This window comes from Camelus dromedarius, chromosome 20 (genome assembly GCF_036321535.1).
Source record: "Camelus dromedarius isolate mCamDro1 chromosome 20, mCamDro1.pat, whole genome shotgun sequence".
In the NCBI taxonomy this organism is placed as follows: domain Eukaryota; kingdom Metazoa; phylum Chordata; class Mammalia; order Artiodactyla; family Camelidae; genus Camelus; species Camelus dromedarius.
In genome coordinates, this window is record NC_087455.1 from 34,359,831 (window position 1) to 34,504,009 (window position 144,179).

Consider the following 144,179-nt stretch of genomic DNA (forward strand, 5'->3'; position numbering starts at 1 on the left):
CTTCTTCTCTACTTGGACCAGCCCTCAATACACGTTTAAGGGTCCAGACTTCCAGATTTTTGAGTTCAGCAGCTACACCTTGGGTACCCTTGTCAGAGGCAATGCCAGGTTCCGGAGGCCGGGGGAGCCCGTCTCACCCTGCACCTCAGCACTTTTCAGCAGCCCGCTGTCACCCCAGCCCTATGCTCCCGGTCTGTCCACACCCTCGTTTCCACCCACCAGCTCTGCTGAGCCCGTGTTTCCTGTGCCTTTTCTGGCCTGCATCTTTTCTTGCTTTTTCACTGGCTAGGTGCCTAATTCTGCCTCCAGCCTCCCCATTTCTGGAAACATTCCACCGTTACTGCTGCTGCAATTCTGCCCCCTAGTAGCTGATACTGAAAACACACATCTCTGGTGGCACTGCCTTTTTCTAAAGCTCCCCCCATCATGGGCGTCCGTTCCCAGAAGGACCCAAGTGGTGGAGAGCCTCTCAACTCAAGGGGGTCCTGGGGGACTGGCTCTATCTGCTGCGTGGTGAAGGCCAAGGTATTTCTGTATGTAAGTTACACTCTCCGCCTCACTGCTTCTATGATATGTTTCCTTTTTTCTCCACATCCCTTATTCACGATAGGGATGGCAATTACTTCCAGGGCTGGATTGAGAATTTGGTACCTCTTCAAATTACAGATATCTTGTCAATGCTCAACATTCATTTAGTGAGGGGGGAGAGAAACTAGTTTTCTATTAATAAAAATTACTCAACCTAAAGGATTTATAACATATAATTATCTAAACCAAAAGACTTCCTGGGAAGAATAATTTTTCGCCCTCCTGAGATAGTGACCATTCTGACTCCCATTACCACAGATTAGATTTGCCTGTTATTGAACTTCATATAAATGGACTCAAGAAAATATGTGGCGGTTATTTATTTATTTTTTTTGGTCTGACTTCTTTCACTCAGCATGTTTTTGAGATTTACCCATGTTCTTTTGATTACTGAATGGTATCCCATTGTATGGATATATCACATTTGTTAATCCATCCTGCTATTGATGGACATTTAGACGGTTTCCAGATCCAGATTACGAATAAAGCTACTCTAAACATTTGTGTACAACTCTTTCCATGGACATATGTTTCTCTTGGGAAGTTACACAGAAGCAGAATTGCTGGGCCATAGGGCATCAATTTAAATTTATCAGGAACTACCAGTTTTCCAAAGTGGTTGCTTCATGTTACATCTGGGGAGATATATAAAACCATTTAAAATTTAGATAATAAAATAACTTGTTTTCAGTGCCCAGCCCTAGACTATGCTTTATTCAGTGTAAGAATTTCATCAATTGTGGCCACCAGACTTTAGGAAACTGTAAGCTGGAAAGCCTTGGAGCTGGAGTTTTTTCAGTTTTATCATACAAATTATACATTCAGGTCACACAAATGAATCACGCAAAATCAGTCAAGTATACTTCTGTAATAATAAAAAAATAGATTGGTCAATTTTGGCAAGGCATGGGTTTTGGTTTCTCTAAAAAATGGTATTTTTTAAAAATTTTTATTTATTTTTTGTTTTGTTTTTGTTTTGTGGGGAGGTAATTAGGTTTATTTATTTACTTATTTATTTTGATGGAGGCACTGGGGATTGAACCCAGGACCACATGCATGCTAAGCATGTGCTCTACCACTGAGCTATACCCACCCACCCCCATATAACCTAATGTTCTATATTACATCTGTGCCTTAATTTCTCCTCACCAGAAATCCTGGTTCTCAAGGACACTTGAGATAATAGAACCAGGTAATAATTTCTCATTTGCTTTATTCCTCGTCTTAATTTAAAAAAATATTGACGTATAATTGATAATATACTAAAATTCACCCATTTTAGGTGTACAATTTGATGTATTTTGACAGATGTATGTAGCTATGTAGCCATGATGACGATCAAGATATGGAACTTTGCCAGCGCAGACTAGATGTGAGTGGGGACCATACAAGGTCATGGATAATGGGAGGTGTGGCTCACTGGGGCCATCTTTGGAGACTTGCTACATATCACGCTTCCATGTGGGGCCCTCTTCATCCCTTCTCATTCCACATACTTTCCCAGGCAATTTCATCTACTTCCATGTCTTTAATTACTGGTTCATGATGACTGCCACATCCATATCTCCCCAGCTCTAGACCTGACACGCAGACATAGCCTCCTGAAGGTGCCAGAGCCTCTCTTCCCAAACCTGCTCCTCCCCTGTGTGCCTCATCTTAGTTGTTACCAGTTACCCTGCGGCTTGTCCTTTCTCTTGGGCCACATTACCTCTCCCTCAATTCCCACAGCCAGTAGCTTTCAGGTCTACCAATTACCTTCTGAAATATCTCTAGACTCAGTTCTTCCCACTGTAGGTTTCAGAGCTGAGCCCTTGCCATCTCTCATCGAAATAACCTTTTTGTTTCTATAGAGTCTTTCCTCTTCCAGGCTAATGCTTCCCTCCTCTCCATCCCTCCCCTTTGCTCACACCTCACACTTCTTCCCATCTCTTGCCTTCTTTTAGTTTATTCTCAACGGTCTGCAGAGCTAAATTTCTAAATATAAGACAGGTCATATTATTCTACTGCCTAAAATTTCTTCAATGACTTGTCACTACCTATATGATAAAATTCAAATATATTTACATCCTCTATAAGGTCGTTTTCACATTCTAAAATATACTTGTAGTTCCCCCAGATAAGCCATGATTTTTCCTTCCTGCGTAAGTTTCTCTTTTCTTGGCATGTCCTTCTACACTTCTCTATCCACAAACTCCTTTCTCTCCTTCAGGATACAGAGCAAGAGCTTTCTTTTCTGTGAAGTCTGCCTTGATTTTCCCAGGCACACGTAGGGTTGCTCTCCTTACATTCTCATTATGTATATATTTTTGAAGTATAGTCAGTTTACAATGTTGTGTTAATTTCTGGTGTACAGCATAATGTTTCAGTCATACATATACATATATATATTACTTTTCATATTCTTTTTCATTATAGGTTACTACAAGATGTTGACTTATAGTGGCTTGTGTTATACAGTATAAACTTGTATATTTTTTACATAACTCAATTATGTTTGTTTATCTAATCCTCACTACCACCCAGCCCCATTCTGGAAAATATGCTTTTTCAGAATAAGAACCGTCACTTCTTTAGTTGCATTTTTAAATTGTTGACATAGAGACTGGCTGTATCAGTTAAGAGTATTTTGCTGTTAACAATGGAAGCCTAACTCTAATTAACCTAAACCAAAAGTAATTCACAGGGGAGATATCGGCTCACAGAATCAATGGGAAGGATGGAGGGCTGGATTTGGAAGGAGGGAGGGTCCAGGGCTGTTCCTGAGAGATAGGAAACAGAAGTAGGCAGAATAGTCTTGTACCTGGAGCAAACTGGATGAACCTGTCATTTTCTGCCTCTGGCTGGGCAAAGTTCAAGAAAGGAATATCCAGCTGTCCCAGCTGTGCCCATCCGTAGCCACAAGAGCAGGACCCCTGATGAAGCACCATACAGCTGGTGAACGGGAATGAGTGATTTTTTGAAAGGAAATAAGATGATGTTGGGAAGAGAAAATGGATAACTGGTAGCTGGAAGGACAACCGTTCATTATGCTAGCACACAGTAAGCACTCAATCAATATTTTTAATGTGAATCAATGAATGACTACTTGACATTTTTATTTCCTGACATACTAAACTGCAACCATTCCCTGGGTGCCTCAAATAACCTCTCACTTCCCCACCTTTGCAGGGACTACCACCTCCATTCGGATGAGACTTTCTCCTCTGTCTCCCTGGAAATATGTCTGCTCTCCAAGATTCACCTTGAATGAAACAACCCCCTGGAAACTTTCCACGTCCTTCCTCTGCCTTGTGATCTTACAGTACACACTGTGTTCCTCTGTCGTGCCACTTCATTGATTATACGATTCTTTACACATCAGCCTCCCCCAAAGTTGATTCATGTTGCTTTGGAGCAAAAGTATCCATGCTGACACACAAAGATAGATATGTTTCCTGCTCTCCTACGCCTTATATTCTAGAAAGGAGACATATATGGTATTAAAATTCAACTTGTAGTGCTGTGGATTTGGCCACTAAACTCCCATTTTACCAGTTTGGCCACTGATACACCAATTTGAAAACTTTCCATTGGAAATCTTGTGCTGAGTTCCTACAACTAACTAACAAACTACAAAACACAGGATGTTGTAAATTGTGGCCCATATGTTTATATATTACAACAAATATTTATTGCACTAGCATGGATCCATGGAATAATAAAGCCTGGTTCCTGCACAGTTTTTATACCAATCCTCAGGAATTTACATGTAGAGTCTATTGGGAGAGACGGGTATTTAAATAACTAATTATATCAGAAGGCAAGACATACACAGGTCATACAGCTCTTGTGAAATCTTGAGAAAATAAAAAAGCTACTTTTTTAATGGCCAAGAACTCTGCTTTACCTCATTTCTGACTCATGATACCTGCCAGAGTGGTGTTCACAAAAGAGACTCGATAAACAGTGTTTGGATAGAGAAATTGGATGATTGTATGAAAAAGGAACCTCAGCAGAGATTAAGACAAAGAAGGTAAGTTGTAAGTAAATATATTCTTGAAAGGACATAGTAATAGATGAAATAACATCTACTTGGCATCTTGAAATTGCAGCTTGAGATTCCTGCTGATTCCATTATGTGTCATTTTAAGTCAATATTGTCCCAGTGTTGACTTAGGAGGAAATTTTGTCTCACTCACCTATATTATGTCTCTGAGCACATTAGGTTTTGCCTGAAGGTCTCCAAATATGTCCAGTTAGCCATGCCTAGAAATGAAATTAGTTTGGGAAACTAGCATAGCAGGTAAGATTCCATTTAGAATTTTTCTTTTTTTTATGTAGTTTTTTTTTCTATGAGAAGCATTTCAAGAGAATTTTTTTTCTAAATAAGCATTTCAAAAGAATTTGAAATATTTTGCAGGAAGAATTTTTTCATAAGTGTTGTTTTTAATTTTAAGATATATAAAAAAAGTCTCTTCAGACTAAGCTCAGATGTGAAATGGAAGAAACGAGTCCTTAGGAATAGGAGTCAATTTTTGCAACAAAAATATTACATATACCTTAAAATGCTTTATTTGAGGCTTAGAAGCTAATTCTTGACAGTTAAAATAGAAGGCTTCTATCATTAAAAAGTATACAAACAACAAATGCTGGAGAGGGTGTGGATAAAAGGGAACCCTCCTACACTGTTGGTGGGAATGTAGTTTGGTGCAGCCATTATGGAAAACAATACTGAGATTCCTTAAAAAACTAAAAATAGACTTACCATGTGATCCAGCAATCCCACTCTTGGGCATATATCTGGAGTAAACTCTTAATTTGAAAAGATAGATGTACTCCAATGTTCATAGCAGCACTGTTTACAATAGCCAAGAAATGGAAACAACCTAAATGTCCATTGAAAGATGACTGGATAAAGAGGTTGTGGTATATAGATACAATGGAATACTACTCAGCCATAAAAGGATAACATAATGCCATCTGCATTAACATGGATGAACCTGAGACAGTCATACTAAGTGAAGTCAGACAGGAAAAGAAAGTCAAAAAGAAAAATACCATATGGTATCACTTATACATGGAATCTAAAAAAATGACACAAATGAACTTATTTACAAAATAGACAGACTCACAGACACAGAGAACATAGAAAATAAACTTCTGGTTACCAGAGGGGAAAGGAGGGGATGGAGGGATAAACTGGGAGTTTGGGATTACAGATACTAACTACTAGCTATCAAATAGATAAACAGCAAAGTCCAACTGAATAGCACAGGGAATGTTATAGGCTATTACAGAAATATCCAATGTCTTGTAATAACCTATAATGAAAAAGAATATGAAAAGGAATATATATGTGTGTAACTGAAACATTATGCTGTTCACCAGAATTTAACACAACATTGTAAACTGACTATACTTGAATAAAAAAAGGCTTCTATTAAAATCTAACAATTCTGGCAGAAAATAGGGAACTTAAATTTTTTTTTAATCTTTTCAAATATAAAGTATGTTGTTGATCCTCAGAATGCTTTTGTGGGATAGAATGGTGTACAAGACATGCAAGTTTGGTAATTACCTGACTGCACACACCCAGACATCTATTTTCGAAAACTGGGGAAAGGAGTTTCACTGCAGATGCCTGAATAATTTTGTGATTATGTAATGCCTGGGTTCATTTCAGAAATCACTTAAAGCAGGGTGGGGATTAACAAAGTAACCAAAAAAGATCAAAACATAAAAGGGTCATGTCCAGATATGTTTTTTAATGCTCAAATCAGAAGCTTTGACTTTTACCCTCTCCTCTTTCCAAGCTGCCAAACTGGCTTTTCTGGAGGCAGACTTGATCTGGATGAGTGTCAGCTGGTGATATTTCTGTTCAGGTAAAAATCTCCTTTGAATTTTTGGTCTCTTGCTCCCTCCCCTTAACTCTTTAATCTTTCTCCTTTTTTTCTTCTTTTATCTATTTATCATGTGCTTTTGGCTTTGCGTGGTTTCCTCTGGGCTCTGCTCACCTCTGTAGCATTTCCCTTGGAACTCCTCCTGCCCTCTCTAACCCTGCTTTCCCCTGGCCTTCTGGTGCCTTCCCTGTTTTCCTACACAAAGTACCTATGCGGTGTCTGGGGGATGGGACAGTAAACAGCAAGCTTTGCTTTTCAACTGCCCTGGGTCAACTACTAATTAGTGTGACAAATCTTAACAAACCAATATGATTGTTTGTTGGTAGTGTGCTTGCTAAGAACACACACGACATCTAAAATGTGGGTAGCTCTCACACTCAGTAGGATGACTATTATTATAAAAAAAAAAAATTGGGGGGGGAATAACCAGTGTCAGTAAAGATATGGAGAAATTGGAACCCTTCCTTGTGTCCTGCTGGTGGGAATGTGAAATGGTGCAGCTGCTGTGGGAAATAGTGTGAAGATTCCTCAGAAAGTTAAACAGAGAATTATCCTGTGACCCAGTAATTCCACTCCTAGCATTATTATTGCCATATACCCTAAAGAGTTAAAAACGGGGGCTTGAAGAGGAGCGTACAGCTCAAGTGGTAGAGTGCGTGCTTAGCAGGCACAAGGTCCTGGGTCCAATCTCCAGTACTTCCATTAAAAAAATATATGCGACTAATAAATACATAAATAGACCTAATGACCTACCCCACCCCCACCAAAACAAAAAGAAAAAAGCAGCGACTTGAACAAATATTTGTTGCCAGTGTTCATGTAGCATTATTAACAATGGCCAAAAGGTGGAAACAACCCAAAAGTCCATCAACTGAGGAATGGATAAACGCACTGTGGTACATCTATACAATGAAATATTACTCAGCCATAAAAAGGAGTTAAATCCTGACACATGCTACAACATGGATAAACCTAGAAACCATTTGCTAAGTGAAATAAGCCTGATACAAAAGGACAAATACTGTAGCATTCCACTTACATGAGGCAACTAAAGTAGTTAAATTCATGGAGACAGAAAGTAAAAACGGGGTTGCCAGGGGCTAGGGGTGAGGAGACATGAAGAGTTAGTGTTTAATAGAATAGAGTTTCTGTCTGGGATGATGAAAACGTCCCAGAGATGGACAGTGGTGCTGATTACACAGCATTGCTAATGTGCTTGATGCCACCGAATTGTGTACTTAGAAATGGTAACATTGGTAAATTTTATGTTATGTATATTTTACCACATGCAAAAAAAAAAAAAAATGTAGGTGGTTTGTGGCCAGCCCAGGCTAGGTTCTACTAAAGTTCTTTTTCCCAAAGAGAGTCATCTTCAGGCTTTCCAGCCCAGCTCTGTCTGCTCCGACCAGAAGGACCTAGAGATTAAACCCGACTTCCCTAACCTCTGCCTGGAGTGAAAGTACCGTCATCCAGTGGACACTTCCTGGAAAGCACTGCTTAATAAGAATCAGAACTTGAGAAAAAACCCAGAGCTGGTACTGATATGGGACTTCTCCAGAGTTACTACATTGGAGAACATTAAATTTAAGAAAAAATCCTCTTTCACTACCAAAATAATACAAACTTATTATAAAAAATGTGGAAAATAAAGATAACCAGGAAATAAAAATTACCTATAATCCCATCATCTGAAGAAAGAACTGTAACATTTCATATGTATTTCTTTCCAACGACTTGTATTTCATTTATATTATATATATAAAACTGTTTTATAATCTCCTTTTTTTAACTTAAAAAATTTTTAAATATCTTTTGATGGGAAACATTTAGATAAAGTGTCTAATGGTTATTTAATTAAATTTGTTTCATCAAATTTATAAAAAATTTTTAAAAAGTTTATACTCTAAAAAGTCTTTTTAAATAAACTTTTATTTTGGAAAAATTTTATATTTACAGAGAAGTTGCAAAGGGCAGAGAGTTCCTGTATACCCTTCACCCAGCACTTTTTTTTTTTTTTTTTTGCTGGTGGGGAGTAATTAGGTTTATTTATTTATCTTTTTGATGGAGATACTGGGGATTGAACCTAAGACCTCGTGCATGCTAGGCATGTGGTCTACCACTGAGCTACACACCCCTTCAACCCATCTTGCATCTTATTTAACCTTGATACATCTGTCAGAGATAGTGAATTCATGGGGGGGAGAGTGTAGCTTAAGTGCTAGAGCACATGCTTGGCATGCACAAGGTCCTGGGTTCAATTTCTAGTACCTCCTCTAAAGGTAAGTGAATAAATAAACCCAATCCCTCCTCCCCCCCAACAAAAAAAAACCAGTTGTGAATTCACATTGGTACATTACTAAATTACAGACTTAATTTGAACTTAACTAGCTTCTCAATTAATCCTTTTTCTGTACCAGAATCCAATCTGGGATACCATAGTGCATTTAGAGCAAGTGTTTTTTGCCCATCTATCACATTCAAGAGATTATAGAGGATGCAAGTAAGTTGAGGCTTGCCTCCAAAGAGTTCTTTGTCTACTAAGAAGGTAATCCAGGCACATAAACCCCCAACAGTTCAGGGCAGATTACAAGAACTATATAAGAGAATGACAAAGGGCTGTAGTGAGTCCATTTGGGAGGTCAGAAATGTTTAGTGAAAGAAGTGGGCTAGGCTTGGCCAAAGCCAAGGACGTGGGAAAGCCGGCAGTTTTTGAGATTGTAAATAGCAGGTTGGTGTGTCAGCTGTGCAGGCACGTCACCTGTTCTCAAGTCTGAGTATGAATCAAACTCATCTCTATGGCTTTTTAAAAATTCAGATACGCAAAAAACAAAAACAAAAAAAAAAAGGAAAAATTTCAGATATCTGAGCCCAATTCCACCATCTCTTCAATCTCAATTTAAGAAGGCAGCGCCAAATAGCTTTTTTATTTAAGAGTCCATGAGTACTTGGAGTGTTAGGAGAGAATCCAGAAGACACGGGTAAAATAAAAGCAGAGAAACACTAAATTGAACTGACTTTATTCGCTTTTGATAAATTTGAGCTCATTTCTTTTAATAAATTTATCAGTAGAGATATGAAATAGAGGCACTTTCCCGTGAAATTGATTAGATGATCATTACAAAACGTCTGCCCTGTCTGTCTGCCCTGCATCTCTGTTTCTACCTGCTGGGACAATTCCTCCTGCTATCAGTGACCTGCATTATTGGCTAGAACTCCCCATACAAGAGCTTATCCTCCCAACTCCTCATCTGTGAAGTGGTCGGGAGCACTCTGAATTCATTAGACTTGTCCTTTTATGGTTTAGCGTTGCTCTTAGCATGCCTGGGGCACTATTATCTTTTCAGTATCCAGGACCCCTAAATTCTTTCTTCAGACACTTTTGAGAGACCTACTTGAAGTGTAAAAGAAACACACATCTGTGTGAAAAGCTGAGTTCACTTTGGTTCTCTGCTACACGATCTACCAGGGCATGTCTGCGCATAGTAGTGGTTAGAATGTGGATCCATCCTCTGGACCTCAGTTTTGCTTAGAACTCACTTTGCCACATGGGTCCCTTAACTCCTTTAGTGGAGCAATAAATAAATAGAAGAGGCTTCTAGACATTATACTGTAGGAGGAAACAGGACTGGGCTTCCTTGTGCAATTTGGTCCCCTGATTTAGATATATGTTTTGGTTGGAACATGTCAAAGACAAAGATTACAGCTGAAGAAAAATACTGCAGAGGTGCTGGTGATAAATGGAGCGTCAATGGTTTTGGCTCCCTCTGGTGGCCACATGGAGCCAGTACAGTAATTTGCAGAATTAAAACTCTGCCTTCCGTCTTTGCCCTTGAAATAGACATCCCTATGGAGGAGATCTTCACGGCAAGAGACAACAGAGCTTCTTTAAGGTTTTTATTTTTTAAGTTCAAGAATTCTGTCCTAAAATTGGGAATAATGTAAGCTACAAGGATATATTGTACAACATAGGGAATATAAGCAATATTTTATAATAACTATAAATGGAGTATAACCTTTAAAAATTGTGAATCACTATACTGTACACCTGTACATCAACTATACTTCAATAAAAAAGAAAAAAAGTGGGCATAATGTCCACATCTTAATTTGAAAGCAGGACAATAACAAAAGACAAATTATCGGTTCCAGTGAATGAAGTGTAGTTAACAGTTGAGGAATTTAGGAACAGCAATATCAGTCAAATATGAAGTATAAACCCAAACAGAAACAGTAGTTCTGGAAGAAAAGAAAAGCTATGACAATGGTGTGTTCAAATACTCCACAGATAAGTAAGACTGTACCTTTTTAAATCAGTTACCGTGTATCTGTTTAACAATGTCAATACGTGTAACAGACTCTTGGGCAGACTACATACTAGTTGCTCCTTTAAAATAAAAGAAATACCTAGTGGTCTACAATGTCATATCCCTCTGAACTAACTTGAAAATCCAAATTTTCTCTCCTACTTAGAAAAACAGACTGTTGAAAGCTCTGACCAAACTCAACTGCCTTAGCGTGGCAGCCTGGATAGATGAAGAATGAGAGCAAAGGTTATTTTCTAACAGCTTTCTTTAATAAATGGATCGAAGCAGAGGGTGTGGCTTGGGCTGGGGCCAAGCTGGGACAGGCGCTGGCCATAGGTGAATGCAGTCTCACCATGGTAAGTCCTCTGTGGGGAAGTAAGTCAGCTTCATTCAGAGACTCCATGCCTCAAGGAAGCAATGTGGGGCTGCCATAGCATTCCCTCTCAGCACTGTCAGTGTTGGTCCCACACACAGTGCCCTCGCCGATAACAGCTTTCTCCACGCTTCACATCACTGGTTCCCAGTCCTTCAAGTCTCAACTTAATAGTTACCTTTTTACACATGGCCTCCCTGACCATCACACTTGTTTTTCTTTATCAGGACCCTGTTTGTTTCCTTCCTAGTACTCTTCTTACTTTTTTGGGGGGCAGGGGAGCTTATCTTCCCCACCTTTGGGTGGAAGGTAATTAGGTTTGTTTGTTTGTTTATTTATTTATTTATTTAATGGAGGTACTGGGGATTGAACCCAGGACCTCAGGCATGCTAAACACATGCTCTACCATTGAGCTACACCCTCTCCACCTCTTCTTACTTTTAAAATGTATTTATTGGTTTGCTTACCCAGATGTTGTCTCTCTTCCTCCATAAACTCTGAATTCCAGTAGGACAGGGTCTGTGTCCATTTCCAACAAGATTTGTCTAGCACAATAAATAGCTCATGGAAAAACTATAAATAAATGTTGAATGATTGGATACATTTAGCATTGATCAAAGATCAGAATATAGATTTTATCTCCTGTGCTGACTCAGACCTATTGCTGTGAAGTGCTCGTGTTAGGAATGATTCTGAGATGAAGTCTGCACTCAGTAAGAATTGAGAGATCAATTATTAATGGCAGCCTGAATAATGGCTTTTCAAAAATGTCCGCAAGTGAATCCCCAGAATCTGTGAATATGTTACCTGAAATGGCAGGATGGATTTCACAGATGTGGTTAAGGATTTAGAGATGGAAAGATTTTTCTGGATTGTCTAGGTGGGCCCAATGTGATCACAGGGGTCCTTATGAGAGGAGAAGGAGATATGGCGATAGAAGCAGAGGTCAGAAAGAGAGAGTAGAAGATGCTATGTGGCCAGCTCTGAAGACGGATAAAGGTAATTCCTTCAGGCAAGAAACGGAAAAGGCAATCAGATTTTCCCTTAGAGTTTCCAGAAGGAATGCAGCCCTGATGACTGATTTTAGACTTGTTACTTCTAGAGCTATAAGGTAATAAATTTGGGATGTTTTAAAGCACTGAATTTGTGGCAATTTGTTCAAGCAGATTCAGGAAATTAATACACTCAGCATTGTCACAAGTCTCAAAATATTCCTGAATAATTAACAACAAGCCTTCATCAGCAGGTACAAGCTGACTCCAATGTACCACTGCAACTAAGAATGGCCAGCAACTTAACTGAGGGGACAGTGCCCTGTTTTATGGTATTTATTTCCTACCCACTGGCATTCAAGTGTCTTTTAAATAGGCTATTATCATCTTAAGATACTTACTACTTCCTGACCTCCAAGATCTGGGACCATAAAGTCATCAGTGTTATGAACCAATGTGATATTTTGTAGCACGATAAGATGATCCAAGTTCCTAATGGTTAAATCATTGCCAGAAATGGAGAGTTAATTTAGCCCCAAGCCAAAGGTGTGAAGCTGTATTGCTACCTCCAACAGGTGAAAGCAAATTATTTCTGGCAGTTTTTGAATACTGGGATGCAGAAAAATAGCATTTTCCAGATCAGCAGATGTGTACCAGGTGGTGGGATCTGTACTGATTTGCTCCAGAAAGTATACCACATCTCAACTTCAGCTGTGGGTGGAGTCAAAACCTTATAGGCCTTAGGATAATTCATGGGGGTTCTTCAAAATCCACTCCTCTTCTGCACTTGCCACACTGAAGGTTTAGTGGAGATGTGCTAGGTATCCCCCACCTCCTATAAGTTATTGACAATGTCATTAATGTCATCGATCCTCTGGAGGAGGTGGGCTTTTTAAAATTTGGAAACATTTTAAAATAGATAACACACTCACATAAATACAAATATTTAAAAGGTACCAAAGGCAATACAGCAAACACCCTATCACATCTCTTCCCTAGTCACCCAGTGTCCCTCCTCAGAGGATAGCGATGCTTTTAATTTTGGGACATTTCCCCCAAGATGTCTCATGTTTAAACCTCTCTATATTCTTCTTTTTCAACATTTTAAAAGATCAGCTTTGTTGAGGCTACAATTTACACACAATATAATGCACCCAATTATAAGTGTTCGGTTTGATAGATTTTTGACACATGTAAACATTCAAATAAGCACCACCTCAATCAAGATGTAGAACATTTTCATTACCCCCTGAAGTTTTCTCATGTCTCTGTAGTCAGTCTCCCCCACCCCCATTTTCTGCCCAATTTTTGTCACTGTCGATGAGTTCTGCCCATACTTTGCATAAATGGAATAATACAAGATGTACCCTTTCGTTCTGGTTTTTTTCACCAAGCATTGGTTTTTGAGATTCATCTCTATGTATGTAAGAGTAGCTCATATCTTTTCATTATTAAGCAGTCATTCTAGTGAGGGGGCTCATGGAATACACAAGGATGCTACAGAGCCCAGCCGGGGCTGAGACTGAGGCAAAGGAGGCATCACTGAGTTCCTGTCATGGGAATGATCTTTTTGGGGTGCTACTGCTGACTGACAGCTGCAGGGCACTTGCAATCAGGCTGGTGGAGTCCACCACCTGTGCAAACTCCTCCCTGAGTCACTGGACTCTTGACTCCACTATTGTCACCTTGATTGAGTATCTCTACCTGATCCTGAGACTTTCGGTCATTTCCTCAAGAATGAGAGTCCCAGGCACTTAATCACATGCCCATGCTTTGGTTGCCAGGGGACAGTGGCAGGGGCCCCTTTAGGTTTCCATTATGGGCAGTGAAGCCTCCTTGCTTCTGGTTGGTCTTGAGATTGCTTCCAAATAGGAAGGGTATTTAGAAGCTGGACAACCAAAGTGAACAAATGTCCGCTACAGAATTTGTCCATCTCTCCTTTTGAATAGTGGTCATATTAGATTTTTGTATGTCTATTGCTCCAGCAAAACCATCAAATCCTTGTGGACAATGACATTGTCTTTTCAAATATTCATAGCACCTAGTATGTTGGTTGGCACAAGAGCTACATGATCTACATAAAAGAATATTTATTCAACAGATCAGTTAGTGGATATAAACTATACTCTTATCTGACATTACATTACCCGCTTAGTGGATTTTTCAATGAAACTTTTCTCCTAAGCTAAAACATATATTAAATTTTAAATATTATATATTTAAATATTAAATATTATAAATTCTATAACTATGATAGTTTTATAATTTTTAAAATGTTATAATTAAATTTAAAATATATCTAAAATATATGCATATACTTTAAATTTTTAAATAAATTGACTCACAAGAAGTTGCAAAAACAGTACTGAGAGTTCCTGTACTCCCAGGCCCCCAAAGTTCTTCCTCTGCTTGCCATGGACTGAATATCCTCCTTGATTTCAGCCACATCTTTATCAACTCCTGCTGGAGCAAAGGCAGCGCTCACTACAGGGACCAGTGTACTGATCTGCTTGGCTGTCGTAACAAAATACCATAGGCTGGTGTCTTAACAGAAACTTATTCCTCATAGAGAACTTAATCTTTTTTTTTAAACGCCTTTATTGTGGTATGATTCCTGTACAGTAAACAGAACTTACTCTTGAAATGAATGCATATAGTGGAGTCCATGCTTAGCTGGGAATTCTCCCAGTTCACTTCCGGCTGGGAAGCCCAAGATCAAGGTTCCTGCTAATTCCGTCTTGGTGAGACCTCGCTTCCCAGAGATGATCTAGGGAGATGGCAGTCTTGGTATGTCCTCGTGTGGTCCTTCCTTGGTTTGTAGGGAGGGAGACAGAGGTAGAGACAGAGATGTGTCTTCCTCTTCTTATAAGGATCCCCACCCTTATGACCTCATTTAACCTTAATTACCCCTTAAAAGCCCAGCTCCATATACAACTGCTTTGGGAGTTAGGGCTTCAACACATGCATTTTGTGGGGACATACAGTTCAGCCCGGAGCAGGCAGAGATGGGCTGGGTAGGTGGCGTTCTGTGCACTTGAGGTTTTCTAGGTCACATTCTCTAGCCCTACTTACTCTTTATATCCCAACTGTTGCTCTTAAATCTTTGGTAAACACTTGGAGTGAACAGCAAACTTAACAACAGAGCAAACAAGTTGAAACTATGTTATTAACATTTCTTTGCAGTAAGAGAGTGCACTGTCTGTATTTTTAAGACTGAAAATAAAATTTGGTTGGACTTTTGTTATCACTAAGTGTCAATAATTCTAAACAATATAGGCAATAACCTAGTTCTCTAAAAAACTTCTGTTGCTCTAAATTCTGTTACTGTTGAGTAAGCTTGAAATTGAAATATTTCTATTAGTTATCTTTTAATGAACACGGTATTCTACATGGAAGTGAATTGGGGGAACTTCCAGTTAAACAGTTGACTCCTGTCACACACAGACTGAGCTATGCAAATTCATTTCAAGGCCGAGCTCATGAAGCATCAGAATAATCTGAACTCATTCTGAGCTTAGTCTCCAACCCTTGTGCTATTACATATACCTGTGTTTAAACCATAGATTTGAAATAAATAATCACAGCACAGAAATCATATGGATGAAGAAACAAGAGTTTGAATTATTCCATTTCTGCATATCATGTGACCCTTTGAACTTTTTATTTGTGTTTAAAATTTAAAACAGTAAAATTGAGTGTAAACTGCAAGGTTAGATATTTTGGATTGGTAAAGGGTAAGTTTTAGTTTACCCATAAAATATTTTGCCAAATTTAAATAATATCTTTCTAATCAAAATGTAGTATTCTTTTAAAATCGTTGTTTGTTTTAAACCTAGAAAAAGAATCAAGGAACTAAAAGTTACATCAGTGGTACAATTTGGTAGTTGCCTAAATCATTCGTTTTGCAGGTGGTTTTATTTTATTAAAATGTACTTATTAGTGACTAAACAATTATTTACAAAAATATTATTGTATTAAGATGTAACCAAAGGATCAAAATTCAAACTGGTAGGTAGATACAAATCTTCTGAATAAACAGTTGTGCTTTTTCTCTTTTGTACTATGATTTTTATTTTATTATTTAATTAACTCCCCCTTTTTTTTAATGGACACACAAACACATATATAAAGTTCATTAGATGAAAATTTTCATTTTCCCTATTTCTCTTCTGGTCCTTATTGTCATTCATTTAATTTTTTTCACTTTTTTTACTTACAGTACATACAGCAATAAATAAAAAACAGTTGCATTCTGTTACCACAATTGTAATGCTGGGAGAGGAAGAAAGGGGAGAAAAGGCAAATGCTTTCTTAGAAGAACCTTCCCACCCCACAAAAAACAAAACAAAAAAAACATTAAAAAAAACTGATCAGAAGAAAAAAATGAAGAACTGGGAAATAAAAACTAAGATTCCCCAAACTCAACAGAGCTCAGAAGTGAAGGCCAATCCTGTTTCAAAGCAGGGTGGGGATACATGCACCCCAATGTTCACAGCAGCACTATTTACAATAGCCAAGAGATGGGAGTAACCTAAATGTCCATCAACAGATGACTGGATAAAGAAGCTGTGGTATATTTATACAATGGAATACTACCCAGCCATAAAAGAGAATAAAATAATGCCATTCGCAGCAACATGGATGGACCTGAAAATTGTCATTCTAAGTGAAGTAACTCAGAAAGAAAAATATCATATGATATTGCTTATATGTGGAATCTTTAAAAGAAAGGACACAAATGAACTTATCTACAAAACAGAAATAGACTCACATAGAAAACAAACTTATGGTTACCAGGGTGTAAAGGGGGTGGGAAGGGGTAAATTGGGAATTCAAAAATTGCACCTCTTGGTGAGTGATGGAAATGTTAGCTATCTTGATTGTGGTGGTGGTTTCATGGGTGTGTACACCTATCAAAATTCATCAAATTGTACATCGGAAATATGTGTAGTTTACTGTCCAGGAATCATACCACAATAAAGGTGTTAAGGAAAAAAAAAAAAGAAATAGGGCTGATGAGAAGTGGGGACACAGACTGTACAGTGGGACTGTGGATCATACCTATTTACAGGGAAGTAGATAAGGTCTGGTAAAGGGTGGAGCAAATCGAGTGTGAACCCTGGGCAAGGACAGAAAGCTCCGCCCTCTAGCCTGACTCCTTTTCTGTCCCCTCCCATGGCCTATGCTATCCTGAGACTGCTCTCCAGTTGCTCCGTTAATTCCCCAGGAAAGGCGAACCTCTACGCAAGAGCTAGGTTGGCAAGAATACAGGTGAAGTAGGAGTCAGAGTTGCAGGAAGCTCACAGTGGGACTGGGCTTGAGCAGCTGCCACTGGTACTGGTTTCCGAGTCCCTCCCCAAACCTCATACACATCTTGGATTCCGTTTAATTAAGAAGGTAAGAGGGCAGGTAAATCAATCAAACCCCCCATAAAACAATTATTACAACTGAACTACCATTAATTAAAGGGCAAAGTGCAGGAGGATATAGCAGCCGGGGCTGAGGCCAAGTGAAGGCCAGAGCGGGAAATACTTAATCAGAGGGTGGGTATCCGAAATGGGTCCCTCCTCCAGTTAGATCACAGCAGAGCTGAAGGTGCAGGCAGCCAGCGAAGATTCTCCGGAGGACTCTGGGGCCCAGAGCCTCCCCCCTTGTTGGGAAGAAGCCGCCTAAGAGGCTGGGTGAGCGGAAAGGAGTCTTGGGAGAGTTCCAGCGCCACAGATGACACTGCATCTCCACCTCCTCGGTCTCTGCCCTGTTAGCCAACCACTCGACTCCCACCAGCTGCCCGACAGCTTTTCTTCCCATTCTCACATCTCCTAGAAACACAAGGCCAGCACACGGACAGTGTTTTCAAATAGGAGAAACTCCAACCGAATAAAAACAAAAAAGGAAATGCTCCCTTACTCCCGCCTGCTCGGACTTTCTTTCCTCCAAGCCCTTAACGTGACTGAACTGGAAACCTTCTTCCTCTGTTCCTGGCTCACCGCCTTCTCCATCCTGGGGAGAGGCGGGAAAGGGGTTCAAGAACAGACTGACCAAAAGCAGAAGGGGAAGGAGTGGGAGACAAAAAAATGTTTTCTAAAAAAATGAGGAGGAGGAAGAGACAAGATAAGTAGGTCACTGTCCTTGTGTCTATAATGCAAAGTGAAGAAAGCTGGTTTTGGAAGGGAAGTTCTGGGAGATCTGGTGCCCAAGGCCCGGAGTAGGGGTAGGAGGCCAGTGGCAACAGCTGCCTGGTGTTGGCTGCCTTGCTGAAGCGGTAAAAAGTGCCACAGCGGAGCTGTGAGGAGGCAGCCCTTGGAGCCAGGGCTCTGTGTGCTGCTACCGTGTGCGGAGGGGTGGGGATGGAGGTGACGTCTCAGCTCTCAGGTTAGCTCTGTACTTGCTGGCTGCGAGCCACCCCCTCAGTTGCTACAACACTGGCTCTTACTCTGCTGGGACTGCTCATGGGGCTTCACGCCCTGGCTTCAGCCTCCTGCACCCCGCGGATTCTGGGATTCACTCTGGCAACTTCTTAGCTCTTGCCAGGAAGAGATCATTCCTGTTTGTAGCTGTCTTGGCTGAAGTCTCCATGAACAATAAGCTGCTGTCACCTGCATACACCTGGGCCTCTTCCTACCTGACCAGGCGCCTGCTGGCCAGGTCAGCTGTGGTCCCCACCAGGGCAGAGGTTGCCTGCATCCTTGGCTCTGCCATGATGCTGGGAATAGCCTGTCGCTGTATTTCCCTTATCCACAGTCTAGTGAAATAGAAAAGCAAATGTATAGAGTAGCACTCAATAATTCAGGGACAAATCTGTCATTTCTGGGTTTTATACACTGAAAAATTTCAGCCTTAATACCCTTCTCAATTTTAAGACCATTTGTATAGAGACCAAATATTCTGTGAACCTTTCTGGACCAAACAATAACCTGTTTATCCTAGTGAAGACACAGACATATCAGAAAAAAAAAATAAAGGTAATAATTTTAATTTAAAATGTCATGTTCTGGTTTTACTAGTAATTCAAAAGGAAAAAAGATTAGGACATATAATTAATGTATGTTCTGAAGATACAGTTACTTTCATCCACTTTTGTAGTTTGATCAGTCACTAGCAAATTGTTTAAAATTTGTAGTTTTAATCTTCAGATTTTCTGGATTTTTAAAAAACAAGTAGTGAGTTTTTAAAATCCCACAATTAATCATAGTTAATTAATTAATAAATAATGTAGAATTATAGTTCCTACATACACTTATGCTTATTATAAATGATAGTGATGAAGAAGTATGGTGAGAGATTTATGTGTGCCAAAAAACATTAAATGCATTAAATAATCAAAATTTTAGTATCTGAAACCGTTCACTAACTGACAAATAAGCCAGTATTTTTCAAGACTTTATATGTGTTCAAAATGTCAAATAGGTGGCAGGTCTTTCCAGTTTGCAGTTATAAATACTGTAAAAGTCGTTTTGTTTACAGTTATAAAATGTTTTAAAGTGTGTTATAGTTACGTGTAGAAGGTTGATCGTGTTTACAGTTATCAAATGCTGTAGAACGAGAGGAGGGAAATAGCTCAGTGTAGAGCGCATGCTTAGCATGCATGACGTCCTGGGTTCAATCCCCAGTACTTCCACTAACAAAAAACAGAAAGAAAGAAAAATACTCTTGGTTGTTGGATTAGGCAAAACTCTTTTGGTTGCAAGTGATAGTAACTCAATTTGATAGCTACTGACTACCTTGGTTTCAGGTGCTTCCTTCCAGCTTCTCTGCCTGATAGGGAAGATGTGGTAAACATGGGAGGGGCTGTGGCTCTCCCAGTTTGAGTTGCAGACTTAGTTCTGAAGCAGTCACTGTTGCCAGGTGGATAGGTTAATCCAAAGGTATATGAGACAGATAAACCACATCTGTCCACTAACGCTTCCTTTCAAAATGACTGTCATTTGTGAACAGCCCTGTAGGAGCTAAGATTGGGTTGTCTTCATTTGGAAAATGACAATACTGCTGGATTTAATTATTATTTCATAAAAAGGAATTGTAATTCATACCATTATGGATCTCAGGGTTTGTGCTGAAACTGAAGAGATTTTCTTACAGGATCACATTTATGTTTGGTAGGAAAGCTATCTCCAACATTAATTATGTTTGTCATCCTATTATTTAGAAATAGGATATTTGACTTTTTTTTAACACAAGAAGACCACTGTGAATATATATAATGCTCCATTTTAAAAATTCTTCCCTAGAGCTTGGTACATTGTGTTAATTACTATAAAAAGTTACTAGAAACATTTAATTTTATAAACATAAAATTTAAAGGAGTAATTGCTTTAAGATGATTAACTCAGTTCAAGTTTATTCAATAAACAATAGTTGAGATGAACTATAGGCTAGGACACTGGGGGAACAAAGATGAACAAGACACTATCTCTGCCAGAAGCCAATGGAGAGAGGGAAGACACACACATGTAATTTTAATATAATATGCTAGGTACAACGTTAGAAGAATGTGCAGACATAGGGGAGAATGCAGAGGACCAGCACACTCAGGAAAGGCTTTGTGGAGGAAGTGAGCTGAACCTTGAAGAAAGAACAAAACTGAGCTGGAAGAAGATGCTGAGAAAGGCAAGCCTGGCAGAAGTTCAAGCCAGAAGCAATGGCTCAGAGGTGTAAATCACTATGGCACATATGCAGAAAGCTCAAGGAGATGATGGAATCAGAGCACAAATGTCAAGGTGGAGAGTGACAGGAGACAGAGAGAGAGGGAGTGTCTTGACATTCAGGGCTATGATGCTAAAGAGTCTGGACTTTCTGCAGGTCAGATTTGTTTCAGGTGGGCCACATGCTGCAGTGTGGCTGATGGCTTAAAGCAGGGCAAGACTGGAGGGAGGGAGTCCAGTCAAAACACTGATACAACAGTCTGGTGAAAAGATGATGAGGGACTGAACTAGCTGAGACCAAAAAAGTCTGTCTTAATCATCATTTTTTCCTCTTCTTTTTTTTTCCTCCTTTCTTTTTCTCTGAGTCCCACTGAGTGACAGTTGCCACTGGCACAGTCCCAGGGCAAGGATGTAATTCAGGGTTTTCAATTTCAGCGCCAGCTACCAAATCCTGGCCCCACTGCCTGCGGGAGGACTTGTGAAAGTGCCAGTGTCTTCTTACTCACCTTTGAATCTCCAGTGCTTAGTGTATTTCCTGGTACATGGAATGTACTCAAATAATATTTACTAATTGACATAAATTTCTTTTTCGTCTTCTGCATTCCAATGAAATCTCCATCTTTGGGCTTTAGAATCACATTTCTAATAACTATCATAATACATACTAGAGTCCTAGAAAACAACTGCATAAATACATCATGCAGAATACAGCAGGAGTGTATATGCTGCTAAATAAAATAAACTGGAAAAATCTACTTAACGTGACCATAAATTCATTCCACAAACATCATACTTAGCTTTGCTTTTCCTGGACCACAGGGTTGTGGATAAGGATATAGATTTAAAAGGATTGTTTCAATTATCATTGCAATTAAAAAAAAAAAAACCTAACTAAAGCCAAATGGCCTAAACAACTAAGTAATGCTTTGTGCAGAAATAAGCAAATTTGCAGCTGTGTTGCCTACAGAAGGCCATATATCTTGCTGGGCACTTGTTGATTGACTTACTGTGATAAGTTCTGAAAAGTCTCTGAAACCAGAGTTTAATCTGAAATGGGGCATTTCATGTAAATATATTATGGAAGACTAAAGTATCAAGATGAGGAGACCCAGAGGAAGCTAGGAGGTGAAGGCAGCAGAGGAAGAGTCACATGAGGCCCCAAGCAGGGAGGACTATTAACCACTATCACACTGGGAATCTGACACCATTCAACCTATTCACTGGATACTCAAAGGGAATTTCAACCTTGCCCACATTTCTTCGCTTTCTGATAAAGAATCATGGTTTTCGCATTTCTTTTACATTACTCACTTTTGGACTTTTTTCTTCCAATGCCCCCTAAATTGGTGAGATGTTTTGGGAGGAAGATTATGAATAATAATGGCATCCTTAGTATCTGCTTTTTTTTTTCTTTTAAATAAAGGGGACATTCCCACAAGATGCTTTACCAATACATTAATGAGACATTTTCATTTTGTGAAATAGGGATGGGGGTGGAGCAAAGTCAGGTTTTAACAGGGAACATTTTCAGGGAATATCAGAAAGTCTGGAAGTCCTTTTCCTGTACAGCTCTTGTGATTTTAGAGTCTAAAATTTACCCTATGACAGTGCCCTTAACAGTTTGCCATTCCCAGAGATAACTATTTAATGTTGTTTCATTTCTTTCTAACCACAGTGTCATAAGTGAGATACAAAAAGATTAAGCATGGCAATTACTGGCAGACAAAAGGCTCATGAAATCATGACACGATAATTTCATATTGCTAAAAAAATTGTAAAACAGCATTAAATCCTACGGTTGCAAAATCACTCCTGGCTCCGTAATTGTTGACTTGGTGACTAAGAAACCAGCAGCAGCCACCAAAGACAGATCTGAGTCTGAAGACGTCAGACTTTTGCAATGACACAGTCTATTTCAAAATATGTTCCATTGTTCCATGGCTGTTAATAGGTGTTACTCAAAAAGAGGTTTCAGTCAAAGAAGCTTGTGAAACAGTTGACTAAACAAAGTTCATCGGCCTCTCTGCTGAAGCATTTCTTAAAGCCTTCACTACACTAGTGCACAAAGGGAACCTCTAGGTGGGGGTTACAATATACTCTACTTGCCAACTTTGTTTGATCACAGGACCTTTTCTTCGAGGAGCATCCCATAGGACTAATGTTGAGCATAACGGAGTTTGGGCTTTAGACCACAAAAGTGAGGTGGATTTTAAAATGTGACTTTGAGATAGTCTACATAGTGGACTTTTGTCAGTTGCCTTCCCAGCAACACTCTCCTCTTTCCCTTCCTCTAATCTCAGTTTCTGTTTTGGGATCCTGAGGATCTGGGGAGGCTGATTCCACCTTGAATCCAGGGATGAAACACATGACCTAGGCTCAGCCTGGGAACCATGATTGGTTCAGAGGTGGGAGGTATCAGAACTAGCCCAATCTGAATTTTTTCTAGAAGTGCTGATGGGAGAACTCTGTTGGCTTCTTCCCGCTGGATGTGAGAAAGCAAGCTATCCCAGGAAATTTAGGGTACCATCCTGGAAATGCAAGGAGAGCCAGCTTTACAAAGAAGGCAGAGCACAAACAGCAAGAAACTGGTCTTCAGGGTTTTGCTTGGAGTTAGCCCTACCTCTGGACGTTTTGTACACAGGAGCAATCCAATAAATCCCCTTTACTGTTAAGCCAGTTGAGTTTGGTTTCCTATTATTTGTGACAAAATTCCTACTTACTGATAGAGTTGCCTACCATGGCAAGACATATAAGGGGCTGCCGCCTCTTAAGAAAACAAATCTTTAACAGTAAAAAGACTGACTCCCTTTTCCCTCCAGGTGAGTTTCAGAGTCTCACTCTCCCTTGGGATCTGTGACTGCTCACTGCTGCCATGACACAGATGTTCCAAAAAGTCTGTTGTTCTCACTTTTGTGCTCCTATACAAGTGTAATCAAAACCTCCTGCTCCAGTTTCATCAAATCAGCATTTCTAGAACCCACTATGCATCAGGCAAAAAGGTCAAAGATAGGACAGTTCTTGACTCTCAAGAAACTCGCAGTCTAAGGCAGTTTTCAAGTTTTCCAAATAATTTTACTTGAAATTATGGGAAATAAACATAGAAGTTGGAAGAGTTATAAACAGTCTACTTAACAAACAAGTTGCCACATGTAGCACAGCTCATCTTTTCCCAACCTGCCTGCCATTTTGAGACATTTTCACTCTAGTTCCAAGGAGTTGGCCCAAAGTGGCCTGCCTGGGCCCTCACCTCCTGGCTGCTCCCTTTTCTCTCCAGGGAAGAAGCGTCTTCATTTAATACCCAGAAGGAGCTGCCTAGGCTTCTTGATTTTATTTACTTATTTTTTTTAGGTAAAATTAAAAAAAAAATCAATTATTTTAAAGTGAACAGTTCAGTGGCTTTTAGTACACATACCATGTTGTACAACCATAACGTGTTCATCACCCCAGAACATTTTCATCACCCCCTGCCTAGTTCCAAAACATCTTTATCACTCCTTAAAAAGCCCTATACCCATTAAGCAGCCATTCCCCTTCACCCCCTTCCCTCGGTCCTTGGCAACCTGCTTTCTAACTCTGTGGATTTACCCCCTCTGGATAGTTACCATAATGGAATCAGATGCTGTCTTTTGTGTAAGGCTTCTTTCACTTAATATAATGCATTCAAGGTTCATTCATGGCATGGCATACAGTAGTACTTCATTCCTCTCTATGGGTATGTAAATACCACGCTTGGCTCATCAGTACCCAACTGATGGACATTAGGATTGTTTCCACTTCTGAGCTATAGTAAATAGTGCTGCTATGATCAAGTGTTTGAGTCTCTGTTTTTCATTTCTTTGGATAAACAGCTAGGAGTGAAATTTCTGGGTCACATGGTAACTCAGTGACTTTTTGAGGAACCATCAAACTGTTTTCCACAGTAGATGCACCATTCTACATTCCTACCAACAACCTATAAAGGTTCTAATTACTCCACATCCTCACTGTATCTTACACTTTTTTTTTATTATAGCCGCATTACTGAGTGTGATGTGTTATTTCATTGTCTTTTTATTTCTATTTCCCTAAGAATCAGTGATGTTGAGTATTTTTTCATGTGCCTGTTGACCACTTACGTATCTTCAAAGAAATGTCTTCGAAGTCTTTCGCTCACATTTTAATTGAACTGTTTTTCTTTTTGTTGTTGACCTGTAAAAGTTCTTTATTTATTCTGGATAGTAGACCAATATCAGATACATGATTTACAAATTTCTCCCCCATTCTGTAGGTTGCCCTTTCACTTTCTTGATGATGTCCTTTGGTTCTTAGGCATTTGACCCTTTATTCAGCAAAGCAACCGTAACTATCTTGGACTGCCCTCTTTGTTTCAAGCTTCTGCCTGAAAAATAGACTTCTTCCCTCAGTATCTGACATCAGAAATGACATCCCCCTTCCTGGGAAACCTACAAGAATGTAGCTTCATCCCTATAGTGTAATGCTGTCTTAATATAAGAAAGCACAAAAGTCATAACATTCATAGAACAGGGAATTGCACACATTTGGTAACAGAGAGGTACTTTCCTTTCCTTACAAGATATCCTCAGGGAATAGCCCTGGGGGTTGCAGGAAACTATTGATCTGGAATCCTACCATCTTAAAGCTAGAAATCTTGAAAACTGTAATCAGTCATGAGGTGATACTGTGGTAATGTTTCTAGTACTTCGTGAAGGGTTTAGATAAGGAAAGTTAGAGAAAGTTGGTCATTGTGGCCCTAGCCCTGCCTGAGATATATGGTGTGCTAGCTAATGGACAATGCTATTATATCTGTTGAGATGTTTCAGTCGCAAATAACAGAAAAACCAACTCAGAAGGACTTACACAGAAAGGACAACGTACTGTCTTATATAACAAATCTGGAAGAATAGGAGTACCAACACTCATTAATTCAGGGACTTAACCATGTCACCAAGAGCCCAGTTTCTATTTTTTTGCTCTGCTCCCCTCAGAGTATTGCATGGTTGCAAGACGGTAACTGAAACTCCAGCAGCTCCAGGCGTAATTCCACATTAACAACTGGAGTTAGAAAAGGAATTCTTTCTATATATGTACGTATAACTGAATCACTCTGCCATACAAAAGAAAGTAATACAACATTGTAAATCAGCTATACTTCAATTTTTAAATATGTTTAAAAAAAAAAAGGAACTCTTTCATCCTTGGATCTTTTTCAAAATTGTGGCAAAATATACATAACATCAAGCTTACCATCTTGGCCATTTTTAAGTGTAAGTTCAGTTGTATTAAGTACACCTATATTTTGTGCAACCATCATAATTACCATTCATCTCCAGAAGCCTTTTCATCTTGCAAAACTGAAACTGTACCATTAAACAGTCACTCCTCTTTGCCCCTTGCCCCAGTCCCTGGCAACCACCATTCTACTTTCTGTCTCTGTGAATATGACTATTTTAGGTACCTCACGTAGGTAGAATCATACAATATTTGTCCTTTTGTGATGGGCTTATTTCACTTAGTATAATGTCCTCGAGATTCATCCATGTTGTCAGAATGTCCTTCCTTTTTAAGGCTGAATGATATTATTGTTTATCCAGTCATCTATTAATGGACATTTAGGTTGCTTCTGCCTTTTGGCTATTGTAAATAATGCTGCTGTGAATATGAGTGTACAAATATATATTCGAGTCCAGGTTTTAATCTTTTTGGAAATGGAATTGCTGGATCATACAGTAATTCTATATTTGATGTTTTGAGGAACCACTACAGTGTTTTCCACAGCACCTGCACCATTTTCATTCCCACCAACAGTGCACAATGTTCCAGTTTTCTACATCCTTACCAAGACTTTTTCTTTTCCTTCTTTTTACTAAATACCAGTCATCCTAATGGGTGTGAAGGGACATCTCATTGTGATTTCAGTGTGCATTTCCCTAATTATTAATGATGTTGAGCAACTTTTCATGCGCTTATTGGCTATATCTTTTTTGAAGAAATGTCTATTCAAGTCCTTTGCCCATTTTTTGGTTTTGTTTTTTTGTTTTGTCTTTTGTTGTTGTTTGTTTTACGTATTTTTTTAAATTGAGGTATAGTTGCTGTACAATATTATATAAGTTTCAGGTGTGCAACATAGTGATTTGCAGTTTTTACAGGTTATGCTTCATTCTTTCATAAGAAAGGTTATAAGTTAAATTACCATCCAAATCCTTGCCATTTAAACGACTGTAAAACATTAACCATGACTTAAGTTTGTAGGTTTAACAATTAAGAGCTTATAGTCACTCCCCTGCCAGCAGGTGGCAGTAGACAGTGTAACAGGGCCTTGGAGTCCAAAATGTCAAACTGAGATTTAAATTTTCAACATTTTTAAAATTTAAGTAATAACAATAATAAAATTTATCAGAGCAGCTGAATTTATTAACCCATCATTTTGTCCCCTTTTATTTCTGTCATTATTACTGACTAGAATTTTAAAGTCAAATAATCACTAAACATTGAGTTCCATGTACTTATTTTTAAATTTTTGTTTGTTTCGCTGGGGCGGGGGGAAACAATTAAATTTATTTATTTACTTATTTAAATGGAGGTATTGGGGATTGAACTCAGGACCCTGTGCATGCCAAGCATACACTCTACCCCTGAGCTCTGCCCGCCCCCAACTTCTATGCACTTATGCCTAGTCTCAGAGACTATTATTTTAACAAATTTCTATAACTTCTTTATTTTTAATGGCTCTCTTCATTCTTTCCCTTTCCATATTCACTGCCAACAATCCAAATCAGTCTTTTAACTCTTCACATGAATTATTTTAATAATTTTCTTAATGCTCTCTTTGCTTCTAGTCACCTTTTATTTCAATTAATTGTAAACATTGCACGAAGAGTAATCTTTCTGACATATCTTTTATATAATTTCATTCTCCTTTCAAAAAGCTCAATGCTCAACCTCAATTCCTCTGTTCACTCCCAGTTTACAAAACAAATTCCAATGTGCAATTCAAGGCAATCCTCCACTGGACCTCCACTGACCTCTTCCATCTTTAGCTCCTACATTCAGACTCACCTACTCACTGATCACACTGGTCTTTTCTACCTTGGCTTAAATTGTTACCAACCAGGAACTCTCTTTCTTCCTCTCTGGCCATCTCATTCTTATCTATTCTTCAGACACTACTTAGTTCAAATTCTATTTCTGTAAAGACGTAACTGACCATTCTCATTTATTCAACAAGTCATTCAACAAATACATAAAGAGTACTTACTGTGACCCTATACAATTAGGCAAGTAGTACCTTCCTTCCTTCCTTCAAGGGGCTTTGCAGTTTCTAAAAGGAAGTTACAATTACAATGCAGGAATAAGTGATATAATAAAATATAGAGCTAGAGCATGAAGGAGTCCCTTGCTGGTGTTGTGTGTGGTTGTCAGAGAAATTTTCCCAAGTTCTGAAAAATGAATAGAGGTAGCTGGCAAAGAAGGGACAAGCACATTTCAAACAGATAAAAAAAAGCATGATTTGAAACATGGATATACAAAAAAGCATTTATAATCGGAAGATCAAAATCAAAACACAAGAAAACACTCAAGCACTCTAAACACGTAAGCAGTTCTAAATGCTCACTCTCAAATTCTGTACTTAAGCTAGGAAACTGATTGGTCAGATCTGTTTTAAACGATCCCTCAGGCATAACTTATAACAGAAAAGAATCTGAAAAAGACTAGACATGTACGTATAACTGAATCATTTTGCTGTACACTTGAAACTAACGTAACATTGTAAATCAACTATATGTCAATTAAAAAAAAAGAATAATTTGAAGTGGATATCATTTCTAAAAAAGTCCCTCAGGCGTCATTCTGGAGGATGCATTGGAGTAGAGGGAGACCAGTCAGAAGGCTGTTGCAGTACAATGGACAATTTCTGTGGAAATCAGCTCATGGAGGACGGTAAGGATGGAGAAGAGGGGCCACGTGTGAATGTCTTTATGGAGGTGAGCTATCAGGACTGACTGGATGGGATGGGAATGACTGCAAAGTCTCTGGCTTAAGCAAATGAATGAAGAGTGGTGGGAGAAGTGGACAGCGGTCTAGGGATCCCCACTTTATGGGATGCGGGACCTGAAGATCACTGACACTGACTCTCCCAGGATCACACAGCTAATGAGTGTCATAGCCCAGACTACATGCGGCTTATTCTCTGTTTGCTTCTCCAGATCCATTTTCCACCCTTCTCTGCCCTGCCCCGTCACCTGGCTGGCAGTACACGGCGTCACCTGGACTTCTCTGCCCTCTGGCTTCTAACTGGGTTTGGCCCCAGGGAGACACAGAGAGATCACAGTGTGGGAGGAGAGAGGCTGAGGAATGCATTTCCCCTAGCTCTCTCCTGAAGCTAGGAAAAGCTGAAGTTTTATCAGAGGTTGAATTCCTCTGGACCAGTGTTTCTCAAACTATCAGTGGTGAATGATCTTTTTTTTAAATTAACATCCACAATTGGTCAACGACTTCAAAAAAAAAATAACAAAAATTAATTACTAGAAAAGTGAAATAAAACTCCCCCAAAGACATACAAAATATAACCCTCAGGTTTTATATTATTCTATTCGACAAATATAACTTAGTGTATTAAGTTGCTATAGAAGTCTCTAAGTGCTCACTGTCTATTTCTGTACTTCTCTGTTTGGATGGTAACAAGTAGTTTGTGGCCTGCCAGCCTCATGTTTACACCTGCAGCTCTGATTTTCTGAGACGTCTTCTTCGCTTGCTTCCTCAGCCCTGGGGGATTAATTGCTTCTCAAGACTGCTAGTCCATGTCTTTGATCCATTTTGAGTTGATTTTTGTGTATGGTGTAAGGGAGTGTCCTAGCTTCATTGTTTTACATGCTGCTGTCCAGTTTTCCCAACACCATTTGCTGAAGAGACTGTCTTTATTCCATTGTATATTCTTGCCTCCTTTGTCGAAGATGAGTTGACCAAAGTTTGTGGGTTCATTTCTGGGCTATCTATTCTGTTCCATTGGTCTATATGTCTGTTTTTTGTACCAGTACCATGCTGTCTTGATGACTGTAGCTCTATAGTATTGTCTGAAGTCTGGGAGAGTTATTCCTCCAGCCTCTTTCTTTCTCTTCAGTAATGCTTTGGCAATTCTAGGTCTTTGATGGTTCCATATAAATTTTATTATGATTTGTTCTAGTTCTGTGAAATATGTCCTGGGTAATTGGATAGGGATTGCATTAAATCTGTAGATTGCCTTGGGCAGTGTGACCATTTTAACAATATTGATTCTTCCACAAACAAACAAACAAAAACAAAGTGTAAATACAGGACAGAAATAGACTCATAGACAGAGAATACAGACTTGTGGTTGCCAGGGGGGCGGAGGGTGGGAAGGGATAGACTGGGATTTCAAAATTGTAGAATAGATAAACAAGATTATACTGTATAGCACAGGGAAATATACACAAAATGTTATGGTAGCTCACAGAGGAAAAAAATGTGACAATGAGTGTGTATATGACCATGTATGACTGAAAAATTGTGCTGAACACTGGAATTTGACACAACATTGTAAAATGATTATAAATCAATATAAAAAGTTAAAAAAAAAAAGACCGCTAGTCCATGAATGTGTTACCTTTGACTCTGCTCACACCTCTTAAACAGTTCCTTCATTAAACTCTTTTTTAGCTTTATTGAGGCATAACACATTCAATAATCTGCATATATTTAAAGTGCACAATTTGCTGATTTTGATAATATACACTGTCAAACTATCACCATAATTAATACAATGATCATATTCATTACCTCAAAAGTTTTCACTCAACATTCTTTGTTTATTTTTTTAATTTATTATTAAAGATCCTGGAATTAACCTTTTGAATATGCCATCTCTTTCCTGCCAAAACCCTCAGCCCCACATCTCAAAAATTCATGTAATCTCTTTATACTATACAGTTTTAAGAAGTCATCTTTCTAACATTTGTGTTTCATTTCTACAACTCTATTATTAATTTATTTAAAATCATGATCATATTTCACTTTGCTGCATTCATCTTGCTGAGCTCAGAAAATCACTTTTTAAGTAGTTATTCAAATTTAGAATTGTTTGATTGTAAGACATATAGACCCACTGAAGCTATTTAAATACAAAGGGATAACAGTAAGAAAAATTAACCTCAAACAAGAGCAGTGACATGGCCGGCCCTCCCTCAGTGAACCTGCTGGACCCAAGGCAGCTGAAGGACTTCGGCCAAGCTAACCATCACACTCATTCTAGTCTAGACCTTTATCACTAAGTTGACTTGACTCCACTCCATGGATCTGCTTCCTTCTGTCCTGCTACCAGCTGGGAGTTTCACTTGAGTCTCTCATCATTTTGAATCAGGCCACATACATCAGAGGTTGCTGCCAACCGGTGACTCCCCACATCCCAGCTTGTGCCTGGGGCTTGTACTTGACCAAGTTAGCTGGAGCTGGGAGCCCACATTATAGTCACTGCACAATCTCAGAAGACTTAAGGGGGGAATTTCTGATGCGGGAACATAGGTGGACAGAGAGAGAGAGAGGGAGAGGAACCTAATTAACAGTTGCTCATCAGTTGACATGAAGTTCTTATATAAAAACAAATTTTAGCCAACTCAGTTCATTCTACCCGCCATCTCCAAATCCACCTAGCCTTTGTACTTACGTTTTCATAATCCATAAGGCTGGTGTCACTAGCCCTTAAAAAAAGTACAGAAATAGTTAAAGGTGCTAAGGTTCTGGTTCAAGACGACAACGTAGTAAGATCTTGAGCGCACATCCTCCCACAAACACACCAAATCTAAACCTACACATGGAACAAATTCCTCTGAAAAAAATGTAAAGTTGTTAAGAGCAAGTTTAGAGTAAGCTACCATTGCTAGTAATTAAGTTCTAAAAAAATTTAGAGACGTTTCTTTACTTTATACATCTCAGAGCCTGTAACACTCATGGTAAAGCTCTAAGAGGGAGCTGGGGTATACAGGGTTTCCCAAATTACTTTTTAAAATTTTTTGGGGGTGGAGTAGTAATTAGGTTTGTTTGTTTGTTTATTTTGGTGGAGGTACTGGGGATTGAACCCAGGACCCAGTGCATTCTAAGCATGCACTCTACCACTGAGCTATACCCTTCCCCCCAAATTATTTTGATCACAGAGACCTGCTCCATGGTGCTTCTGGAGGGAACATGCTTTGAGAGATTTTGGATCTGCTGAATACAGTAGAGCAATCACACAAAAAGGGAGAAAGTGTCACATGTAAGGTTTATGGTCTACATAGCAGAACAGAACCAGAGTTTTGGCTGTTCGCCAGTCTTTAAATTAGACAGGATCCCAGAGTGTGATGACTTTATGAGGCTGGAAGAAAGTTGGAAGATAGCTTTCTGAACTGGCACTATTGGGTGTGCTTAGTGAGAGGCAGTTTGTGTAGATAATGATCTACAATCCATGGATTTCTCAAATCTTTAGGTAATCTCCAGACCACAGTCTGAAGAATGATGTGTAAGTTTCACAGCAAGCCCTTGGCAGTAGGAAATTATCATAATAAAGTGTCACAAGAAAGGGCGGCAGCTGTTACTTTTAATCAGTGCGCTCAGGGAGGGAAGAAAATAAAGGCCCTTTGTGTTCCTGCTGGTGGATGGATGTCGTGCAGCTGGCAGTTTGCCAGACTCCCAAATCGGTCTTTCTTGATGTACTACACCATCTCTGGAGAGGCTGAAATGCTTGGCAGTTCATGCCGACCCTCTTCCTCCTCTGTGTACTGGTGTGCATGTCAGTCACCTTGGAAAAGAGCTCATCTGTTACCAGATAAATGCAACGTGGACTTAGGGCTGCTTAGCTCTCTCCCATCACCTCTGCATTTTTTGTCAAGTTGCCTGTGGCAAGCGTTCAGATTTGCATAAATTGCTTTTCACTATAGAGGCAATTCTTGTTTTTCTTCAAATGGCTCTTTTCACCGCAGGGTGGTGTAAATCAAAGAAGGAAAGACACTGTAGCTGGTAAAACAGCTATAGTTTACTACAGGCTGTTTACAGAGCCTTGTCCCAGGGGAGTTTATAAACTGACGAGCAAAACAGACAAAAATGAAAGGAAAAGAATAGTGCCATCCAAGCATCTGATACACAAAACATGCATAATATCTAGTTCTACATGTGATTTGAAATAGCTTAAAAAATCAATTTATTCAGCAAACATCTTTGACTGTTTAGTGTGCGCCAGCTACTGGGGACATATTAGTGAACAGGGTATAATCGCTATGCTGGCAGAAGCTCATAGACTAGAAGGGGATCCCTAACCTACAAATAAGGGCGAAAGCTGATTGGGTACTAGAGCTTAATGTGGTGTTGAATATACTCTGAAGTACAAATGAGAAAATATCAAATATGAGAAGCTGGGGAGCCGTGTAGTGCAGGAAGTATGTATGTACCACATTTTGTTTATCCATTCATTCAGTGATGGGTATTTGGGTTGTTTCCACCTTTTGCCCATTGTGAATAGCACTGCTATGAACATACATAGACAAGTATTTGAGTGCTCGTTTTCAATTCTTTTGGTATGTGCCTAGCAGTGGAATTGCTGAGTCATATGGTAATTCTATATTTAACTTTTTGAGGAATTGCCAAACTGCTTTCCACAGTGACTGCACCAGTTTACATTCCCAATGTACAAGGGTTCCAATTTCTCTACATTCTCACCAATTCTTATTTTTAGAAAACTCTAACCATCCTAATGGGAGTCAAGTGTCTCACTGTGGTTTTGAGCTGGCTTTCCCTGATGACTAAAGATGTTGAGAGTCTCTTCAAGTGTGTATTGACCATTTGAACTCCTTTGGAGAAATGTCTATTCAAATTCTCTGCCCATTTTTTAACTGAGTGGTTTGTCTTTTTGTTTTTGAGCTGTAAGAGTTCGTTATATATTCTGAAGAATAGACCTTTATTAAACATATAATTTGCAAATATTTTCTCACATTTTACAAATTGTCTTTTCACTCTCTTGATAGAGTCATTTCATGGACCAAAGTTTTTAATTTTGATTAAGTCCAATTTATTTTTTCTTTTGCTCGTGTTTTTGTGTCCTATCTAAAAATCCTTCGCCAAATTCCAGGTAACAGAGATTCACTGATATATTTCCTTCGAAGACTTTAATGGTTTTAACTCCATAATTATGTTTAGGTCCATGATTCATTTTGAGTTCATTTTTGTAAATGGTATGAGGTAAGGGCATAATTTCATTCTTTTGCATATAGACATCCAGTTATCCCAGCACCATTTATTGAAGAAATTATTCTTTCCCTATTGAAGGGCCTTGCCATCCTTGTTGAAAATCAATTCACTTTACATGTAAAGGTTTATTATTGACTCTTAATTCTGTTCTATTGGTCTATATGTTTATCCCTATGCCATTACCACACAGTTTTAATTACTGTAGTTTTGTAGTAAGTTTTGAAATTAGGAAATGTGTATCTTCCAAATTTGTTCTTTTTTTCAAGACTGTTTTTGCTATTTGGGGCCCCTTGCAATTCCATATGAATTTGAAGATCAGATTTTCATTTCTGGGGGAAAAAAAGGCTGTTATATACTTTTGATAGCGATTGCACTGAATTTGTAGACTGCTTTGGGTAATACTGTCATCTTAACAATATTAAGTCTTCCAATCCATGAATATGGAATATTTTTCCATTTGTTTAAGACTTCTTTAATTTTTTTCAGCAATATTTTGTAGTTTTCAGTGTGCAAGCTATTCACCTCATTGTTTAAATTCATTCCTTAGGTATTTCATTCTTTTCGGTGCTACTGTACCTGTATGTAGGTTTTTGAAAGCCATATCGAGGGTTCACATTCAAAACAGAAGAAAACATGTAAGCAAGGGCACAGAGATGCAAAATACCTCTGGATTAAGGGAGTCATATCTAGATGGGAATTGCTGAATCATCAAAGGGGGACAAGGTGAAAGAGTGAGCAAGGAGAAGTGAATGTGGGGCCTTATGTACTGTGAGGGGTGATGCATAGGCAATCAGGGATTCTGGGCTCTCCCAGAAGTCTGGTTAATACCTCTCTTTTCTTTGACCTCCTACATGTTTCTGCCCTCTCAGTCATAGCTGATGATTTCACTGAGACAACAGAAACCATCAAAATGGGAACTTCCTCATTTCCACATACTACCGTGCACCCATGGACTCCTTCTTGTCCCTGGTTACCAGCGAGCAGGTGTTCTTTCTAGCAAAGGTTACGTTCTACGTGGCTACCAGGTTCCACCCCTCCCACCTACTCAATACTTTTCTGCCTCAGATATCCCTTGTTTCTCTTCATCATCATTGTTTCTCTCTCCATTGCTTCATACCATCAATCTACATGCTCTGTTATTCTCCACCCTAAAAATACTCTTTCTTGACTCCATGTTCCCCTCCAACAACCACCTCATTTCTTTGTTTTATGCAACAAAAGTTCTTGAAAGAGTTGTTTATACAAGTCTTTTTTTTTCTCAACTCTTATTCATCTTTAAAAATTTTATTTTTTTTATTAGGTTATACATGTACATGGAAATAAATTCTATTTCTGTACCTTAGCCATCAAGTTGCCCTCCCTGGAGGCAACAACAATGATCAGTTTCTTGTATACTTATTTCAGAGATAGTCTATAAATTGAAATATATGTATGATATATATGTATAACACAAAGTGAAACCTAATGTAAGCTATGGACTTTAATTAATAATAAATCAATACCAGCTCATCAATTATAATAAATTTACCCTAATGCAAGATAATAATAATAGAGGAATCCTTGAGAGGAAAAAGGGAACTCTGTAACATTTATTCAATTTCCCCCAAAATTAAAATTGCTCTAAAAAGTAGCTTATTGTTACTTTTTTTAAAAAGCCACCTCACACTACTCTTTGGTCACAAAGAAAATCAAAGATAAGAAAATCAGACCAAAAAAAAAAAAAAAAAAAGAAAATCAGACCATATTAAAAAAATACTACTAATAAAAGCTCTATATGGTATATTAGTTACAGTTAAAGCAGAGCTTAAGGAAGAGTTGGTAGACATAAATATATATAGTAATAAATAAGAATATAAGTAACTTAAGCATCGCTAAAGAAATTAGAAAAAGAGCAGCATATAATCCTAGAGAGCAGAAAAAAGTAATTAGTAAATTCAAAAGCAGAAACTGAAGAATCAGAAAACAGAATGATAAAAGTAATAAATATGAATGTAAGAACTGGTTCCTTGATGAAAACAAATAGTAAAAGAGATAAACTGCTAGCTAATTGAGGAAACTGGATGACTAACGAAGTGGGTGGATGGGAGATTTAAATTAAAAATTGATTTATTACTAAATATTTCAGACATACCAAAAGGTACAAACAATAATGTAAGGCTCACCTGTGAAACGACTACCAACCTAAAAAGCAAAACATTATCAAAGCGTTTGAAGTCCATGGGCACTTTTCAATTACATCTCCCTCTGGTTCACCGCTGTCTTGAAATTTTAGTGTTTATCATTCCAATATTTTTCTCTTTAATTTTTGTAACATTCATGTGTTCCTAAAAATTAATGTTATATTCTATGTTTTGAACTACTTAAATGCTATTTCATAGCACATACACTTCAATATGTGAAGAACGTGTTTGCTTAACTGTTTTTTAGATTATCCGTTAGTAGACATAGCAACAGTTCTTTTCTACTTGCTTTATACTATTACATTTCATAAGTAGACCACAGTTTACTTATTACTTCTTATTAATGACAATTAAGTTTACAGATTATTTAAACTCTGAAGTGTTGCCATGGATATTCTTGTACCTGTCAGTATTTCTTTGGGTACATGTGCAAGAATTTTCCTAGAAGCAGGGTAGCACATGTAATTTTTACTAGATAATTTTTAAACGCTCTCCTAAGCTCTTGTGCCAATTTAGATTACTAGGTAGTTCCAACTGCTCCAATGTCCCTCAACGGGAGTCTTACCTCACTCTACATTTTAATTGTTCATGGCATTTCACATTAAAAATTTTTTGAATTTTATTTAAATAAGTCCTCACAATAAGCCTGTGGGTGAGGTATGTTTATGACTGATAATTCACATTTTGCAGATGAGAAAACAAAAAAACCTCTTCGTTTTGCAACAGTTTCGTTTCTTTTTTTTTTTTTTAACAAAAAAGTCTTACTTTTCAACCTCGCTGATTGCACCTTTTTCTCGACAACCCTGGAAAGGCTGCTTGTTGGAGGGTTCACTGGGCCGGACGTTCAGAGCTGGCAGCGCTCCCCACCCCTCCTCCGCCTCACCAAACCCTTCTGCGCGCTCCGTCACCCGGAGGCCGCCGTGGCGCTGGAACGAGGTAGAACGACGCGGTTTGGACCTCTGGAGATCCCGTAGTCCGCTCCTCTTCTCCCCCCGCCCCTCCCGGCGCTCAGAGGGCGCCCTCGGCCGCGCTGGAGAAGGCTGATCCGGCGACTTCCGGTAGCGCGACGCGTCGGGATAGGCCCAGATTTGCGGCGCCAGCGCTCTGGTCACAGGAAGTACCTCCAACTCTCCCTCTCTTGAGCCGCTGTCGCCGAGGTTGGAGGGCTGCCCCGGAAGTCCTCCCCCTTCCCCCTCCCGCGGCAAACATGGCGGTGGACTCGGCGATGGAGCTGCTATTTTTAGACACTTTTAAACACCCGAGCGCTGAGGTAAGACTTCGCGACGTGATTCCGACCCTGCTTGTCGACTTGGAGACCCTTACAAAAGGGCATTAGGTGTGGCTGGACTTTTTCTTCTGTCGATTGCCGCTGTGATTCCTCACACACACACCCCCTCCCCCAAGCTTGGGTGTGGGCGCCGCGTCTGAAGGAGGCCAGCGGTAGCCCCCCTCTTCCCTGCTTACCTCAGGCCTCTTTCCCTTCTTTGGTTGAGTCAGCTGCTCTACGTGCTTTGCTCCCCCCCACCCCAACCCTCCCCAGTCCGCTTTGGACCCTGAAACGGACCGTGGTTCTCAGGTTTACCGCGGGTGGTGTTTTGGAAAAGGTCTTGGATAGTTTGTGTTTGACAGTAGTGCTGGTGACTGAGCAGGTCACGCTGGTTTCGTGGTTCCTAAATCCCTTCTCCTAGGTCCCTTTTCTAACGGGAGTTATGCTTCCAGATGTGACCCTCATTCAGTTTAGGACTGCAGCATTCTCCAGTTTATCTCGAAACTTTAGTCTCTTGGAAAAATTTTATACTTTAGGACAAGAAATACACGGAACGTTTTGCGTGGAGAATACTTGTGAAGAGAATTGAGAGAATGGTAGTCAAACTGTAAAGCACAATTGTGTTGCGGTTTTGAAGGGCGAGAGTGGAGTGTGTACAGTAATCATTCTACATTAACTTGAGCACTCCGAATGTATGATTGGCTCTGGGATTTGTAAATTGAATAGCTGTTAGCGAAAGGTTCCCGAAAGCTAGCCAAAAACGAACCTTAATGGAGTCCATAAAGAAGTTTAAAGAAATCCCAGAGCTGTTTCTCTTTCAGTGTAAACTTAATCTAGAGAACTTTCCTTTTTTTTTTAGTTGAGGTATAGTCAGTTTACAACATTATATTAGTTTCAGGTGTACAATATAGGGATTCACAATTTTTATAGATTATACTCCACTGGAAGTTATTATAAAATATTGGCTATATTCCCCGTGCTGAACAGTATATCTCTGTAACTTATTTACTTTATACATACAGTAGTTTGTACCTCAAGAGAGAACTGTTTTTTCTTCAAGGATAGTGATGGTAGTGGGTAGCAGTTGTACTTTGGTACTTGGTAAAGTAAGAAGTTTGACAGCTTTGGTCTTCTAATGATTTTAACGAATGGTTTATAGGTCTATAAAAATCAAACGTTTGGAAGCTTTAGCATATCTTACTAATAGTGAATTAATTTGTGGTCTCTCATTTTGTGCGGGTCAATTAGCTCTGTTTGTTTAATGACCGTACTTCTCTGACTGTAATTTCAGCTAGACTTTGGAAAACTCACAATGGATACAGGAGTTGAGTAAGAACAAACCTGTCACGTGTACAGAAAGACAACAGTTGAAAAAAAAAGAAAAGCATATGATAAATTAGTTTAGTAGTATTCCAGTTTAGGAAAGTTAGCATTCATTTACTTACCATATACTTACTAGTATTTCTTAATTCATTCTTAAGCAGACATTAAGAATCAGTACTAACTACCTTTTTCTGGCAATGATTGGGGAAGGCTTAGTAGAGATCACATTTGAACTGGGTCTTGAAGGAGGAGTAGGGTTTTTCGGAGGATATGGAATGTTGAGATGTTTGTTCTCAAGGAGTTTATAACTAAGTATTAGAGATAATTTTTAAAAAGGCTGTATGATTTCAGAGGGGGGACAGATTACTTTTCATTTGGGAGTATCAGGGAAGACTTCATCAAAAGCAGTTGGTACATGAACTTGATCTTTGGTGGAAGAGGATATGTTCCACAATTATAGATAGTAAAGGAGGGCACTCTCCTGGAGTAGTCAGTCTGGAAGGGTATGCTGAATTAGTAGTGTGAAGTGGCACCTGATGGGCAGTTCCAAGCCTGATCACAGAGTTCCTTGAATGCTCAGTAAAGGAGCATGGGCTTTATTTTCTAAGAAATAAGTAGTTTTTGAGCAGGCAAATTATATGATTAGTAAAATACATTGGGTAGATTTGTACCTAATGTACTGATCAATGTATCAGTAATGCCTAAAATGGTTCAGAAAAATTAGAAGTGGAAAATTGAGAAGAAAAGGTGAGATATAATGAAAGCTTCAGTTAGCAGATGGGCACTAATTATTGTTAGCATTTATTGAATGCTTATTTTGTGCAAGACTCAGTACTTTGGTAATTTAAATACACTATCTCTAATCCTTCCATCAATTTTGAAAGATCATTATCCCCATTTGATAGAAGGAAACTGAGCATGAGAGGTTAGGTGATTTTCCTAAAGTGGCATAGCTGAATTAAGACATACAACACACATTTCCGGCTCTGAAGCTTTGCCATGCTGTGTCTCAGTGGGACTAAGGAGGAGGGAATAGGTATAAGATAGACACTGGTTATAGAATTGACAGGATGGCAACTGATTGTGTAAGAGTAGTTAAAAATGATAGAAGTCCACTTACAGAGACTAGAGAACTGGTGGGGCCATTATTAGTCATAAAGTCGAAGTGGGTTTGAAGTGAATTTGATGGAAACAAGATATTTTAGTTTTTGATTTGTTTAGTTGTACGCCAGATAGATTTGCACAATAGAAAGTTGTGAATCTATTTAACAATTATTTATGAAAAAAACTTTTGAAGATGAGGTATAGCTCTAGGAGGGGCAATGCAAGTAGCAAAACAAAAATCTAAAACTTACTGCCTATGCTCTCAAAGGAATTTGTAATCTGGCAGGGAAGACAGGCATTTATTATTCTTGTTTCACAAAGGAAATACGTAAAGGGGTTAAATATGTAAAGGGGTTTGGGTAGTGGTAAATGAATTACAAATTGTATTGTGGTTTGTATGCCACTTTTTTTGAGAATAAAAATGTTATTTTAGTAAATTTTGATTTCATTATAGAAAAATTAGAAGATACAGAAAAACATAGGCTTTCGTAGTTCCACCTTTCTTAGTCCCATCTGTCATTAACAACTTTCTTTAATTTTTCCCAAATCCTCTAGTAGATACATATATGCTTAAGTGTATACACCCATCACCATATTAAGGTACTGATAACTGTAATGTGGTTATGTAATGTGTTTTGTGGTTTCTTTTCTCACCTAACAATATGTTGTGCATCTTTATAAATGAAGAAATACGCCTACACAGCATTTTAAAAGTATACTTCAAGGGGGGAGGGTATAGCTTAAATGGTAGAGTGCATGCTTAGTGTGCACGAGGTCCTGGGTTCAATCCCCAGTACCTCTATTGAAAAACCAAATAAATAAACCTAATTACCTTCCCCCTGCAAAAAAAAAAAAAAAAGTATGCTTCATTTTCAAACATTATCTCTTTTTGACTAGATGATACATATATGAGGTACAAATTCAAAAATGTATACAGTAAAAAGTAAATCTTTCTCTTAGCCCTGTCCCTAAGTCATCCTGTTTCCTTCCCAAGATATTCTGTATAATATTTTTATTTGTTGTGTAATATTTCTTTAAGTGGCAATGCTATTTATATATTAAATTCTCATACATTTAGGCTTCTGACTTTTTACAGTGATGTGATATTCTTGAAGCTAAATTATTTTATACATCTTTAATTAGTTCTTTATTACTTTCCAGAGTAGAATTGGTAGCTTAAAATATAGTCTTAAGAAGGTGACTGATGTTACAAAGTTCAACTCCGTTTTAGAGTTTAGGAAGCCAGTTTGGAACTCCTGTGAGAACAGCCAGTTTGGAACTCGTGTGAAAACAGTAATGGAAGAGGTAGGAATAGATAACATAGCCTTAGTTTACCCTTAGGAGGCTGTACAGGGAGAAGAGAAGATAGTTGCAGGAATAGGAGAGTAAGGAGGGAGAGACAGCTATACTGTTACCTTTAAAAACACAATGACTCCTTAGATAAATGTGGCTGAGTTGTGGAATCTGACCAGTCTATTCACTTTCCTGTTACCTCTCTAATCATAAACCTTCCATGATTTCCTCTTGTCAACCTGTCTTCCTAGGTTGATGTACTCCTCTAGATATTTTAAGCCCCTACTTCACTGTAATATTTTTAACTTTGAAAATACAATTCAGTCAACTTTTTTAAAATTCTTTCATTCATTAAATGAATATGCTAGGCACTGTGACTGTAACAGTAAAGTGAGACTTGGTTCTTGTCTTGAAATGCCACTCTAACAAGGGAGATAAAAGGCGATTACAGTTTTGATAAGAGGTTTTGGATACACAAGGAGAGGCACTTATCTAGACTTGATCTGGCTCAGCTTTTAAGAGAAAGTTGACATCTGAAAGGAGTTGGGACAGAGGAGTGTGGGAGGTTTCTAAGCAGGGGCAATAGCATGAATGAGGGCATAAAGGTGAGAAAAAGCAGGGTATGTTGGGGCTGTAAATTTGGAGTGATAAGAAGAGGCCATACTTGTTTATAAGACTAAGGAATTTGGCCGAGTGTCTAGAACTAGAGGAGTGACAGCAGAAATGGAGGGAAATACACCAATTTGAGAGCTATTTAGAAGTTTAATCAACAGGATTTTATGTTTAGGTGAATGAATGATTCAGGTGAGAAAGAATGAGAAAGAATCCAAGGATGATAATTGTCTGGATGGTGGTGCCATCACTAACATAAGTCAGTTAAGTTTTGGACTTGTTCAGTTTGTGGTGCCAGAGGGACATTGATGTGGAGATGTCCAGTTGACAGTGGATATAGTTGGCTATAGCCCGAGCTCAGGAGAGAGGTCCTAGATGGAGATACAGATTTGAAGTTGACTTCTGGCAGTGGATGAAAATCTACTTCCTGCAATACTCTTGACTGTGCTTAGCTACTCTGCCCTACTTCCCTCGTACATTTTGCCCTCTAGTCTTGGTGAACTATGCTTGCAATTTCTTGAACCTTCCAAGTTTTTGTTTGCATTCCTTTTGTGCATGCTTCTCCCTTTACCTAGAAAGCCCTTTCTCCCTCTGTTCACTGATTCTTTCGGGAAACCTTCCCTGACACTCTTCTTTTTCCCCAACAAATGTTTGCCCACAATCTGATTTAGGTAAGTGCCCCTTCGAAGTTTCAGTTTCCTGTGTGAGTCTGTATCATAGCAGTCTATGTATTTGTCTGCCATCAACAGTAGATTGCATCTTAATGGTAGAGATTGCATCTTGATTTGAACTGATATGATGCTAGTTATAATCTTTATTTCATGTGAATGTTTATACATGTGGGTTTTGATTACAAGGTACTGCCCCAGAAGCCCTACTATGCTTTATTTGTATCATACTAGCTTTTTAAACATCTAAAAAGTCAGGATTCTGAAAGCATCTGGTTCCAGGGGTTTCCAGTAAAGGATTGTAGGTCCTTATTGGCCTAAGCAAAACATCAGAAGGGAGGCAGATGCAGAAAATGTTGTTATACAAATGGAGAGATTTAACTAAGTACATTTTATCATCAGCTATTTTTAAGAGTGATTTTTACAGCATTGACAGCATTGTAAATAATGTAGTAGCACTGTTTAATGATATGACGGTTATTTTAAGATTATTAATGACATTCTGAATGAAACAAATTGAAGATTAATAAATTTTGAATAGACAAAGTGTTTTGCTTACAGTATATATTCCTCTCTCCTCTTTTCTTAAAGCAAAGTTCTCATATAGATGTGGTTCGTTTTCCATGTGTGGTTTATATCAATGAAGTCCGAGTCATACCCCCAGGAGTAAGAGCCCACAGCAGCTTACCTGACAATAGAGCATATGGGTAAGTCAATTTTCTTTTCTAAAAGTATTTTTGAAAAAAGATGTTCCTAGAAACATAACTCTTAAATGCAAAAGTTTTAAGTATTATTTTGTAAGTTAAAAAAAAGAAACCTAAAACTTTATTCAGTTATGGTTATGTTGCATTGTGACTGACTTTAGGTTTTCTGTATAATCTATATATTATTATAAGCTTGAAAAGAGTAATTATTTGACCTAAGTCCTAGATTAAATTTTTCTTTCTTCATTTCTTTTTTTTTTAATTGGTGGAAATAGGTTTATATTTTTCCAAAATGTTCAAGGGTGGCACAGTTTAGTAGATGAAGTATTTTTAACCTGACGTTTTCCTTGAAGATAAATGAGTCTGAATATTTAGAAAAATATCTTTTATTATATAACTACATTTTTCATTATATTATTTTATAGTTGGTTTTCATGACTAATCGGTGATCTTCTTAGCCTGATACCTGTGTCTTTTCATGAATACGTAGCTTCACATTAGCCATTAGTTGTACTTAGAAGTAGTTACTTGATGCTTTCTCTTTCTTAGGCTCTGTGGGAAATAAACCAAATGTAAGACATGGTTCCTGATGTGAAGTTGTTGATAACTTTGACAACTGATATAAAATAGAGGAATTTGATCTTTGTCATAACATGAATAATCATCTTCTTCTGATTTTAATTACATGAATTGGAGATAAAAACTAAATTTTGGGTGTAGAAACATGAGTATATATAATAAGATAGCTGTGTGAGTTTTAGCTTATAGTCTAGGGTATTAATCTATGTATCAGTACCACATTTCATGTGCATACTGCGATGGCTCAATTTCTATTACATGAAAGAGTTAAACCAGCTATATAGTGGTGACTGTTACAGGGCAGATTCATGGGGCTCATTTCTTCATAATTGTGAAAGGTAGTTGGTTATTTGTAGAGGTAGATATAAAATCTTCAAATGTTTTCAGGTCACTCAAAAGCAAAACAAATACAAAACAAAGCAATAAGAATGATTAATGCATGTAATGACAGATCATTATAATTGACCTAATCTCTTTTTTTTGCCACGCTTAAGGAAATAAAAATTCCTGTTTTCCTGTAATGTCTTTCTGCTTTTCCTGTGTGTATAGAATGGGGAAAATGGAGTAATGACAGTGTGTCCAGCAGCCTTCTCTAATTGTACTGCTTTTGGTCAGGGAAGGTTTATTAGTTATCTGTTGCTATATGACAAATTACAGCAAGTTTAGCAGCCTAATCCAATGCTGTTTCTGAAGGTCAGGATTCTGGGAGCTGCTTGATTGGCTTGAGTCCCCTCATGAGGATGTAACCAAGATTTAGGCCCTGGGCTGCAGTCTCAGAGGATTTGGCTGAGCCTGGCAGATTTTAGGATCTCACTCACATGACTGTTGACAGGAGACTTTAGTTCTTTGCCAGGAGATCCTCTCTACGGGGATGCTTATATCACAGTGTGGACTCCTCCAGGGTGAATGATCTGAGAGAGAGAAGAAGGAATACGCGAGAAGGAAGCCACAGTCATTGTATTTTATAACCTACTATCAGAAGTGACGTAGTGTGGATTTTACTGTTTTCTGTTGGTTACATATTCTACTAATCAGTATGGTAGGGAATTACACAGGGGCATGAATATCAGGAAGGCAGGGATTTGGGGGGCCACTTTGGAGGCTGGCTACCACAGCAGCCAGAATGGATCTCTGTCATTAGCTGCAGTGGGTAAGAGTATTTGTTACATTTCCCCTCTTCTTATCTCTCTCCTTTTTCTTAGCTGGGGATTAATGATGTTTTGATAATTCCAAATATGAAATTATCACAAACAACTTTGTATACAGTATGTTATAGAACAGTAAAATAAAGTATTGATTCAGTAATACAAATGTAAGATGTTGGGAAGCCTGAAATCTCAAGATTGAAATGTTAGAGATCAAATGATATTTGTGTAGCACACTTTATGGTAGTGTTTTTTTTCTCATAAAATTCAGAGCTGTATAAGGTAGTTGAAGTCCCTATAATCCCTCCATTCTCAGAGAATCTTAACATTTGATGCACTGTGTTTTAAAATTTATATGGTGTGTGTGTTTGTATATGTATTTTATTATTTTTTTGTAAATGGTATCTTATGTGAGGTTAGATTTTGGAGTCAGCAAGTTTTAAGATGAGAGACTAGTGCAGTCAAATTACCATTGATTCTTTAAATCGCTTTCACTGACTGGGACCTGAGTCGTTGGTGCCTCCAGAGGCAATATTTTGCATTTCAGCCCCTTTTCCTTTCCTTGAGATATTGGAGGCTAGGGTCTGGTTTGAAGAGGAAGGATAAGAGACTAAGAGTTGTTGAGCACATACAGTTGAATTTGGGTAAGGTAAATGTATGATGCTGCTCTGAGCCCACTGTATACTATTCTGTGTATTCCTTTATTTCATTTAACATTATATCAGAGTACTTTACATCATTTAATTTTATTTGAAAATATGATTTCTAATGACTATAATCTAACGAATGACTGTATTCTCATGTATTTGGCTAGTTCTTAATATGGGGACCATTAGATGGTTTTTAGTTTTCAGATTATTAGTAAAATGAACATTCTCTTGAAAAAAAATCTTTGTTTGCATATCAGTGTTTCCATTGAAGCACTTTCTGGGGAAGAGTATTTCTGGGTCCAGTGGTGTGAACATTTTCTTAGTCTCCTGAATTTTATTGCTATATTGTCTTTCAGAATTGATTTCACCTGTTTGTACTTCTACCAAAAGTGCAGAAGGGTATCTCTTTGATAGTGATTATACTTTCAGATTTAGTGATTACACTTTTTACCATTTGGATTTTTTGTAAATAAACAACAAAGCAGGGCTGAGCCAAGATGGTGGAGTAGAGACTCACAGCTTGCCCTTTCCCATAAATACACCAAGAATTTCATCTACAAACCCATTGAATCACACAGAACACCTACTGAACTCTGGCAGAGTATCTCTTGTTTTGAAATACAGGAGGATTCTCACAAAATCTGATAAACAAAAAGTTTATACTGTATAACACAGGGAACTATATTTAATATCTTGTAACTTCTGGTGAAAAAGAGTATGAAAGTGAATATATGTATATTCCTACATGACTGAAGTATTGTGCTGTACGCCAGAAATTGACACATTGAAAGCTGACTATACTTCAATAAAAATATATTAAAAAAAAAAAAAAACAGCAAAGCATGCATTGTTAAAAATCAAGATTTTAATTGAGCCTCAGGAATTTCAGCCAAGTATGAGACGTGTATTAGGTGTAGCCAGGTTTCATTCTAATTCATTCAACTTACATAGGCTTTAATCTTGACTATATAAATCTTTAGGAAAAATCAAAATATTCATGTAAATTATCGATAAACAAATTTCAGTTTAGAGTTTAAGTTACAATTTAGGGCTCTGATGCCTAAATTATTATTATAGTCTTAATGTGGATTAAGTTGAAATCAAATTGTAATTATATTTAAATTTGCCATTAAAATACATTAAAATTTTAAAACATCTATGAATTTTAAAATGGTCCAAGTAGCAAGTGAAAGATACTTGATGATTAAAAATTTTTCAGTAATACTCAAAGTGAATAGTTGACTTGAGAATTGGATATGAATAAAATCACAGCAAATATTATAGTTGATTCTGTTTTTGTTATTTAAATCTTAGGAATATTGTAGCTGAATTCTAAAATTGCTCTTAAATTTGTACATACTTTGTTTTTCATTTTAATTTAGGAACTGATTATTGCAAAAGCTGACGTTTGAACTTTGTTTCATTTTGCAGGGAGACATCACCGCACACATTTCAGTTAGACTTATTCTTTAACAATGTAAGCAAACCAAGTGCCCCAGTTTTCGATAGGTTGGGAAGGTATGTACCTACTAGGTTATTTTACCAGAAACTCATGAGTTAGTAAGCAAAACCTTTTTATTCTTTAAGTAGAAAAAAAGGATATGTATGGTGGTAGACCTAAGAACTCAGGGTTTAATATTATCCATTGACAGTGCTAAAGAAATGTCAAGTTCCTAAGAAGATGTTGAGTTTATTTACAAAATAAAAATTTAAATGTGTGAAACATTAGTCATCTTTTGTTTGCTTTTTGTTGGTGTATGCATTTCTTATACATGTAACATGATTTGATAATCTTCTAATTTGGAAGATTACTTTTTGATTCTTAAAAAAACCTGTATAAACATGTTGAGATTTTGTCTGTTTTTTTTACATCACATTACTTATAATTTAAAATTCCATAGTCACATTTTTGTAAAATGAGAATTTTGTTAATACATATCCATTTTGAATTATTTAATACATACTAGGTATTATTAAAACTAGTTGTTGTGATATCTGCAACATAATTAAAACCATAATTAAATGGGTTTACTCATTTGTAACATAAAAACTCATTTATAAAATAAAAAAATTTTAAAGACAGCTTAAAAATGGAAATTTTTCTGTCCCTGTCAGGAATTAAGTTTTTTAGGCTTTTCTTATTCTTTTATTTATTATTCACACATTTATTATTAAATTATATTGATAATCTAACCTTTTTTTAAAATGAGGGGAACCTAGATAATCCTAAGCAGCTAAGAGTATAGAATGTTTTTATTATGTGTGTACCTACCTAATAAAAAAAGATGCTTTTTAAAAATTTTGGTCTCAGTATACATTTCCGGTTTTTTTTTTGAAGACTGTAACACTCTGGTTCTCTGCTCTGGTTGGACATTGGTATTACCTGGGGTGCTTTTAAAAAATTATTGATACCCACACTCACCCCAAAGCAATTAAACCAGAATCTCGGGGGTTTGTTTTATACCTTTTTTGATACCGTTTTGTGGGGAGTAAATTAAACCCAAACTTTGTAGTTTATTAAAACAAAATCTAGATTTGATTAAAGTATATGAATCTAGAAAAACTTCATGAACTGTTCAGTGTTTGAGCCTGTATATTTATTCCTGTTCTTTTGGCAGCTTGGAATATGATGAGAATACGTCTATCATCTTTAGACCCAACTCAAAGGTAATTGTGAAAGTCAGTTTTCAACTTGTTACTACTGTTATTTTCACCTCCATTCAGAGTTTTTGATCCAAATAAACCAGTGATGTTGAATGTCACCTTACTTGGTTCTGGTTCTGCAGAATATCATCATTTCTTGTCTGATTCCTCTTGTATTCCAGAAGCTATCTGAAAATGGAGCAAAGACATTGTAATGCTATTCTCTAGCTATAGAGCTCTTTCTTCTCCCATTATATTTTATACTTGGGTCAGGAAGAAGCTGGCATCTGTGTTTTTCCTTCTTTCATTTAGTTGAGCGAGTTCAGAAGATGACAGGCAGGTAAATTATTAGACACCATTGTACCTTAATTAAAATTTTTTAAAAAATACATATTTCATATTTTTTCCTTGCATATCAAAAGTGTGCCTTTTTTCTTGATATGCCAAATACCATTCTAAAAGCATCTAAAAGATCTGAATCATGTAAAATCCAGAATCCAAAAATAATTCTGAATTTAGTGTGGGGTTACCCAGCCTGCTGTTTGTTTTTGAGGGTTGGGTATTTAATACTCTGCACCTTGTTTAGACTAAAGCTTTATCTTCCTTTCAGTGGTATTTGTGTTTATAGTCTGTCCATCCGTGAGCATAGTCTTTGAGCCTTTCTTCTGGCCTCCAGTTTCCCTTTGCTAGAGTTTGCTAAGGTTAACAAAGAGAATGATAATTTCTTTGTCTAGAAGGGGTCTCATTACCACTTACTATTTCATCTTTACCCAACATTGTAGAGTGGGAGGAGAACTCAGAAGTCAGGGGCTTTGGCTTCTAGTTCAGGTTCTTTTACTGACACTCTCATTTTCTTATCTGTTGCTAATATTTGCCCTACTTCTCAGTTATTGTGAAGGTAGAGTGATTAATGTAGTTTAGCTCTGAAAAACATGAAGTTATTTTATTTTATAAGGAAATACTGAGAGTAACGGCATTGGTAGTCTTTGATCTTTTTAGGATAAAATTTCTTTGCAAAAACAATTTGTTTAATGCTTCTGGTTACCCTTGCTTTTTAAAGTGCAATGTGGGTATATAAAATAAACCTGCATGTATGAATTGGGTATGTAAAGAGAATGCTGTATAATTTTATGGACTTTATAATTCTTGCAACTGGGCACAATTTGTACTTTTGTGTACCTCCATGACCCCTGTAAATGTTTGGGTTTAATTTATTAATTGACATTAACTCACTCTTAATTTCATTTTTGTTTGTCTTCTCTTGGTTGGGAATCTGGTTATGGTTTTTGAATAGGATTGACATAAAGTCTAGAGAGGTGTAGTTTTGAGACAGTTTTAGATATGGTAACTCTGGAGGGCCATATAAAAGTTGTACCCTGGGTAAGTCTCCAAATATTGACCTTTGCATTTTCAGCACACTTTTAAAGATTTTAGTTGAACCACAAAGTAATTTGATATCAGTTTATTTCTGTCATATTAAAACATTAATTTCAAAGATACCTCTCCCTCTTCCCCCTCAAAAATCAGGTGAATACTGATGGTTTGGTGCTAAGAGGCTGGTACAATTGTCTGACACTGGCAATATATGGATCAGTGGATAGAGTGATAAGTCATGACAGAGACTCTCCACCACCTCCACCTCCACCTCCACCACCTCCCCAGCCACAGCCAAGTTTGAAAAGGAATCCAAAACATGGTGAGAATTTTAATTTGCTTTTATCAGTGACATTTATGTTATAGTGGGAAAGTTAACTCAAAGAGCCCTTCTACCTTTTGAACCTTGTTTAAGAGTTGACAAGGTGTCTGTCAGTCTCCCATTCTTTCCTACAAGAGTTTTTTTTTTTTTTTTTAACAATTTTTATTGATTTATAATCATAAGAATTTCTTTTTATGTTGAAGTGGTTACATTTTTTCTTCCTCTACATTCCTAGAATGCTTTTTTAATTGACCTTGGGTTTTTTTTTTCATTTCAAATATGTAAATGATAATACAATTGATGGTTTTTCATGGTTTACTATGAAGATTATCTCTAAAAGAACTGACGAATAGGCAATAAATTTGGTATGTGTATTTGGAATACTCATGTTAATGGAATTTGTTTTTTTCAAGAGTGCATTTCAGATTTGCTTAGATGTCTAAATCTTAGCTAAGGCAGATTTTCCCATTTTTGATAATCTTTTGCTCATTAACTTGAGGCAAGATAAGTAAGACCTCTAATAAACTTCAGTGACTTTTCTTCTCTAAAGCAGGAAGCTGGGCTTATGTTTCCCAGGGTTTCTTTTCCTCACTCCAGTTTACTCATTGTAAGCTGTTGAATTAAGGAGATTTGGGAAGAAATTTTGAAATCATAAGTGAGGTCATAGGGAAAAATATTTTGCTTTACATTTAGTATTTTTTGAGCACAAATAAAATGACGATTGTTTTTCTTAATCCTTATGTAATAGTGTGGTGTGAACTCTGTCTCTTATGGTGGTCACACACTGTGTTTTAATCTTTTTTCTTATATCTTACCTGCTAAGCTAAGCACAGTTAATTTTTCACTTTTCTTTTAATCCTTCGTTCTTCTGTGCTCACTTTTTTTTTTTTTTTTTTTTTTTTTTTTTTTTTTTTACCAGACTATGAGCTCCTTGTGGGCAGAGAAGTATATTTTCTCCCATTCTATTTTCATTTTGTATCTTCGGTCTTTTTTATAAAATTTATTTAAACAAAACAGAAACGTTCATCCCTTTCACTTACCGTCCCAACCCCCACTTCTGGCAACCGCCAGTCTCTTTTCTGTGTTCATGAGCTTGTTTTTTTATGTTTTTTGCAAACTTATTTTTTTAGATTGCACATGTAAGAGAGATCATATGGAATTTGACTTTCTCTGTCTGACTTATTTCATATAGCATAATGTGCTTGAGGTCTATCCTTGAGGTCCATGTCGCAAATGGGAAGATTTCTTTCTTTTTTCTTTTTTTTTTTTTAACATTTTTTATTGATTTATGATTTGTTTCTTTTTAATGGCCGAATAATATTCTATTGTAGGTACGTGTATATACACACATGTGTGCTTGCATACGTACTCATTCTCTTCATTCATCCACTGATGCACATTTAGGTTGTTTCCATATCTTGTCTACTGTAAATAGTGCTGCAGTGAACATGGGGGTGCATACAGCTTTTCAAATTAATGGTTTCATTTTCTTTGGTTAAATACTCAGAAGTAGAATTGCTGGATCATTATAGTAGTTCTACTTTTAGTATTTTGAGGAACCTCCATACTGTTTTTCATAGTGGCTGCACCAATTTACATTCCCATCAATAGTACATAAGGGTTTCCTTTTCACTACATTCTTGCCAACAGTTATTATTTCTAGTTTTTTGGTAATAGCCATTCTGACAAGTATGAGGTAATAATCTCATGATGGTTTTGATTTGAGTTTCCATGAATATTAATGATGTAGACCATCTTTTCATGTACCTGTTGTCATCTGTATGTATGATTTGGAAAAAATGTCTATGCAGATCTTCTGCCCATTTTTTAATAGGGTGGTTTGTCTTTTTTAATGTTGAGTTATATGATTTCTTTAAATATTTCAGATATTAGCCCTTTATCAGATATATGATTTGCAAATATTTTCTCCCATTCTTTAGGTTACTTTTTCATTTTGTTGGTGTTATCCTTCACTGTGCAGAAACTTTTTAGTTTGATATAGTCCTACTTGTTTATTTTTGCTTTTGTTGACTTTGGTGTCAGATTAAAAAACCACCAAGACCTATGTCAAAGACGTACTGTCTATGTTTTTTTCTAGGAGTTTTGTGTTTGCAGGCCTTACATTGAAGTCTTTAATGCATTTTGAGTTAATTTTTGTGTATGGTGTAAGATAGTGGACCACTTTCATTCTTTTGCATGTGTCTGTCCATTTTTCCCAACACTATTTATTGAAGAGACTGTCTTTTCCCCATGGTATATTCTAGGCTCCTTTAGTTGTAAATTAATTAAGCGTATATGCATGGATTATTTCTGGGCTCTGTTCTGCTCCATTGATCTTTGTGTCTCTTTTTATGCCGATATCATACTGACTGTAGTACATTTGAAATCAGAATGTGATACCTCCAGCTTTATTTCTTCATTATCAAGGTTGCTTTTGGCTCTTTAGAGTCTTCCATGCAAATTTTAGGATTATTTGTTCAGTTTCTGTGAAAAATGCCATTAGAATTTTGATAGGGGTTACATTGAATCTGTATATTGCTTTGTGTAGTATGGACCTTTTAACAATATTCTTCCAATTCATGGGAACAGAATATCTTTCCATTTACTTTTGTCTTCTTCAGTCTCTTTCATAAGTGTCTTGTAGTTTTCAATATACATGTCTTTCACATTCTTGGTTAAATTTATTCCTAGGTATTTTATTCTTTTGATACAGTTGTAAATGGGATTGCTTTCTTAATTTCTCTTTCTGCTGGTTCCTTACTAGTGTATAGAAATGCAACAGATTTTTGTGTTCATTTTGTATCCTGCAAATTTACTGAATTTGTTTATTAGTTCTAATAGGCTTTTGATGGAGTCCTTAGGGTTTTCTATGTATAATACAGACTTCCCGTGCTATCTGAAAGTGGAGTGTTCCTGTGAAACCTTTTGTAAGCCAAAATGATATAAAGCAAAGAAACAATTACCTTAGGACACATCTCACTAATTGATGCACAGAATAAATTGAGAAATTGAGATACAGCACGGATGCTCACAGACATAGTTTAAAACTATGGTGGCTTGATGCTGAGATGCTTATTGGAGTTGCTGGGGCAGTACCACTCTTACTCCTCAGAGTTATGCCACCTCTGTAACACCTCACTGCAGAATGAATGCTTAACATGTGTTTTTTGCTTTTCACTTTATTTATTTATTTATTTTTTTGTAAAAGTGAAAATCCTCTTTGGATTTCTTTTGATTAGTGAAAACAGGTACTAATGTAGGTCTTTTATAAAAGTGAAGTGGCATAAAGTGAACTTTTGAAAAAAAGTATACCTGTATTTTATCTGCTAAAAATGACAATTTTACTACCTTCCTTTCCTATTTGGATGCCTTTTATTTCTTTTGCTTGCCTAATTGCTCTGGCTAGGGTTTCCAACACTGTATTGAATAAAAGTGGCAAAAGTGGATATCTTTGTCTTGTTCTTGATCTTAGAGGAAAAGCTTTCTGCTTTTCACTGTTGAGAATGGTGTTAGCTACGGGCTTGTCATATATGGCCTTTATTATGGTTAGGTATGTTCCCTCTATATCCACTTTGTTGAGAGTGTTTATCATAAATGGATGTTGAATTTTGTCAAATGATTTTTCTGCATCTATTGAGATGAACATGATTTTTATCCTTAGTTTCGTTAGTGTGTTTTATCACATTGACTTTTTGCAGATGGTGAACCACCTTTGCATCCCTGGAATAAATCCCACTTGATCATGGCATTTGATCCTTTTAATGTATTATAGAACTTGGCTTGCTAATGTTTTGTTGAGGATTTTTGCATCTATGTTCATCAGGGATATTGGCCTGTAATTTTCTTTTCTTGAGGCATCCTTGTCTAGTTTTGGTGTTAGGGTAATGCTGGCCTTGTAAATAAGTTTGGAAGACTTTGAGAAGGATTGGTATGTATTCTTTTTTGGACGTTTGGTAGAATTCACCAGTAAAGCCATATGGCCCTAGACTTTTGTTTCTTAGGAGATTTTTGATTACTTAGTCTACTTGCAGTGATTAGTTTGTTCAGATATTCTGTTTAATCATGATTCATTCTTGGTAGGTTGGGTTTTTAGGGATGTATCCATTTCTTCTAGGTTGTCTAATTTGTTGGTGTATGATTGTTCATAGTAGCTTCTTATGATCCTTTGTATTTCAGTGGTATCAGTTGTAGTGTCTCCTCTTTCATTTCTGATTTTGTTTATTTGAGTCTTCTTTTCCCTGATGAGTCTAGCTAAAGGTTTGTGTATTTATCTTTTCTAAGCTCTTAGTTTAATTGATCTTTTCTGTTGTCTCTAGTCTTATTACAGTGCCGCCAAAATTTTGTTAAATTTACTGACTTATTTTAAAATTGACATTTAAGCTCATGTATTGCATATGTATGTATGTATGTATATATGTTTTGAACTTTTAATTTTGAAATAATTAGAGGTTTATAAGAGGCTCAAAGAAATGTATAGGGAAGTCCTATGCTTCCTCCAGTTTTAACACCTTTTAAAACTCTAGTACAATATCAAAACAAGAAAATTGCCATTGTTGCAGCCTGTAGAGCTTGTTCCGATCTTCACCAGTTGTGCATGCACTCGTGTGTGTGTGTGTGTGTGTGTGTGTGTGTGTGTAGAGCTCTTTGTGATTTTATGTCATGTCTAGCTTTGCATGACCGCCATCATAATTAAGATACTTGATTATACCATCACAGGATTCTCTGGTGTTACCCCTTTATAGCCGCATCCATCCCACCTATCCCTAACTTTGGGCAATCACTAATCTGTTCTCTGTCTCTGTAATTATATGATTTCATGAATGTTGCAAAAATGGAATCATGAGGTTGGGATGTTTTTGAGATCGGCTTTTTTCATTCAGCATAATTTCTTTGAAATTTAGCCACTTTTTATGTGTATCAGCAGCTCCTTCTTTATTGTTGCTGAGTAGTATTACATAGTATGGATGTGTCATAATATATTTAACTGTTCAGCCATTGAACAGGGGAGTTTCCAGTTTTTGAGTATTGCAAATAAAGCTGTTACGAGTATTCATGTTCATCTTCCTGTAGAAAAATAATGGGATAATGCCCAAGAGTTATATGTATTATATTTTGGTTTATAAGAAGTCAGAAATTATAACTTTCCCAATTTAAATTAATTAGCGAAATTTCTGTTAGATGTCAGGAAGGAAAAAGTTAATAAATTCTGAAGGTGAAAAATGCCATATTACATCATTTATATGAGGAATCTAAAAAATAATAATAATAAGGACACAAATGAACTAATTATTATTTTGACTTCTTGAATATGTGTAAGCACATTTGACTGTCCTTTATGATTGGATTACTACATTCTGTTGATTCTTATTTTGTAGTTGGCTTTATTCTTTTGATAACTATGTAAATTTAAAAAGCTAAAGATCTAATTTGTTCTTAGAAACAATAATTAGTACATATATGTAAACTAAAAAAAAAGTGAAGTATGCTGTATATATGTATTTACATATGATATAATGTGTATGTGCAGTTGAACTGCAATAATTCTACCTAATAAAACTGAAAAGGAGAAAAAAATTCTGAAGATGAAAACTCAAATGATGAATAGCATTTCGTTTTTTATTTTTTAAATTTTATTTTACTATACTTTTATTTCACTGTACTTTATTTCACAGTACTTTAATAATTTGAGAGTTCTTTTTCTGTCTCTAATAAAACTAGCTGATGGGGAGAAAGAAGATCAATTTAATGGAAGCCCTCCAAGACCACAGCCAAGGGGACCAAGAACTCCACCAGGACCCCCTCCACCTGATGACGATGAAGATGATCCCATGCCATTGCCAGGTATAAGTAAAATCAGTGGTAGTTTTTTCCCCCCCTCTTGATTAATGTTAATAGTACTTTTTGATTAAAGAAAAAAAAATTAGATGCTGATAATCAAATCTTGATGAATGTCCCTCACCCTCACCCTGTGTAGTATTTTCTAGTGTTTTTTGGTTGGCAAGTGAACCTGTTAAAAAAAAAAAAATCAGTTAATTCATTTGAAGCAGAAGCAACATTGCCTTGAAAATAAAATGTTAATGTGCTATAGTGGTATGTACAGAATAATACCAGTAAAAATAAGGAATGTGTATTGAAAGAGATAAAAATCTGAATAGTTAATAGCTGAAAAGAAGATGATTATTGTATTAGAATATAAAATAGTATATTTTATTAATTCTCACTATAAAGTTGTGCAGTGTATACTCTTAATATTTTTTTAAAGCAAATAATTCTACCACTTTTTTTTTTAAGGGTATTTATGAGCTAAATCATCCAAAATGTCTTTAAGTAGTTGCAGTATCTAATCCTTCTGCCTCATATTATTTAAACTGTTAGAATAATCTGTACCTTAAATCTCAATTTTCTAGTGTCTGGTGACAAGGAAGAAGATGCTCCTCATAGAGAAGATTACTTCGAGCCCATTTCTCCTGATCGGAATTCTGTTCCCCAGGAAGGTCAATATTCTGATGAAGGAGAAGTAGAAGAGGAACAGCAAGAAGAAGGAGAAGATGAAGAAGATGATGTGGATGTAGAGGAAGAAGAGGATGAGGATGAGGATGATCGCCATACAGTAGATAGTATCCCTGAGGAGGAAGAGGAAGATGAAGAGGAAGAAGGTGAAGAGGATGAAGAAGGTGAAGGTGGGTTATATTAGCTAGGACTTCCGGGTTTTAAGTGCTGGAAACTAACTTTATGTAGCTTTGAGCAATGCAAAAGAATTTATAGCAGAAATAAATGGCTTTCAAGAAACCCAAGGGTCAGATTGTAGCTGGGCCTTAAGACTTGACTAGAGCAGGGATTTTCATTGCTTTATGTTTCTACTGTATATTCTGTTAATTAATTGTTGTATCTCTTTTCAGCCTACATCTTTAATCTCTCTTTAACCAACCAGCCTAAACTACCTGACTGTATCTCAGATCCATTTCCAATTTTCTGGGAGATTCTCTTTGTCTTCCTGTGGTATCAGCTGCCCCTTGATACCATCAGCTTTGGCCAGGGAAGCAGGGATATGCAGCAAATACATGGTGATTAGGGATTTGGTCTGCTGTCAGAGTAAGGAGTGGTGTTTTAAGCTGATGGAATTCCTAAAGGTGTCTGCCACCTATTTTGGCAGAGTGCCACATTATTCATTATTCAGAAGGTAAAATCTCAAATATACAAAGACATAAGGCAGCATGATGCAATTCTTTAATTAGGCTTTATTTTTCCTTTGAAAGCAAAAAGAGATATTCAAGCTAATTGGCCACTAATTTGTCTAAGAAATGGGATGTAATGTTAAAGCATTTACGTAAAATGACAGATAATTTGCCTTGTTTTTTCTAAGATAGTAAGGGTGAAGTTCATTCTGAATGAGAGTGAGGGCCATTTTAATATCATAGGGGCCCTTTTACAAAATACAAATAATTGAGTTATTGAGTGATAACTTTTTTAGCTTCTCCCGTTCCCAGATGACCACAAACCGCTTTCTAGATTTATTATATTTGACTGGCAAATAGTAGTTAGATTTCAGGCAGACTTTGTTAATCAGAGGACACTTTTGTAGAAAAGATGAGAGAATGAAGCTGGTTAATTTGATTTTTACTAGAAGGCATCTGAGGTTTTTTCCAAAGTCAGGTCTCCATAGGCCCTTTCTTTTCAAATATGAGTGTATTGCTACAGCGAAATTGTTTTGAAAATGTCAGAAGAGGCTGTTATTACACATCTCTGTGTTACCATGGCCAGGTAATAGTAGTGTTAAAAAGTAAAACCAACACATTTTTTTGTCTTTGGTTCTGTTTTATTTGAAAAAGAGGAAAAAGCTGCACATGTCATGATAAGAAAGCTCTTGTTTTGGCAAAGCTGAGCACTTTAAATGAACAAATTTTTTCCATAAAAATGTAATACAGATCTGAGAAGCTGTGTGGCAGGTCATATAGAGAAGTAAAAATTCAGGGAATATGAAATTCATGTTATAAAAAGAACCTAGAATGTTTTCCCTGAAAATATTTGGGCTAGCTTTGCAATTATGGTATTATTTCTTAGTTAACTTAATAATTTTTACCCATCAATTTATTTTTTCCATTTTAAAAATACTCTTTCATGAGGGCAAGTTTAATTTCTTTCTTCATGAGAGAGTTATTTTTCATTACTTTGTGGCATTTCTGATTTTATTTCTGTGAGGAAAAGATCTGTAATAGAATTAGTTGTAAAGCCAAACATATAATAGAAGACTTTGCTAATGAAGTTTTTCTATAATTATTCTATTAGAACTTATAAAATGTTAGTAATTGTTAATAAAATGTAGGGGCAGGAGTTAATTTTGTTGAGGAAATCATTAATTCTTATTTTTGCCATACTATTAAATGATTTTTTTGAATAACTAGATTTTTTTGCATTTAACAACAATGATGTAACAAATATTATTTGAACTAATTTTCAGGGGATGATGGTTATGAACAAATTTCTAGTGATGAAGATGGAATTGCTGACTTGGAACGTGAAACATTTAAGTATCCGAACTTTGATGTTGAATACACTGCTGAAGACCTAGCTTCAGTTCCTCCTATGACATATGATCCATATGACAGGGAGCTTGTACCACTTTTATACTTCAGCTGTCCATACAAGACTACTTTTGAAATTGAAATCAGTAGAATGAAGGATCAAGGCCCAGATAAAGAAAATTCAGGGGCAATAGAAGCCTCCGTGAAGTTAACTGAACTCTTGGATTTGTATCATGAAGACAGAGGTGCAAAATGGGTAACAGCTTTAGAAGAAATTCCAAGTTTAATAATAAAAGGATTAAGTTATTTGCAATTGAAAAACACAAAACAAGATGCCCTTGGCCAGTTGGTAGACTGGACTATGCAAGCTTTAAATTTACAAGTAGCCCTTCGCCAACCCATTGCCTTAAATGTCCGACAGCTCAAAGCTGGGACCAAATTAGTGTCCTCACTTGCAGAATGTGGGGCTCAAGGAGTCACGGGACTGCTACAAGCAGGAGTGATCAATGGATTATTTGAGCTCCTGTTTGCTGATCATGTCTCATCTTCTCTTAAGTTAAATGCATTTAAAGCTTTGGACAGTGTCATTAGTATGACAGAAGGAATGGAAGCTTTTTTAAGAAGTAGGCAGAGTGAAAAAAGTGGCTATCAGAAACTTCTAGAGCTCATACTTTTAGATCAGACTGTGAGAGTTGTCACTGCTGGTTCAGCTATCCTTCAGAAGTGCCATTTCTATGAAATTTTGTCGGAGATTAAAAGACTTGGTGACCATTTAGCAGAGAAGACTTCATCTGTTCCTAACCACAGTGACCCTGATCATGATACAGATACTGGGCTTGAGAGAACAAACCCAGAATACGAAAATGAGGTAGAGGCTTCAATGGATATGGATCTTTTGGAATCCTCAAATATAAGTGAAGGAGAAATAGAAAAGCTTATTAACCTCCTAGAGGAGGTTTTCCATTTAATGGAAACTGCACCTCATACAATGATCCAACCTCCTGTTAAGTCTTTCCCAACAATGGCACGTATTACTGGACCTCCAGAGAGAGATGATCCGTACCCTGTTCTCTTTAGGTAAGACATTTTTGGGTTTGGGAAATATATTTCACCAATCATTAAAGGCAATTTTTATGTGGTTGATTTTGTTTTTTTATGTATCTGTGGGAATTGCATATCTGTAAGGATACTTGTTATTTCAAAATAGGTAGCAGTGAACCTGAGAAGGGTGTTACTGTGGGTGAGTTATATTTTGTTAAGACTTAAAGTACTTTTTAATTTTGGGGGGAGGTTAATTAGGTTTATTTATTTATTTTTAGAGGAGGTACTAGGGATTGAACGTAGGACCTTGTGTATGCTAAGCACTTGAGCTGTATCCTTCCCCTCAATACTTAAAGTAGTAGTAGCAACTTCAAAGATAGTAATAATCAACAACAGTGCTTTTATAAGCATGTTGATGAGCACAAATAAATGAGAAGCCACTGAGCGGCTTCTGGGAAGGTGGTACAAGAGGATGGCACAGGAAGGAGAGAGCTTTTGTGTGTCAACTCTTTGTACCCTGTCACTCTAATACACTGTCATTTAAGCTATTGCTTCACTAAATTAATTTTACAGCCCTGGTTGAAGTTATGTTAAAGGTTTAATTACCAGTTGTTTCTGCCATCTAACTCTCTAGTTATCTGTTGGTGCAGTTTTGGCATTATTAGGTACCCATGGTAGATGTTTTAACTTTTAATTTTTGAGGTTCTTTTCTAGCATTTTGCCTGTAAATAATTTTTTAACTAATGTAGAAATTGCATTTTTATCATTTAATTGCTTATTTCTATGATTATTTTTTGCCTTACTTTGGAACATAAGTATATTAACAGAAAATAGATACTTGTCCATTCTAAAATCTGTACCTATCCATTCCTGTTTTTAGCCTTATTTTGAGTTCTTATAGGAGTATAAGATGATAATTGCTAGAATAAGGTCTGGTAGGAGTTGAGGTCAAGAGTACACGTATAGGGGCTTGGCTTTGAACAGGGGAAAGGAAACCTTGTGAGTGTACAAATATAAATATCTTGGTAGTGTGGACACAGAAAGGAGACAGGGTGCTTCTCATTGATCATATTTTTAATAAAGTAGGAAGTGAAGTCATTCAATGAGGATGGCTGAGTGTAAGGGAAGAGGTGATGCTCTCAAGCTGTCATTGAGGGAAAACTAGTAATGAATGCCCTACAAAGTATTATTTTTTTCCTCCCATAATTGAAGGAGATACGTTTGGGTATCAGACTTCAGGAAATAAAAAGCTTTGAAAGCTATGCTAAGGAATTTGGATTTTTTAGAATTTGGGAAGATCTTGAATATTTTGGAGTAGCAGATCTGATATGATCAAAGAAGTGTTCTCAGATTATATTATCGTTACAAGATGTTTTGCAATGGAAAAGAAATGGGAGTTATTAGGTAGATGCCTGTCTAAAGATTCTAGGTATTAGGTGTGTTAAGTACTTGGCCTAATATAGTGGCATTTACAGAGAATGGGAAGACAAATATTGTGCTAGTATTGAGAGTTTGTGACAGAGCAGTTACTAGGACTTGGCAACTGACCCTGGTAGGTAAGAAGAGAAAATAAGGAGCTAAAGATACTTTGAAATTTCTAGCTAGGGTAACTATTGGAACTGTGGTTTTATGGACAGGAACTGGTAAATTAGAAGGGAGAGTGAACTTTGAAAGGAGAAATAATTACATTTTGGAAGGATTAATTTGAAGTGATGGGAAGGCTCTCTCTAAATGTCTCATGCTGAGGTCTCCAGGATAACCCCCAAGATTTGCTAGGTGGATTCACGGGACCTAGTGTTGTACTCATGACTATGATGTACTGCATCAGAAGGATGCAAAGCATGATCAGCAAAGGAAAACGGTACTTGGGGAGAAGCCCGGGGAACCGTCACAAGCTTCCAGAGTCCTTTCCCAGTGTAGGCACACAGGACTCGCTTATTTCCCCTAGCAACAAATTGTGACAACACGTGTGAAACGTTGCCTACTGAGGAAGCTCATTAGAATCTCAGCATCCAAACTTATTATTGGGGAATAGCCATGTAGGCATCCAGTACCTAGCATTTGCCAGAATTCCAGACTCCCTGAAGGAAAGCAGGTATTGGGCATAAACCATATTGTTTGCATAAATGGTTTCGGCACAGTGAATATTCTTATCAGATGGTAGGTTGAAACTCTCCCCAAATCCGTCCCGAGTCCAGCAAAGAGCCAGCCTTGCAAGCAGGCCTTTCTAAGAATAAGCATGCTGAGGCCTGTGATGCTAGCTATTTTCGTACACTCCATAAGGTGGTTAAGGATGCTTTTAGAGCATAGTAATGTTTGCCTTTGTGCTAAGAAGTTCCTAGGAGTATTTGTTATGATGTAGAAGCCTGAGTTTAAGCAGAAATTTGATTGAAGAGGCAATTTTATGCTGTGTGATTACAACTTATGACATTCTGGAAGAGGCAAAACTATGGAGACAGTAAAAATGACCAGTGATTGCCAGGGGTTGCAGGGGAGGAAGGGATGAAAAGATGGAGCACAAAGTGTAATTATTAGGACAATGAAAATATTCTATCAGCATCAGAAAATAACTCTGTGTGTTTTTTGGGGTGTTGGATAAATTCAGACTTTTCTACTAAAATTGTGTATACTAAAAAATGGTTCTTGGATTTGATAAAAGAGTACTATGTATGGGGGTAGTAAATACTAAAATTTGATAATTCAACTTTTTCCCCTCTCCAGTGGTACTAATTCAGAGATACTACATATAGTAAATCTGAATATACCATATGATTTTATAGTAAAGCTACTGTACTCTTCCTAGATAAACTAAATCAGGTATACTGGTATGCTGTGAGTTGAGTAGGACTGTGGTTGAAAAGGAAGGAACATTTGATAAGTGACCTGGAAAGAAGGCCCAGAATTTAAAGTCAAATTTGATTCTGGAAAGAGAAAACTTGTCAACAGTTACTTGTTGAACATCCTTTGAATGCTAGGAAAAAGCTGTATAGAACTTTCACTTTTGTTTGGCCCAGTAGAGAGAAGACTTGCTACTCACATTATGTTTTTAGTTAAAAGTAGTGTATTGCTGAGGATAAGGATTATGGCCGTTAAAAATTTTAGCTCTTTCCTGTCTAATGAATATTGAATAAATGAAGAATGTTTTACACTGACTTAACATACATCTTGTTACTTCTTCTGTAGGTATCTTCACAGTCATCACTTCTTGGAGTTGGTTACCTTGCTTCTGTCAATTCCGGTAACAAGTGCTCATCCTGGTGTGCTGCAAGCCACTAAAGATGTTTTAAAGTTTCTTGCACAGTCACAAAAGGGTCTTCTTTTTTTTATGTCAGAATATGAAGCAACAAATTTGTTGATCCGAGCTCTGTGTCACCTTTATGATCAAGATGAAGAGGAAGGCCTCCAGTCCGATGGTGTTGTTGATGATGCATTTGCCCTGTGGCTGCAGGACTCAACACAGACATTGCAGTGCATCACAGAACTGTTCAGCCATTTCCAGCGTTGTACAGCCAGCGAAGAAACGGACCACTCAGATCTCTTGGGAACTCTTCACAGTCTTTACTTGATTACCTTTAATCCTGTGGGAAGATCAGCTGTTGGTCATGTTTTCAGCCTTGAGAAAAATCTCCAAAGTCTTATTACTCTAATGGAGTACTATTCCAAAGAAGCCTTAGGGTAATTTTCTACTTATTCCTTAAATTTTCTATTTTATTGGAAAACTACATCACTAATGGGCTAGTTTCTTGAAAGAATATGTTGTTTTGAAAGTAAAAACTAATTTCTTGACATAACACATAATTAAGGAGTATTTAAGGATTAGAATGAGAGAAATCTCTAAAATATAGGATGTGACTGTAGAGAAATGAAATAGCAGCTTCTTCCAGTTTCCCCACGGTGTTGACAAAGTTTGGATCTGTAGTCTTCCTCCTGATTTGTGTGGAGGGGACTCCTGAGGCATAGGAGTATTATACGTATACCTTAAGAGTAATGAGAACTATTTTGCCATCTTCTGCCCTCATCTTCAGGGTGCTCGGATTTCAGAAGTGTTTTTACTGGTTGAAGGGGGTTGAGAATGATAATAGATTATACGTACTCTTCCTGGTTCATGTCATACAAAGCAGTGGCATCCTTTTTATTGGGGTTGTGATATGACTCCTTGAGTGAACAGTCTTTTGGGGGGCCTTTAAAAGGCAAACTCAGTGAGTTCTATGCCTAGCTGTATCTTAACGGTTCTGTAGTGGAAGACTGAGTGATGATGGCGTGGGTTGATTCATCACACTCTTTCCTGTTGATAGAGAGTGGATAGCATTTTAAAGGACACCAGTGAAGTGTACTTCCTAATCTTTCATTGCTAATGAAGTACACTTATTATTTCATTCTTCTTCTGATCTTATTTCTTAATAGAATTTTAGTTTCCATTGTGATGAATGTGCTTTGTTGTTACATACTTTTAAGTAGTGTTTTCAGATCAATCAGAGATCGATCTTTAAAATGTGATTTCTTGTTTTCAGGAAATTAGTCGTATTTTGTTGTGAAATTCCTTGGTCTCTTTAGAACCAAGTAGAAAAAAATGTTTAAAATTGTTTCAAAAAATTTGTTTTTGTACCCAGAACTTTAAAACCTTATTTTGTTTCAGTGATTCCAAGTCTAAGAAGTCAGTAGCTTATAACTATGCATGCATACTTATTTTGGTGGTGGTTCAGTCTTCCAGTGATGTCCAGATGCTAGAACAGCATGCAGCATCTCTCCTGAAGCTTTGTAAAGCAGATGAAAATAATGCTAAATTGCAAGGTATGGTACTTGAAGTTATTTTGAGTATTGTGACATGTGGAGAAAAAAGCCTTTGAATATCTATAATTAATATTGTTACCATGGTTTGATAATATACCTAGTAATACCATTTTTTAAATTCAAGTATATTTGATTTACAACGTCACAGTAATACCGTTTTTAACTTCTGAAAGTGCCTTTTATGAAGATACTTTATACGTTCTCAAAAAGATTTTTCTGAAAGGTCATGGAAATTTGTGATTGGTTGAAGTTCCTAATCAAAATAGAAATAAAGATGAACTCAGAAGTTCAGTTTTATGTGTAGTTTGCATGTGTGTTTTCTATATATATATTTCTAAGTACAATACTTTTCTAAGTACAACTTAGAAAATCCAATTGTGGTTAACACATGTTTGCTGTTCTCAAAAGTGAAAAATGAAGAACATGAACATTATTTTCTGAAGTATATAAATGTATGTTGTGAAATTTATGGCAAACTGTGTGGGCAGTCTAGAAAAGTTTAAGGTAATCACAATTTTTTATTATTTTATTTTGGTTCTTGGCTTTCTGACCTTACCAAGTAGAAAATTGACAAATTGAGTAAATATTATAAATAGCATGTTGCCCCTTTTCTTTTTAATCCTAAATTTTATATATGATACTCCAGCAAAAGTTGGGTAGTAGACTCAACTTTCCATACTGAAAAATAAATTTTTTTCTCCCGAAGTATGCCTTTATAGAAGGAAAGTATGCAGCGTCTTCAGAGGTACATTAATGCTTTACTACACATTCTGGGTGATGGGTCTTCTTGTTTTTGTTTTATTATTCCTTATATCTTTCATTTGACAGTATATATTCTATATATATGAAAGAGTTTAAAAACGCTTAGGAAAAATGCTTAGATGTAAACAGTATGTAGTCCTCATGGAAGAGTGTAGAACCAAGGAGAGATGACTACTATTTTCAGTTTCCTTTATTCATTTCTATAAAGTATCTAGAACTGTTATATCACTTACCACATTAGAATGCTTTTCTAAAAAACATTTTTGGTGATAGAGTATAGGTTTTATGGCATAGCTTTTAGGAGAGTTGAGTTCAGTTGCAGTGAGTGGTATATTTCATGTGTTTATTTTATAAACAAAATTTCCTGTTATTTTGGGGGCCATTGTGATTACTTTTAATTTTGTAAAGGCAAATTAGGAAATTGACAAATTTAAAAATTCATGTTAAGGGAAAAGGCACTCAGGAAATGTCCCCCCACGGGTTTAATCCTGTTAGAAATTAATACATTTTGTGTATGATTTTTTCGTAAAATTAAATTTAAACAAATCTTTTAAGCTTTTTTGGGGGGTGGGGAGATTCGGTTTGTTTGTTTGTTTATTTATTTATTTTTTAGTGGAGGTACTGAGAATTTAACCCAGGACCTTGTGTATGCTAAGCACAAGCTCTGCCACTGAGCTATATTACCCCACTGTGAATGCTTTTTTGGAGTGTGGTAATCAGTGTTAGCGTTAGGTGAATAATCAGTATATATTGTTATATTAATTATGAGCAATCAATTTAATAAAATTTTTAAAAATGTTGTAAGTTGGTTGTTGCAAAAAATATTGTTTAGTTAGATGGTCCTGTTTAATCATGTGAACATACAAGTTTTCGGAAACCAAATAACTAAGAGTGGTCACCTCTTATTTCTAAACCAGTATAGGAGAACATTAACATTTCATTTTAAAGTTTGTTTAAAGAACTGGATGTAAGTTTATTCCTGTATAAAAGATTATTGAAATCAGTATGGATCTGATAATGTTTTTCTCTGGAAAAGGATACCTTTACTTCCTTTGTTATAAATGCTTTTATTTTAAAGTAATACATTCTGAATTACTCTTTTTGTTTTTAAGAACTTGGCAAGTGGCTTGAACCTCTGAAAAATGTTAGATTTGAAATTAACTGCATCCCAAACCTAATTGAATATGTTAAACAGGTAAGTAAAACTTTATTTTATGTAACTGTGTGGTAGTATATAGTAATATTACATTAAATCACTTGTATAGACAGTGCAGTTAAATATACTTGATTGATTTGCTAGTCTTGTGGGTATAGATTGGTACTGGGTGTGTATAGGTAGATGGGTGTGTAATTGTGTGTCTACATGAATACAGATGCACACAACTATACTGCTTTCTACTGCCAGATTCTGTCCTATTTTTTTCCCCCTCAAATCAGAATATCACCTACCATTTTGATGATTTGAATCCTCTGATAATGTAACATGTAATTATTTCAGTTAAACTTTAGTGAAAAGGAACTTTTCTCAGAATTTTTAGGTAAAAATTGATGGAGTCTATTCTGGATAATTGCAGTGGCTTTTTTTTAATTTTTGTTAATTTGTGATGGTCAAATCTGCAATTGAAATAATTTATGAAAGTTGAAAACCATAAAATTCATATTACTACAGTTGAAAAATGCATATACAATTCAGGTAATTCATAATGGAAAAATTCATTAAAATTATTGCATCCTTGGAAGGCTGAAAAGTTTTCTTTGTTCCTTAGTTGATCCAATGTGTAGCATGGGAAGAAGGGTTAAAGGTACTTACAGATGCATAAAAAATTTTAAACCAGAGGGGCAGAATGGACCTTGAATTATCTCCTTTCTCATTTAACAGATGAGCTATATGTATTGTGTATATATGTATATGTCTGTGTGTATAAACCATCTTGGTCTTGGATCTGAAATGTGTTACTGAAGTAATGTATGTATATTATCTAATCTGTTGCTATTCTAATCTAGCGAAAAAGAGCTGTTTGGGTTTATCTGCTTCAGATTTTTCTTCATTAACTTGTGTGCTCTTCTCTTTTTTTTCCTCCGTGTCTCCTAAGAATGCTTTAACTCCTGTAGTGCCATCATAGTCTTCTGTTCTTTACTTTATGCCTGTACTGATATTTAGAGCTTTTCATTATATTCAGTCTTTTTTTTTTTTTTAATGAAAGTATTGAGGATTGAACCCAGGACCTTGTGCATGCTAAGCACATGCTCTACCACTGAGCTACACCCTCGCCCCTCATTATATTCAGTCTTTTATTTAGCAGAAGTATAATAGTGTCCTGTAGATTTAGATGGTCAGGTATTTAGGGTACTTGTACACGGTCAGGAGAATATGTAAAGTATCCAATAAGTATCAGATGACTTGGGTAAAGATATTTAACCCAATAAAAATTTTAGTTCTAGATATTTGAATTACGTGCTGTGATTAAAAGAGTTTTAATTTTTATGTAAATCCTTGTCCCGTTAGTTATGATTTTTATAAGTGACTCTCATTCTAATATGTACTAAAAACAGTTGATCTGAGACTGAAACTTCACTCTGTGACTCTCTGCTGCTTTATGTAATTTGTGGAATTATTGAGAGGTAGCAAGAAAGAAATGAAAGATAACCTAAGGTGGGAAATGTATGAGGGAAAGAATTTTCTTATTTTCAAGTTTCTCCTCTGAAGCTCCTTAGAAGCTGAAATAATAACAATAATAACATTTCTTCTAAGTTTTTTAAACCATTTTTATGCTGCTCCATTGAAACTATAAAGATAAAGCAACTTAAACATAACTATTTGTTGCCAGGAAACATAGCATGGACAGGTGCTAAGGTCATAGGCAACTGTATTTCTTTTTCCTCTAGCCATGCCCCAAATGGCCATAAGAACTAGATTCTTGTGGTGTCTGCATTTTTAAAAATGAACGTTATGTAGTAGTAAAATGTTCCCTGTTGCTTCCTCAGTTTTGAAAGAGGTATTAGTACCCACAGGGCTTTGTAAAATCAGTTATTGCTTCATCTTTGGGAAAGAGTATCCAAACAGGAGCTATTTTAAATTCCTAATACAGAGTCTCATACATATCTGTATGCAACCTTTGTTTTAGTCAGTACTTTTTAATATATTTGTACTTGTCTTTGCAATTATTCATTTTATATACATAAATGTATCATATATAGTACAACATACGCCATAGGGCAAGTAACTTTTATAAACTTCATTAGCCTTATTTATGTTTTAAATTTACTTGAGAAGTTTAAAATGATGAAAGTACTCAACTTGAGCCTTTTTTTTTTTTAAATGGAGATATTGGGGATTGAATCCGAGGACCTTGTGCATGCTAAGCATACGCTGTACCACTGAGCCATACCCCCACCCCCTGAAATTCATGTTTGTAACTAATGCCTACTCTGGGTCTGATAGTTACCAAGAAATTAATCTTTCTGTTCATTTTTATTTTTAAAGAATATTGATAACTTGATGACCCCAGAAGGAGTTGGCCTTACCACTGCCTTGCGTGTTCTCTGTAATGTGGCGTGCCCACCACCCCCTGTTGAAGGTAATGTGGCTACTCTGCTTAAAAACTGCTATTTTTTAAGCCTAGTATAAATATCCTTTGTTAAATAAAATATTAAGAAATCTTAATCAGTGAGTAACATGTAAGTAATTAGTTTTTTTTTTCTCCCTTATTTATATGAAGGTCAACAGAAAGATCTGAAATGGAATCTTGCTGTTATTCAGCTTTTTTCTGCTGAAGGAATGGACACCTTTATTCGGGTGCTGCAAAAATTGAACAGTATTCTGACTCAGCCATGGAGGCTCCATGTCAACATGGGGACTACCCTTCACAGAGTTACTACTATTTCAATGGCTCGCTGCACACTCACTCTTCTTAAAACTATGTTAACGGAACTCCTGAGAGGTGGATCCTTTGAGTTTAAGGACATGCGTGTTCCTTCAGCACTTGTGACTTTACACATGCTCCTGTGCTCTATCCCTCTCTCAGGTCGTTTGGATAGTGATGAACAGAAAATTCAGAATGATATCATTGATATCTTACTGACTTTTACACAAGGAGTTAATGAAAAGCTCACAATCTCAGAAGAGACTCTGGCCAACAATACTTGGTCTTTAATGTTAAAAGAAGTTCTTTCTTCAATTTTGAAGGTTCCTGAAGGATTTTTTTCTGGACTCATACTCCTTTCAGAGCTGCTGCCTCTACCATTGCCCATGCAAACAACTCAGGTATCACTTCCATATAACATGCATCTTATAAATGACTGCAGTAACACTTTTTAAAAAGCCAGTGATTTTGCTTTAAAAAAAACAAACAACCCTCATCTCCTTCCCCTAAGAAAGACATAATAACTCGATGAGGGTGAGATAAAACTGAAGAAAGTTGGTCATTAAGGAAATATGGGAGTAACATTTTAAATAAAATTTTGTTAATGTGAATTTTATTATGCTGTTATGTATACTTGTACTTTTGTTATTTTTAATCCTTTTTTCCTCCCTTTATCATGTGTTAGAATTTGCCATTGACTAGGTTGCTTCACCAATGGACTCTGCTCTACTGACTGCTAACCTGAGAACAATAAGTTTTTTAGACGCGTTGAATTCAAGCAAATGTCTAATTGTATAATAGAAAATTAAATGTTTTAAGCATACAGTAAAGATGTTCTTTTCATAACAGTTTTTCCTGAACAGTTTTTGTGACTATAAATAAATATTTAAAATCTACGTACACACACATTATACTTTTTTAACAGGTTATTGAGCCACATGATATATCAGTGGCACTCAACACCCGAAAATTGTGGAGCATGCACCTTCATGTTCAAGCAAAGTTGCTCCAAGAAATAGTTCGCTCTTTCTCTGGCACAACCTGCCAGCCTATTCAACATATGTTACGACGTATTTGTGTTCAATTGTGTGACCTTGCCTCACCAACTGCACTTCTGATTATGAGAACTGTGTTGGATTTGATTGTAGAAGACTTGCAAAGGTATTTTCATTTTGCATTAAAATTTTTTCAAGTTATTTTTGACACATATATTTTTAAACTTAGAATTTGGAAACCAGAGTTTAGAATGCTCAGATAATACATACATATAAATATACACATAAACATATACACATACACACACAGACACAAGTGTATATGAATATATGTAGATTAATTTTAATTAGGAAATTTTATTTCATTATTTCATGTGCAAGCTACCTTGAAGTGTTTGAAGATTTTGGGTGTTTGGAAGGTGAACTATAAAGTACTCTGATTTAAAAAAAAATTACTGAAAACCAGAATTTATAAAATTTTATAGTAATTGTAAAATTCCAGAGAAGTTGCCATATTCAAGGAATGAAATGTTTTTATACAAGATTTGTATAAGTTCAGATGTGTTGAAAAACAAATGTTAGTTAAATAATGCTTTAAAGTTAGGAATTTTGTTTACTAAATGTGTTGATTTTATTTCAGCACTTCAGAAGATAAAGAAAAACAGTATACTAGCCAAACCACCAGGTTGCTTGCTCTTCTTGATGCTCTGGCTTCACACAAAGCTTGTAAATTAGCTATTTTGCATCTAATTAATGGAACTGTTAAAGGGGATGAAAGATATGCAGAGATATTCCAGGAGCTGTTGGCGTTGGTGCGGTCTCCTGGAGATAGTGTTATTCGCCAACAGTGTGTTGAATATATCACATCCATTTTGCAGTCTCTCTGTGATCAGGTATTTATAGTTATTTTATAAATTCTTTGTCTGTTTATGTGTTTTTTAAAAGCTTCTCTTGATGTAAATACTGGCTGTGTACAAAGAGATCTCATCTGTTTCATTACTCTTCCTGTTGTTTAGGGAGGTAATTTGCCCAGTGAGCCAGCAATAAAATGGTTTGGTGCTACATAACTTTCATTGAGTTTGTACTTCACAGGCTTCTCTGAAGAGCTCTTTTCCTTTTCTTTTATGAGAGTGTGTCCTTGGATATTTGTTTTGTGTGCCACTGTATACTTTGGGGTTGGTTATGTCTGGTATGTTCATTTTCCTTCCAGTTACACACCAATTCATTCGTGAGTTTTATAGTTTTGTGATTGAATTAGTATCATGTTCTCTTGGTAGGACAACTTTTGAAGGCATCACAGGCTGCTGTGGTTTTAGTGTATTTCAGACTACTGTGCTCGTAGATGTTGACCAAAAGTAGTAGTATTTCATCTTGCTGTCTGTATTCTTGACATGCAGTTTATAATTCCATGAGTTAGTGAAAATTGTCTTCGCTTTTAAAGCCCATTACTTTTGGGATCTTTGGAGATTTCTCTGCCTAATGGCATTTTAGCCTGTCAAAATGCTACCGCTGTCTAATCAATCAGATGCGATCTTTTTCAGGCAGAATATTTTTAATAGGATTCCATGTTGGAAGATTACCTTTTTCTAGCTAAGAAAAATCCAGTTTAGTTACATTTAACACTCCAGTCAAGAAGGAATATTTTTGGTGTGATTTGTTTCCACAAAAAGGGAACTGGTAGAAAATAGCTTTGGACCTGGTAAAAAGCTATTTTAAGTCCTCCAATCAACTGGTGTTTGCTGTATAATCCACATTGGGTTATTTGAGTACGCTGAATAACACTTTAGCATCCTATCTGTCCTGATCACATAAACCTCGCCTTATTTCCCTTTTATTCAAGCTTTATTTTATAGTTCTAACCCAAGTTGAATACTGGTTTCCATCCAGTATGTTGAAATGATTAAAGGCAATAGTACATACCTAAAAATGTTTCCATAAAATCTATTTTACTTCTGTGAAAAAAAAAAGTAGTGGGATATTCAGCTATTGTTAGGTAAACTTGCCTAGCATTGAAAACTTGAATTTTAAAAGTATATAAAAACTCAAGGAAACTATTTAGTTGGAAGACTGTGCCTAAGTGTTCTTTTGCTCCATCCATTTCTTTGTGTGATGTTTTAAATTCATATATGGATATATTTATTAAAGTTTATTTCTCTGAATGGTTTCTTTATAAATTAAAAAAATATTGAAATGAATGAATAATACAGTAATTTAAAATATTTTAGTACCAAAGTGCTTACCTAACCATTTGAATATAGAAACTACACTCAGTGTAATCCAGAAGGAGAAATTTTTCAAAGAGATGTTGTTTCACAGTAAAAATACTGTAAAGCAAAAATATTTAAGTCTTTATTTCTTTCGGTGTGTATCCTTGTATTAACTTTTATAGGAGGGCAAAACAACTTTGTTCTGAATGTGTTTGAACCTATGTTTGGGATGGGACAGTAACTATAATATTTTGATAATTACTAAGTATTAATTGCTATGTATTTCTGAAATAAAAATACTAAGTGATAGTGATAATCATTTAAAAAATTGTTTTTTCCCCAACTTCCCTCCTCCCTCACAGGACATTGCACTAATTTTGCCAAACTCTTCTGAAGGTTCTATTTCTGAACTGGAGCAGCTCTCCAATTCTCTGCCAAACAAAGAATTGATGGCGTCAATCTGTGACTGCCTCCTGGCTATGCTAGCTAACTCTGAGAGCAGCTACAACTGTTTACTGACATGTGTCAGAACAATGATGTTTCTTGCAGAGCATGATTATGGATTATTTCATTTAAAAAGGTAATGCTTTATCTAATTTAATATACTTCTGGATTTAACCCCTCCCCATATTAATTAATTCATAGCTGTTGTAGAAGGTTGAATATATGATTTCTTTCGTGTGGAGAAATTTTGCATTTATAGAAAAGATTCCTTAGTGGTGAAATGTCCTAGTAATAAGATCTTTAGGATTGAAAATATAAATTGAATAGATAGACATATTGGGCATCTTACAGTATTTAAGAAGGAAATCTTACTGTTCCAGGGATGTTAATTCATGCTCTAAAATAGTTGTTTTGTTGGTACATTCACCTGTAGTTCTTCAGAGATGATGGTAGTGTGATGTTATGGACCCTAAAGCTAAAAGTGCGGATTCTTGTGTGTTTTATTCTCTAGAAGAATGGCTGAGATGAAGTTAATTTGAAATGATATAAACCTCATGCTGTTTAGTCTCTCAAGTGTAATTTCTGTTCTAATCTCTCTGTCCATGTCATCATCTTTTTCTTTGCTATGGAAATAGCTGGCTATCACGTAGATTTCTTTGGGAATTTGTTGAAGTATGTAAGATTATGAGATAGAAGGGATTAAGAAACATATATTTGTGTCTTTCATTAATTCTTGTAACATTGGTTGAAAACTAATGTTCCAGGTACTGTGTTTGGTACTGGATCTTACCTTCTCCACCTCCTTATCTTGTCTCTTCTATATTCTCTCAGTTGGTGGCACCTGCTGAACAGCCAAGTTTTCCCCAACTCCCCTGCCCCTCCATCTCCCAGTCTCTCACCAAAGTCTTTAAATTTTACTTCTTTAATGTCCTTTTTCCTACTGCCTGGGTATTTACTTTATATCCTTTAAAACTCACCTTATATACTACACTTCCAAGAAAACCAAAAAGCTTTCCCTGGTTCCTCCATTCCTGATTGGGTTAGGTGTGCTCACAAAGACTCTGCATACCTCTGCCATAGCAGGATATGTGATGTTGTTGACTCTCCTGCATTCATGTTTCTTGTCCTTTTTTAATCCTAAGTCATGTTAATTGATTCCCTTTTTCTCTCTTTAGCTCTGATCTTTCTGCTAAGCTCCAAGTAACTCATGTATCTATTTGATATCTCTTACTTGGCTATCTAATGGGTATCCAAATTGAACTAAAACAAAGCTATTGATACTCTTGCTTCAAACATGTTTCTGTCTTGCTCATCCCAGTTAATATTATTGCCATCCACCCAGGTATCTTTTCCTCACCCCCTGCATTCAATCCATTGATAAGTCCAGTGCAGTATGTCTCCAAAATACATTCTGAATCTGATCACCTTTCTCTACCGCCATAGTTACCACCCCTGTTCAGTCCACTATCATTTCTTACCCATTGCAATAGCCTCCAGTCTTCTTACTTCTCACTATTATCCTAAAATACATTTTCTTAGGACTCAGACTGATCTTTTTTTTTTTTTTAATTGAAGTATAGTCAGTTTACAGTGTTGGGTCATTTTCTGGTGTACAGCATAATGTCCCAGTCATACATATACATACATATATTCGTTTCCATGTACTTTTTCATTATAGGTTACTACAGGATACTGAATATAGTTCCCTGTGCTTTGCAGAAGAAATTTGCTGTTAATCTCAGCCTGATCTTTTTTAAACTTAGAACAAGATACATGTCATTGTTTTGCTTAAATCCTTCTGATGGCTTCCTGTTACACTGCAAATAAAATTCAGACTCTCTGTAATGATCTTTAAGGCTCTGTACAGCCTGACACTCACTCATCTCTTTGATTTATAGCTCTTTTATCCTAAATTTTGCTCCTTGTCAAGCCCATTCCTACCACCAGACTCTTTTTTTCCTAAAATGCTTTTTCCCTAGTTCTTGACTTACTTCTTCACTTCACTCAGGTATCTGTATAAATATATTTCCTGTCTAAATACCTGTCTGAAATAGCCTATCCTTTGTGTCTCCATTCCTTATTCCCTTTTATATTTTTCACTGTCTTTATACTGTTTGGCATTACGTTATATAGGCCCATCGCTTATTTGGTTGTCTATCTCACTAGAATTTTAGCTACTCAAGGACTTAAATGTATTTTCTTGGCGCGCTCCCCCAGCACCTAGAAACTTGGCTCACAGTAGGTACTATGAAGGAATACTAGAGTCATTTTAGTCCACGGATGTTTGTTGAATGCCCTCTTCTCTGGGACAGACACTTTCCTAGGTGCTGGGGATTTAATTAAAATAAATAAATAAATAAACCGTGCCTTCTTGATGCTTTCATTTTACTAGAGATACACAGATAATAAACATGTAAATAAAAATACATTATATGTTACAGGAAAACAAAGTAGGGCAGAGGGACAATGATGCCAAAGTGAGGGTGAGAGTTGACCAGGGAAGTCCTCACCAAAGGGTGACCCCTGGAACAGAGACCTGAGGGCGGTGAGTGAAACATGTTAATATAGTTGGAGAGAGCAGTTGCTAGTGGCATGCTTGACTTTTCTGAGAAGCAGCTTTGAGGCCATGGTGGCTGCTCTTGAAGTGAGTAAGCAAGGAGAAAAATGATAAGGTATAGGGTCAGAGAAGTGATGGGTGAGTGAGGGAAGGGCAGATCATCAAGGGTGTTTAGGGTTACTTACAGGGGCCATTGTGAGGTTTTGAGCAGAGGTGTAGCATGATCTGGCTTTTATCTGACCTTTTAAAAAATAAACAGATCATTATATACTTTGCATATAGTCCTCACAACAATCCTGAAGCAGGTCCCACTCAAAAGAATTTTTTTTTGTTTTGGAGATATTTTTGTAATTCTCCTAAAAGTCTAAAATTAATACTACAGAGTTCAGATATACCTTTCATCCAGGTTACCCTTATGTTAATGTCTTATATAATCACTGAATTCAAAGCCAGCCATTCAGAACTAAGAAACTAACCTGGGCACAATACTATTAACCAAAATACAGAACGTATTTAGATTTTACCCGTTTTTCTAGTAATGCTCTTTTTCTATTTCAGGATCCAAGACAGGATCTTACACTGCTTTTAGTTGTAATGTATCCTTTTTCTCTTGTATCCACGTTCTTTATGACCTTGAAATTTTTGTAGGGTACTCAATTTAGATTTGATATGTTCTCATAATTAGATTGAGATTTTGCTTTACTGAGAAGGATGCTACAGAGGCTTTGTACCTTTGTGAGTACATCATGTTAGGAAATACATCATGTATTACTGTTGATACTAACCTTGATCGCTTGACTGAGATGTTGTCTGCCGAGATTTTTTGTACGGCAGACTTACTAATTTTCCATTTTTAAATACTAAGCATTTTGAAGAATATACTTTGAGACTATGTAAATGTCCTATTTCTACTTAAAACTTTCATCTATCAATTTTTGTATCCATCAGTGAATCTTGACATGTGGCAGTTATTACTGAGGTGTTCTGATGGTAATTTCCTGTTTCTCTCATTCCTTTTTCATCTATTAATTATCTTTCTGTAAGGAAGAATTCATCACTTTCATTTATTTACTTATTTGGGTATATTTATCAGTATGGACTCATGGGTATTAATTTTTTTCTTATGTAATAACCTAACACTATTATTATTTATTTTGTTTCTCAACTTCTGTCACTGATTTTGGTCCCTCTCATTGGATAGAGCTAGGAAATATATATGTGTCCTAACTCATGCATTCATACACATCTGCATTTATTTTTTGCATCTCTTTGTTTGTGTGTATTTTAATAAATGAGTTCATACAGATACTTTGACTCTAAATCTAAAATCAGAAGATTGATGCTGGCTTTCCCCCTTTCTTTGTAACCTTACCCGTGTTTTGTGTTGTACAGTTCTGTGGATTTTAACAGATGTGTAGAGTCATGTGTCTGTCACCACATTTCCATACAAAGTCATTTCCATCACCCCAGCATTCTAGTGTGCTACCCCTTTATAGACAACTTCTGTGTAAGCTGACTGGCAAAATGCCAGATTTTGGTATTGCTATTTGTTTTTTTAATTGTAGACATTCTAAAAGGTGTATAGTGGACCTCAGTTTTTGGTAGAACATCAAAGTAAGTCTCATTTTCTTAAGGTTATATGTAGAGGCTACTAATTGGTATAGTCCCAATTTTGAATCCATGTTTTTTCCATTAATTGTATTCTCTTTGTATTTAATCTCATTTGTTGTGCCTTGTCTATTTCATTATTTTATAAAGTTCTCAAAAGCAGTAGTCTTATCTTCCTCTCTTTTGTATTGTTTTACCCAAGTCTTGTATGATGGCATCTCAGAATCTAGCCGCATTTTAAAAATGCAGACACCACATGTTTAGTGTTAATATCATACTTACTTTCATTTTGACTAATTATGTTACAGCTTAACAGACATAATTGAATTAGAATTCTCTGCCCTTGAAATTCTCTTTTGATCAACTAAGAACTGTATAAATGCTTAGCATGACTTTCGCAGGACTGTGTATTGTCATGATTTCGGATACATATCATGATTGTTACTTATGCTGAAATTTCTCTGTATCGGGGTTGGCAAATTACGGGCCACAGGACAAATCCAGCCTGCCACCAGTTTGTGTAAAGAAAGTTTCATTGGAGTAGAGCCAGCGTGTATATGTTACCTACAGCTGCTTTCCTGCTGCACCAGCAGCTGAGTAGTTGTGACTGAGACTGCTCTTTTGTATAGAGAGAAACAGACTGAGTTGTGTATAACCAGCAAATCCTGAAATATTTATCATCCGACTCTTTACATAAGAAGTTTGCTGACCCCCACTCTATACATTCGATTTCCTTCTGTCACGTTACAGTGTCATAACAGAATCATTCTTTGTAGTGTTGTGTAAAGTAGACTTTCTAGTCAGGCTTCTGAGACGGCTGTAACCTCATGTTAGAGGGGTTGTAAAAGGTTATAAAATGTGTAAAAATGGGGAACCTGCAAATTTCTTTTGCTAGGTTTTATATCTTTATTATTTGGGGTAAGTTTTTTCTTTCAGAGCTTTTGAAGCTTATCTTCTTTAAAAGGATATATCAACTATAAAAAATGCTTTGTTACATGGTTTGTGTAACAGACATACCAGAGTACTTTTTGCATTTTTTTAAAATGGTAGACTAAATTTTATTCTGTCTGAACTGAGGTAGTTTATTTCTCATACTAGTTTTATACATTCAAATTTTAAGAAATTGCCTCTCTATTTTCTTTATTTACAGTTCTTTAAGGAAAAACAGTAATGCTCTGCATAGTTTACTGAAACGAGTGATCAGCACATTTAGTAAAGACACAGGTGAACTTGCATCTTCATTTTTGGAATTTATGAGACAAATTCTTAACTCTGACACAATGGTAAGCATATGTGTATATATATACACACACATGTTTTTGATATTTCTTAAATTTGCAAACTTTTATGTAAGTTAGAAAAATCACTTGGGTTCAAAAATACCTTGGAATAATGTTTTTTAGAAATTGAAACTTAGAATACTGTTTTTTTCCTATGTCCTCACCCTACTATAAATAAAAGTTTTTAATTTATAAAAAAGATATTTAAGAGTAGAATTTATTGATCTCTAATTTATTAGGCACCATTATTAACTTATAAATATTCTGACTTTGCAGTTTAAAATAGAGAAAAATCCTACCTATAGTGCCTTTTTTTTTCCTTTTGACATAATTCTTTACATTGAGTTACTTTGCTAGGGTCATTCAGAATCAAGTTTTATCAGTCTCTTAATTAAGCATTTAATTACTGTCATTTAATTGAGCATTTACTGGCTGTGTTTTGGATGTTGTGATTTTAGGGTGAATTTAAAGTTTTTATTATACTAGAGTATTTTGGATTCATCATAGATATGAATTAAAGATGTTTCCCCAATTCTAAAATCTTATTGTTAAAATCTAATTAAAAATTCTCTCATTAGTATTTTCCAAAATCATGATACATATATTGTGGGCACAATTCCAGAAGCCATTAATAGGCCTGCCTTTAAAAAATGTTTCCAAATAAGTGTGGAAATATATCCCCAGATGGAGCTTAACTATGCACATTAGTGTATTCAAAGCTTTAAAAGTACTGGATAAATAGAAACTTGCTTTACTGCAGTCTAATCCAGTTTTGTCCAAATGTATTGCCTGCAAAATTGTGTGTGTGTTTGTGTGTAGCTGTTAACATCCTTTAGGTTGGTATTCTCTCAATAGTGGTTTAAGAAATTCAGGTCATCTTTAAGATTTCTCACTAGAAAGAGTTATAGAGGGCCTGTTTAGTACAGTATTACCAAAATAAATGTATGTGATGATTTCATAAGAAAAAGCTAAACTGACTGTTTAGTGTACTTGTCTTGTGTGTGCAATTCATATTGAGACTGTTTCCTCCATTAAGCCCTTCTTGGCTGCCTGTGGTGTTTGCAGTTATTGTCATACTGATTTTGTTGTAAAATTATTGGGTTTTTAGTGTCATATGTAGTTTATTAAAGTGATTATATTTACTAGTTGCTTTGATTCTGAAAGATTTGCCTACTCAACAGTAGGACTGTAGCTACCATAAAGGAATTTTAGAGTTTTACTTGATGGAGGACTACTTATTAATTTTACCAGATGCTAAGTTACGTGTTTTTAATAAACCAGTTTGACAGATTTTCTTACACATATCATCAGTTAAACTGTTCCTAGTCAAAAACTACTAACCGGTGTTCATTCATGCTGTCCAGGATCTGCTGGGCCCTCGGGACTGCTAATTAATGCTTTTATTCATCCCTTATCAATGCATTTTCTTTTCTTACTTCCTTCATTGGGAAGATCAAGCCCATCCTGTTTTATTTCTAAATGCTTTTTCTCTCCCTGAGATTCTTTCCCTGTTCTTTCTGCTCTATTGTTCCTTCCTTAATCAGAAGAAAATGTACCTCTGCATCACTTCATTTCTATTTATGATGTAGGTCTTATCTCTTCTAATAACCTGCCTGATTTCTTTTCCCTCTTCTGTATTTCCCTCTCCGGTCTCTCCTTGCCCCAGGTTAGTGTACAGAATCTCTGATATCCTAAATCAAATTTATTATCTTTCCCCATAAACTTGATTCCTCTTTTATGTGCCTTGCTTGTATATTGATCTTCCTCTGATCTTCAAGTTAGAAATCATAAACAGGGGCTAACTTTCCCCCTTTTGTTCATCATCTTCAGCAGCTGCTAATTCTTAAAAGCTTTATTCAGAAAACCTTTTATACTTCATTTCTTATTTTGTGTTTCACTACTGTTACCTTAGATTTCTCCTTCGTGCTCCTTTTTTCATAACATTTTCTTGATATAATCCATGACCCATAAAATTCACTGACATTTATTAATAAATTAAATTAATGAATAAAACTGACAGTTCAGTGGCTTTTAGTATATTCATAAGATTGTGCAACCATGACCACTAATTTCAGAATATTTTTATAATGCCAAAAAAAATTCTGTGCCCATTAAGAGAAACTCCCCACTCCCTCTTTCTTCTAGCTCCTGGTAGTAACTAATCTGTTTTTCTGTCTCTGTCAATTTCTGCAGAAAAACTGCTGGGATTTTGATAGGGATTATATTGAATCTGTCGTTCACTTTGGGCAGTATTACTGTCTTAATGCTGTTAAGTCTTCATGTTCATGGACGTGGTATGCTTTCCATTTAGGTTGTCTTTGATTTCTGTCTATGATGTTTTATAATTTTCAATGTACAAGTCTTGTACCGCTTTTTGTTAATTTTATGCCTTGAAATTGGGAATTTTTTTAATGCTGTTGTAAATGGAATTATTCCTTAGTTTCATTTCTAAATGTTCTTTGCTAGTGTTTAGAAATGCAACTGATTCTTATACATTGATATCGTGTCCTGCAACCTTGCTGAACTTGTTTATTAGTTTTGATAGTGTTTTTAGTGATTTCCTTAGAGTTTTCTAAATACAGGTTAATGTCATCTACAAATAGAAATAGTCTAGCTTCTTCCTTCTGGATATGTTTTCTTTCTTTTTCTTGCCTTTTTGTCCTACCAAGATCCTCCAGTGCATGTTGAATAAAGGTGGCAAGAGTTGACATCTTTGTCTTGTTCTTGATCTTAGGGAGAAGGCTTTCAATCTTTCACTTAAATATGATGTTAGCTATGGTTATTCACAGGTGCCCTTTATCAGGCTGAAGAAATTCTGTTCTGTTCCTAGTTTGTTGAGTGTTTTTTTTTCATGAAAGGGTATTATTAAATGCTTTTTCTGTGTCTGTTGAAATGATCATGTTTTTTTCCCACATTCTGTCTTACATTGATTGCTTGTCATGTGTTGAACTGACCTTGTATTGCTGGAATAAATCCCACTTGTTTGTGGTGTACCATCCTTTTGATACGTTGCTAGATTCAGTTTGCTTTACTTTATTGAAGATTTTTAGGTCTGTATTCATAGGAAATTGGTGTATAGCTTTCTTTTCTTGAGGCATCTTTGGCCTTCATGGAGTGAATTAGGAAGTATTCTCTACTCTTTTATTTTTTTGGAAGTTTGTGAAGGATTGATGTTAATTCTTTAAACATTAGGGAGAATTCACCAATGAAGCCATTTTGTCCTGGGCTTTTCTTTGTGACAAGTGTTTTTGCATACTAATTAAATAGCTTTGCTTGATACAAATCTATTTGGATTTTCTGTATCTTGAATCAGTTTTAGTAGTTTGTGTCTTTTTAAGAATCTGTTTCTCTTCATTCAACTACATTACCAACTTGATGGCACAGAATTGTTCATAATTTTTCCTTATAAACTCTTTTTTCTTGGTTGTTAATGATATCCTCTTTTTCATTCTTGATTTTAATAATTTGAGTGTTCTCTCCTTTTTTTCTCCCCTTTTGTTAGTCTAGCTGTTGTCAGATTTGTTGATCTTTCCAAATAACCAAATTTTGGTTTCTTTGATTTTCTTCTGTTTTTAATTCACTGTTTCATTTATTTCTGCTTTAATCTTTATTATTTCCTTTGTTTTACTTGTTTTCTTACTCTTCTTTTGCTAGTTTTGTAAGTTGGACATTTAGATTGTTGATTTGAGATCTTTTTTAATGTAAGTATTTATAGTTATAAATTTCCCCCTGTGTAATGCTTTTGGTATGTCATGTTTTTGGTTTTGTTCATCTCCAAGTGTTTTCTTAATTTTCTTTTTTTGGTACATTGATTTAAGGAAGGAGTTTAACTTCCACATAATTGTGAATTTCTTAAATTTCCTTCTGTAATTGATTTATGTATAATTTTATTCTATTGTGGTCAGAGACCTTACTTTGTATGATTTCAGTCTTTTTAAATTTATTGAGGCTACTTTTACAGCCTAGGGGTATCCTGGGGAAGTTTCCAACTCTTATTGTGAATTGTCTATTTCTCTCTTTACTTCTGTCATTTTTTGCTTCATGCATCTTGGGGCTCTATTGTCAGGTGCATATATTTTCATAATTGTTATATCTTCCTGATGGATTGACCCCTTTGTTGTTATAAAATGTCCTTCTTTGTGTCCAGTAGTAACTTTTATCTAAATATTTATTTTGTGTTATTGGTACAGCCACTCTAGCTTTGTTTTGGTTATTGTTTGTATAGTATATTTTTTTTCTACTCTTTTACTTATAATCTGTATTTTTAAAATCTAAAATGTGTCTCTTATAGACAGCATATAGTTGGATCATGTTTTGTTTTGTTTGGTCATTTACGTTCTGCCAATTTCTTCATTTTGATTGGTATTTCAGTCCATTTATGTTTAATTATTGATAGATAGGATTTATGTCTGTTGTATTGCTCTTTACTTCCTATGTATCTTTTTTGTTTCACTTTATCTCCATTGTGTATTTTTTTGCATTAAACAAATGCCGTTTGTTTTAATTTTAATTTCCTTTTTCTTTTACCCTTTTTTTATGTTGTTTTCTTAGTGGTGACCCTGTATACTACGTTTGACACCTTAAATTAGAACAGTCTTGTTCTGATTAATCCCAACATAATTTCAATAATATACAAAAACTGCTGCAGCATAGCTTTGTTCCCTTCCTTTTGTGCTGTTATCATCATACAAATTACATATTTATACATTATGAGTCCATGTTCACAGCTTTATCATTATTGCTTTATTCTGTTGTTTTTTAATTCAGATAGGAGAAGAAAAGTTACAAACAAAAATGTGTTTATATTGCTTTTTACCTAACCTTTACTGACACTTTTTATTTTTTCATGTGGGTTCAAGTTACTGTATAGTGTCCTTTCATGTCAGCCAGGACTCCCTTTAGTATTTTTTGTAGAGTAGGTCTGCTAGTGACAGATTCTCTCACTGTTTTTAAAAAAATTTGAGAAAGTCTTTATTTCTCTCATTTTCGAAAGACAGTTTTGTCAGTTGTAGAATTCTTTGATAGTGTTTTGCTTTTGGCACTTTGTATATGTTTTCCTTCTACATTCTGGCTTCCATGGTTTCTGACAATAAATCAGCTGTTAATCTTTTATTAGTTGAGTCACCTCTTTCTTACTGCTTTCAAGATTCTTTGTTTTTGTCTCTTGACAGTTTGATCATGATGTGTCTAAATGTGGATCTCTGAGTTTATTCTACTTGGAGTTTGTTGTTCTCTCTCTCTCTGGTCAAATTATAATCTGTTTATAGTGCCTGTTTTAATGCATCCCAATTTGTGAATCCCCCCTTTTTTATTGTGAAGCCTTTTGATATTACTTTTCTTTCTGTACACTTCACAGCACGTTATTGGATTTCTTTTTGTAGATCATTTACACGCCTGTTTGCCATTTCTTACTTTGCTATCCGAATGTTAGGTCACTTAGGTCAGAGACCATGTCTTAACTAGCTTTTTCCCAGAGGTCTTGTACAATTTAATAGCTGAAGTGTTTGACATATGATTAAGGAGACTTGAAATGGTATCACAAACAAACTTGATAGAATTTTCATTCTTCTGAAATAACTTTGTAGATTATAGTTTTCTAAATCTTTAAAAAAATCTTTCTTACTACTCACAGTAATGTACATAAAGAAAACTTCAAACTTTGGGCTAAATTTGAGCCAAGATTTTCTAAAACTCATTTTAGTAACAGATAAGTAGATTAGAATTTAAAATGCTCTTGATTTTGTTCAAAACTTTATGATCATGGAAAAGCAAGATAGTAGGGAGAGATGAAAACTTTACATCATTTCAGATATTTTAATTACTTGGTAGTTTTAAATCTTTCCACAATCTTATTTTTAAGAAAATAGATTTTACTTTTTAGAGCAAAATTGAGTGGAAGGTACAGAAAGTTCCCATATACCGCTTACCCCCCACTCCCCCACACAACCTCCCTTACTATCGACCTATCAACCTCCTACACAACAGTGATACATTTGTTAAAACTGACGAACATACATACACATTATCATTATCCATGTCAAAGACCATAGTTTATATTAGGGTCCACTCTCAGTATTGAACATTCTGTGGGTTTTGGCAGATGTATAATGAATGACATGTAGCCACCATTAGAGTGTCTTACAGAGAGTTTACTGTCCTAAACTCCTCTGTGCTCCTTCTCCTCTAACCCCTGTCAACAGCTGATCTTTTTACTGTCTTCATAGTTTTTCCCTTTTCAGAATGTTATATAATTAGAATCATACAGTATGTGGCAGGTGTTCCATGTCTTTTCATGGCGTGATAGCCCATTTCTTTTTAGTGCTGAATAGTATTCCAGTGTGTAGATGCACTACATTTTATTTACTTATTCACCTAGTGAAAGGCATCCCAGTTGCTTCTAAGTTTTGGCAATTATGAACAAAGCTGCTGTAAAGATCTTTGTGTAAGTTTTTTTTTGATAGACATAGGTTCTCCTTTCTTTTTTTAATTTATTATTTTGTTCTGGTTTCTGTGACCTTTAAAAATAATAGTCGTTAAGATGCTTTCTGATTCAGCTATATGAAACTCTCCATCTCTAGTAAACGTGGTATGAATAACTAAGTGAGGAATGAAGCCAGATAGATGCCTTGATAATTTGTTACCTGGTTAATATGCTTATTTCTACAAAATATATCCAGTGTGTTAAGTTATACATTTTAAGAACATTTAGGGGACAGTTTAAATATAACTTTTCACAGTCTGTTTCTATTAATGCACTCTAATTATTTTTAACTCATTTACTTTAGTTTTTATTTTCCTAAGTAAAACATGAACACCATCAACCTACCCTTCACCCTCACCTCCAAACAGCAAGTAAAACCCTTGTGGACATGATGGTTTATTGAATTTCTCATTAAGACTGTATGTCCTCTTCCTTAATACAATGTAAATGACTTCCTCGGTCTAGAGTTTTCTGAAAGGAACAAGTGTGCTTCAGGCACAGTATCAGTTTGAGTAGAAATCTGTTAAGAATAATTTTCACTTAGTTTTCACTGAAATGTGTCCAGTTATAGGCCGAATAGTAGGAGCTACAAACAAAATTTCAATTCTTACTGTATATTTAAAATTACTGAATCCTACAGCTGGATTGGTGGGACCAGTATTCATTTTGAGCTATTTAAAACAGGGCTGGGTTGAGGGGAGGGAAATAGCTCATTGGTAGAATGCATACTTAGCATGCACGAGGTCCTGGGTTCAATCCCCAGTACCTCCATTAAAAAAAAATCTATAAACCAAGACTGTGTTCTAAAGATTTGAAACTACTTAAGTGTTCTTTCATATGTGCAAATAAGAATGTATTTATTGTCATTAACAAAGTTTGTTTTGTCTGATGAATTTTCTTATTTTATTATGTGGCATACTTTTTAAAGCAGAAAATGTTAATTTTTCTGTCTGACGGCATGTATTCTTAAATATGACAGTTACTGTTTTTTTTCAGTTGTTTGCCTTATCTCCAGAAAGATAAATTCAGCTTCCATTAGTTCTTTGTTATAGCAGACATTTTATTCACTTGAATATCAATTAGTATATTACGTTTCCTGCCAGTGTCAGTGTATTTGTCATTGGATTTTTTTTTTTTTTTGAGAAATCTTGGTGCCAGTAAGTTGAATATATGTGTTCACCTATTTATTTTGTGAGTCTTAACTCAAAGAAAACTTATTTCAGCTTTAAGCTCACTAAATTTTTCTTAAAACTAGCCATTTGTACTGATATAAAACCAAAACATTGAGGGGAAGATTGTGGCAATCTTAAATATCTGAGTAAGTTTGGAAGCATTTTTGCAAATTTCACTGCTCTCAAATTTAACTTGTGTGTGACATTTACAGGGATGTTGTGGAGATGATAGTGGTCTCATGGAAGTAGAGGGAGCTCATCCATCACGGACGATGAGTATTAATGCTGCAGAGCTAAAACAGCTTCTACAAAGCAAAGAAGAAAGTCCAGAAAATTTGTTCCTTGAACTAGAGAAGCTTGTTTTGGTAAAAAAGAAACAATAGAAACAAAATAAAAATGGCTTATTCTCAGGAAATAATTTTCTTCACAGTTTGACTAGTACAAATTTTTTTAGTGACCTTTTTAAAATAGTGAACCCTCAGTTGGGTATTTATACTCAGAATTAGTAATTCGGAGTGAAGTCCTCCATACTGATATGAATTTTAAGGAGTACATGAAGGCAGTACTTTTGGAATTGTCTTTTGTTTGAATGCAGGGTGCCATCTGCTACCATTCTTTAGAAATAAAATGACAAGTGTTTTTGGTGTTTATTTTAATATGTTTAATGTTAAGCTGATAATTTCTTGATGGTGCTCTAAATTTCTTAGTGATGAAATAATACCACTTTTTTTACTAAAGAGTCAGTAGATTATGGGCATAAATGTTCAGGTTTTACCTGCATCCTCTTATTTTATGCTGTTTTTTGTATCTAGGAGCATTCAAAAGATGATGATAATCTGGATTCTTTGTTGGATAATGTGGTTGGACTTAAGCAGATGCTGGAGTCATCAGGTGATCCTTTACCTCTTGGTGACCAGGATGTAGAACCAGTACTTTCAGCTCCAGAATCTCTCCAGAATCTGTTTAACAATAGGTAAAACATGCAATGTTATGGTTGAGTAGATATTATGCATATAACGGCTTGGGGTCAAGAGAAGGCCATCAAATTATTTTTCTGTGCAGGTCAGATAGTAAAAATTCTAGTCTTTGTGGACCACATTCAGTCTCTCTTGCATATTCTTCTGTAGCTTTTTGCTTGTTTCTTTTGTTTTTTTAAAAAAGGCTTTAAAAATATGCAAACCATTCTTGCTTGCAGGCTGTACAAAAACAGGTTGGCAGAATGAGGAACCATAGTTTGCTGGTCTCCTCATCTATAGGATATCTCTCTTGATCTTTGGAACACTATCCTTTTAGAGTATAATATGTATTTAATGTGATAGAATTATTTTCTAAATTAAGAAAAATTACACATTGGTACAATGTAATAAACTTGGCTTTTTAGAAGTAAAACTAGGGTTGTTTTATTTTATTGAAAGATCAAATTTGTCACGAGGATTAGTTTCCAGGTTACTGGTTTTCAAGAATACTTAATTTTTTTTTTTTTTTGTGGGGAGAGGTAATTAGGTTTATTTATTCTTTAATGGAGGTACTGGGGATTGAACCCAGGACCTCGTGCATGCTAGTCATGCACTTTGCCACTGAGGTATACCCTCTCCTCAAGAATACTTAATTCTTAAATAGTTTCTTGAAGGAATCTTTTTAAGTGCTAATTTTACTAATCCTTCAGAGGATAATATTTTTAATTGTACTGTACCACAGATTTTACTTAGAAGGTAAGCTAAAATATTTGATTTTGGAATTCTGCTTTTTAACAAATACTTTTCTTATTCTAGAACTGCATATGTGCTAGCTGATGTCATGGATGATCAGTTGAAATCTATGTGGTTCACTCCATTTCAGGCTGAAGAGATTGATACAGATCTGGATTTGGTATAAGTAATTTTATTACTAAATACTTAGAAAAATGTTACTTTTTTGTTGTTTCTTAGTGTATTGTTAGTTCAAAAATTGATTATATATTGTATGGCTGTTTAAAGTCTGTCTCAGGACCAGTAGGGCATTATTTTTATGTCAGTCGCCCACTTAATGGTGTCCAGGACTCTCAGTTTTTTTTGCTACTTGTTTTCTCTCTTTCTACATAGTGATCTGTATATTTGAGAATGAGATTCTTCTCATTTTTGCATAAGTACTCTAAAGCACTTTGGTTACCTATATTTATAGGGTATAGAATAGAGTAAAGTATCCCATGGAATTATAATTAATTCTTGTACTTGGGTTTAAAGAGAGAATAGGTTGCTCTTAATTTGGGGAAATGAAAAAAAAAATTTGTTCAAAAAATATAGTATGAATGGGAATTGATATTCTTAAACATAATGCTGAATAGGTAAAAGTATAGTTAAAGATTTTAATGCAGTCTTGTTTTATGCTTCTCAGAGTATTAGGAAGGACAATTTTAGCCACATCTTATTTTACCATGTATTATTTTTTCTTCTTAAAAAATGTGTATATATTTTCAGTAACATCAAATTTATTTGTAAATCAAGAAGAAGGGTACTCCAGAAGAGTACATATTCAAAGAAAGAAATATATTTGAATATTCCCTGGTCCAGAAAATATTAGTATTCATGTGCAGTAAAACTAAAAGAATGATTTGCTTCATATTTAAGATGTATTTAGTGTACTAAGGACTTCTTTTCCTTCTTTAAAATATCACATGCAGGCAGGAGGGTATAGCTCAGTGGTAGAGCACATGCTTCACATGCATGAGGTCCTGGGTTCAATCCCTGGTATCTCCATTCAAAAAAAAAAAAAAAAAGTAAAATATCACATGCAATTGAATTAAAATTGCATTGAACAATATTTTTAGTGTAAATTGTTCAATGATTCTTTAGAACTGTGCTGTTCAATAGAACTTTATGAAGTAGAGATATTCTATAACCTGACCTGTCCAGTACAGTAGCCACTAGCCTTATGTGATTGTTGAGCAATGAAACGTTGCTAGCATGTCTTAGGAACTGAATTTTATTTTGATTTAATTTTAATTAATTTAAATTAAAATAGACACATGTAGTTAGTTAGTGGCTACCATATTGGGCATCACAGTTTGAAAATATTTGTGTTAGAAGCCCTAACCCTAATTGTTGTACCACAGTTACCTTGTGATGATTGTGACTTTATGTGGTTTAGGGAAATTTTTGGTCTTTTAGGTTTAATAAATTTAATATAGCCTAAGTGAACATAATTTTCATTTCTCTGAAAGTTGACTTTGGTTGGAACCTCCTTAAATTAATACATAGAGATCTGTGGCACAGAATCCTTTTTTTGTGATACATTGACCATAGAAGGCTTGTAGAGTATGTTATTTTCAGATTCTTTGGGAAAAGTTCTGGAAATAGTCCACTGTTAATTTATGTAGAGAAAGCCTGAATTCCTTGCCAGGCATCAGAGGTCTCCTAGATAAATAGCCCTTCTCTGAGGAGGAATGCTAACTCTGCACCCCTCTCCCCTTTCAAAAAGCAGCTAACTTCCTAAGGCTTTTTTTCTTTTTTTTTTTTAAACTACCAATGATGTTGCTTTTTGAAAAAATGAGGGAAACAGGCTGACCTATAATTTATTTGTTACAAGGGTCAAATATAATTTATAGGAAATAAGAATTTCTGTAATCAAATGTTATATTAATAGTTGCATGTAAGTATAATGTTACATAAATAGTAACATTGAAGTACATTTTTCATTTGTTCATTTTTATGACTGCAGGTAAAGGTCGACTTAATTGAGCTCTCTGAAAAATGCTGTAGTGACTTTGACTTGCATGCAGAATTAGAGCGCTCATTTTTGTCAGAACCATCATCTCCAGGAAGAACCAAGACTACTAAAGGATTCAAACTTGGAAAACACAAGCATGAGACCTTTATAACTTCAAGGTAAAATTTATTTTACTGAAGATCTTGATTGTGGTCAAGTAACCTTCTTTATTTTAATGTATTTTAAGATAGACTCTTGAGTATTAGAGAAAAAAGAAGTTGACATAATACTTGAATCATGAATATTGTTTTGAATTTTTTTAAAAGATAATAATTTGGCCAGGACATACCAAGTACATTTGTTATGTTGTTTTATTTTATGAGAGTTTAAATGTTTTGAAAAAGGGTCAACTGGATTATTTTTAAAAATTGTTATTCATATCAGTTAAATGTGAGTACCTTTCTTAGCTAGTTTTGTTGTGTTTCCCTGGAACGTAATAGAGATATTTGCATAGTTAACACAATTGGGATAAGAATAATTGAAATGTAGTTTTCAATATTACAAAGATTAACTTATATTTTCACTGGAAATGTGTAAAAGAAAACATTTTCATGGAGTGTTTCTGTTTTAATAGTGGAAAATCTGAATACATTGAACCTGCCAAACGAGCTCATGTTGTGCCCCCACCAAGAGGAAGGGGCAGGGGAGGATTTGGACAAGGTATACGACCCCATGATATTTTTCGTCAGAGAAAACAGAACACTAGCAGACCACCATCTATGCATGTGGATGACTTTGTTGCAGCTGAAAGTAAAGAAGTGGTCCCTCAAGATGGAATACCTCCACCAAAACGGCCACTCAAAGTATCACAGAAGATTTCTTCTCGTGGTGGATTTTCAGGCAATCGGGGAGGACGGGGTGCTTTTCACAGTCAGAATAGGTTTTTCACACCTCCTGCTTCAAAAGGTAACTACTTACATATATTTTCTAATGGGTTATTCTAATACTGGAATATCAGAATATCAAATACAAGTGATTCAGATGAAGTATTTTTCTGATACTATAATTAAGCTGCCTCTAGACCAGTGGTCCTATTTGCAGAGTGCTTCGTTGGATAGAAAAAAATTTTTTTTACATTAACTTGTTTAATTGCATATTTAATGATGAGTTTAAAAGAAGTATTGGCTAATTACGTCCCTTTTTACGTTGAGAATTGTGTTTATCCTTTCTGAATAATAGCCATACGTTATTTTCACAGTGGTTCTTATAAACAGTTTCCTTAGGATTGTTCTATGTAGTTCATCTTTGATTCTCTTATCTCCTTGCTTCCTAATGTTATATATAACTTGTTTTAAATATTTTCAGGATTTTAGAAATTCAGTTTCTAAAATAAAAATTTACAGAAATTATACTTTACTAGTGGATTGATGGCATGTTTCCATGCTCCTGAGTTAAGAGAGTGAGAGTGAAAGAGAACAGGTGTTTACTTTAGTAGTAAACACTTACATAGCTGAGTTAGGAACTATTTTGAGCACTTCACATGTAATACTCTCATCAGTCCCACGAGGTAGGTTCTTTTAGTGTGCCCGCTTACCAGAAGAGAAAACTTGTCAGTCATTTGGCCAGGACATAGAAATATGGCAGAACCAGTATTTGAACCCTGACAGTCTGGCTTCAGAGCCTCCACTTCTAACTTCGTATGATGCTGCCATACTGCTTATATTCTGTTATACAATTTTATAGTTTCTCTTCTGTTACTTTTGAAGATTAAGAAAAACCTGTCATATCTTCATTCGATTGAAATTGTGAAAAAAGTAGATTTTGATCGTGTTGCCTGCGTTTAGGAAATTACAGTCGTCGGGAGGGAACAAGAGGCTCCAGCTGGAGCGCTCAGAATACTCCTCGAGGAACTTACAATGAGAGCCGCGGAGGCCAGAGCAATTTTAACAGGGGCCCTCTTCCACCGTTACGACCGCTTAGTTCTACAGGTACACGTTCTTCCTACTTGACATTGCTGAGGGGGAGGGAGGCAAATCTTCCTTTTCAAATTGTTGAATGTCATATATTCTCATTCTGGGAGAGAATATTTTGGAATGTAGACATATAATTCTAAAGTCAGTTTAATTTTATATCTGTGAGTGGGTGCCCAATGTACATCTTCTGTATAAATAATCAAAATTTTAGATTTTGAACTGTGTATATAGGCTGAGTGGTTTCACGTTGTGCTCTGTCTTGATAGTAACTAAAGAAAGCCAGTCCTTCAGGCACCTATCTGACTAAAGTAAACAGAGATACCTCAGCACAGAATACAAGTTGACTCTTGAGCGACGTGGGTTTGAACTGCAAGCATTATCCACTTACACGCAGATATTTTCTAACAATAAATACTGCAGCACTACATGATCTGTGGTTAGCTGAAATCGAGGATGTGGAGGAACCAGCTGTAAATTATACTTGGATTAACCCCCGAGTTGTTCAAAGGTCAACTGTATTCTGTTTTCGTTTCAGTGTTGTCTTGCGTTTGTAAGCATATAACCCTTCTTTTCCTCTCTGCAACATTCCTATATCAAGTCCAGAATTTTTCTGGTCAGATGTAGGCTTTTGGTTTCAAATTCCCTTTTTTTTTTTTTTTTTTGGCTTTATTTGAAATGTAATTCTTACATTTAGACCATTTACCTTTTTAAAGTGGACAACTCAGTGGTCTTCAACACATTCATGGAACTGGCCCGTGGATTTTAAAGGAGCGAAGAGTAGTCCCTGTCTTTGAGCTCAGTGTTATAGATTAGTGTTTACATAATGGGAAAGGACAGTTTGTTACAACTGAAAACTGTATTCTTTCTTTTACAGGCTACCGCCCAAGTCCTCGTGACCGTGCTTCCAGGGGTCGTGGGGGCCTTGGACCTTCCTGGGCAAGTGCGAATAGTGGCAGTGGAGGCTCACGAGGAAAGTTCGTTAGTGGAGGCAGTGGTAGAGGTCGTCATGTACGGTCCTTTACACGATAAAAATTCTTTCGGGAACATCCTCAGTGTATATGGACATTTCATGAGGACAATAAAAATAAGACTGGAGGACCAATTTAGACTTAGCAGTTATCTGGATACATCTGAGAGAATATTTTTATCTGAAGAAAGCAGATTTTGTTTGATACCTAACACAAGATTTCAATAAAAATCCAAACTTTGTATGTATGTTTGTATATATTTTTTCCCTTTCTTATATGACTATTTAGAAAATTTCTTAGGTAGAAAATGAACTATGAAATGTCTTGTTCTGATGTTATTTCTTGCCTGTACCACAGATGTTCCCCGTACTTTCTCAGCTCGTGGTGCCCTTCACTGTTTCAGTAGTGTTTTCACAGCACACCTAGGCCAAAAGAAATGCCTAATAATTCCATTTATTAAATAGTTAGGTCCAAACAGCTTAAGAATTTACGTCCAAACCACTAGTGACAGTGGATGCGGCGCAACTTCTCAGACCTTGGAGTCAGCTTGAACACTGCCAGTGTTCCTGCTCCACCATGCTTTTTGCACAGTACTTTTTACCACACCTGCTGAAAATCCAGTTTTGCAAAGATACACTGTCATGGAAAGAAACATAGTGCTATCTGCTATTGACAATGTGAACTACCTCAAACCAGCATTTTGTGTTGTGCCCCATGGATGTGTGCGCCTCAGAAATTCACAGCGTCCTGCGGCACTCGTGTTAATCTGGTGGCCTGGCGCACAGATTTGGGAACCTTTTGTCTGTACCAAAAGGAACATGACACTCTTCTCCTTTACACTAGAAAGAAATACATACATACTTTGTGTTTTAGCTTTATACCTACTTACAGTATTTTATTATGCAATTATTTAAAACCTAAAAATGAGGCATATCCTAGTACTGTTATTTTGGGACTCAGAAACATCTAATAAAACTGTACTTTATATACAGAAATAAAGTTTATACTTTGATAAAACAGTCATTTTTCCCAGGAGCTATCTTAACACACAGCCTATATAATCTGGCATAAAATACAGAGTTCTCTTAAACAACAAAGGAGTGTATGAGTCTCATTCCATCCCTTCATCACGCTGTCTTGTCGAACTATTTGTGAGTGAATAGAAAGTTTGCTAGGAAAACACCTTGAAGAAAAGCTTTGTTCTAAAGACTCTGATGTTTAAGTGAAAGGTAATGGAAATCTTAGCTAATGGCCTCTGCTTCAAAAACCCAAGATAACCTAAACCCCTTTCAGTCCTGAAACCTAATAAGCTCGTCTTTCTAAAGATGCATTTTTCAGTCCAGCAAAGGAGTTATTATCCTAACTTTACAGACGGAGGAGGCTGAGGAGCTTTACTCAAAAGTGATAGAAACAGTATGTAGAACCTGGTTGGCAGTCTTCTAATTCTTCACCTCTCTTTTCCATCTTGGAGCACAAAGAAGCTACTCTCTGGGCTGAATGGTATTAGAGATCAGAATTAATTTATGCTATGGAAGTGGAGTTCCCAATACCGAGCACTCTTGTTTTAGTCATTTCAGAAGTGAGCCAGATCGGTATTGGGGGATGGTTGCTGTCATATACATTTAGATCTATATGTAAGACCATGTACCTTCAAAAATGAATATAAGTTTTATGAGTACTTTGGTAGAATAGGAATATGTGTTATTTGCAAAACTTGGTTTTACATAAGAGATTTCAGGAAATGTTTTGAGTGGTATTTAGAAATTAATGAAAGAATGTAAAATACCTTTGAGAACTAAACATTCTATTTATAACACTAGGAGCTGATAGAATGATTGCTTTTATAAGAACAAGAAAAAGTAAATGCTCTGAAATACTGCTATGCTTTTTCATTTAAAAACACTGTTGCTGGTAATCAAGGTGTGTGAAGCAATACCAGGTCCAGTTTAGTTTAACTGCTTAAGTGTAAAAAAATTGCAGAAATGCAGAGATTAAGAAAGAAGAACGAGAGTATGTCTTCTAAGTATCTTGAGAAGCTCACAGTCTAATAGAGAAAACAATCATGTAAACAGGTTTTGTTTTTTAAAATAATGGGTGAGTGTATAACCATGGAACAACTTGGGAGTTCTTGAATAACCCAATTAGTACTTTTCAAACTGATCCACAGAGTTTTTAAAATAGTCAAAGGAAAAACTTGACATTACAATTGTATATTAGACTATAAATAATATCTTTGGAATTGTTTTGTATGAAGACTAGTTAAGATGGAAAAATTATATATGTGATTTTTTTATTTTTAAATTCAAAGGACAGATTGGGAAATAATGAGCAAGATCTTACAAATGTCCTATGAATTCATGAGCTGGAGAAAAGGATGCAAACTCTAGTACTAGCAGTGGCCTTGAGAGTAACAGAAATGAGAAGAGAGGACCAGGTGAAGAACAGACAGTGAAAACTGGAGAAGTTGTCGGTTGACACTTTGGCCTCAGTGTGGAGGGTGGAAGCTGGGACAGTTGGAGCTGGTGGCTCTGGAGGGTGCTTGCGGTGTTAAAGTACACTTCAGCTTCAGCTGATTGACACCTTGGAAAACTGATGGATCCAAGGCTAACACATCTTCTATGAGAATTTTGTAAAAATGTTTTAAGTTTTAAAATTAAAAAAAAAATTGTGGTTAAAAAAACCTGCAAATTTACCATCTTAGCCATTATTTCGTGTACAGTTCAGCAGTGTTAAGTATTCACATTATTGTGCAACTAGCCTTCAGAACTTTTTGATCTTGCACATCTGAAACCCTATACCCCTTTAACAACTACTTGCCAATCCCCTCTTCCTCCAGTCCATAGTACCCACCATTCTACTTTCTGTCTCTGAATTTGACTACGTTAACTCATATAAGTGGTATTTGTCTTTTTGTCATTGCCTTATTTAATTTAGCATGATGTCCTTAAGATTCATCCATCCTGAAACATATGTCTAAATTTCCTTCAAGGCTGAATAATATTCCATTGTATGTATATACTACATTTTATTCATTGATCTGTTGGTAGACATTAGTTGCTTCCACTTTTTGGCTATTAGGGATAATGCTGCTATAAACACAGGTATACAAATATCTGCTCCAGCCCCTACTTAGAATTATGTTGAGTATATAGATAGAAGGATTACTGGATCACATGGTAGTTCTCAACTTTAAGTTTTCTAGGAGTTGCCATACTGTTTTCCATAGTTCCTGCACCATTTTGCATTTCTTCCAACAAGGATTCTAATTTCTCCACATCCCCACCAACACTTGTTATTTTCTGTTTGTTTGTGTTAATAATAGCAATCCTAATGGATATGCTTCTGACTCTTAAAGAGAAGTAAAAAATCTGGATTATTGATGGGTAGTCAGTTTTCAAGTATGGCAATTGAAATTTAAAAATTTAAAATATTGTATGAGCCAAACAAATGTGCAGGGGACAATGTAGCCAGAGGGTTCCAGCCTGAAGATAGGGTCTATTTTAGAAACTGGAACTGGATTACTGTAAAAACTTAATTTTCGTTTGAAATAGTAAAATTTACCAAGTAAATCTGTGATAGGACCTGATGCTGTAGAGAAGTTCTTTGGAACCAAAAAGCTCGGGTTTGAAACTAGCTTTTATCACTTAGCTATGCAACTTTAATCAGCTTTAATATCTGCTCTTAAATCTGCCTCCTCTCCCTACATTGCTAGGTTTTGGAGATTAATGTATTTGATTTTTTAAAAAAATGTGTACAGCAATATTGTTTTAAATGTTCAAGCCTCTACTGTCTGGAAAAAAGTATACAAGATATGACTTACTTGCTAAATTATTTCTGAAGTCATTGAAACTAGTGCCTGCTTGAGAAATAACGTGTAAGTTATGGAGGTAGAATTATAACAATTTGTAGCTCTACCAGACAACTGTGATGTGTTTTTTAAGGAGATTTTTAGTTTGGGGATGCTATTGTACAATGGTCTTGTGAACATGGATTGTAAATGAAGATAGTCCACCTGTCTAAGAATTCTCAGGATACTTTGGGACATGTGGTAATATTTGTAAAATATAATATTTATATTTTAAAATATAAAAGGGTGTAGCTGGTATGAAAATGCAGGGAACAGTGAGGAGTCTACTTTGGCCAGGGTAGAATGCAGGGGATGAGCAGAGGAAAGGGAGGGAAGATGTGCTTGGAGGTTGGGCCTAAATTATGAAAGGTCTTATTTGCTATGCTAAAGCCATAGAGAGTAACTAAAATTTTGTTATTGTTGTTAATGTGAATGGCATTTTAAAATTTGGTACATTTTTATGAACATCTACTCTGAGCCAGTCACTATGAAAGGTGTTTTCAATAAATTAACTCCTAATCAGACCTACGCTTTAGAAAGACTATTCCTCTGGTGCAGCAGGGAAGATGGATTAGAGAGGGAAGAGTCTGAGGCAGGAAGGGCAATTAAGCAATTACGGCAAAGGTGCAGATCAGTGATCCTCAAAGAGCGGTTCTCAAATCAGCTCAGCATCACCTGGGAATACATTAGGACTGTGTGTTCTAAAGCATCACCCCAGACCGAAGAAAGTGGAGGCAGGGCCTAGTGATGTGTGCTTTCACAAGCCCTGCAAGTGATTCTGCTAAAGTCTGATGTATCCTAAAGTTTGTGTATCAATGGTTTTCAAATTTAGGAATCATCTGGGGAAGTCATTAAAAATGCAAGTTCCAGGGGCCTACAAATCTATTCTTTAAAAGCTTCTCAGGAGATGCTCATAATCAGCCAGGTTTGGATCCAGTGACATCGATGAAAAAGTAACGTCCTCAGCTAAGACAGTGGTAATGGAAATGGAGGGATCAAATAGAAAAGATATTTCTCAGCCACTGTAATACCTCTAGAATTAGACTGGGTCACGATGGCATGAAATTATACAAAGCAGTTACTGATCTGAAAGTACTTTGTAGTGGGCAGAGAGGGAGAAGTGTGTGAGCAGGATGAGGAAAAAGTCAGCATGTCAGAACTGAAAAGCAGCTCCGGAGACCCGAGGTTTAGGGGTGGTAGGTAGAGCCCCACGCACAAGAAGTGAAGATGGAAAGAGCCTAGATACGGCAATTTGAAAGATTTTATAACTTTGTGATGGCAATTTAATGGGAGTGCGAGTTTGGGGGAAGGTAAGCAGAATCCCTATGCTGCCTGTAGCGTGACTGAGAAGTGAGAACGTGTAGGCTCCACTTGTGGGGACCAGGGGAGAGACTGCTGAAAGCCATTCTCTTGCCAACAGTTTACATAAAAAGTTTGCCTCTGGGTTTGTGGTCTTAGACTGTATCTGCACAATCTAGTGTTTTTTCGTGCCTCCACCCTTTTGACTACAGGCTTCTTTGGAAATTCTATTTCTTATTGTGTTCTAAGTTCTTATATCTGCTTCTTTTATATCTAAGATGTTCTTAAGAATGGTGCATTGTTTCATTCTGCCCGAGTACCCTTGAAGTGTAATTTTTTAATGACCTTATTCTGGTCAGTATATTTATCATATTATGTATTCTTAGGTTTTAAGTGGAATAATGTTTTGAGGTATTAATTTGGAAAAACATAATACAGAATTGCAAGGCTGTCATTTCAAAGCAAAGGGCAAAACTCAAATAGCCAAATGAAAGTTCTTAAGGTTTTTTTCAAGTTAATAAATCTTAACAAATGATTTGTGTTAACAAACTATATATTATTCCTCAGTGAAGGTCTCTTTGTTTGCTACAGAGAGGCTTTGGGAGTATTTTGGTAAAGCTTTGAACTAACGCGGGCCTATTGGACCCCCTTAAATCTGCAGCTGCTTTAGTTGTTCATTTTAGGAATGAAGCTTTTCAACGTTCTGGTAACTCTAGGACAGTACAATTGCTACTTACTCTGACTGAACATTTCCCCTGGCTCTGCTAGAATGATTTAGGGTCCTCTAGAATCATTATTTCCTTTAAGTTAAATAAGGAATCAGAAAGAATTCACCTGTAAGCCAAAAAGTCATGGAAAGCAAACATCCAAATCTGCTTCATAAGCACGTGAAACTTCAAAAAGCTGTTCAATAACTTTACCTCCAAAACTCATTTTGATGGAAAGGCAGAAAAATTAGAAATGAAAAAAGCTAGGAACTAGACCTGATTCTTTCCTAGTCATCAACTTGATGTGTGATATGAACAAATTAAATCATCACTGGGCCTCTGTTTTCTCATATATTCTGAAGTATAGAATAGGATTCAGGATGGTTGTGGTGTAGAGCATGAATTAGAAGAGAAATGTTATAACTTTATTGTAGAGTTAAAGTAAAAAGTAGCAGTCCAAAATTGATGAAATGTAGTGGCTCAGAGACAAACGGAATAAACACAACTGAAAAAAGAAGGGTAATCTCATGAAAACGAGGTCTTCAAATTCTTTTTCTCCTCTCCATTCCCCCAAGGAGAAATGTTCAGCTCTGATGTTGGTGTTGGTTAATGAATTAACCAACATTCTCAAAACCCAATAACTAATAAATGTTAATTCAAAATTAAAAGTTACAGAAACTTTTACTTCAAGTAGTTCTAATGTTAACTAATCCTGAAGACATTGTATAATGTCCTTAAAAAACTATTTAATGCTGATAACAGTTTAGTATTTATTAATGATTAAAGAAGGAAAGGAAATGAACTAAAGTTTACCAGAGTATTTTTTCCCAAAGATACCTATTTTCACACATTTGCCTGAAGATTTTTTAAAAACTATATTCACTCTATTGTCCTCGTTCAGGGTCATGGCTTTAAATAGCATCTCTACTTGCTGATCTTCTAAATTGCCAACGTAGGCCTCTCCTGTGATGCTCCAGATTTGCACTTGACATCTCCACCAATATCTAGTAACCACCTCAAATCTAACATACCCAAATTAAGCTCTTGATGTTCCCCCCATGGTAACTACTCTGCTCTTTTCTTCTTCTTGATAAATGGCAACTCCATGCTTCCAGTTTCTCAGGCCAAAAACTTTAGTCATTGTTACCCACTCTTTTTCTCTCACCTCTGATCTGGCTTCTATCTTTAAAACATATCTTGACTCCAACCTTTACCACCTCTGGCTGCAGCCACCCTGGGCCAAGCCATCATTGTTTCTTGTCTCAACTATGGTGATAGCCTCCAAATTTAGTTCAAAACCCTCCCATTTCAGAATAAAAGCCAGAGTTCTTACAATGGTCCACAGTTTCTATATGATTCCCACCCTCCTCTCCTTGTTATCTCTTTGACACCGTCTACTAATCTCTGAGCTCTGCTTCAGTCACCATCTCCTCACTGTTTCGACTGGCCCTAAGTACATGATTGCCCTGGGACCTTTGTTTAAGGAGGCCGTCCCTGGCTACCCTTTCTACAACTGAAATATCCTCCAGCTCTGCTTTACTCTTTTTTTTTTTAACCACTTTTCATTATCTAACACTATATACTTACTTATTTACCTATTTTCTTTATTATTGTCTCCCCACTGGAAGGCAAGTTCTATAAAGATAGGAATTTTTGTCTGTTTAACCCACTGCTGTATCCCCCAGCACCTACAGTGACTGGCACATAGTCAGCTATACTGGTAGACTTTGTGACTGAAATGCAATTATAAATCATTTATTTATGTAATAAATTTGTTATTATTGAGAAATACCTGTATTATTTCTGACTAAAATGACAGGTATCTTTCTAGTCCATCTTTATCTAATATAAAATAATCAAGTAAGTGAAGTAAAATAAATATTTCATGATGATTTTTATTAGAAAGAATAAAAAGTCAGGTTGATTTTTGCCCCTCAAAGACAGTCCCTATAAAACATAAATAACCTGAAATTTACTGTTTCAGATAAAAGTATTTTATTTGCTATGTTCTGACTAGGACTGTATTTCTTTTGGATTATCCTCATTAGTCATAACTTTGCTCTTTGTCCCATCCTTATTGTAGAAAATTAGCCCAAACTTTAAAAACATCAACACAGAAACTTATGCTGTTATTTATGTAATAACATCGTTTATTTTACTAAAATAAAGTCTGAAAAATTATAACAATTTAGTACGTAAAAAATGATAGCTCCTCGACTACAATTTGGTAAAATTTAATACTCTAATTCTTCATGTATTAGAAGTTAATGGCATTTAAATTAAAGTTAATGGCATTTAAAACAGGCTAAATGATGAAAATTATTTTAAATCACACGTTTTTAATCCAGTTTGCTCAAACTGGATTATTTTTCTACATAAGGTGGGTAACCTGATTTGAAGATACTTTTCTAATTAAAGGGCCCAAGACCTATGTGTTTCTAACTAGTCACCATTTTAACACCATTTTAAAAGGTGTTGGGCCACTTTTAAAACTTCAGTTTGCTTATTTGGGCTGAGTACCTTAAAGAAACATATCAACAGAGTTGCTAAAATCACCTCCTAAAATGCAGCTTAATTTAGGAGCTACAAGATAAAAATCCATTATGTTTGTATACTGTTCTTCAAAGCAAAAATTGCTATGCAGACCATTAAACTACAAGAACATATCCATTTAGATGTTCTCAGATTTAAGAACTCTGTCCTAGGATGTGGTCTGTAGCCTCAGTATCTATATTCTGCCTGACTGTAGGGACCAAATAACTATGTTTCGAACTGAACCATAAACCTGAAGCGTACCTGGAAGCGCTGAAGGAGAAACACAAAGTCACTTGCGCAGTGTTGCGGAGAGATCGTCCAATCAGAGTCGAGCTGGATGAAGCGCCGCGACAGGAAAGTAGTGCGCACGCGCGACTGGCTCGTCCGCGATTGGCTGCGCCGAGGCGGGAGGTTTGAGCGGCCTGGCGTGGAAGGGGACGCCGTCTCCCAGGGTTCCTCCCGTCTGGGAGCGCCGCTTCCTCGGATCCTCGCCGGTGCGTCCCGGGAGGGGAAGGGCTGTGAGGCTGCGACCACCTGTAGGCTTGTGTGGGACAAAGAAGGGTGAGACGCTGGAGCAGGCCTCCGAGGGAGGAGGGAAGGAAGGCGGAGTGGCCGTGGCCGCCTCCTGCGGGTCTGGGAGCGCGGTCGCAGGTGTGAGGGACGCCGTCGCCGCTGGCCCCGGGGAGGCTGGGGGCGGGGGGCGGCCGTGGGGGCAGGCCGCCGGGGGAGGCGGCTCGGCGCGGGGCCGCCTCCGCGCTCGCTCTGCTCCTATGGCGCTTGGGTGTCTTTCCCTCAGGACTACCCTACACTCTCCTGCGCGGTATTAATTAATATTAAGTAAGTAGTGGAAGATTTACCCGGGCCGCCACGTCACAGGAACGACTTAAGTGAAAGAACTACCTAATGTAGTTGGAAGGGGAAAAGCAGGAACAGCAGGGGAGGGCGGTTGCTGGTTCTTGGCTGTTTTATTTACGTTCTTGCATCCCAGAGGTTTTCTTGTCGCACTTCATCCCCCGCTTCAAAGCCAAAATGAATCCATAGATTCTGTTCATAATCCACTTTGTCGAATTTCATCCTTCACTATCCTCACTTACGGGAACTTCATCATCTCTACTTCATAGGACCTTATGTATTAAACATCTAATCATAATTACTGTAGACAGTAATATTACATATAACATTGAGTACTTTGTGTCAAAGTGTGTTGAAAATTTTTTTTAAGTATTTCATTGAATCTTCCCGACAGTTTTATGAGTAATTATTATTATATCCCCTGATATAGATGAGGAAAGGGAGACAAAAGAGGGAATGCAAACTGTGCAAGATCATATACTAGGAAGTGAAGGTCCAGATTTATATTCAGGCATTTGCCTCCAAAGCTGTATTCTTAGTTATTACACAGTACAGTGTATTAAATTGCCAAGTAATGTAGGCATTCTGATGTGTGGTCAGCCTGGATTTTCGTTTTACTTGGGAGGACAGAAGCAGGTAGGTGTTAGAGTGCATCGGAAGTTGTTGCCTCACGGCAGAGCTGCTAAATGGTTATGATTTCTAGGGCCTGGGAAAAGGGCTCAAATAGCACTAATTTAAGAAGTAATAAGGCTCCAGAAGTATTTAGGGGGAAATATGCTGACGTCTGCAGTTTATTTTGAAATGCATCAACGGGTTACATGGCTTGATGGATGCCTACGTCATATGTAAGTGTCGGAGCTTAGTCTCATATTTTTAAAGTTGTCATAATTAAGGTGATGATATATTTACAGGTGATTCTAATCAGACTTACGATTAGATGATGTTTTGTTTGGGGTGTTTTACAGATTAATACTGCTGAATATGAGACGATCTGCCGCACCAAGTCAGTTGCAGGGGAATCCCTTCAAAAAACCGAAATTTATACCGCCAGCAAAAAGTAATCCAAGCGTGAACGAAGAGATTACAAAGCAGAATTCAGATATAAAATTACTTGAGGTAAAAAAAGAAAAAAGTAAAGGAAGAGAGAAGCATGTGTTTTTTTTTTTTAAATGCCACTTAAAGAGTTAACAATACTTTACTGCCCGTAAGAGTTTTCAGTATCTCTGACAAAGTCTTCTAGACACCTTAGAAATAATGACTAAATATTTATATTTTGAAGGAATGACATGAAGTAAACTTGGGTAGTTCTATAAAGTAAACTTTGCTAACAGTGAAAAATACGTCTGCAAGGGAAGGGGTGGGGATTCTTGTAAAAAAATTATTTTGATTAATGTTCTTTTTAAAGGTACCATGTAATTAAGTGAAAACTTTTAGATAAGGCAATTTAAAGAGAAAACATATATAAATAGTGATCTATATCACTCTTCTGGACATTTCCTTTCATTTTTACTTATAAAATGTAAGTGCTTGAAACAGTCTTAGTATACATTTTTTACTACTAAGAGAAAGGATTGTTTGGTCTGAGGTATATAGGAAGAATTTAAAGGTTATAGAGAGTATATAATTTTTTAATTTATTTTGGGGGAGAGGTAGTTAGGTTTATTTATTTATTTATGTTTAGAGGAGGTACTCGGAATTGAACCCAGGATCTTGTGCATGCTAAGCATGCGCTGTACCACTTGAGCTATACCCTCCCTCCACAGAGAGTTTATATAATACGTAATCCATACTTCTGCTACTTTACAATTCTCTGATTTATTTATGTTAGGGAGATTAAAATCTACTAATCATTTTTCTCTCTCTTTTTTTTATAGTGGTAAAGTATATATAACATAAAATTTGCCATTTTATCATTTACATTCACACTGTTGTTCAACAATCACCGCTATCTGTGTTCAAACCTTTTAATTACTCCAAACAGAAACTTTATAGCCATTAGGCAATAACTCCTGTTCTCCCCTGGTCATCACTAGATTTTCTGTCTCCATGAATTTGGCTATTCTAGGCACCTCTATAAGTGGAATCATAAATCTTTGCTCTGTTGTGCTGGCTTATTTCATTTAGCATAATATTCTCCAGGGTCAGCCTGGTTGTAGCATGTACCAGAATGCTTTAGTGCTTTGTGTGGCTGAATACCATTCAGTTGTCTGTATATACTCTATTTTGTTTATTTATTCGTTTGTCGATAGCTGCTTGGGTGGTTTCCACTTTTTGGCAGTTGTGAATAATGCTGCTATGAGCATTGGCATACAAGTTTCTGTTTGAGTACTTGTTCTCAGTTCTCTTGTGTATATACCTAGGATGGGACTACTACATCATGTGGTGATTCTGTTCAGTTTTTGAGGAACTACTGAACTGTTTTCTACAGCTACTGCATCATTTTACATTCCCACCAGCAATGTCTTAGGGTTCCAGTTTCTCCACATCCTTAACAACAGTGGTTATTTTCTGTTTTCTGTTGCTCTTGGGTTTGTTTTTTGTTTGTTTTTATTATGTCCATCCTTGTTGGTGTGAAGTGGTATTTCATTGCGGTTTTGATTTGCATTTTCCTGATGACTGATGTTGCTGAGCACTTTTTCCTGTGCTTATTAGCCAGTTGTATATCTTCTTTGGAGAACAGATACTATTGAAGTCCTTTGAGGCATTTAACTGGTTGTCTTTTTGTTGTTGAAAACATATACTAATTTTTGACTGCATTTTTTGGTCTGCATCTGTTTGTTTTATCCTACGTTTCTTTAGAATTTTGGCCACAATGTAAGGAGAAAACACAGTTTTTCATTTTAAATAAGCAACATACTTTAAAAAATTAAAATGGAAAAATACTAATTGCAGAGATAGCTGGCACCACTTTAATCAAATGAATGCCTCCAGTAAGGGGGCAGATTGATATTGTGATGAGCTGTGATGTTCCTGTCCAAAATGCATGACCTGAAACTTATCATAAAGAAACATCAGACAGATAGAGGGGCATTCTACAAAATAACTGGCCTGTATTCTTTAAAAGTGTCAAAATCACAAAAGATGAATAAAGGTTGAGGAACTGTTCTAGTTTAAAGGAGAATAAAGAAACATGCTGACTAAATGTAATGTGTGATCTAGGACTGGAGCCTGGCTCAGGGAAAAAACTATAAAAAGACATTATTGTTGTAAATGACCCCATTTAAATGTGGACTGTTGATTAGATAATAGTATTATACTACCAATGTTAAATTCTTGGTTTTGATAACTTTACTGTGATTATGTAAGAGAAATGTCTTTGCTTTTTGGAAACACATTGCAATATTTAGAGGTAAAGGAGCCTGTGTCTCCAGCTTACTCTCAGATATGTACATACACACAAACACAAACACACACACACACAAGGAGGGAGGGAAAGAGGGAAAGTGAATGGAGCAAAATGTAAACAAATGGTGAATCTGGGTAAAGGGTATATGGGACTTCCTTGTTTTAGTTCTGGAATGTTTCAAAAAGTTTGAAATTATATGAAAATAAAATGTTCCAAAAAATAAAATTTATGACCTTTATTAGTTTATTGCCGTGATTTACTTTAAAATCTTACCGAATAGGTTTTTGAATGTCTCTGAAATTTATTATAATGAACATTTATAGAGACATGACAACTGTGTCTTTTTATTGTGAGTTGTTATTTAAAAAGCATTTCAAACATACTATGGTAGGCTAAAAAATGGCCCTCCAGAAATGTCTGTGTCCTAGTTCCTGGAACTTGTCAATATGTTACCTCACATGGCAAAAGGGACTTTGACTAAGTGATTGATGTTAAGGACCTTGAGATGAGGGGTTATCCTGGCTTATCTAGGTGGGCTCAATATAATCATAAAGATCCTTGAAAGTTGAAAAGGGAGACAGAAGAGAGAGTTAGAGAAAGATGTGATTATGGAAGTAGGGTTGGAGAGATGCAGAAGAACTGGCTTTGGAGTGGAGGAATGGGGCCACAAGTCAAGGAATGTGGGTGGCTTTTCGAAGTTTGAAAAGTCAAGGAAATATATTCTCCCTTAGAGTCTCCAGAAAGAAATGCAGCCTTGCTGATAACCTTGATTTTAGCTGAGTAAAACCCAAGTCAAAATTCTAACTTACAGATTTGTAAAATAATAAGTTTGCATTGTTTTAAGCAACTAAGTTTGTGGTCATTTGTCACAGTAGCAACAGAAAACTAATGCACATACCAAAATAGAGAAAACAGTATATGAAGAATCCCGTGTACCCATTACCCAGCTTCAACAATTGTCAGTTTATGACCCATCCTACTTTGTTTTTACCTCTCCAGCTCCCTTCCCAGTTCTTAGTTCTTCCCCACTCAATATTTTGATGCAAATCCCAGGAATATTTTTTCATTTGTAAATGTTTTAGTATTTGTCTCTAAAATATAAGGACTCAAAAAAAAAAAAAGCAATGACTGTATCATTATCACACCTAAGAAATTAACAATATTTAAGTGTTGCCTTTAATATTGAGAAATTTAACAAGAAAAAAAAGCGGTTGACTATGAGAATGGCGTGTTGTGACTTATAGGAAACCTCATTTGATATGTTGTTTAAAATACACCATAATTATAAGCATAATTTTTACTCTGTGATGTCTTTCAGCTTTTATAATGTAATAAAGCTAGTTTAAAAAGCAATAAAAATTAGAATTTTAATTTATTTTAAAATATTTATTCCGTATTTAGATATGAAAAACTAGTAGCTCATATTTTAAAATACGAATCTATTATGTGAAACTATGGGAAATTAGATTTAATTTCAGCATAAAATGCCTATTTGTTTTTTTAGGTTGCTGCAAGTAAGAATACTTTTCTCCAGTCACAAAATGATCCCAGAATATGCAGTTTTAATCTGCCTACTGAAGAAAGTGCTAGAGAAATTAATCATGGGGACAATTACAGGGAAAAATGTTTGGAAGCATCTGCAATGAGAACATTAGACCCACATCATACAGGTAAGACTATATTTTTTATTGATCAGGTCTACACTTGACCGGTCTTACTACAGTGTTATTTAAATTGATTATTTGCAAGAATGAGTATGTTATATTTGAAAGTAGTTGATATAATACTACTAGATTGTTGGCAGTTCAGATTTTTTAATTGTCATAATTTATCTTTAATGATTGGATTAATAACCATGTAATTCAAATCTTGTACTTTGTGATAGGTGTATGTCTAAAGTTGTTCATTGTAAACTTACTGGTCAAGTAATGGTCTTTTCTCCAAGTACCAAAATAAATTGTATTTAAAGTTTGGTTTAAAAAAGGTCTTAAAAACACGTTAACAGCACTAATACTGTAGAGGTGAACTTTAAATGAGTAAAATTGTTACTTCATTACAGTCCATTGGAGTAACTTCAAATCATTTAGATTTTAATTGTGAAGGTATACCATTTCAGGAAAAACAAACCCCCCCATTGTTGAACTGAGTTAAAATAATGATTGTGGTTCTTTTCGCATCTGTAAGAGATTAATATTTTTCAGGTTATTAAAAATTATCTAGGATATTCATAAATGTTTATTTGGCCTTGTGAAAGCCAACATTGACTACATTTTTCTAAATTACATTTTATTCATTTTTTGGTTAAACAAACAGTTTCAGGGAGAGAGTCCCATTTGCATTTACTACAGGATAGTAACCAGCATCCTTAAAGATATCAGTGCAAATCAATGAAATTTCTTAAGTGCTTAAGCCTTTTGAAGGAAGATTTTGAGCTTTGTGATAGTTAATAAATTTTATGTACAAATGGGTTCATTTCTTACTGGTGCAGAAAAGACTTGTGTATTTTCCCAACTGGCCAAGATCTTTAGTACCATTTGCATGCTCCTCATAACTTTGCAAATCTGTAACTAGTGTCAGGACGAAGTTGAGAAGGGCTTTTGGAGCTGATATCAATTTAGAGAGATCCCTCGACACAGCCCAGGTCATGGCAGTTTAGCTTCTGCCCTGTTTGTGGGATTTGCTACCTCTTTGTTACTTTCTTCCCTACTCCCTTCCCTTTCTCTGGTCTTCCTTCCATCTTAGGTGGGCGTCCTGTTTTCCCAGACTTTCCTCTCTGCTGTCAAGCCTGTGGCAGATAATGATCCATGTATGCCTATTTCTTTCTGTCATGGTAGCTAATCTCTTCACCAGATTAAGATACTTAGATTCTAGGATGTAATACATTTCATGATACTGATTTGGGCCTCTGTGTTCTACTATAGTTTCTCATTCTCTTCCCTGCTAAATATGAGAAGGGAGTTAAGAGTTAAGATAAACTGAAGAGGGAGTTAATTTACTCAACCCTTAATCCCTTAATCCTTTTTCTGATTTAGTACATTCCCTGGACTGGGGGACCTGTGCCAACCTCCTGATACCCTTCTGCCTCTCATTTAGAGAGAGTTAACTGGGGAAAAGAGCATTGTGAGAAACATCTTGCTTTCTGTGCTGATCGCTGGAGAGGAATGTTGTGTGTAGGGAAGTATGGAGATGAAAGATCTGTAGAGTACATGTTCACCTTTTGGCATTCTTTTAATTCTGTGTCTAATCCACCTTGAAGTCAGGTCCAAGCCTGTATGTCCCAGTTAAAATATGTCCACATTTCCCATTATCTTTTTATTTTGAAAAATTTCCTACCTATAGAGAAGTTGAAAGAATAATCCAGTTATCATTATAAATCCAGTAGTTGTTAACATTTTGCCTTATTTGTTCCCTCTCTCTCAATCTCTCCCCATTGTCTCTCTGTATATGCAATTTTTTTTTTCTGTACGTTTTGAAAATAAGTTGCAAATGTCATGCCACTTCACCTCCAAGTACTTTAGCATGTATATCCTAAAATAAACTTTCTCCTTCATAATCACACTATTACACCAAACAAGATGAACAGTAATTCATAACATTTAATATCTGTTTCATCAGGAAAACCATTTTTACTTTAAGCTAGTTGAAGTTTGGTTTCTTTCTCAACTGCAAGAGCCTGATTAAGTACATTTTGCTCTATTGAACTTCACTGGGCACTTCAAATCTCTTCAAGCCTGTTGAGGCCATACTGGATTAAGGTGGACCCTAAACCCAGTGGCTGGTGTCATTGTGAGGAGAGAGACAGAAAGACAGAGGGAACAGGCCTTGAATGGAGGCAGAGATCAGAGTAACACAGCTGCAAGCCACAGAGTGCAAGGATTGCTGGCAACCAACCATGAGAAGCTAGAAAGACTGCAAGACAGGATTCTCTCCTGGATCCTTCAGAGGGAGAATAGGGAATGGCCCTGTCATCCTGATTTTGAACTTCTAGTCTCCAGACTGTAAGGCAATAAATTCTGTTATTTTAAGCATTTGCAGTACTCTGTTTCGGCAGTCCTTGGAAATTAATAAAGGGAGTCCTACACCTCCTGATATTCATGGCTATGCTAACATTCTTTAGAAAAACAAAGAAATTCCGTCGTTCTTGATTGCTTCTCAGTGTGATGAAGTACGAGACCATTAATTCTCCCTCCAGCTGGTCAACCCCATGCTTTATATTTTATCTACTTACCTGACTCTCCTTCACTCAACTGTGGCATACAAAGACAGGGCGTACTTTCTCTTGTTCAAGTTTTAAACCAAATAGTATGAATTCAAAAACATTTTATGACTTAAAGGATCTTGAAAAACTTGTAGTTGAGTCCCTTGGGAAAGCCCTTTGGCTATGATGTGCTTCAGAGAAGTCAAGTTCTTAAGAAGAAGCTCCTGGAACATGACAGCTTGCAGGTGTTGGTAATATTTGAGAGAATAGTTTCAGAAAATATTTGGAACAAAAAAAGTCACGTTGTAATGGATATGTGATGAGTGGAAACAGGCAAACAGAGGCAGTGAGTGTTAATAAATATAGTATGTTTAAATCAGTAAAGAAATTTGGTTGTGAAGGGAAGGAGTGGTATGTTGAGGGCTAGCAGGGAACCAGAGAGGTTTTTTGGTGGTTGTTTTCAAAGGTAGTAAGTTGTAGGTTGACAGGAAAGAGGCACTGAAGAGGGAAGTTTACTGAGATCAAAAGGGAATGATAAAAATCTCTTTGTGGTGGAGAGATAAATGTTTTTCAAATGGGTCTTAGATCCCTGGAGATGTTTGGAAATATTGTCAGTGATCTCAGGTTATAAATTCTCAGAGAAGCTTAGATTTTGTGTTTTCTTTTAAATGATATGAGTAAGAGTGTATTAGCATGTGCTGGATCTGTTGAGTGGCCACTGTATAACTGAGTATTATTACAAGATTTCATGATGCAAATGAGAACAGAGATAGACAGCATGGGATATACTCCTACCAGATGAATGTTTTGTATATTCACATGAGGGATGGTCAAAGAATAGAGCCGTCATATTGTCGTATTGGAGAAGAAGCTTGCTGAACACAAAAGGACTTTTATGTGCCAAATCTGTTGGTATCATATTTACAGTGTGATTAGCAGTTTAATTTTACTAAAATATCACAATCATATTAATGTAATTTTTGAATTCTATTGGTTTATAATTAACTTACAAGCATCCTTGATTTTTTTTTCTGATATACGTAAAATTCACCATTTTAAAGTGTACAATTCAGTGGCACTTAGTATATTTACGATGTTGTGCAACCATCACCACTACCTAGTTCCAGAACATTTTTATCACATTAAAAGGAAACCTGGACTAATTAAGCAGCTAACTCCCCATCCCCCAGTCTATTCCCATCCCCTGGTAACTACAGATCTACTTTCTCTCTCTATAGATTTGCTTATTCTGGATATTTCATATGAGTAGAATAGTGTGATAAATATCGTCCTTTGTGACTTAATAAGTAATGTATGCACACGGTCAGAAGTTGAGAAAACATGAAGAATACAGCAATTCCTGAATACAGCAATTCCTGATCCCTAGACATTTCGTTCCCTTCCCCCAGAGACAATCATTTACCAGTTTTGGGGGGCATCTCTGAGTAACCTGTACATTTGGAAACATTTGTGTGTGTATATTTTCCCCATACAAATGAATGTTCATCATCACTGTGTTGTACACTTGTAACTTAAATCACATTGTACATCAACTATACTTTAAAGAGAAAAAGAATGTTCATTAGCATCGCTGTTCTGTATCTTGCATTTTTACTGTAACAGTGTATCTTTGAAATCGGTTTGTCAGTATATTTAGAACTACCTCATTCTTATTTATTTATTTATTTTTTAAACATTTTTTCTTGATTTATAATCATTTTACAATGTTATGTCAAAGAACTACCTCATTCTTTTTAAAAACTATATAATATTCCACTGTGTGGATATGCCTGACATACTTAACCAGTGCCTTGTTAATGGATATTTAGGTTGCTTGGCATCTTTTGTTATTACAGACAAAGCTTCAGTGAATATCTGTAAATATAAACATAAGTGAGAAAATATTCATGGGATAAACACCTTGGTGTAGGGGTGCTGGTCCGAAGGTATGTGCATTTATCATTTTGATGGATAATGTTGAATTGCCCTCTGCAGAGGTTAGTATGTTTATATTCCCACCAGCGACATATGAACAATATATTTATCATTTATTGTGATTCTCAACCTATATATAAGTATATAATTATGCTTTTTGATATTTGACAATCTAATCATTAAAAATATTATTTTGTTGTGCTTTTTAACATAAACTTTTTAATGTTATATTTGGAGATTATTTTAGACTTACAGAAAAATTCAGGTATAGTACAAAGAATTTCCACACATTTTACCACATTTGTGTGTGTTTGTGTGTCTGTAATTTTTCTGAGCCAAATGAAAATGAGTTGCTGACATGATGCTCTGTTACCCTAAATTTTTCAGTCTGCATTTCCTAAACAAGTGCAGGCTTCCGTATGGTAAAGTACAGAAGCACAACCATCACAATTAGGAAATTAATTCTGACACAGGACTACCATCCGATCTACAGATTCCATCCAGCTTTCGTCACTTGTCCCAGTGATGCCCTTATAGCAGAAATAAACTTTAAAAAGTGAATTAGTGAACGTTGTTTTCCTGTTAGTCCAGGATTACGTGTTGTTCTTAGCTGTTGTGTCCCTTTAGTCTCCTTTAATCTTGAACAATTTCTTGGCCTTTGCTTGTCTTTTGTGCAGTATTTTAATATTCTTAAAAACTGTGGGCCAGTCATTTATACAGTGTTCCTCGGTTTGGGTTTGTCTGAAATCTCCTCATAAGTAGATTCAGGCTATGCGTTTTTGGAAGGAGTATGACAGCAATAATGTCCTGGTTTCTGCTGGGTTTCTTCACTATAAAAGTATTATTTTTGCCTTCGTACTTAATAAGTATCTGCGGGGAGATACTTTGACACTAGATAGACATCTTGTATTTAATCAAACTTTCACCCAGTAGTTTTAGCTTTCATTGATTTTTTTTTCCCCTAAATATGATCACTGTGATTGTTGCCAAATGGTGATTGTCTAATTCCATCTATATTTATTAGTTGGCATTTGAGATAAGCAAGAGATTTTTCTTCTCCCCATTTATTTGTCAATTTTTATAGATTCATAAGTTTTCATTGTATTTAATGGGTTATAATCTGTTATTGTCATTTATTGTGGTGGTCAGATTGCCTCAAATCTGACCAATGGAAAACCCCTGTAATTTACAAGGGCTTTTGTGTCTTTTTGACAATCCCCGTCAATTTCTGAGCACTCCTGTACTTTCTGGCATGATTAGAGCTTCCTTGCCCCAGCTATTGAAATTAACCAAGGGTCCTGATTCTTTTTTAATGGAAAGTGGTGTCTAAAAACTAAGATCTGGACACTAGGTATGCTCATTATTACTGCAATGTTATTGCTTTTAACCCTTCCAACGATCAATGTTAGGATATATATTTTTACACCTGTGTTTCTTTATCTGTCTCTGTATATTAGAAACCATGATTTCCTACAAATATTCCAATTCCAGTTTGGTGCCACAGGATTCAGTCTAGTCTTTACTCTTTCCATAGTTGCAGTACCTTCTTTGACAGTGAAAAAATTCATCACCGTTATCTTAAGTACATTTACTTATTCATTCATTTCACTTGTATGTAACCAGTCTACCAGAAAGGGACCGAAAACTAGTAGGAAATGTTGTTGTGAAAAAAAGCAGTTTGAGATTTTATATCCTTATGAATAATGGTTATTTGAACGAAATTTAGATTTTTCTTATGAAAATTATGATAGCATGATAAGCCTTCTTTTGTTTACATATAACTTTATTGCTTTCTTAGCACTGCCATAAGATGAGTTATTTTTGCAAAATGTTTGTGGATTTCTTAACTCTTGCCAAAGACCTAAAATCTTTTGATATTCAAATCAGTCTCTTTCCAAGTATCTATCACGTTAGCTTTTTACAGTTGATTTCATTATATTGTCACGTGGCCTGCAAAGAGGCTTTGATGTTATAGTTAAGCCTTAAAGGATATTTGAATGGGAACTATATTTTTTAAAAAATTTGTTATCAGTTGATTGGTGAATATTTTTTTCTCTAACAGTGACTCTATTTTTATTTAACTATTTACTTATTTATTTATTTAACTATTTTTTTTTTTAAGGAATCAGATACTGAATACTCAGATCCACTTTATCATTTTTTCCCATAGAAAAATATATTAAAAATTTAGGAGACTGTCCTTGTCCTTTAAGTCTCTTTTATAAAGATTTGGGTCAGGGAATAAGTAGGTCTCTGAAATTTGGAGGTGTGTAGAGTTATTTCCCAGTCCAGATTGTTTGGCAATGTCAGGAGCCCAATCTGCTAAAGAGGGGAATCACGATAGGTGTATCCCTATCTCTTTTAAAAACACTAATGAAGATAATTCTCTCCAAAATACTTGTTCTCAGGATAAAGAATGGTTTTTGGGGTAACCTACACACTGGGGCTATTCTGTTGAGTTCCTGTCTTGGACAGAAGTGAATAAGTTTGCTCAAATTTATCCTGGAATCAGGTCAGTAAAAAACAATCCTGGTCATTTGAATATCAACCCTCCCATTTGCATCCTTCCATATCATCTTGAATTATGTTTGAAACTACTCAGGTATTATCCAGGACTCAATCAGACTGAGTTATCAAGTTCTCTCCTGAGTATGGAGCATTGCTTGCTTTTTTCCTAAGATGGGGCACTCATGGGAAAAGGCAACAATCAGATGATATACATGTTGAGCAGTGGTTCTTAATTTACGTGAATCTAGAGGGGGTGTGTGTGTGTGTGCATGTCTGTCTGTCTGTAGGGGAGGCTGTAGTGTAAGACCTAAAATTAAGGCCTAATATTGTGCACTGCTTTGACATCTGCTAAAATCGGGAGGGCCTTGAATGGCCTAACTGCAAGTTCTCTTCCCCACTCTGCTCCCTAGTATAAGACCCTTTAGCTAAACAACCCTCCTTATTAAATGGATCAGGTGCAGTTTCTGCTTATCCATGAGTTGCAGGTTTCAGTTCCCTGCCAGCCACAGAATTATTTAAACAAGCTGATCACATCCTCCTGAAGGAGTCAGAGTACACTCCACTCTCTTAATACTACATTTGTTTACTTTTGCTTTTATTTCCATTCTAGGAGCTGGTTTGAAAAAAAATACTGCTGTGATTTATGTCAAAGAGTGTTCTGTCTATATTTTCCTCTAGGAGTTTTATAGTACCCAGTCTTACATGTAGGTCTTTAGTCCATTTTGAGTTTATTTTTGTATATGGTGTTAGAGAGTGTTGTAATTTCATTCTTTTACAGGTAGCTGTCCAGTTTTCCCAGCATCACTTATTGAAAGACTGTCTTTTCTCCACTGTATATTTTTGCCTCCTTTGTCATAGATTAATTGTCCATAAGTGTGTGGTTTTATTTCTGGGCTTTCTATCCTGTTGCATTGATCTATACATCTGTTTTTGTGCCAGTGCCATACTGTTTTGATTACTATAGCTTTGTAGTATAGTCTGAAGTCAGGGAGTGTGATTCCTCCAGCTTCGTTCTTTCTCAAGAATGTTTTAGCTGTTTGCCGTCTTTTGTGTTTCTATACAAATTGAAACATTTTTTGTTCCAGTTCTGTGAAAAATGCCATTGGTAGTTTAATAGGGATTGCATTGAATCTGTAGATTGCCAAGTAGTTTTAACAAGTGTATTCATGACACTTTTCATAGAGTCTGCTATAGAAGATTGAATACAATATTTTTATAATGTATGTGAAACAGTAATTTATGTAAGATTAATTTTTTGTTTTAAAATTTCAGTAAATCCAGAATTTTAAATCTAACCTAACAGAACACCATCTGTTGCAGTAGAACTTTTCCCCCACGTCTAGTTGAAATTCTTCTTTGACAGATATAGAAGATTAAAAAAATCCATGTTGTGAGTTCATATATGTATTTGATCATGAATCAATACCATTTCTTTATAAATTTAGAAGTCCTTTGAGATAAAATGTGACCCAAGTATTAATAGGGCAGTATCTCTTATATTGTACAGCTCATTTCAATCTATAGGAAAGTACTTGCAAGTTTTAGAATATTGAATCAACTAATGTTGGATATGTTAGTCTTGTATTCTATAGACAGTTGTGGGTTGCTTAATTGAAGATCTTTCATTTTAAAAATATCTTTTAAAATCTTTTTTCCATAGTTTTCTAACAAAATTTCCATAAGTGAAATTATATATATAATATATATTTATATATAATATATAAATTATATATATAATAAAAAACGTATGTTTTCACCATCTCTTTGTCTAAATATGGTTTTCTTTTTTTGTGCAAGAAACCAAGCCATTATATAGCTTACCAAAGTTACAAGGTCAGACCTTGTTACATATCATTTAAAAATATTTCTGGATATTTAATTCTGATTTGAGGTGATTGAACTTCATCAGTTCTTGTTTGTTGAGAGGAAACTGCTTGTCAAATTTACTGTATTTTTTGGCAGTGTCTCTTACTATTGTCTAGTTTATTTTCTTTAACATTTTTTTTATGCACTGATCAGATTATTGTTCTGCTGTGACAAATTGCATGTGATAGTCAACACTTTTTTTTCCTTTATTGTTCCAATAAAACTACTAACTTCTTTTTTTAAATATATTTTTATTGAAGTATTGTCAGTTTACAATGTTGTGTCAGTTTCTGGTGTATAGCACAATACTTCAGTCATACATGAAAATACATATATTCATTTTCATATTCTTTCTCACCATAAATTACTACAGGATATTTAATATAGTTCCCTGTGCTATGCAGTATAAACCAATTGTTTATCTATTTTATATATAGTAGTTAGTATCTGCAAATCTAGAACTCCCAATTTATCCCTTCCCACTCCCTTACCCTGCTAGTAACCATAAGTTTGTTTTCTATATCATTGATTCTGTTTCTGTTTTGTAAATAAGTTCCTTTGGATATTTTTTTAAAATTCCACATATAGTGATGATATATGGTATTTTTTTTTTCTCTTTCTGGTTTATTTCACTTAGAATGACATTCTCCAGGTCCATCCATGTTGCTGCAAATGGCATTACTTTATTCTTTTTTATGGATGAGTAGTATTCCATTGTATAAATATAATAGTACTAACTTCTGTATCTCTACTTGATTCTGCATCAGTAGTATACTTTTTTATATTACAAAAATTTGCTCATTATTTTTTTACCTAGAAAAATAATTATATATAATTAAGACTAAGTATTTCAGATTAATAATCAACTACCATTTACACAGGGTATAACTAATTTGTACTATCTGCATAAAATATTCAAACAAATCCATTAAATGTTACATCAGTACATAGAAAAAAATCATTCAAACAGAATCAATTTGAGATCTACTTGCTGGTGATGTGATTATGTGTAATGTCAAAGAAAAATTATACCAAACAAGTTAAACAGGCAAGAAGACTTTACTCAAAGCTATTGCAATAGGGGAGAGAGACTGAACTCAATTTCTAATACAACAGGGATTTATAGCCAGTGGGCAGGGTAAGCAAGTCAGTGGATGGAAAATTACTGAGAGGAACTTGGTTGGGTGTTAAGGATGGGAGTATGAAGAATTTGGTTAGGTGTCAAGGGTTGGGGAATTCTCCATAAACTGACTTAGCAGGATTCTTGCTAAGGGCCTAGTTGAGAAGAGGGCTAAGAGGAGCCTGACTAACGTTTGGTCAAGGAGGGAGTTCTTGTCAGTGTGAACCAAAATACTGCAATGTGAATGAAAATACTGCAACCGTATCAGTAAACAAAGAATGCTGAAACCAAGTCATCAGCAGCTGCCGCCACCCCCCAGTGAGGACAGGCCTGTAGCCCGGCCTCTGCAGCCACTCACAGTGGTGTACTCTGAGTGGACTCAGAATAAGAAAGGACTGCTGGCCCTAAATAGCTAGGTGCTTGTCAAAGGAATGAATTCAGTGAGCCCAAATGTTTGCTTCCTCCCATACATAGAAAAGCACTAAATTCTTTAACTTGGTATGCCCGTTTTTCTTTAGATAACAAGTAATCTTTTATTGTTCCAACTACCTGGTCTTTGTTATAAAGCTCCTATGTATCCTAGCTCCTCCCCTACCTCTTCGGAGCAGCCCCTCAGAGCCGTCTGAGAGGCTGTCATCCCAGCTCGAGTCCTCCCACCAAATAAAACATAACTCAATTTTTAGGCTGCGCATTTATTTCTGTCGACATCAATAATACTAGAAAGAATAGTATTACATGTGACAAAAGGGTTAAGTAAAATGTAATCCTACCAACACAATAAAGTTGTGTTTAATAGGAAAATATGCTGCTTGTTTAAAATTTTTGTTTAAATTAATTAAAATACAATAAAATTTAGAGTTCAGTCCCTCAGCCCCAGTAGCACATTTAAAATACTCAATAGCCATATGCGGTTCATCGCTCCTGCATTAGACAGTGAAGTTCTAGGCTTCAAAAACAATTTGTTCCAAAAATAACAAAATATTATCTAAGGAAAGGATATATCCTGTGTTCTGGCTTTCCTTTGAGTAACTGTGGTCAGGTTGTTGGACCGGGTCAGTTTTCAATTTGCATCTCTACGGACAAGGATCATTTGCATGATTTCCCTGACAGAAAGCACATTTAAAACTTTTAGCACATTGTCTGGCTCATAGTGAGAACTTGATAAATATAATTTAAGTTTCTTCCATTGAAAGAATGAAAAATAAGGTAATTGAAAATTTATGGCATTTCTGTAGTTTGCTGGATAGGGCTATATCTAGATTTAGTTTTGTTTTCCTTGGCCTTGCTTAGTGCTTGGAACATTTTTATGGGTATTCAGTAATTGTTTGATTGACTGGAACTGTATTTGAGTGTGTTCTAATTCATTCTCCTATCTGGAGAAACATGTATGTCAGGAGAAAGAGGCTTATTTTGTTTACATTGTCATTTATCATGTTTTCAGGCAGGGACTAGAAAATATATTCTAAGCACACAAATTGGTGGCCTTGCAAATGGCTAGACTAGCTGTTTGCGCTGATAGTCGAAATTGTTTGAATATAGCTGAATAAAAATCTTGCTTCATAATAACAGCAAATGCGATTTTGTTGTGTGCAGTCTTAAGGCATTATTATGCCGTTCTCACCGTGAATGGTGTTTTTTAGACCAGGTAAAGCAGGCTAGCATATCCCTGAACGTTACAGCTGCAATAATCATAATTTATATCTGCTTTAAAATCATACTTTGTATCTGCTTTAAAGGTTTAGTGTTCAACAAAAATTCCTCCGTAAGTAACTGAAGAAAAATGCGCAGTGGCTACTGTAGACTGCAAAGTGAAGGAGAAGCTTAGCTTTACTGTGGAGCCTGAGTCTGGGTGTAACCTAACTAGCTAGAGGATATGCAGTTCCTGATTGACAGCAGGACCAGCATTATGCAGATTTTGTAAGAGAGAACAGCAGCTCAGAGACAGTGATTAGAGGCTCTCTTAGGAATCACTACATTCCCCACTCATTCTTTAGTTTTTCATTTTTCTGTCTACTGGATTTGTAAACAAATAGCACAAAACAGTTCCTCTTTTGTTTTTATCAAAGTGATACCGCAATGCTGTTTCAGTCTGTGAGCCAGGCAAACGTGTTGAAACTCGATATTCTCCCTAAATTAGCTAATTTTTAGCTGTGTTCCATGCTTATCTCTGGACCTTTGTGTATTAAATCCTATCTCGAGCTGTTCTCTTTATACACAAGTGTGTTTTGCTTGTGCCTTCCTGTCTTCTTCAGTGAGAAGCTTTATGTAGGTCAGGCTTGGCTTAAGCAGATTTCCTGAACCTGCGTCAGCTTAAGCTGGAGGAATTTTAATAAACCCTCCCCTGTAGGCGTGGGCCTAAATGAGGCCAGCCTAGTTAAGCCTGATCTTTTTCTGTTTGTGAAAAGAGCTGAGCAGAGCTGAAGGCTGCATGGTGGTTTCAGAAACTGCCTACTTAATTTGAAAATAACAATGGTAGGAAAAGCTAGATCTTCCAATTTTACCTTATCTGAAAAGCTTGATCTGCTAAAGCTTGTGAAGCCCTATGTTAAAATTCTCGAAGAACACACTAACAAACATTCAGTGATAGTGGAAAAGAATAGATGTTGGGATATCATAGCAGTTAACTATAATGCAATTGGAGTAGACCGCCCTCCTCGAACAGCGCAGGGCCTGCGCACTCTTTACAAAAGGCTCAAAGAATATGCCAAACAGGAGCTATTGCTGCAAAAAGAGACCCAATCAGATTTTAAAAGCAATATTTCTGAGCCAACCAAGAAAGTTATGGAGTTGATTCCCCAGATTTCCAGTTTTTGCCTGGTAAGAGACAGGAACCACATACAAAGGTAAGCTTTATTTTATTTTGTTGTGGAAAATTATGGCGCCTCCTATCTATTGGGCTCTGGCTTAGCTGTGCTGGAGATATGCATAGTAAGCATCCCCACGATGGGAGCAGTGAATGGTGCCTTTGTTTTGCGTTCTTAAAAAAGAAAAGTGAGGCTATAAGGAATTTTTCTGCTGCATTTGATTTAAGCCACTTTTCATTGTCTTCCCCTCCCCCTTCTCTCCCTCTGTAGTTTCTAAAAAGTAAAGGTTAGGGAGGAATAAATGGGATGCAGTTTGTGACATCCCCTCATAAACTTTTTAAGCTTTAAAATTAAATTGTTTAATTAGCTTCTGAGAGGTACTTTTTTCGTATTTCATTTAATATTACATTTCATTGGAATTTTCAGTTTTGTATAAAGTTAGCAGTTTCAGGGGAAATGGAATTCTTGCTATTTTATGAATTGTCACTGCCTACATTTACTGAAAATTAAGCTGAAAACCTAAAATCAACAATTAAGTAAACTTGCTAATGGTATTATTGTACGTATTAAGACAGTTTAAATTTTTTTCTAACTTATATTCAAAGTAAAAAAGACAAGGAAACACAAGAAGAGGAGTTAATACCTAATTAGGGATTCAGATTACTTAATAAAATTAAAAGTTTTTGTTGTTTTTACATATTAATGATCTAGTTTCACTTTGATTTTGGGTCATGCAGAAAAGGGTAAGCTCTCCCATACTGTTTTGCAAGGGTATCAAACTATGAATTTTAATATACCAGTAAGAGCAACTGGATTAGAAACAGGTTTTTGGTTAAATTGTGCTCCATATAACTACTTGCCTGGAAATCTTCAAAAACTATTATCTTACTACTTACTAATTCAAAATTGAATCCCTGGCAAAAGATAAAAATGGAAGCCACTTTCTTCTTCTGAATCATTTAGAGTAATTTAAACAAATTGTAAACTCCTTGTTAGTTGAGGTACCTTTCAAACAAAACTTTACAAGGTGCTTTCCTATTGGTGGAAGAGTCATTACATAAGCAAAATTATTGATTACCTGTGAAGTCCCTTTAACATTAGGGGAGAAACGGGAAAAACCTTTTTAGCAAACATAATTGTTATTTTGATAATTTACTACGGTAATGTTTTTGAGCCCAGCTTCTTACCGTGGTTGAGAGCATAGTGAAAAATAATACCAGTGGGAATCTAAGACGTGGATACACAGTATATTAATTCATGGGGTCACTGTTCTCTGTGATGACAAATGATTAAATCCCAATATGCTGAATGTCCAAAAGAACTCCACAGTAAGACTGTTTTATACTTACGAAATTTTTTTACCTGTTTGAACCGTAAAGAACAGTGGCTTTACATTACAGGTATAAAACCACCTTTTTGGCATGTATAGACTTTTATAATTTGAAAACTACACATAGAAACTGTAGTTTTATTAAGTTGTGTATTTTAAAAATACAATGATATGGAAGAGAAATATATAAGATACAAGTATCTGTTTACATTTGGAACGTTTGTGTGTGTATATGTGTGTATATGGTATATATACATATGCATACATACAACATATATACCTACACAGTCAGTCTTTTGGGACACCAACATTTCTCTGTTTAAGTGAGTTAATTAACACTTTGTAAAGCTACCATTTAAACAATCAGTTTTTCAGATTTTAAAGGTAAGACTGTCAGAAATGTGCCACTTAAATGCTTACTTGTGTTAGTGTTCCTGCACTGCCACTTTCTGTATACTAGCACTTTCATTTAATATATTTATGTATTTAATATATTTATTTGATTGCTGTCATCTTGAATCTTATCTCAGAAGTTTATAATTATATTATCATCTTAATTATGCTTCTATATAAATGTATTAATCTCATCAGTTTAGCCTGTTTAAGGATATAGAGCTATTTTGTAAGGCTGTTTATTTCTATAAATCACATTGATTTATATCTTAATTTTACCTATTTCTAACATCAAATTATATTTTGTTTTTGTAATCTGATCCTCAAAGTTCATATTCAAAAATTTTAGAAGTCCTTCTCTATTTTATCATTTTTGATGACCCTCTGTAAGTCATTTTTTTAAACTTTGTTATGCCTTATTTGTAATGTTTTAACTAAAATGGAATGGAAGATTCCAGATATAAGGCGTATTTTTAATTTACATGAGAGTATGCTGTCAGTGTTCAACTGTGAGTCTTATGCTCTATTATATATACTAATTTGGAATAGTAATTATGTGGATTTTTAAAATTTAATTTTCATCTGTGGTTTTAACTTTTTCCCATTCCAGATTTAGAGATATTAATAAAAGCAAATTTTGCTAATTTGAATTAGATTTATATTCCATTGTTTTGCTTTTGAAAATCATAAAATGACAAAAAAAGACAAGAATGAAAATGAAGGAATTTGTATAGTCTACAAATAGATTTTTCATAACATACTATGTATATCTTATTATTTCATTTGTAACCCTTAGAAAAATATCTGATATTTCTGGCAATTTAATGCTCTTAGACATATGGGGAGTTTAAATTTTTTCCTTATGTTCTACTTGAACTTGCTCCAGCATTTTAATCATCCATGTAGAATGTATTCTTAACTATGTTATCTATCACTTAAAAAATGTTCTTTAAATAATGTTTAAGTACAGCATTTCCATTAATACCCCAATAATCTCTTTCCCCTCTATAACTCTTATTTTTTAATTTATTTTGTGTTGAAGTATGGTTGGTTACAGTATGTCAGTTTCTGGTGTACAGCATAATGTTTAAGTCATACATATACATACATACATACATTCATATAACTCTTATTTTTAAGTTAGGCAGAAGCATAACTTAAAAAAAAAACCTTAACAAACATTATATATTCTTAATTCACAGCTTCATATTACACATGAAATTATTTAAAAACAGAATTTTAAGGTACATTATGTTTATGTCATAACAAATATTGTTATGTCGAAGTTTAAGTTATGCTAAAACTGTAGTTGCCTCTAATAGGAATGCATACTTTATGGAAATTTCATGTAAATTTATTAAACTTTCAATATATAAGCCATTTAAAAACATTGCATTAAAAAAGCCATTTAATTTATTCAATCATTCAACATATGATGACTGCCTACTAGGTGCCAAGTATAGTATTATGCTGGGTGCTGGGAAGACCCTTGCCCTTGTGCACTTCACCTGACCACTGGTTGAAAGACTTAAGACCACCTGAGTCATGGTTTAGGATAAGTAAAGGGGAAACATCATTGCATCTGAAATTGGGGTGGTTAGGAGAACCCTCTAATAGTTGGGCATGCCATACACAATCCTGATTTTTTTTTTCTTTTTTTTGGTGACAAATACAGAAATCAGTACCTCTCAGAGTTTGTCTTTCACTGTCCTCCTGGAAGTCATGGACCTTGGTGATTTTTAAATCAGTCAGATTTTAAGATAAAAATCCAGGAGAGTAGAAACAGGAAGTCTAGGACTAAGGTGTGGGAATAACAAGGCCCAAAATGAACTAAATAACACTTTACAGTATTTAAGAACCTTAGGCTTGTAGGGACAATTAGGGCCAGACATGCCTTTTCTTTTTTATTTGCCTTAGTGGCCTTGTGTAGTATTTGTAATTTCTTGTCTTCTAAAGAGCCCAATTTTAAAGTTAAAATGGGAGAGAGCTGTATATATGTATATTATTAAAATCCCAACTTTAGTCACTTTATTATTCCAAAGGTTAAAATATTTTTTGCTTCATAATTTTCTTTGTAGCTTTAAAACTTGATAATGTATGTTAAATGTGAAATTATGCTATAAATATGTTCTTGTCTTCATTTGATTTACATTTTATAATGCTTTTTTGTGTGCAGTAGTGCAAACGTGGATGAGGAAACACAGGCTGGTGCCAGTTCCCTACAGGTAATGTTGGATCACCATCCAGTTGCTATTACAGAGGAGGTGAAGCAAGAAGAAGACATTAAACCCCCTCCGTTGGTTTTAAATTCTCAACAGAGTGATACATTAGAGCAAAGAGAAGAACATGAATTAATACATGTTATGGAAAGATCTTTGTCACCGTCACTTTCCTCTGTTGATATGAGAATGACATCGTCTCCATCTTCTATCCCAAGGAGAGATGATTTTTTTCGGCATGACAGTGGAGAACATTTTAGGTCACAATTAGGGTATGATCCTCAGATTCTGCAAATGCTGAAAGAGGAGCATGAAATAATTTTAGAAAATCAAAAAAATTTTGGATTATATGTTCAGGAGAAGAGGGATGGATTGAAAAGAAGGCAGCAGCTAGAGGAAGAGCTGCTAAGAGCAAAAATTGAAGTGGAGAAGCTAAAAGCAATTCGCTTACAGCATGATCTACCTGAATATAATAGCCTCTAAGATTTTTTTTCTTTCTCAGTCTTACATTTTGATAATTTTAATTTTGGCCAAGTTACTTTCATTTGGGAATATCCTGAAGTGAGTACATATTCTTTAAAAATTGTTTTTAGTCTATTATGAAAAGGGTTTTTTGACATGATTTTCTAATTATTTTCTTTTGAGATTCTTTTCCTGCCAAAGTTGTGTCAGAGGAGACCTGGTGAAATAGAATAGTGAGATAAGATCCAGAGTCTCCTAACACAAATGCTGAAACACTGATTGGCATGGTTATAAATCTTTTTTCTTCCTCCAGTTTTTTTTTTCTCTAAGTTTAATTGTTGGCCTTACAAAAGATATTTTATTTTGATCATTAACATATAGCATACATATAAATACATAAATATTCTTTCACCGTTCTGAATCTTCAACTTTTTTTTTTGATGGAAGTACTGGGTATTGAACCCAGGACCTCTGCGTGCTAAGTATTCACTCTCTCACTGAGCCCCTGAATCTTCAACATTTTACGATAGTGCTTTGAAAGCTGTAGTTCAGGGTTTTTAAGTCAGTCTAGTTTAGAAGCAATACTAAACTGCAAGAAGCTTGTCTATATGACATTGATTTTTATGCTTTCATTCTTTGAAAGTGTAAGTCCTTGGGCTTTAGAAAAGGAAGTTAATGGGAGAATGCTTTTTCTCACCTCAATTTCAAGGTAATGAAACTGAGGTCCAGGGAGAACTCAATGATTAACTTGATGTAAAAAGCTCTTTATGGCAGAGCAAGGACCAGCACTCAGTTTTTGCTTCTCTGTAATTTTTCCCCTCTGCTATTCTATAGAAGTAAAAATCCACTAAAATATCCTACACAATAAAAAAATAAAAACATATCTGTCCTTAAAATTGCTTTTAAAGATTGATGGGTTGTGGAATCAGGGGAATTGTGTCAGTTACTCCCATCCTCCTTTTTTTTTTGTCCAGCAAAATAAGATGCTCTGTTGGAGCTGTTATATATTTTGACTATAGGATTTAAAATGTCTTAATTCATTTTGAATGTCTTATTCTTAAAAAGATTTCTCACAGTAAAATCACAATAAAAGCTCTAATGAACAATATTAACATTTTACTTAGCATAAAATAGCAACAAATTATAATTTGTAGTGTCAGTAGTCTTTTAATTTTTTTGTAAATATTGCTATTTCAATATTTGTGGAAATAAAACTTTGATTCTTAAAGCATACATATTACATTTATGTTAAATCTCTAATAGGTGTGTTACTTAAGCTTAGATTTCTATTTTTGCTGGGGCTTTGTTGAGGAAGGATATTTAAGCCAAATTTTAGAATGGGGTGCGTAGGATTTCAGCAGTATAGAAAAGGTGTTTATGTCAGAGTGAGCAGCATGAAAAAAGGCATAGAGAAAGGGGAAAAGTGGGTCAAAGTGTATGAGTACACGCACGGTGCTCAAGCCCGGTGGTTTTTAAGTGGACGTAGAGAGGGCTGGTTGGGCTGTGATAACCTGGACCGGGACACACACCTTGACTAATTGCAGTAGCTGCTGTTTAGCTCCAGCAAAATTTTTACGTGCGGAAATAAGCCAGAAACCTGCATTTTTATGAGAAATTTTCCATTTTTGAAACATTTGGAAATAGTTTAAAATGTTTAAAACAATACATAGACAAACATGTGAGTGGTCCTCATTCAGCCAGTGGGCTAGTGGCCTTTGGAGTAGAGCAGTGGTTCACCAAGTATAGATTTTGACCAGCAGCGTCAGCATTGCTTGAGAATGTGTGAGAAATGGAAATCCATCCCTTTTGGGTCCAGAGCTTGCGGGGGTGAAGTCCAGCAAAAACTCTTTAGAGATTCTGATGCAATCTAAAACCCACCCCCAGAGAACACTGTAATAGAGTATTCTGGAGCCTAACATGGTACCTAAATCATACTAGATTCTCAAAAATTTTTGTTGAAGAGTAGGTGAGGGTAAATTGAGGGATATCAGTATGGAAGTTGGAAGCTGATTGGTACCAGATTATGGATTACATTAAATGCTGTTTTTAAGGAATCAAATGTATGATGGAAAGCCATGGAAGGCTTTTGACGAGGGGCATATGATTTAATGTCATAATAGCAGCATTTCAGGGTGGGCATTGTAGTGAGGGGAAATTAAATCTAAAATTTAGGTTATGGCTATAGGAAAAGAAAGAATAAAAATAAAATGGCCTCTATGGTACTGTAGTAGCTTGTTGACTGCTTAATTTCATTGGCATTTTATATCTGCTATAAAAAGGTTAGATATTTTATTATAAAAAGCCTTGAATGTATGATATGATATATCTTTTTGACAATTTCGGCTTCTTTATGCTGTGACTTTTCTTTCAGTCTGATGAATCTTATAATTCTTACTTAGGTGATGTTTTTACAATATAAATCTAGTAAATCTTTACTGTAGTAAGCTTTAACTTTTTGAAATTATTGAGAACAAATGACCATACAAAATGTAATTCATATTACAATCTTAGCATGGTACTACTCAGAATTGTTAATGAATGTTCAGTTTGAATGCTGACTTTGTATAGCTAAGTCAGTTTTCCAAGTATTTTCTGTGGAACATTAATTCTGTGAGATGTTTTTAGGAAAGTTATGTGTTCAAAAAAGTACAGCATACATCTTTTGGTGGCTAGGGTCTAAAATAAGTGTGGAAGGTAAAAAAATGTACACTATACAAAATTGTCCTTGAAAATTTTTTTGCTGTCCAGAAAATAGTGTAAACATAGTCTATTACAGTCATATTTTTCTCCAAGCGTTTAAGATTGTTGTTTCGTTGCCTGTGTCAGGTAACAAATTTGTTAGCATTTAGGGACTGAGTAGAATAAAAAAATCTTATTTTTTCATATTTTTAAACACTCGAATTACAGCCACTGCAGTGATTTTTCTGCAGCAGTTTTTCTGAGTCAATCTTGTTTTGATATTAATTGGCAAAAATTAACATGCATGTGATTCTGCTTCATTTTCGTTGCTCCACCTCCCACACATGCAACTGTAATTAGCATAGTATCGTTTATGAGAATTCTTGTACAAAGAAGGACTTATTTGACCATTGAACTCTTTGGAGTCTATTTGTTATTATCTTACAGAGTATCTTAGGGAAATTCTGAGCTAAAGGTTTTTTTTGTTTTGAGTGAAGTACAGTCAGTTACAGTGTGTCAGTTTCTCGTGTACAGCACAATGTCCCAGTCATGCATATATATATGTATATTCGTTTTCATATTCTTTGTCATTAAAGGTTATTATAAAATATTGAATATAGTTCCCTGTGCCATACAGAAGAAACTTTTTTTTGATCTATTTTTATATATAGTGGCTAACATTTGCAAATCTATAAAGTTTTTTTCTTTTTGTATTGAGACTTTTTTGAGTTTCTGACTACTTACCAACGTACATTAGCAGTTTTTACTGAGGACAGTTTTCACTAAGGGGACTATACAGGGACAAATTCTGATAGTACCAATGGAATACAGCTGAAGTCACCAGACGTCCTATGTACTGTAGAGAACTCTTTGGGGCTGTGAGCTTTACTTACAAAATGTAATGCTGGGAAGACATAGAAAAGTGTGATTTTATTTTAAAAATGTAGACTTGGTTCTGTAGAAATACATTAAATTTGAAAAATATACTAAGTCAAAAGACTATTTCATCCAACATATTAGTAATTTAGTTAGTGAATAGGCTGTTCTTGCCACTTTCTTGTCTTTTCTTATCCATCTAATCTTAAGTGGGTACATTGTTTTTTTACAACTTACAATTTTTGCAACCTAGGTATGATTTATAATAGCATCCTGATAAAGTTAATGATGCTCTTTCATTTCTAATAAGTGCTAGATTTCTTAAAATATTCAAATTAAATACTTTTCTTTTGTGTATAATGAGACATCAACTTGGTGTTATTAAGATTCACTCTACCCTATTGCATCTTATGTGAAAATGTTTAAAATATCAGTTATTTTCCATGTGCCTTCTTTTAAAATAATGTCAAATTTTAAGTAGATATGTTTAGATAATTGAGCATGGTAAGTTGTAATTAATATATCCTGTAGATGATAGTGGTTAAATGCTTTGTCATTACATGTTCTTTTAAATGCAAGGTAATACATTGTACTGATTTGTGTTCTCTTTTTTGTGCCATGAAACAAAAAGTTCAGTACTATAGAGGTAAAATTCTTTGATGAGGCATAATTGAAATGTTTCTTTAGATGACTGTACTATAATAGATGCCAAATGTACCATGCCTAAATTTCATAATATATTTTTTTCAAATGTTAAGATCCACAGATTCTCAAAATCAATTAAATATTTGATGGTGACTTTGATTGTAAATAATTAAAAATAATTAGGTGAAATATGGTTGCAATTCTTAAATACAAAAGAGTAAATTCTTAAAATATGCAACCTACTTAAACATTGACAGTCATGCTAGATCTTTGTATATAATTTTGAGAAATTGGTTCAGTGTTTTTTATATCTGTTTCATTAAAAGTAGCAGCTATAATTTGAATTTGTTATTTATTTTTAGTTTTCAGTTCATTTGTAAATAGTAGAAAAGCAAAGTAAATAAAGAAAAATAGAAATACCATTCAAGTTAGTTCAAACAATTTAAACTAAAATGGATGTATTGTTAGACTTACACTTTGTTAGATCTTTTGTGATTTTAAAATTATGTGTGAATTCACCTCTGTTACAAAGATTAAGAAACCCTTCAAATATACAGAAAAAGTTAAAAACTTCAACTTTTCTGTAAACATCACATGCCTACCACCTACATTCTACATTTAATGTTTTGTTATATTTGTTTTATAACATTTTTATTCACCTATCCAGCCATTCATTTTTTAAAAGAAAACAATTATTTTTAAAAAGTTGCAGAATTAAAGTATTTTTCCCTTAAAACTTTAACATGAGTATTATGAACTGGGGTTCAATATTTATTTGTGGGTGTGGTTTTTTTTAAGTAAGATTTGCCAACAGTGAACTGCACTAATCTTAAATGTACCATTTGATGAGTTTTGACAAGTGACTACACCTGTGTAGCTTAAATTCCCATCAAGATTTAGAATATTATCATCACCCCAAAAAGTTCTCTTTTGCCCCTTCCTAATCAATCCCCTGGCACCTCAGGCAACCACTGTTCTAACTTTTAAAAAACCACAGGTAAATTTGGCCTGTTCAAGAACCTAATATAATTGAAGTCATACAGTATGGACTGTTTGTTTCTGTTTTCTTTCACCCATCTTAATGTTTTTAATATTCATCCACTCTCTTATCAGTAGTTCATCATTGCTTTTTGTTGCTGAGTAGTATTCCATTTAATAGATATACCATTTGTTTATCCATTATCTTTTGATGGACTTCTGGGCTATTTCCAGATTTTAGCTATTATGTATATTCTTGTGTAAATTTGTTATAGACTTAAATGCTGGATTAGGGAAGATATATGTTTAAATCTTTAAGAAACTGCCAGACCTTTTCTCAAATTGATTGTATCATTTTACACTTTGATCAACAGTGTATGACTTTTAAAATAAAGCTTTGCATGTTCATTGATTGGAATATCAGAATTGAAATTGGTGAATAACTTTTCTGATATTTAAATAAATTAAAAATGCTAGGCAGATAGTTTGGATATCTGGAATATTGTAGTTTTATTGATTTTTTTCTATTTAGCACTTACTTGCATGTATGCTTTGATATAAGATATTGAGAAATATGATGAAATGTGTAGTCCCTGCAATGCTCTTAAAATATACTGAAAATGACCTTTAATGCAAAGAAATATCTTCTAGGTTTATTTTATGCATAATGATACTTGTACTTAGTTGACATTCAATTTCCCTTATTAGATAAAGAAAACTATGGATGATTACCAGTTTGAAGGAGTTTGTATAGTAATGTTTATATATTTTAGTGTAATAAAAACTGTATGTTTCAAACCTTAAATTCATATTGCAGTTATATATTAATACATATTAAAAGTTCTGGTAGGTTTTGATAATTTTGAAACTCAAAAAACACAGTCTGCGAGAGTTTTTACATTTTTTGTTGAATATGTTATGAGACATTTTGAATTTTATTTGCTCCATTGAGAAGTATGTGTGTATTTGGAATTGTTAAAAGGAAAAAAAAGAATATTATGGAATGTATAATTAAGCTACCCAACCCTACAGTGACTATTCTTAGGACTCATTCATTAAGATAATAATGTCCACTATTAATATTAAAATGACAGTGTCTCCCACTTCCTCTTTTATCTAAGCATGGCTTTAAGCATTCTTACCTCGTGAATCTTGCTGTATGATTCAAGTCTTGTTTATGAAGACCATTTTTGGTATTGATTTGGGAGGTACATTACAGATCAAGGAAGATATTGGTCAGAACCAAGTTTAGAAATAGAAATTAAAGGCAAAGTGGAATTGTTAGGGGTGCTTAGTCTGGGACATAGCAAATTAGTCAACATTTTATGTATTACAAGTAGTCAACATATAGGAAGTTATGTTTAATTCCCAGTTATCTTCATTCTACTTTTTTGCAATTATTTACCCCCTCCTTTCCCTGCCCTATGGCCTATATTTAAATTGGGACTAAGTGGAAAAGGGACAAGGGCAAGATGGTGATGATAGTAGTTAACATTTAGAAAACGCTTACTGCATCTTCTAAGTGTTTTACATATATTAGCTAATCTAATACAAGTCTATGAAGTAGGTATTAGTATGACATTCATTTGAAATTCATTAGTGGGCAGAGGGGTAAGTAACTTGTCCAGGGTCACATAGCCAGTACTCCAGATTCAAACTCAGCCAGTCTGGCTCTAGAGTACATGTTTTTTTCCTCCTTCTGTTCTGCAAAAGAAAGGATATGTCTGAGTCTGAGAATCTTATGGTATTTCAAAGTTATTGTAAGAATTCCTAAATTCTCAGAATTTAATTACTGTCTTTCATTTTATTCAGCCTTTTTTTTTTTAAAGCAGTGGAAGTGTGGCCATAACATCAGGCCCTGGGAATACAACAGGGTATTTGACTGTAGGATATTTTTCCTAGCCATTTTGATGAAGACACTCTTTTTATTCCCTCTTTACAGCAATCCTGAGGAATTGCATTTTTCTCTTGGGTAACCAAATAAAAAACAGGAACAAATTTTAAAAATGCAGAAAGATATTTTCAGTCTTTCATTCCGTACATAGCGACTGCTACTGGTAGAAATAATGCAAAAAGAAAATGAATTAAAATTGGCTAAAATTACACACCACAAATTTTTTAGAATTCAAAAACCAATCAAAGCATCTGGTCTTTTTCGTCAATGCTAAAAACTGCAAAACTTTATCTGGAAAAATCAAGGTTGGTAAAACAATAAAAATAACACATGACAGCTAATCTATCTAAAAACTAGTAACTTTTTTTGACTAAAAACTCTTGGAGTTATACAATCTTGATAATATTTTGACAGCAAAACTGCATTTGGTAGAAATAATGATTATAAAAGAAAATTCATGTTGGCAAAAGCTATAATCAGTAAATACTATACATAAAGAAGTAACTGATGAATCAAAGCTTTGTTATAATGTTTACTTGGAAAATAATGGGTCCTGAAGGTAATAATTCATTAAAATGAAAATAAAAATGTGCAATAATGCGGATGAGTTCCAAGTTAATTTCTAAGGCTACTTTCTCAATGAAAATTAATTTTGAGGTAATTCTGTTTTAATTTAATGTTTTTATAAACATGAAGTCAAAATGTGCCTAGAATCAAAATGGCAGTTTTGAAAAGTACCTGTTGTTCTGGGAATATGGTGATGAACAAAACAGACCCTCCTCTCAGCACTTCATAGTTTAGTGAAGAAGGCTGACATTAAGTAATCTGTCACATAATTAATTGCCGAGTTAATGCTGAGATAATACGGCAACTTGATGTAGTTTGGCAGTCAGGGAAATTTAAACTGTATGGAAGGGTGAGTCGAAGTTAATTTAGGTAAGAACGTTAGAGAAATAGAGGTATAGGCCTTTTGATTGGGAGTAAGATATTTTCTTCAACACCATTAAGGCAAATGGATTTACATTTCATGATCAGATTTACATTTAAACATAGAGTAAATATGGAAAATGATTTTAGGGAATAGAGGTGGCAAGATTTCAGCGGAGCTGTTGGGAAGATCTTACTATCAATAGTACAGTAGTCCAGGTCAGAGATGACAATCTGAGAAGGCTGGAGGCAATGCAGAAGGCAACAGTGCACGGCTTTGAGAACCATGTAATGGGTGGAATCATCTGAATTTTGTGGTTGATTGATTGGCTCAGGAACTGAGAAAGTGAAGAATGTCGAGGATGCTTTCCAATTTTTTGGCTTGAACAAGGGGAGTAGTACTTTCACTAAGAAGTGGAAAAACTGTAGGAGAAGCGATTTTTGGAGAGAGGATAAGTAGACATGGTGGGTTTGAGATGTTTATGAACCATTCATGTGGGTAGATCTAGAGTCATGATCTGGGCTAGAGAAAAAAGTATGTTAGTACAGGGATGGTATTGAAGCCGTGGGAGCTGGTGAGCTAAGGAGAAGTGAACAGTGAGGAGAAGAGGGCTTAGAACTCAGGTCTGAAGAACTCCAATAAATAAAGGTTAGACTAAGAACTAAGAACTGGCAAAGATGTTTAAGAAGCAGCACAGCAACCAAAGAAGGGAGAGAAACATTTGAAGTGTGTTAGAAGCCATAAAAATAAGAGTTCAGTATTTCAAGGAAGAAGTGGTCAACATTGTCTAACGCTTTTGAGAACTTTGGTCAGGACTGAAAAATAACCTGTGGGTTTATTGACAAAGAGCTCCTTAGTGGCCTTTAACAAGGCAGCTTTGTTGAGGGACTGGACTGGAGGCCAGCTTAGAGAGGTTGAGGAGTGACTGGGAATTTGAAGAAATGGGGGGAAGGAGTGGGTGTTGGGGTGTTTGAAGTGGAAACAGTGGGTACAGACAACTCTTTGAGGCATGTAAGTTCCCATTTTATGCATGTGTTCTCAAGTTTATCCCTGAATATAACACATCACAGAGTAATTTTATTTTTCCATGCCATGGCCTTTTTCTCTGAGGTACTGTGGGTAAAGGAGTTTGACAAGTGGGAAGTCAAGAGTGATCTTTTTAAGAGCTCTTTATTGCCCCTAAAATAATGCACTAATTCTCCCTCCAAACTTCCATAGTTTCTCATTAAAAAAACAATGACCTTTTGGACCTTTTACTAAAACATAATCATTTATTGGTTTATAGTATGTTGTTTAATAATTTCTAATGAGTGGATTTTTTTCAACCTGGCACATTTTAATCCGTTAAAGGCTACGTGTTGCCAAAACATATAGTTTTCCTTTTATTTTTAGGGGAGAGGGATAGAGAGGAGTGTTCAAACGACCTGGGCTTGTTTAAAATTTCACAAATTAAAATTTCATAACAATAGAAGTTATAGTGAATACCTTATATTAAGGAAGATGTAGATTTTTGATTCTTCTAGCACAGTCAACACTTAATTTTAAAGTATTTTACTAGCCTTTTACGTATTAAAATTTAATAGTGCTTTATATTCTACTTTAATTTTGACTAATTTCTTACTAAGTCATGTCCTCTTTAATGCCTTTTTTTTTCTACTTAGACTTCATTGAAATTTTGCAATAAGTAATAGATAAGAGTTTGAGTTTAGACTACATTTTGGGCAATCTGTAAGTTGTTGGATGGATGAATGTTGGGCACTTTCAGATCAGATTAAAAATTCAGTTTAAAGAAATGAGAACCTTTTAGGTCCATCCTTTATAATGTGAAATTAGAGGAGTCAAGCAAAAAGGAAATGTAAATATGTTTTCAAAAGTCTTACCACTAATAATAAAATTCAAATTACCATGTTAAGTAAAAGGCATTTCTATCTGTAAAATTGGTAAAAGTGAGTGTTCACACAAAAATCTGTAGATTTATGATAGTTAAGAGCTAGAAACACCTCATCTGTCTTTCAGTATTCCGTACAATAATACGGAGCAAATTGATACAGGCAGCAACTTGGATGAATCTCAAACACATTATGTTGAGTGGGAGAAACAGCTTGAAAGACTATATACTGTATGATTTCCATTTATTTGACACTCTCAAAAACACAAACTATATTGGTGGAAAATATAGTAATTAAATAGGGTAAGGGTATGACTATAAAGGAACAGCATGAAGGAAGCTTGGAGTGATGGAACTTTTCTAGATCCTGATTGTGATGGTGATTAAATGAACTTATTCATGTGTTAAAGTTTGTAAAACTGTACGCCAAGAGAAAGGCAGTTTTACTGTGTGTTAACTTTAACAATAAAAAATAAATACAACTAGAGAGAAATTGGTAAGATCGATAAATTATGCTGCTATATGGTAGTGAAGTGAACCCTCTCAGTTAATAGGAGTATCATTGGTAATATTATGCAGGTATTAAACATCATTTTACTTTTTAATTTAATGATGTGGGAAATGTATTCACAATAATATATGAAAAGAGGAGAATAAAAAATATATACAAAATATGCATCATATTTCCTGGTATATCAGAAGCATATTTTTCCCCAAAGAAGTATATAAAAATTACCCTTTGTCCAGATACCCTCATTATTGAAGAAAGGCCAGGAGACTTGGGCCAGTGCTCAAGTCCTGTCCCTCCTTGTCTTCTGATCAGGATTACAGCAGCCTGAACCCTTTCAGGGACTAAGAGCTCACTGGGCTATGCGTTCTAGACACAGCTGGACTCTGCTGCAAATCAATCATTTGTTTCCTCAGAAAAAAACCATGATGGTTCTGAGGATGATTTGTTGTTTGAAGATAGACAAGATTCACTTTCTAAATCCACGAATGCCAGTGATAAACATGAGCTATCTGAATTCTCGTAGTGACACTGAATCTTCAGGCTTTTAGGAGATTGGTTTACCTGGCTTGAAGTTGTGCAAGTTTTGTTTTTTTGGTTTTTGGACATAGGTTTTCCTTTCTCTTTGGTAAATACCCTCCAATGGAATAGCTGGTTATAGCAGGTGTATGTTTAACTTTTTAGAAGTCTGCCAAACAGTTTCCCAAAGTAATGTACTATACATTTCTTCCAGCAGTGTATGCTATTTATAGGTGCTCTGTATCTTTTTTTCCCCAGATATAAGTGACTCTACATCTTTGTTAACACTTAATACAGTTTTTTTTTCTTTTAGTCAATTTAGTGAGTGTGTGCTGTTATCTCATGTTTTTAAGCTGCTTTATTGAGTTATAATTCACATACCATATAGTTCACCTACATAAAGCATATAATACATAATTTTTAGTAATATCTTCATAGCTGTGTGCAACTATCACCACAGTCAATTTTAAAACATTTGCCGCACTTTAAAAAGAAACCCTGTACTCTTTAGCTTTCAGTCCAGCCCCCCACCCCACCACCTGATCTCACCCTCACCTCCCAGCCCTAAGCAACCACTCATCTACTATGGATTTCCCTGTTCTGGCCATTTCAAATGAATGGAATCATGTAATATGCAGTCTTTTGTGATTGGCTTCTCACTTAGCATGATGTTTTCAAGGTTCATACGTGTTGTAGCGTGTATTAATGCTTTATTCCTTTTCATGGCTGAATAATATTACATTGTAGTGATGTATCGCATTTTGTTTATTCATTTGTCAGTTGAATGGGCAATTGGGTTGTTTCTACCTGTGGGTTGTTATGAATAATCCTGCTATAAACATTCATGTACAAGTTTTTGTGTGGATATGTTTTCATTTCTCTTGGACATATACTGAGGAGTGGAATTGCTGGGTCAATGGTCGCTCTAATCTTTTGAAGAACTGCAAAACTGTTTTCTAAAGTGGCTGCGCTGTTTTACTTTCCCACCAGAGGTGAATGAGATTCCAGTTTCTCCACATCCCCACCATGCTTGTTATTATCTATTTGGTACTAATCATCCTAGTTGATGTGAAGTGCATCTTGTTTTTTAAATTTGCATTTTCCAGATGACTAATGATGTCACACATCTTTTTATGTGCTTATTGGCTATTTGTATATATTTTCTGAATTATCTGTTTATGTGTTTGGCCCATTTTTCTACTGATTTGTTTGTTTTACTTTTGAGCCATAATTCTTTCTATATTTTGCAGACAGGTCCTTTGTGGGTATTTTTTTTTTTTAGCTACTATAAGTGGAATTAAAATTTTTTATTTTCAGTTATTTCTTGCTAATCTATTATGAATACAGTTGATTGTTACTTGTGAACCTGGCATCCTATGATCTTGCTGAATTTGTTTCTTTAGTTATAGTTATATATGTGTTTTGAATATTTTTATCCTCCTGTGGCTTTCCTTTAGGTTTTCCTAATACTGTCTTTCAAAATTTTAAAATTTTGATAAAATTCAATATGTAATTTCTAATGTTTTGTGCGTTTGTATTCTTTGCCTACTTCAAGATTACAAATATTTTCTCCTGCATTTTCTTGTACAGATTTGTAGTTTTAGGTTTTACATTTAGGCCTATGATCCATTTTGATTTAAACTTTGTGTTCAGGGTGAGTTAATGATTAATGTTCATCTTTTTCCATGTGGATATCCAGTTGATTCAACAAACATTTGTTGGAAAGACTTTCTTTTCCCCATTGAATTTGCTTTGCTAACTTTGTTGCAAATCACTTGGTCAGATCTGTGTCAGTCTCTTTCTGGCCACTAGTTTGTTGCATTGATCTATAGGTCCTCCTCCCCGCCTCCCCCAGTACCAAAGTATCTTCATTATTGTTATGTGATAATAAACCTTGAAATCAGATGGGATGATTCCTCTTTGTTCTTTTTAAAAATTGGTTTGTTCCAGATTCTTTGTATTTTCATATAAATTTTAGAATCAACTTGTCAGTTTCTACCAAAGGCATCCTGGAATTTGATTGGTATTGTGTTATATATAGAAATCATTTTGGGGAGAATTTCTATCTTAAAATTGAAATTTCCAGTCCATGAAATAGGAGCTTTGTTTACTTATATCTTTCTTAATGTCTTTCAGCACAGCTGAAGTTTTCAGTGTAGAGGCCTTAGATACCATTTGTTAGATATTTTCCCAAGTGTTTCATGTGGGTATTTTTTTTTTTTTTAGCTACTATAAGTGGAATTAAAATTTTTTATTTTCAGTTATTTCTTGCTAATCTATTATGAATACAGTTGATTGTTACTTGTGAACCTGGCATCCTGTGATCTTGTTGAATTTGTTTCTTTAGTTATAGTCGTTCATTTTTAGGTTCCCTGTGGATTTCTGTGTAAACAGATTTATCATTTGCACACAGGTATGGTTTTACTTCTTCCTTTGTGATCTTCACATTTTTTTGTTTTTATTGACTTACTGCATTGGCTAGGACTTCCAGGACAACATTGAATAGAAGTGGGGGAAATGGGCATTCTCTTTTTATTACTAATCTCAGGGTTTTTTCCTTTTTCTTTTCCTACTTAAGTAGATTTTGTATCTTAAAAGGTAAAGTAATCATTTGGTTTCTGTTTTGTAAATTCTATTGTTTTGATAGCTTCCTGGGGTCAAGTGTGTATTTGGTAAAAGACATAGTAAATAGCTCTTCAGTAATGGGGGAGTGAGATTCCGCTCTCCTCAGCTGGAATAGCTTTTACCTAGCCGTTGAAAATACACAAGCTAGATGAGAAGCAGGAGCAAGGGCTCAGTGTAAGGGAGGTCTGTGTTTCTTATGCGGGTGCTAGTTTTTAACTGTAACTGCCATGGGAAAAAAGAGGAACTAGGACAGAGAAGTAAGAGGAGATTTTGTCTCTAGTGTCAAATGTACTTTGAATTAATAGATAACTTGGATTGTTTTGCTTCAAAACACTAAAAGATAACATTATTTAGAATATTCTGTACACGCCTTTCAACTTATTATGTTATTCTTTGTCTTATTATGTTTTGTCTTTTTTAAGTTGAAGTATTATCTATGTGCAATAAAATGATAGCTCTTAAATGATTAGTGATGATTTTTGTTAACTGCATTCACCCATGTAACTACCACTCAGAACAAATCCTTCTCTCCTGCCCCTTTCTGGTCAGTTTCTCTACTCCAGAGGCAGCAACCGCTTTCTGGATCTATCACCATAAATTAGTTTCCCCATTGCTGGGTAATTTTCTGTGTTAGACTGCTTGGTTATAGGATGTTTTTGTAAGGTGATACTGGAAGTGTTTTCAAAAAAAGTAATAGACTTTTGTAAGAATGAACTTTTTATTTCCTAATCGTATACTACCAAATTCTGAGAATCAGTGGCCCAACCTGTTTGCTCCCTAACTAGGAGATGAGTATTTTAATGAAATTTAGTCTAATTGCTACTTTGCTGTTTTACCTTGGTTCTTATTTGAAAAAAACTACAGGTTTTTCTTTCAGAGAACTCTGTGATCTTATATTACTTTTCCTTGATTTGACATGTCATTGTTAATTAAATCATTTGTTTATTCAAAACATGTGATTTTAGATATTTTTCCATGATGCTGAAATTTTATCTGTAACCCCTAGAGTTTTAAAATGTTGGCAGTGATGATTATTCTCCTGCAGCTGAGTTTGTATGACTTTGGGATGATAAGAAGTTTACATTTATTGTACTCATGGTAATGGTAGCACCTGACATTTGAGTTCCCAGTTTATGAAATGCTAACACGAGTATGATAAAATATTCTCTCATACTTAATGCAATCTACCTTTCTTGTGCTTTTATTTTTGTTTCAGTGATCTTACTACCTAAATATTAAAGTCACCTTTAGTAATGTGGTTTTTATTTTATTTTTCATTCTAGTTCATTCATCCCCTAAAGAAATAACAGTGTCTAAGGGACGAGAAGAGGAACCTGATAGCCTAGTTAAATATTTCAGTGTCGTTTGGTGTAAGCCTTCAAAGAAAAAACACAAAAAGTGGGAAGGTGATGCTGTTCTTATTGTAAAAGGAAAGTCGTTTACACTAAAGGATTTGGAAGGCAGAGACATTGGAAGAGGTACTGTGATATCAGCTGATGTTTATGATTTGGTCCAAAATTAAAATCTCTGAATACAAAATTGAAACATTATTGGGTTTTATAAAGGTGTTCTTTAATTGACTTTTATGTCTAAATTATCTCATAAAAATAAAATTGTTTCGTAATAGTCAGTCTGCAGCCTTATGTATAGTAGTAGCTCAGTGAGGTGAATCTTGTCCCATGGGTTCATTTCCTCCGAAACCAAAACGGCCAGCCAGGTATATGCAGTTTTTTCGGCATTTTTCTGAGATTAAGCAGTTTGTCTTGGTTTGCTTTTTCACCTTTTTTCTTTTTCCCAGAATGCTAAGTGATTAAAAGTTTGAAAGATACTGGTATCTAAGGAGTGGAATGATATTTAACTTCAATGATACCTAACAAAAATTTGCAAATATCAAGAAGGCAATGGCTACGCATGACCTAGATTAACACATCTAAATTGGGTGTTACCATTATTTCCCTTATAAAGTGTTACCAGCATGATTTGTACAAGTCAGCCCATAAATTCAGAGTGCCTAACACCAATCATGGTTTTTTTTTTTTTTTTCATTTTCTCTTTCTGTTCAGTTCTGAGTGTGGCCCATGATTATAAAATCTGTTCTACATGTCCATTCATTCATTTGAAAATATCATAGTTTATAGTTTTCAGTAACTGTTGTGTGCAAAGCACTATGCCAGGCTTAAACATTCAAAGATGGATATAGTTTATATTGAGTGGGGACATGGCAATGTAATTGAGATTTAGGAAGCGCTAGGATAATTGTTTCGATGAGGATTTTGCTGGTGGCAGTAAGAGCATATATCAAAGGGCCATTTAAATCTACCCGGAAGGCTGGGGAAAGCTTCATAGGAGTTATTGTTTAAGGTAATATTTGAAGGGTCAGTACTTCTGCAGGGTAGGAGAAAGGGGCATGGCATATGCAGAGGCGCAAAGGCAGGAGAGCAGTAAAACTCCTTCAGTGTTTTAGGAATGTCACATCTGAAGGGCAGTGACAAGAGGGACAAGAGTTGAGGCAGAATGGAATGATCTGTAGTGGAATTTTTTGTCATAAAGATATTGAACGAGTACTGTATATACAGTATTATGCTTAGTGTTTAGAGAAATTAAAAAGGAAAATTACAGTATCCATTCCATGTTGTTGGTTAAGGTACATTGAGGCTAAATTTTTGGAGAACTTGCTTATACCTGTTTAGTGAAGTTATATTCTAAAGCCACCTAGAGAGGTAAAAACGATCAAAATTACCCTGGAATATCTCTTACCCATAAGGTGTAAAATATACGTGGTTTTGAGTGTGTATAATTTATAATAAAATGACCTTTCAGTTGCAAGTAGCAAAAAATGCAAATTAGATTATAAACAGCAGGGTTTTGCTCTGACTGCACAAGTAGAATCACCTAAGGTGCTTTTAAAAAATGCCAGTGCTTAAGCCTTGACCTCTGAGGCTGTGGTTATTTGGTCTGGATGGTGGGGAGAGGGACTGGACATACATATATTTTAGGTTTCCACGTGATTCTCGTATCTGGCAGGAGTTGAACACCAGTGATTTAAACATTTTATTGGCTTTCAAAGTGAAAACATCCAAACATAAGACCTCGTTGCTTAATTACAGCATTAATTAATATATTAACTTGGAAGTTAATTGCCTTTAATGCAAGCAATTTTTCTTTTAAATAAATTGGATATACAGCATTTACGTTTTTTGTTTGTTTGTTTGTTTTTTAGTGGAAGTACTGGGAGTTTAACCCAGGACCTCCTGTGTGCTAAGCATGTGCCCTACCACTGAGCCATACCATCCCCACCTAAGTATTGTTCATGTAGGAATAGAGATTCTAGAGATGTCTGAGGCAGTCATCACCAAGCAGCAAAGTGAAATGAGAGATCTTGGAGCTACAGAGGCTTCTGAAGATGCCTCAAATTTAAGTTCATTCTTGTCTCCCATTTTCATGTAATTAATAATAATTGGATTAATAGCATTGGACTCTATATGAAGATAAAGCTATAATCTTCATTAATGTGAAGAGATCTAGATTGCTGTTGAATTAAGATAGTTTGAAGAATGGTGGGTTTTGGGTGTTTAGGAACACCATCCAGGTAACTTCTTTTTATATCAAAGCTCTATCATGAATATTGAGGAATATATATTATATAGTTACCAATTGGTACAGATTGTTAATAATCTTAGCCCAGTTTTAATAGGGAATTGTAGCAATTTCCAGCTAGTTTAGAAGGCTCTTGTCATGTTTTCTAAAATTTGGCAATCTTCTATTTTTTGTCTTTAGAGACTTAAAAAAGTTTATGGTGCACACAGATCTTGCCCCTCATAGTGACACAGAAACTATGCCTTTAATGCAGACAAGCACAGAAGCCTTAAAATTCCATTCTGTCTGATTAATGAGTTCATTTGGAGCAGACTGTGACTGACTTGCTCATATTTATATTCCAATAGCACCTTACACATGGCAGCACTTAATAAATGTCTGTTGAATTAACGATAATTCAAACGAGCTTGATATTATAAAATATCTCACTTTTTATTCAAGAGCTAGAACGTGGACACCAGTGGCCTGTGTGACAGGTGTGTCTTTACTGTGCTGTCATGTGGAGCTGTGCGGTGCTGGTTGTGGTAGCATTGCTTTTATTGCTAGTTCTTCACATTTCCAGCTGTTCCTAAGTGGAACCAGAGCTGATCTGGTATTTCTCTAGTTTGTTCGCAAGAAAAGAGGGTCCGTGTAGCTTACTTACTACACTCTTTTCTTGGCTTGATTTTCTACAGACAACAGATGGCAAAACTATGACTGCAATAGGCTATGTCTTCAGTAATTTAAAAAAGCCTTGCCTCTCTAAAACTTGGCTAGTTTTTACAGCTATATAATTATTTATTTCTTAGGATTTTTTGGTGTTTATTTTCTACTAAAATGATCAATTATATTTTTATTCTGGCTAACGGGTTATATGAGGCAATTTACATTCAAAGTGCAGTTTTCATTCTATACGGTTATGGGAAGGAGACTATGGTTACACTAGTCATCTTGAAGTGTCAATAAATTAATTTCCTTCCTTCTCGATTTAAAGGCATTGGATATAAATGCAAAGAGCTTGAAAAGACTGAAGAGGGTCAAACAATGATGATTGGTGGAAAAGAAATAGAAGTCATGGGTGTAATCTCTCCAGATGATTTCAACAGCGGCAGATGCTTTCATGTTGGAGGAAGTTCGGCTGTCTTAAGTTCTTCTCACGCTGCCAAAAAGTGTTTCTCTAGCCCATTCAAAAGTGTCTATAAACCAAGTTCAAAGGAAAATAGTCAGAACGGTTTCCAAAATTGCAAACCACGCCATGACCCATATGCACCAAGTAAGATTTAAAAAATTAATTTGAAATTGTTTTTACTGCCCGAAGATTTTTTGGTATGTGAATTTAAAACTTAAATTTTGTTTCGAAGTTTTCAGGTGAAAATATGTATTATTTATATGTACAATCTGACATAAGTGATAATGTGAAAGATGAATAACAATATAGCTTGGGAATTATTTCATAAGTAAATGTGCAATTCTAAGAATACAATAATCCAACGACTATACATTATTAAAGGAAAATTATGCAAATTGTAGAATTATACACACATACATACATATGTATGATTTTGAGTAAAATCTGCCATCTTTGGTAGGGAGAAAAATTAGTAAATTCATGAGTTAGGAGTAGTTTTAAACTTCCATTCTGAAGACTATATGCTTTGATCAAGTGTATTAGTGATTCGTGATTTAATTCAGTATTAAAATTTTGAAAGGTGAGATGTCATGTAAAGAATACAAATTTAATTCATGAGAATTCAATCAAGTTAATATTCACATTAATGAATTTAGTTTTAAATTTACATTAAAAAATGAAACCTAGTCTGTGACTTTTTAAACTTTTGATTGTTCAGTGAGCAAGTATTTTTTGTGTGTCATTTATTTGCATGACGCTCTAACCAGCTGAGCTAGCCGGCCTACTTTTTGTATCTCATTTAAGCATTGGGCCCAAAGGTGAAACTGTCACCACAGAGCTGCTCATTAGGTGGGGAGACAGACAAGAAATTTGAATTACAGTGTAGTGGAGGTGAACGTTGGAGACTAGAGTAGAGTTCTCTCATAATAGTAGTAAAATAAAAGTATTAAAGTAACATAACTGTTTTCCTCTCTTGCAAGTATTATGAAAACATAATTTTTGAAGTAAAGGGACCTTTCAGGTAGTTTTGACCAGACCCTTCACTTGGCATTTGAGGAAACTGAGGTCCAGGGAGATGAACTTACTTGCTTAAATTACAATAATTATTGGTATAATTGGGATTGAAACTGCTAAATTAAAAATTCCTAGCTCTGTACTAACTTATTTGAGTCAATTGAAATTTAGAGACTGGAAACTTATGCTTCTGATTTCTCTTTATCTAAATATTTTGTCTGTCACACCAGCTCTTTTAACAAGCCTCTCCTTTATTCTTCTTTCTCTTTGCCTTCCTATCATGTAAAGGCTCTGAGGGGCTGAAAAGAATACTGTGCTTAGTCAAAGACCCAAGTCAGAGTCCTGGTTGTGCCATTGCTTCGACTGGTTCTCTGACCTCTTGGGATAACCATTTATTTACTTCACTAATGTTTTGCCTCTTCATGTGTAAAATGTGGGTTCTAATATCTACAGGAGAAACTTAGAGTGTCTGGCATATACTGTGTACAATATATGCATAATTTGTTGACTGAATGAAAAATTTTATTTTGATAATTTATATATGTGTGTACCTCAGTGTGTGTGTGTGTGTGTGTGTACGGAAGCCCTTTTTGTAAATAGTAAATAGTTGATTATTCCCATTTATTTTTTATCTTGCCAAGGGTAGGACTAAGTTGTAGACTTAAAACTAAAGCATGAGAGAGTTTGTTGGCAGTAAATGATGGCCCATCATTTTGAAGGTAGAGGGGCATCTTAAGATTTGAACTGGTGTCCCATTGCATTGGTGCTTTAGGGTTTTATCTTTCTTGAAGCTGGGTGCTTTGTTAGATGACTTATGATTCTACGGTCCTTCTTGCTTGAGCTGTGTCATCCTCACCTCTATCTGCTCTTTTTCTAATCCCCTTCCCCCTTGTACCTTTTAAAAGATAGAAAAAAACTGGGCCATTTCTTGGTTGGAAATCCACAGGGCATACACTCTTGCTTTGCTACTGGGATACAGAGGAAACCCAAGGGCTAAGGTTTCCATTTCCACTCCTTAGACCCCTACCTGCCAGGAATTGACCTCAAAAATGGGAGTTCATTTTATTTGCTCAGAAACCTGGGAAGATCCACAGAAGACTTTCCTCTGTGTAATTATTATTGGCAAACATGGCCAGACTCTTACTCTTTGTGACTATGTAGTTGCACACTGATGGATGTTTATTTAAGCTCCTGGAACCTATTTTTAATCTCATTTTCTCGTCTCTTTGTTCTTCTCTTTTTTCTTTTTGTTTTATATTTTTTAACATCTATTTCATTT

At 35.6% G+C, this 144,179-nt stretch overlaps 3 protein-coding genes, 1 long non-coding RNA gene and 3 other non-coding genes across 9 annotated transcripts in view; 4 read left to right on the forward strand and 3 right to left on the reverse strand.

Annotated features, from left to right (window-relative positions):
• Positions 1-21,138: 21,138 nt before the first annotated feature.
• Positions 21,139-21,269, reverse strand: LOC116149051 (small nucleolar RNA SNORA30/SNORA37 family). The gene has a single exon (XR_004132688.1). It is a non-coding gene; the product is annotated as a small nucleolar RNA SNORA30/SNORA37 family (small nucleolar RNA).
• Positions 21,270-30,437: 9,168 nt separating this feature from the next.
• Positions 30,438-37,103, reverse strand: LOC116148893 (uncharacterized). Its single transcript, XR_010377059.1, has 2 exons — positions 36,954-37,103; positions 30,438-31,490 (listed from the first exon to the last, which is right to left on the reverse strand). It is a non-coding gene; the product is annotated as an uncharacterized LOC116148893 (long non-coding RNA).
• TRNAS-AGA (transfer RNA serine (anticodon AGA)) lies at positions 31,848-31,921 on the reverse strand. The gene has a single exon. It is a non-coding gene; the product is annotated as a tRNA-Ser (tRNA).
• Positions 37,104-37,315: 212 nt separating the features above from the next.
• VIRMA (vir like m6A methyltransferase associated) lies at positions 37,316-92,467 on the forward strand. 3 transcript variants are annotated; one of them, XM_010976010.3, is made up of 24 exons: positions 37,316-37,458; positions 43,047-43,162; positions 46,965-47,051; positions 48,152-48,200; positions 49,704-49,872; positions 55,591-55,713; positions 56,280-56,552; positions 58,331-59,471; positions 62,619-63,110; positions 64,072-64,226; positions 66,101-66,183; positions 68,473-68,566; positions 68,708-69,252; positions 69,777-70,012; positions 70,487-70,739; positions 72,416-72,633; positions 77,813-77,945; positions 85,808-85,960; positions 86,408-86,568; positions 87,368-87,464; positions 89,292-89,458; positions 89,914-90,245; positions 91,124-91,267; positions 92,127-92,467. In XM_010976010.3, the coding sequence occupies exons 1-24, from the start codon at positions 37,396-37,398 to the stop codon at positions 92,279-92,281; spliced, it is 5,439 nt and encodes a 1,812-aa protein (XP_010974312.1). In that variant the 5' UTR covers positions 37,316-37,395; the 3' UTR covers positions 92,282-92,467. The 3 variants fall into 3 exon arrangements, with proteins under 3 accessions (XP_010974312.1, XP_010974314.1, XP_064333029.1); XM_010976012.3 differs by lacking the exon at positions 85,808-85,960; XM_064476959.1 differs by lacking the exon at positions 37,316-37,458 and having other exon boundaries at positions 43,085-43,162; positions 46,965-47,010.
• Positions 88,258-88,330, forward strand: TRNAV-CAC (transfer RNA valine (anticodon CAC)). Its single transcript has one exon. It is a non-coding gene; the product is annotated as a tRNA-Val (tRNA).
• An 8,564-nt stretch (positions 92,468-101,031) lies between the features above and the next one.
• RAD54B (RAD54 homolog B) overlaps positions 101,032-144,179 on the forward strand; it is a 69,388-nt gene continuing 26,240 nt past the window's right edge. The window contains exons 1-5 of the mRNA XM_031439333.2: positions 101,032-101,102; positions 102,426-102,576; positions 106,311-106,476; positions 138,465-138,659; positions 141,752-142,030. Coding sequence (XP_031295193.1) covers positions 102,442-102,576; positions 106,311-106,476; positions 138,465-138,659; positions 141,752-142,030 — 775 coding nt within the window. The 5' untranslated portion in view covers positions 101,032-101,102; positions 102,426-102,441. The remainder of the gene's footprint in view (positions 101,103-102,425; positions 102,577-106,310; positions 106,477-138,464; positions 138,660-141,751; positions 142,031-144,179) is intronic.
• Positions 118,664-129,586, forward strand: FSBP (fibrinogen silencer binding protein). The gene is made up of 2 exons (XM_010976009.3): positions 118,664-119,276; positions 123,137-129,586. The coding sequence occupies exons 1-2, from the start codon at positions 118,903-118,905 to the stop codon at positions 123,660-123,662; spliced, it is 900 nt and encodes a 299-aa protein (XP_010974311.1). The 5' UTR covers positions 118,664-118,902; the 3' UTR covers positions 123,663-129,586.

Bases quoted from the DNA above. Each gene is read 5' to 3' on its own strand.
- VIRMA (XM_010976010.3), top strand. From the start codon at position 37,396: ATGGCGGTGGACTCGGCGATGGAGCTGCTATTTTTAGACACTTTTAAA. The intron at 49,873-55,590 runs GTGAGAATTTTA...TAATAAAACTAG, and splicing joins GAAAAGGAATCCAAAACATG to CTGATGGGGAGAAAGAAGAT. The intron at 90,246-91,123 runs GTAACTACTTAC...GCCTGCGTTTAG, and splicing joins CACACCTCCTGCTTCAAAAG to GAAATTACAGTCGTCGGGAG.
- FSBP (XM_010976009.3), top strand. From the start codon at position 118,903: ATGGTAGGAAAAGCTAGATCTTCCAATTTTACCTTATCTGAAAAGCTT. The intron at 119,277-123,136 runs GTAAGCTTTATT...TTTTGTGTGCAG, and splicing joins GACAGGAACCACATACAAAG to TAGTGCAAACGTGGATGAGG.